The 121,896-nt window shown below is 41.6% G+C and overlaps 2 protein-coding genes across 4 annotated transcripts in view; one reads left to right on the top strand and one right to left on the bottom strand.

Annotated features, from left to right (window-relative positions):
* Window positions 1-17,777: 17,777 nt before the first annotated feature.
* Window positions 17,778-60,367, bottom strand: simc1 (SUMO interacting motifs containing 1). Of its 3 annotated transcripts, none has more exons than XM_060837124.1 (11): window positions 60,063-60,367; window positions 45,491-46,492; window positions 42,842-43,110; window positions 40,100-40,169; window positions 37,877-38,037; window positions 25,924-26,040; window positions 23,831-23,959; window positions 23,556-23,712; window positions 21,097-21,184; window positions 19,860-19,913; window positions 17,778-19,465 (listed from the first exon to the last, which is right to left on the bottom strand). In XM_060837124.1, exons 1-11 carry the CDS (start codon window positions 60,216-60,218, stop codon window positions 19,242-19,244), a joined length of 2,427 nt encoding a protein of 808 aa, XP_060693107.1. In that variant the 5' UTR covers window positions 60,219-60,367; the 3' UTR covers window positions 17,778-19,241. The 3 variants fall into 3 exon arrangements, with proteins under 3 accessions (XP_060693107.1, XP_060693108.1, XP_060693109.1); XM_060837125.1 differs by having other exon boundaries at window positions 42,842-43,107; XM_060837126.1 differs by lacking the exon at window positions 19,860-19,913.
* Window positions 60,368-120,985: 60,618 nt separating this feature from the next.
* The window catches only part of thoc3 (THO complex 3), a 17,442-nt gene continuing 16,531 nt past the window's right edge, over window positions 120,986-121,896 (top strand). The window contains exon 1 of the mRNA XM_060836781.1: window positions 120,986-121,275. Within this exon, the coding sequence (XP_060692764.1) occupies window positions 121,093-121,275 (183 nt within the window). The 5' untranslated portion in view covers window positions 120,986-121,092. The remainder of the gene's footprint in view (window positions 121,276-121,896) is intronic.

Below are 121,896 nucleotides of genomic sequence, written 5' to 3'. Positions count from 1 at the left end.
ATGAAATATCTTCAACTGAATGGCCTGAGTTCTGTTGCAGATGGTGATTCTTCTGGCGTTTTCCCAAATGTCATTCCACGTTTCTATAGAGATTTCCAGTCCCAAATCCTGATCCCATGTTTTAAGCAGATAGTCCATATCTCCCGATACTTCGTCATATAATTAAATGATAAATAGTGCTGACAGAAGATACCCCCATCGGCCATAGCACTCTACATTCTCTATCTGATTTATAAAGACTATCTAATAATGTAACCTTCTTCTGTATGTAGTCTCAAATTTGGAAGTATCGACATAGGTCTCGATTAGTAATCCAAATTTCTGACGCAGCTGTTCAAAAGTCATCAGGACCTCTTCTTTAGAATCCCCTGAACATGAGATACCCCTGGATCTCCAGAGTTTGAAAGTGACGTCTGTAAGCCCTGGTTGAAATCCCCATGCTCCCACTATCGGCGCATAGGGTGATGTTTTATGTGAGTTGCCCTCATTTTGCCTCATTATATTCCAAGCTTTAATTGTGTATAGTATTATAGGGTTTTTACATTGATCCGTAATGATTTTGCTCTTGTCTGAAAATAAGAGGTTAATAAGTGGGCATTTTACTTGAGAAGCTTCGACTTCCAGCCAGATTGATTGCGGGTCAGACAAGACCCAATCAGCTATGTAACTTAATAGGGAACTTAACTGATATTTCCTAAAATCTGGGAAATCCAATCCTCCCCTTGCCTGTGGAAACTGTAGCTTCTTCAGCTTAATGAGGGGCCATCTATGATTCCAGATAAAGGAACCCAACCAGCCATATAATTTACGTCGTGCCAGCCTCAGCAGCATCACCGGAAGCATTCTCACAGGATATAGGAGACGGGGCAGGACATTCATTTTAATTAGTGCTATTCTACCCAGCCAGGAAATTGGAAGGTCTCCCCATCGCTGGAGATCCTGCCTTATCCTTTCCAGTAAATGCACAAAGCCTTGTCAAACTGACCAAATACTGGGGTAATAAAAATGCTTAAATATAAGAAATCCTTCAGGGAACACTGAAAGAGAAAGTGGGATCCGTCCAAAAAGTGGGATATACTAGCAAGGCCACCCATTGGTATAGCCTCCGATTTTGAGAAATTAATTTTATAGCCTGAAAATACACTAAATGTATTAATAACTTGGATTAAGCGAAGCACGGACATCAAAGGATTACTGAGAAATAGAAGAACACCATCTGCATAAAGGGTAATTTTGTGTTTACCTGTACCAATCCTCGGGGCCGTTATATTCGGGTCAGCCCGTATAGCTTCTGCTAGTGGCTCAATTATGAGCGTAAATAGCAATGGTGAAAGAGGACATCCCTGACGGCAGCCCCTATCCATACTGAAGCTATTTGAGCCTAATCCATTGGTAATCACAACTGCTTTGGGATCACTACATAGTGTTGAGACCCATTTGGTAAACACCTTTCCAATGCCAAACCTTTAGAATGTGTAAAACAAATATGACCATTCAACCCTGTCAAATGCCTTTTCCGAGTCTAATGAGACTACTACCCCGGTATCTTTCCCTGATGTCAGGCTTGAATCACATTCAAAACCGTTCTGACATTATTGGATGATCTACGGCCCTTAATAAACCCTGTCTGATCCTCCTTTATGATAGGTGGCAATACCCTTTCTAGCTTCAATGCTAACGTTTTAGAGAGGATTTTAAAATCTACATTTAGCAGGAATATTGATCTGTATGACGCGCAATCTTCGGCGTCCTTTCCTTTTTTGAGGATAAGAGGGATATTCGCCTCTTTCAATGAAGGCGGGAGATAGCTCTGACTGTATGAATAGTTATACTTGTGCATAATTGGACCAGCCAATATTCCTGTAAATTCTTTATAGAATTCAGCTTGAAAGCCATCTGGGCCAGGTGCCTTACCGCTCTGAAGTTGCCTGATTGCGTCAAGTATTTCTTGGATTGTTAGGGGAACATTCAAGACCGATACCTGTTCTGGAGTTAGGTCCGGAAAGGTCAGGTTTTTAAAAAATGACTGCATCCTCCTAGTCCTGTCTTCACAATCCTGTGATTTATACAAATCAGAATAAAATTTTCTAAAGATTGCGTTAATCCTTTTATGATCATGAGTCAGAATACCCCGTACTTTCCTTGATAGACAGGTTTGTTTAAGGGCCTTATTTTTCTTTGCGAGAAATGCTAAGTATCTACCAGGTTTATCGCCAAATTCGTATAACCTTTGTTTTGCAAATAATATTTCCCTCTTAGCCATTTGGGTAAGCGTGGTGTTTAGAGCTGTCCTAAGGTCCGTAATCCTTTGTAATTTGATAATAGAAGGTCTGTCAGCATATGCTGTTTCAGCCACTTTTAAGCGAGCTTCGAGCAGATGCTGTTGTTCTCCCTTTTATTTTTTCTGGGTTGCTGAGTATGAGATGATCAAACCTCACGCGTAAGCTTTGACGGTCTCCCACATCATTGATGGGTTGCTAGCCATGCCTGAATTAATTTCTAAAAAAGTTTTAAATTCTTGAGAGAAGTACTTTACAAATTTACTATCTTTCATCAGGAAGGGGTCCATACGCCAATGCCGAGGGCTTGTCCCATTGTTCCTCGCCTTGATTTCCATATATACAGCAGCATGATCGGAAATTGCTATACTGCCTATTTTACACGATGATATGGAATTTTTAAAAAATCATAGGGGCAAAAAACATATTGATTCTGGTATGACATTTATGTGGATTGGAGTAAAAAGAAAAAAATCTCTGCCCTGTGGATGAAGACATCTCCATACATCTACTAGTCCTAATTCTTTGTTCAAATCCACCAATTGTCTAGATGTGGGAGATACTCCTGCAGTACTCTTGGGAATCCTATCTATTTCCGGATCCATAATACAATTAAAGTCTCCCCCTATAATTGTATCACGGGCACTGAGTGCCATCAATTTTGAGAAGGCTTCCGTTATAAATTTAAAAGGATGTGCCGGGGGGAAATACAAATTTAAGATCCCATATTCCTCTCCATTTATAAGGGCTTTAATCAGAATATTTCGTCCACATTAGTTTTTTTATCTGATTTAGGATTTTGAAAGGGAAATTCTTCCGAATAAGAATAACAACTCCCCTGCTTTTTGAGCTGAAAGAAGATGAAAAGGCCTGATCAAATCCACCCTGTTGTAATTTCAAGTGTTCTTTATCCAATAAGTGTGTCTCCTGTAGGAGAGCTATATCGACCCTTTCTTTCTTGAGGTTTGATAATATTTTCTTCCTTTTGATTGGTGAATTACTCCCCTTGACAGTCCGGGCAAATCTGAGACCCCTCGGGAGGGGAAACCCTATCCAGAACATCCTGAGCATAGAGCATATAAAATTTTACAAACATCGATATAATAAAAAAACTATTTCTAAATTTTAAAAAAGTATTTAAATGGAGATTTTCCCCTTGTTCCCAGGGGGTATCACTTCCTTTCCAACAGTCCATCGTATCGTCTCCCAACCAATGCCCTACCCCAGACCCAGGTGCACCTCGATAGGATGAAGAAAATTCAAATATACTACAGACCTAGAGTTAACACTGAGTACCCTAACTCCCCCAACCCCCAACACCCACACCAACACCTGGATATATTTGGTAATGTTAATAACATATATAAATATATATAACTATAAAATTACAGCCTCAACAAGTAATAATTAAAAATAATAATACAAATAATAGGGGAAAACAACCCCGCTCTTAAAGACAGAAAACAGGATAAGGTAACTACCTCCCCCCACCACATTAACTAGACCCCCCCCCGGCCTATACATATATAAAAAAGGGGGAGAGAAAATCACTAAGTAGAGAACAAATAAATAAATCCCTCTCCCCACCCCTCCCGAAGTCAATATTAAACAGTAAGGTAAAGAAAGGGATTAATATAAAAAAAGGGGAGGAGGGGGTGTAAACCGGAGTGGGGGGAGAGCAAAACAACATCAATGAATTCTTACAATTTATCTAAGAGAGTCCAAAAATTCCTTGGCCTTTTCTGGCAATCTGAAGTTATACACGGACCCTTCATGGTTAAAGTGTAGCGTCGCTGAGTAGCGCAAGGAGTACTGAATATTTAAGTCCCTTAAACTCTTCTTCACTTCATCAAATGCCTTCCTCTTTGGGACCAGAGCTGGGGAAAAGACCTGGAATAACATAATCTTGGATCCTTTATAAATCATGGTTTGGCGATCTTTCCCAAGCTTTCTGGAAGCTTCTAAGAGCATCTGCCTCTTCTTATAGCTCTGCAGCCAGAACAGGACCGGGTGGGGGCACTGGTTCGAGCCGGGCCTGCATATTGCAACCCGGTAGGCCCATTCCACCCTTACCTGGACTGATCCAGCCTCCAGGTTTAAAAACTGTGGAAGCCACTGTTCGAAAAATGGTGTAAGTTGGCCTTCCTCTTCCCGTTTGGGAAGGCCCAGCAAACGTATATTTTTTGACACCTCGATTCTCAAGGTTGTCAATATGATTCTCTAAGGTCTGGACTCACTGTTCGAGAGTCCGGACCCGATCCACGGCTGATTCTGCTATAGTCTCGGAGGTTGTGGCCTTTAGCTCAGCTCCTTCGACTTGGCACTCAATTTCCTTGATGTCTCGGTCGTGCTTTTGTAGTGCGGCCGAGAGTGAGTCCCATCGGCTCCGGGACTCTTCAATGAAGGCATCGATCTTCGCATCAAGTTTAGAGATTATTTCCACAAGGCTCGCCACCATAGGTAAGTCCCCCAGGGTGACTGCGGACACCTCTGCTGCAGCTGGAGAGGGTGGGGGAGGGATTCCTGCCAGCTGAGAACTGCAGGCTCCCTTCCCTTTAGTCATTTTTACTGGAGATTAACTTGTTTAAATTCACTACTAAGCAACTAATTACATTAAGTAAAAACTATTTTGAATGATTTGGTGAGTGTGGTGGAGGTGGGTGACCCACTTTGCCCAAGTCTTGGGAGGAGCACTATAGATTCAGACTTGCTGGGTCGCCGCCATCTTGGATCCCCTCTCCCGACCTTATTCTTACTGAGACCAATCCTCTTCGGGCTGGACTGAGACGATACATAGCGAGGGGTCAGGTCAACCACTACTTGAAAGAGAGGAAAACTAGACGGATATGAAATACTCAGGTCTGGCTGGCCGATTCCTCAAAATCTCCTACACTGCTGTCCATAATCCGTCTGTATTAAATCTGAGCCACACTTTATTATCACGGCTGGGCTCAGGTTGTCCAGCAACACCGAGGTCAAACACTTCTGTGTTCCTTGGAGAAACTGCGCAAGTGGCTTAAAACAAAAACATTTTTAGTATGGTTCTTAAGGAACAGTACAGCCTTAATTACAGAGCAAATCCAATAAAATGCAATAAAATGATGTTATAGACTTAAGGTTAAGCCAATGATATTTCCTGGAAACTAACTTTGTTTTGCACATTTTATCTCTCAACACCTGCGTCTCCAAGGTTAGTAATGTCCTATCTAGTTTAGTTAATTCCATACTGTGAAGGAAGTATTGTCTGCTAACCTTTGGTTCAGTTAGTTCAGGAATGCAGCTTTTAGCAATGTTAAAAGCCATTTTAAACAGAATTGACAATTTGCAGCCTAGAAACCGTTTTGTTGTTAGCAAGGGCATGTATTAAATGGTTGCTCCTGACAACAGCCTAAACTCAGATTTTAGATCCTCACCATTAGAGTCCAGGGATGTATAGGTTAGGTGGATTAGGCATGGGAAATGCAGGGATGGGGAGGGTTGGTGTGGACTTGATGGGGTAAATGGCCTGCTTCTATGCTCCAGAAATTCTATGAATGCCAGTTAAAAATAAGACATAGTTGGGTAACTCTGGTATTACTTACCTGTCCATTTTTGACTGCCTGCATACTCTTAAGCCAACCACATTTGTAAGTGTGTATTCAAAATAGCTAGCAGCCTCACGGATGCACTGCTCAAGTTCTGAAATTCAGGGCTCAAATCACTAGTTGCAATGGCAAGAAAAGCATCCTGGAGTTCTCACGGAGCATAGGAGATGCAGTCTCAAGGTTGATGCAACCCTGGCATTCCTTTTAGTTTTTGGCTGATTAAACCTGCATTTATTGCCCATCCTTAATTGCCCTGCCCAAGATTGTGGTGAGCTGCTTTTTCAATCATGGCAGTGTAGGGACACCCAGAATGCTGATTTTTATCCAGTAATAGTGATGTTCTAGGTCATGGATGAATATAGGAACAGGAGTAGGCCATTCAGCCCCTCAGGCCTATTCCACCATTCAATGAGGTAATGGCTGAACTGTGGCCTAACTCCTCGAGGAATTAAGGGCTATAGGGAGAACGCTGGTATGTGGAGTTGAAATGCCCATCAGCCATGATTGAATGGCGGAGTGGACTCGATGGGCCGAATGGCCTTACTTCCACTCCTATGTCTTATGGTCTTATTTGTCAGATTTTGGCCCATATCCCTTAATACTTTAGCTTTACAAAGAATTATCTGTCTCAAATTTAAATTAACATCTGATCCAACACCAGAATGAATGGTTCATGGGAGACTTGCAAGTGGCAGTGTTCCATTTATCTGCTGTTCTGTGCTTCCAGGTGAAGGGTTGTGGGTTTGAAAGTTGCTGTCTAAAGAACTATGGTGAATTTGTGCAGAGCATCTTGCAGTTGGTAAACACTGCTGCTATTACACATTAGCGATGAAAGGACTGTATTTTGAAGGTGTTGGATGAGATGCCTATCAAATATAGATGCTTTGCCCTGGATGATGTCAGGCTTCCTGGAACACCACTCACCCAGACAAGTGGGGCGTATTCCATCATACTCCTGAATTGTGTCTTGTAGATGGTGGACAGACATTGGGGGCTTATTCAGTTTATATTCTAGGTAAAAACAATGACTGCAGATGCTGGAAACCAGATTCTGGATTAGAGGTGCTGGAAAAGCACAGCAGTTCAGGCAGCATCCGAGGAGTAGTAAATTCAACTTTCGGGCAAAAGCCCTTCATCAGGAATACAGGCCTGAAGGGTGGAGAGATAAATGAGAGGACGGTGGGGGTGAGGAGAAAGTAGCATAGAGTACAATAGGTGAGTGGGAGAGGGGATGAAGGTGATAGGTCAGGGAGGAGGGTGGAGTGGATAGGTGGAAAAGAAGATAGGCAGGTAGGACAAGTCATGGGGACAGTGCTGAGCTGGAAGTTTGGAACTAGGGTGAGATGGGGGAAGGGGAAATGAGGAAATTGTTGAAGTCCACATTGATGCCCTGGGATTGAAGTAGTCCGAGGCAGAAGATGAGGCGTTCTTCCTCCAGGCGTCTGGTGGTGAGGGAGCGGCGGTGAAGGAGGCCCAGGACCTCCATGTCCTCGGCAGAGTGGGAGGGGGAGTTGAAATGTTGGGCCACAGGGCGGTGTGGTTGATTGTTGCGGGTGTCCCAAAGATGTTCCCTAAAGTGCATCGGGAGCAACGGATACAATAAATGATATTGGTGGATGTGCAGGTAAAACTTTGATGGATGTGGAAGGCTCCTTTAGGGCCTTGGATGGAGGTAAGGGAGGAGGTCACCTATTGTACTCTATGCTACTTTCTCCCCACCCCCACCCTCCTCTCATTTATCTCTCCACCCTTCAGGCACTCTGCCTGTATTTCTGATGAAGGACTTTTGCCCGAAACGTCGACTTTACTGCACCTCCGATGCTGCCTGAACTGCTGTGCTTTTCCAGCACCACTAATCCAGTTTACAATCTAGTCAATTGTGACTGTCAGGATGTTTTGATAGTTGGGGGTGGGGGTGGGGAAGGAGTGGACGTAGCCAATGATTGCAATAGCATTGAACATCAAAGAGTAATGCTTAGATTCTCTTGATGGAGTTGGTCTTTGCCTGGCATTGTGAATGTTACTTGCTATTTATTGGAGCTGAAAATGTGTTGCTGGAAAAGCACAGCAGGTCAGGCAGCATCCAAGGAACAGGAGAATCAATGTTTCGGGCATGAGCCCTTCCTCAGGATTGAGGAGAGTGTGCCAAGCAGGCTAAGACAAAAGGTAGGGAGGAGGGACTTGGGGGAGGGGCATTGGAAATGCGATAGGTGGAAGGAGGTTAAGGTGAGGCTGATAGGCCGGAGTGGGGGAAGAGGTCAGGAAGAAGATTGCAGGTTAGGAAGGTGGTGCTGATTTCGAGGGTTGGGACTGAGACAAGGGTGGAGGGGGGGGAGGTGAAATGAGGAAACTGGAGAAATCTGAGTTCATCCCTCGGGTTCCTCAGCCCAAGCCTAATGTTGTCCAGGTCTTATTGCATTTGGACATGGACTGCTTCAGTGTCTAACAAATTGTGAATGGTGCTAAATATTGTACAATCATCAGTGAACATCCCTACTCTGACCTTATGATGGAGGAAAGTTAATTGATGAAGCAGCTGAAGATGATTGAGCCAAGAAGAGACAACCCTGAGGAACCTCTGCAGAGATGTCCTGGAGCTGAGGTGATTGACTTCATTGGTTTTAAAAGAACATTTGTGTTTATTTCTAGAAGTCCAAACTGAGAAGCATTAGTTTTGTAGTGAGAACATCTTTATGCTTTGAATCAGGAGTTGGTTAGTTATGTTGTTTGGACAGCTGCTTTGTGATGCAGAATACTGTCAACAACATGGTTCAATTTCTGCACAAACTGAGGTTTCCATGATGGACTCTCTTTCTCAAACTCTCCCCTTGCCTGAGGTATGTTGCTTTCAGGTTAAATTAGAGTTAGCTGTCGCTGTCTCTCTATTGAGATGGTTCAATTGGACTCTGGTGACTTTACATTTTGACTGGATACACCTTCTAAGGACAATGCACCATTTCACTGGAGCCATTCTACACTATTAAGCCAAAATTACATTGTAGTTACACTTAACAGTATAAAATCTAATTTGTGCATAAGTGTTTTTTTACTTGTTCTGAGAAATGTAAACTCTACCTGTTGGGAGAAATGGCAAAAAAAAATACATATGGTTAAGAAATCTAATTTGCCTTCTGAGAAACAAGGCTGGTGTCAATGTGATATATCCTATGGTTGTAATATAAGTAACTGAGAGTGTTGCTAACAATATGTAGTCTTACGTATAATGCCAGTTAACCCTTTAAGGTCCAAAGTGCCTTATACAACACTTGTTATCACTGCATCTCAGTCTAAGGTGATTATGTCAATGATTAGAATGACTTCTGCTGCAATGATGTGTATTTAGTTTTTTCTAGAAGTTGTTTGGAAGGTTTCAGGTCATGATAGAGTGACCCATTTGTTGTTTTCAGGAGGGTAAAAATCAGCTTTCAAAAGACTGGATACTCTTTCTTGAATCCCCATGCTGTTAACATGTCCCCTACCTCTTACCCAATTCTGTTAGCCTGGTTGTAAGTCAGGTAATTCAGAATCTACCATGTTCTTCCATGGTAAATAATCTTGTAACATTTCAATTGTAAAATGTCAGCTTTACGAGTTTGAATTGTGAAATTATCTACAAATACAATCAGTAACTCATTTCTGCTATGACTTGGCATAAAATGTTTTGGCGTCTGTAACCTATTGACCTAAAGCCTGCTAAGCTGGTTAAAAAGTTACCTATTGACTTACAGATTTGAAGCCTCAGCCCAATTTCTGTACCTGTTTACTGCTGAATTTGCAGTATCCTCAAAACAAATAAGATCAAATTACATTAGTTGAAAGTGTGCTTTTTTTTAGATTAGATTCCCTACAGTGTGGAAACAGGCACTTCAACCCAACACTGACCCTCCGAAGTGTAACCCCCCCAGACCCATTTCCCTCTAACTAATGCACCTAACACTATGGGCAATTTAGCATGATCAATTCACCTAACCTGCACATCTCTGGACTGTGGGAGGAAACCCAAGCAGACACGGGGAGAATGTGCAAACTCCACACATGACAGAAGCTGGAATCAAATCTGGCGGACCCTGGTGCTGTGAGGCTGCAGTGCTAACCACTGAGCCACCGTGCTGTTAGAGTTTTATAATCAGACTGCTTATCTTACATCCAGTACTGAATAAGCAGCAGTTTCTCCCAATTAAATATTAGCAAGACAGAAACCATTGTTTCCACTCCCTGCTTCAAACTCTATTCCCGAATCATCTACTCCATTCCTTTCCCTGGCAACAGTCTGAGATCAATCCACTCTGATTGTAACCTTAATATCACATTTCATCCTGAGTTTCTGATGTTATATTTATAGCACCTCTAACGTTGTATTTTCTACTTCTGTAATATTGCTTGGCTTTGGCCCTGTCTTAATTTATTTGCTGGTGTAACCCTCACTCATGTCTCGAGATTTGACTATTCCATTGCACTCCTGTCTGATAGCTAACAGATTTTCCTCTACAAACATGAATCATCCAAATACTGCTGACTGTGCCTTAACTCACAGCAAGTCCTGTTCTCTTAGAATCCCTATACTTAATGGCCTTCATTTTATCCTGGCGGTCAATAATATCCTGACTTTAAAGTTCTCATCTAGGTTTACAAACCCTTTGATGGTGTTGCCTTTCTCTGTCTCTACCCTCTCCTTCAGTGTCCAGACCCGCTAAGATATTGATAATCATCTAATTCTTGCCATTAATGCATTTCCAATAGTGACAGTGCCTTCAGGCCAGGCTCCATGCTATTAAATTCCCTCCTCCATTTCTTGCATGTCTAGTTGTTTTCCTCCTCGAAGGTATTTCTTAAAGTCTCATCTTTGACCACACTATTGAGTACCTGACCTAACATCTCTTTACGTGGCTTGATGTCATACTTTGTTTATTATGCTTCTGTGAAGTTTCTCAGAAATTTCACTATATTGAAAGTGCTATTTAAATGGATGTTATTGTAATTATTGTCAAGTAAAAGAATTGATCCAGCCTGTAATATATTCAAATTACCTGGAGAGGCGCTGTTTACTTTGTTTTCCCTTTTCTGACCTAATGAAAAGTTTCATGCAACTCACAACAGTATTAAAAAAAATTAGAGATTTAATAATATTATTTGCTAAATTTAAATTATAACGAGGAGTTGAATTTTTACAAGTGCAGGGAGATGAGATTGGATGCCTGTGGGCAGATAAATCCCCCAAAAGTGACTTCAGGTGGGGGCCTGATATCAGTCTGGTCTCTTGCAGGTTTCATCAGGCCAGGTGTGAAGGCAAGCTGGGACCCAATGTACAATGCTTGGGTAAAACTTTTAAATCGTATATCACCTTCTGTTTTATCCAACCACTCTGCCTATAACATCCAACAGACCTATTTCCCATGCTGTCAGCCAACTCACCAGGGTCACCCAAAGTGAGTACACAGTGATAAGTACAAGTTCTTTAACTAGTTCTGCAGTCACAGTCAGGTGAGAGGTTACTGTTCATAACACTGAGTTCTTTCAGTATTTGACACGTGATTCTGAACTTCTAAATCCCTGATTGCAATTCACTCAATTTCAGGCTGAACGACCTTGTTGTCAGCCTATACCATGGCATGGAAGAAGCTTATGCAGTTATATTTTGCATTTATGATGAACAACTAGTACAGCAATACATTAATAACATCACCATCAATAGCACCATACAAGCACAATTCTACCTTCTCATCAGCCACTAATGTTCTAAAAGGCAAAGGGAATGGATCCCAAGGAGACAACATCCCTAACACGGGAGAATCTTCCCAGTTCCTGAATGACATGGGCATCAGCGAGTCAGTTAGGAAAGTGGAGCAAAATCAGCAGGGAGTCTCGAGCTGGAGAGAGAAAGTCTAATTATCCAAGTGAAGATCAACTAAACAAGAAACTCACTAGTGAGCAGTGAGAGGTCTATTTGCATGCATTAGCTTGCCATTATTTCCTTATCTTGCCTCATTGATTTGCAGTTTCCCATTCTCCCACCCATCCAAATTGAAACTACACAGTGAATTTCCTTACATGGAAGACCTGGTGAGCCCAGCTTGATGCTTACTCCTCTGGGTGTCCTTTTTAGACACAGTCACCCACATCTTGGAGTGCATGCCATAGGTAGTGATTACCTGCACCCTTTGTCCATAGATGTTGGCACTGGACATGTATATTGACTTATAATACCATTCTATACTTTGGAGCAGACTAGCAACTTTCATTGTAATTGTGCTGCCAGGACACTTTGTGCCCAAGGACAGGCACATGCTTCATGGATTCAGCCAGGTTGCAGTATAAGGCTCTTGACTTGCTTTCTGAACATCACTACTTTGTGCCTACTTTGCACATTGGTTTGCTATCATGTTTCATAGGCAGAGGTTCTCAGCAGAGTAAGACAAGTGTACCATCTGCTATCAGACCAGGGACTTGGACATAGTCAATTGGCCATTTAGGATCATCAAGGTCAGGGGGTCCCTATCACTACTGTCTCGGACGTCCTGCTGGTTCCATGCAACCAGTCTGGGGAGTCACGGTAAGTTAGGAAATAGTTCACAGATCAGTCAGTGCTACAGTCAATCATCAGTTGGTGCTATGCTTCCAGGTTGGTGAAACTGGACCCATCCACATCCGGCACCTCTGCCTTCAGACCCCACTCCTCCAACTGTAACAAGGACAGAATGCCCCTGGTGCTCACCTTCCACCCTATCAACCTTTGCATAAACCAAATCATCTGCCGACATTTCCGCCACCTCCAAAATGACACCACCAGGGATATATATCCCTCCCCACCCCTTTCTGCCTTCCGCAAAGACCGTTCCCTCTGTGACTACCTGGTCAGGTCCATGCCCCCCTACAACCCACCCTCCCATCCTGGCACCTTCCCCTGCCACCGCAGGAACTGCAAAACCTGCGCCCACACCTCCTCCCTCACCTCCATCCAAGGCCCTAAAGGAGCTGAAAATGTGTTGCTGGAAAAGCGCAGCAGCTCAGGCAGCATCCAAGGAGCAGGAGAATCGACATTTCGGGCATGAGCCGTTCTTCAGGAATGAAGAAAGTGTGCCAAGCAGGCTAAGATAAAAGGTAGGGAGGAGGGACTTGGGGAAGGGGCGTTGGAAATGCGATAGGTGGAAGGAGGTTAAGGTGAGGGTGATAGGTCGGAGTGGGTGGGGGCAGAGAGGTCAGGAAGAAGATTGCAGTTTAGGAAGTGGTGCTGAGTTCGAGGGTTGGGACTGAGAAGCCTTCCATATCCATCAAAGTTTCACCTGCACACCCACTAATATCATTTATTGCATCCATTGCTCCTGATGCGGTCTCCTCTGCATTGGGGAGACTGGACGTCTCCTAGGAGAGCGCTTTAGGGAACATCTCCGGGACACCCGCACCAATCAACCACACCGTCCTGTGGCCCTACATTTCAACTCCCCCTCCCACTCTGCCGCCGCTCTCTCGCCATCAGACGCCTGGAGGAAGAACGCCTCATCTTCTGCCTCGGAATACTTCAACCCCAGGGCATCAATGTGGACTTCAACAGTTTCCTCATTTCCCCTTGCCCCATCTCATCCTAGTTCCAAACTTCCAGCTCAGCACTGTCCCCATGACTTGTCCTACCTGCCTATCTTCTTTTCCACCTATCCACTCCACCCTCCTCCCTGACCTATCACCTTCATCCCCTCCCCCATTCACCTATTGTACTCCATGCTACTTTCTCCCCACCCCCACCCTCCTCTAGCTTATCTCTCCACGCTTCAGGCTCTCTGCCTTTATTCCTGAAGGGCTTTTGCCCGAAACGTCGATTTTGCTGCTCCTCGGATGCTGCCTGAACTGCTGTGCTCTTCCAGCTCCACTAATCCAAAATCTGGTTTCCAGCATCTGCAGTCATTGTTTTTACCCATTATTACAGTGGACCTGTTCATCAAAGGTCAATATGAGAGGATGGTTATCAGTGCCACTACTCTGGTAAAGAAGTTGAGGAACTCTATTGTGGAGATTGGAGACAGATGTGATAACAATTGTGAACGGGGCAACTTGACAAGTAAGAGAGGAAATGATAAGTGTATGGAAGGTAAAGGGATAATGTGGGAGGGAGCATCAGTGACAGTGAGCACCGTCCTGACTTCAGTTGGGGTAGGGGTGGGGGTGTGAAAGTGCATTACAATGTTTAGCATGATGGCACAGTATGCTTGAGTTTCAGGGGTAAAGTGGGGAAATGAACACCTAAATAAACAAGTTGTTGGAATGTGGGGAATATTCAAACTGATGGGGTCGACAGAGAACGCAGTCTGAAAAGTAAGAAGATTTGGGGAGCCACAGCTGTGGTCTAATTTTTCAACCTGCAGAAATTCCTCACAGAAATGTCTTAGGCTTAACCACTTTATCTGAATCTCCCCTTTGCTCTGCAGAAATTCTGTGATTCAGTTCTGACATTCTTTTAAAGGTGCAAACTCTTCCAATAAACAAGCAAGCTGTATTCCCCCCTAACCCCACCTCTTGCAAATCTTTATCGCTGTTACAGCTTGTTTTCCTTTAAGGTATGCTAGACGTTTACAATATATTATTATTTGGGATTTTAAAGTAGTGGTGAATGGATTTTGGTTTTTAGTTTTGTGGTGGTGACTTAGTATTTAATGGTCAGGAACTCATTCTTGCAGCAGCAGACCAAATAACATTTCCAAGAAATGCAATATTTGCTAAATGATGAGACAAGTTACCTAATGACATAGATTATGATGACACTATGGCTTTAAGAGGTGTATTTTGTCCTTTTTTAAAAGAGAGATTTTAAGACAGAGGTGCTGAGATGTCTATTTGAACCCAATCACCTAAAGTGCTAGCCAGGGTAGAAACGAAAGAGTAGACAGATGAACACGTGCCTTGAGGGATAGTGTAGGAGGGAGGAGTTCAGATTTGTGGGACATTTAGACCAGTTCTGGGGAAGGTGGGACTATTACAAATTGGATGGTCTACACCTGAACCAGACTGGAACTAATGCCCTTGAAGAGTTTTTGATACTGCTGTTGAGGAGGGTTTAAACTAATGTGGCAGGGGGCTGGGAACCAGAAGACTACTAGATAGTGAGATAGAAACAAGAGACTGTGAGGAACAGGATTATGAAAGTTAACATGACCAAGGGGAAGAGTAGGCAGAGAGCAGATGAACGCAAAGGAACTGGTGGTCTGAAGTGCATTTGCTCTAATGCAAGGAATATAGTGGGAAAGGCAGACAAACTTAGGGCTTGGATTGGTTCCTGGGAGTTTGACATTAGTGAGATGACTGGGTTGCAGGAAGGGCATGATTGGCAGCTAAGTGTTCTAGGATATAGATACTTCAGACAGGACAGGGTGGGAAGTAAAGGTGGGGGGGGGGGGGAAGGAGGAGTTGCATTGCTGGTCAGGGATAATATCATGGCTGTGCTAAAGGAAAACACTATAGAGGGCTTGAGCAGTGAGACATTATGGGTACAGCTGAGAAATAAGAAGGGTGCTGTTACATTGTTGGGCTGTACTACAAGCTTCCCAACAGTGAGCATGAGGTAGAAGAACAAATAGATAAACAGATCATGGAAAGACGTAGAGGCAATGGGGTGGTGGTGATGGGAGATTTCAATTTTCCCAACATTGACTGGGATACACTTAGAGTCAGAGGTCTAGATGGGCTGTAGATGTCATATTACATGGATTTTAGTAAGGCATTTGATAAGGTTCCCCATGGTAAACTAATGGAAAAAGTGAAGTCACATGGTGTGCAGAGTGTTCTCGCTAGTATCCTTCCACTGATACCGTCATCTGCCTGGCTTAACACCCTAAACAACTTCTCCTTCCAATCGTCCCACTTCCTCCAAACTAAAGGGGTAGCCTTGGGCACTCACATGGACCTGAGCTACGCCTGCCCCTTTGTCGGGTATGTGGAAAAGTCCATCTTCTGCAATTGCACCTGCACCATACCCACATTTCCCCCTGCTACATAGATGACTGTATTGGTGCTATCTCGTGCTCCCATGAGGAGGTTGTACAGTTTATCAACTTCATTAACACCTTTCACTCTGACCTCAAATTCACTTGGACCATCTCAGACAGCTCGCCCCCTCTCCTGGACCTGTCCATCTCCAGCAACTGACTAAGCATGGACGTCCGATTCAAATCCACTGACTTCTACAGCTACTTGGACTACAGCTCCTCCCACCCTGCCTTCTGTAAAACTGCCATCCCTTATTCCCAATTTCTCCACCTCTGCCATATCTGTTACCAGGATGACCAATTCCACCATAAAAAATCCCAGATGGTATCCTTCTTCAGACCAAAATTTCCCCTCCCATGTGGTCGACAATGCCCCCCAGCATATCTCCTCCATTTCTGGTACCTCCACCCCTGAACCCCATCCCTCCTAATGCAACAAGGGCAAAATCCCCATGGTCCTCACCTTCCATCCCACCAACCTCCATATACATCACATCATCCTCCCCACCCTTTGTCATATCCATGCTCCCCACCAGCCCACTCCTGGCACCTTCCCCTTGCCATCGCAGGAAGTGCAAAACTTGTGCACACACCTCCATCCAGGCTCCCAAATGATCCTTCCACATCTGACAGAAATTTACCTGTACTTGCACCAATGTCATCTACTGTATCTGTTCCACCCGATGTGGTCTCCTCTGCTTCGGGGAGACAGGATGCCAACTTGCAGATCATTTCAGAAAAAATCTCTGGGATATCCACACTAACCAACCCCACCGCACCGTGGCTGAACACTTCAACTCCCCCTCCAACTCCAGCAAGGACATGCAGGTCTTTGGCCTCCTCCATCGCCAAACCCTAACTACCTGACACCTGGAGGAAGAACACCTCATCTTCCGCCTCAGGACCCTGAAACCACACGGGATTAATGTGAATTTCACCAGTTTCCTCATCTCCCCTCCCCACACCTTACCCCTGTCCTAAGCCACTGACTCAGCACCACCCTCTTGACTTGTCCACAGTCTTACCCATTTTTCCCCTCCACCCTTCTCTCCGACCTACCACCTTCATCTACCTATTGCATTCTCAGCCAACCTTCCCCCCCCCCCCCCAGCAACACCCACACCCCCTTCATCAACACCCCCACCCATTTATCTCTCAGCCCCCTGGCTGACAAGCCTCATTCCTGTTGAAGGCTTATGCCTGAAATGTCACTTCTCCTGCATCTCGGATGCTGCCTGACCTGCTGTGCTTTTCCAGCACCACACTCCCGACTAACAGAGTTGGAGATTTTCAACTCTTTTAGCAGCCTCAAACTAATCAAGTTAAAAGTCCAGAAAGCTTTAAACCACTCAAGGTCTCAGATAATATAATCCCACTTTTCTCTCACATGTATGCTGTTGGCTACAGAAACCTAGATATTCTCAGTCCTATGGAATTTTAGTCAGGTGTCAACTTTGTACCATCCACATAAACAGTGCCAATATTGGGTATGTGTTTCTAGGAATGACAAACAGTTTATTAATCTCTAGGTGCAAGTGAATTAGTTTTGTCATTTCTGACAAACGGGAAATACATAAACTTTGAATTAATCAATTAACTGCCTTGTTAAAAGGCTAGTGTCACCTAAGTCTTGCAGCACATCTTGGAGTCATTCGTCTAAATCTATCCCAGATAGAAGGGATGAAAATCTTTTTTCTCTATTATGTGCAATATCCCACACAAATTAATCATAGAATCCATACAGTGCTGGAAGCCTTTTAGTCTGTTGCCTCTGTGAAAGAACTATCCAAATAGATTCATTTTCATTCCCTTTCCCCATTATATTGCAAGATGAGATTTGTTAGTCTCAACTCATTAAGCAGTAGGACATTTCAATGGCTCTAATTTGTGACAGGACTCTTACCCCATGTTTCTGTACAATTGTCAAATATTTTCCTTACTGATGTATTTAATTTTTGTGCTTTATTAAACCTAGGGTAAGCATCAGTAGGCAGAAATGAGCAGCAAATACCCACGCAACAGATGTGGCCAAATTTGCATATAAGTGCACTCTCCATCCTCCTCCTCCAATACCATCCAGCTATGTAATTTACTTCGTACAACTGCCATGCAGACATTCCATTATATGAGTTACTATGGTGTCAGGCTTATTTTGTATCAAATCAATGGATTATGAACACCAAAATGTCAATATCTTGTGAAAGTGTCCAACATTACTGCATGTTAATGAAAATATATAGCCTAACTGATACATGCATTAGGAAATATCAGCATGAAATTACACAAACAAGTATGAAAAATATATTATTCAAGATTCACTTAATTTGAAAAATTAACAGTGCATTTTTATCTTGCAGGAGAACCATCATTGTTTGTCACCTTCTGCTTGTTGGACAATGGAAGGTTGGAGCCAATTAGCCATCCCTATACTGCAGGCTTATTGCAGTATCCTAATACAAATATTAGAAGCAACACCATGAAGCTTCATTCAGTATGAAAAGATGAAACAGCAAAATAGGAGATACAGTGAGATGATATTCCATTCAACGTCTTGTCTACAGAAAATGCCATTGGATAATAAGTGGCATAGAAAGTTCCACTATTGTACATGTGAATGCAGTAAACGTGTACAGCTGATACATCATGAAAGTCAATTTCATAAAGTATCATTTCAAAAAAAAACCAATAAAATCATCTTTAAATTCATAAGATAGAAGGAACATTCTGAAAGCATAAAAATCTGGGTCAATCACTCCCATTATTGAGAGATTTGGTTACATCAAATTTTAAATAAAATACTTATAAACAGCCCCAATATACAGAAAGTGATTAATATTACAGTCAGAAACCCTAGATTCCAAAGCGACAGAAGGTGCCGGTGGTGTGGACTGCCACTCTTTGGAACTTAGATAAACTTAATTTATGTGCACCGACTGAATAGACCATGTGAAGACAAGGCACCATCCAAATTCTATTCCAAGGATTAAAACTTTAGCCCATAACGGCTGGGCTCCCAACCCATAGGGCCAGAGTCTTATTTCAAATACTTTGCTGAAGCCCAAAGATGGCTGACAATTCATTTGAAGTCTTAATTTCTGTATTCAGCAGAAAAGCACCAAAGCTAAACAAAATACATTCACTGAAAATGCTCTTCTGTATTGGGTGAGAAATATAATTCAATATCAAATAATAAAGTCACAGTAAAGGTTTTTGCTGCATACCATTAGATTTGCATGGCTGTCTAATAATGGCAGAAATCCTAATGCCACACTTTGCACATTCGTCAGAGAACAGTGCTTGAAATGCTCTTCAAGTTTCAGATCATGTGCTTTGTACAAAGGTCTTCATTGGATGTACGTCTGAAGTCATTATATATAAAATAATCTATTTACAATAAATTAAAACAGCTATGTTCTGGTTGCTGCACAAAGGAGCAGAGCTTTCAGTAAATTGATCTGCTCTTCTAGTTGTGGATTCAGTGGTGTTCCCAAATCATTGAGTGCTCGATTGTAGAATGTCTCCACATCCGACTGAACTTCTTCAACAGTGATCTCATCGTGAGTGGTGAGCACAGGGGGAGTGTCAGCTAGAACATATTTTAGCCGGTCTGTGATTGAGAACCTCAAGTAACCTAAAGAATATATTCAAAAAATAAAGGAAGTCATGAGAAAGGATCTTAGTCCAGGAATCAGGACACAGAATTATTTTGTGTGGAGCTGAGAAATAACAAAAAGCAGAATGTGAACGTAGACCTGCTAATAGTAATCACTGTTTGACCAAAACATAAATCAGAAAATTAGAGAATCTCTAAACATGGGAAATTCAATAATGTTAGAGAATGTCTTTCTTAACATAAATAGAGCACAACAAATTGGCAAAAGTTAATTGGAGAATGAGTTCAGGTCCTGCATGAGAGGCATATCTAGAATAATATTTTGCAGACCCAACTAGGTAACAGGCTATCACATCAATTACTGGGTGATAACTAGTAATAGTAAAAATTATCTGTAAAAAAGTGATCGTACCATGTAGGAAACCAATAATACTGAAATAGATGTGGTTATACCTGAAACGAGAGTCTCAAATTCAAACAAAGTTAATTAACAAAATATGAAAGGTGAGTTGTGGAGTAGAATGGAAAGTTAGATGAAGGAATGGCAAGCAGTTAAAGCAATGTTTCCCAAACTCTTTTGAAAGCTTCCATTACCCTAGAAAATGGAGAGCTGGGAGAGCTGTGGATTCTTTAGACTCCAGTGCTTTAAGTTTTTTAAAAAAAACATCCTTTTTGTTGTTTTTTTCAAAACAGGAATCCGGCCTCAAAGATTAATCAGTTAGGCAATGTGCACTGTTTAAAAATATGTAAAGATTTAAAAGGGGCTTCACTATTGTTCGCATTCAGTCAGAGCTCCATGGGAGCCACTTACTGCCTTGTGTCTACAACCCCAGAATTCTGATTTAAATCAATAATTCCTAATTTGCAACATCTGTATATATTCTCTGCAGGAATAAAAGTTTCATTGAGAAAGTGGTACAAAAATTGCTAATTGGAGAAGATACACATAATATTAATGTAGTCCATTAAAAGTGGAAGCTTGTAATGATATCACAAGATTAGGGCTCAAGGGATTCAGGAAAGGTCAATGAGCAGAAAATTGCATAGAAACAAATGCATTATAACTCTGGATCGCTAGCTCTAACTAGTGCAGTAGCATAAGGGACCAATGTTTGGACCACAGTAATTCATAACCTAGATCAATGGCCTGGATGAGGGGCTTGTGTTTATTATTTTCAGGTTGATTAATCATACAAAGTTGTATAGAAAATTAGGATGTGAATGAGTTTCAGTCTCCTCCACAGTGGAAACATCTTCTCTACATCTATTTCTGGATTAGTGATGCTGGAAGAGCACAGCAGTTCAAGCAGCACCCGAGGAGCAGTAAATGCCTACCCTACCTTTCTTGGTGCTAAAGACTTTTATCAGATCACCTTTTCTCTTACTTTACACTGAGCTGACCAAAGTCTGGAATTAGAATATGAAATGAATGGAAACTTAGTTCTTTTGGTTTATTTCATTTGAAAACGGGCACATCACCTTGATGTGACATACTGGAGAACAGTATCTGTATCTGCCTCAGATATTTTGTTCTCTTGAACTACGTATTATTCAACAATGGATGTGACCTCTAGTGCCTCGAGAGAGTTATTAGTAACAATACTAGAAGACAGAAAAGAGAAGCTCTCGAAGGTATTTTCTAGACTTACATTTAGTCACCTCTTGGTAGCTCAGAAGCAGTAAACAGAGAAGTTTGACAAGTTCCTCCCAATATTGCCATTTGCTTGAACTACGCTCCTGAGAAAATAAATAACATTGATTATATAACATCCACATGGGACAGTTACTTGTCACTTGCACATCTTCAACATCTCTTTCTAAACCACAGGAATATTAGGAATAAGAATAGTCCATTCAGCCCCTTAGGTCATAACTGCCATTCAATCAGATCACGATTGACCTGCGTCTCAACTCCTTTTACCTGACCGTTCCAGAATTCCTTGATACCAACAAAAATCTATCAATTCCAGTCTTGAAAATCCCAGTAGTCCCAGCACCAATGTAATTATAGGCAGGCACATTCCAGATTTTTATTAACCTTTGCTTGAAAAAAGTGATTCCTTGATAATGCTTTTGATCTAAATCAAAATTTCAGATAATGTCAGTTGTGGTAATGAGGTCGTAAAATACTTATTCAACTCTCAAACTTTGATGAGAGGAATTCCATAGAAAGACAGAGAAGACAATGGCTATTAACCCAATGTCAAGTTCCCTGTCTCTGTAACACTTCAGAGCAGAGGACATTGGCTTCAGCAACAAGAAATGTTGCTCTGCAAAGAACACAAGCTGGTCAAATGGATTCACCAAGACTGTAACACTTTCATTAAGGGGCCACATGAGCTAGTGTGTAAGTGTAAAATATATTGGCTTTGAATACTGTCTCCAGAAAAAGTGAATTCTGCTATAAGTGATCCAGGAAGAAAACCCAGTGCTAATAGCTTCTGTGGAAAACAACTTGGGCTGCAATCCAGCATTTTGAAAATCTGTGAATAATTATTTTTTTTCCCTGAATTTAACTGTCACTTTGCCAAAGTTTTTAAAAAGAATACTCTGTGGAGGTTTATAATTATCCCAAGCGTGGAGGGAGTTGTGTGCATATGTCTCACTTTTCAAGAAAGGTAGTGGCACGTACTGTACATGTTAAACCTTGTATTAATATGCATTTTTGCTTGCGTAAGTTTTTTTCAATAAAACTTAAGTTTTATTTGTTCACTTAAAGAGCTTCACTGACTTGTTTCTGATACTGAGCTATGTACAGTTGGCAATTCACCTCTTTTCTGAATTTAAACTTTAAGCCTCTTACATGACATGGCAGATTCCCTGGCTACCACAGGGTGAATATTCATGCTGGAAGGATGAGGCCCTTAAGTGGGCATTAATTGCAAACTTAAGAGTCTCAATTGACAACAGGGTGGGAAGTCCATCCATGAGCCTTCTGTCACAAACCTAATTGAGGAAGAGTTTGGAATGGAGCGAAACACTGCCTCCAATCATCAAACTCTCCCTCTTGGAGAACACATTAACTTCTGCCTATTCTGTCTATATCATTTTGCAATTCTCAGCTTCCAAGTGCATGACTTACTATTCTTTCTCATTTGGTAAAGTTAGGTTTAGGCAACAACTTTTCATTCTTTTCAATCTGTGTTTATACTGTGATCTACTAAAATAGGGAGCAAAACATCACGGGCACAATTTTACAGGAGGCAGGTTCCTCATCCTGTGCTTCGAAGAGTTGGCACAGAATGCATCACTGCCAATGTCAGATGCCCCACGGCCTTTTCATGGCTGAAGGGCAATTTCTGCCTCTGATATGGGAAGAAGTCCTGCTGAAGAGACCTGCTGGCCAATCTAATCAGCCAGCAGCTTTCTAGCTCCAGCCAATGTCACTGCAAGACATTGCCATTGGTTAGGTTATGAGCAGTCCCTAGAATCTTCAGTGCCTGTACTCACAGGAACAGGTAAGTACGAGGTTTTAGTATTGGGAAATTTGGGGATGTTGGGAAGATGTACAGAGATACTCGAGATCCTGAGAGAAAGGCCCAGAGGGGAAGGAGCATTGAGGTGGCTGGAGGCGGCGGTGGTGGTGGGGACAGATTCTCATGAGGGATAAGATGACTGATTTGGAAGGGGACTAGTGATCAATATATCCATCCCCTTCAACCCGAGCCTTTACCCACATTCTTTACAATTGCAGGCAAGTCAGGAGTGGGAGAGAGGGTGGTGGGAATTATATGAGCTTCTCCCCAATAGCAAACATAAAACAATTTTACAGGAGGCAGGTTCCTCATCCTGTGCTTCGAAGAGTTGGCACAGAATGCATCACTGCCAATGTCAGATGCCCCACGGCCTTTCCATGGCTGAAGGGCAATTTCTGCCTCTGATATGGGAAGAAGTTGTGCTGAAGAGCCCTGTCCCTTCCTATTTAACACAATTTTAAAAACATATCTACAGTTTTAAAGACTAAAAGCGTAAACGTTTCCAAATTAAACATTTGCATTAGTTACATCATTTACTGTTTATAATGCATTAAATACAGAGTAAAATTCTAACATGTTGAACCCGAAGTAAATTAAGTCACTTTATAGGTGGAGGAGAAAAGCATACTTACATAATTATCTACAGGAAATTTAGCATGTTTAAGGAAATGTAGCACTTTTCCCAATGACATGGGCATTGTGTTTTGTTTCTCAGTGCAATGGTGGAAGAAAAATTCGAGTAACTTGCAGCGCAGGAGTTGACTCTCCATACTTCTTAATACTTTTAATCTTTAAATATGTGGGGAAAAATTGAAATACATTTCATTAACCGATATGTTCAGGCTACAGCGAACAACATTGTGCATAATTTCAAAGCATGACTTAATCATTGAGTTTCTCATCTCACCTCTGTGATCTTTTTGAAATATATAGAAAGTGTTGAAACATTGCTTCTGCAATTTTATTTGAACTGCACACTGGGGACCGGTCCACTTCTACAGCCAAGGTCAGCATCTTCTGAAGGAGACAAATAACTCTATAGAGCAAAGCAGAACAAGTTAGAAAGTATCCATTAGATTTATACTCTACACAGGGACTGTGACAAAACTGAAATGCTTTCTTCAGCATCTCTTAATGATGACATCACAAATATTCCAAATGCTGAAGGAACACTCCTCAGTGCACCACTACAGAAGACGGTGTGCCTTAAAGAGGTTTTGAACGCATATTTGATGAATGATTAATATTTATTTTAAACTCAAACCATGTTCCCGTAGCAGGTGGATCCACACGCTTAAATGTAAGGTCAACATCAAATGAATGGGGATCAGAAAATGACTCAAACAACATGCCTCTTTTCAGTTAGGACACCATTGAATTTTTAAAAATGCATACTCCATATGCAGGTGATAAAGTCTTGTTCATTTAAATCATGGGAATAACACGTGAAAGTAGTCAGGTATTCCTGTGCTGCTCCTCGGATGCTGCCTGAACTGCTGTGCTCTTCCAGCACCACTGATCCAGAATCTGGTTTCCAGCATCCACAGTCATTGTTTTTACCCAGAATATCATGAATGGTTGGCAAATAAAAATGAATTAACAATTGTTCCAAGTTATAATCACTGCCAAATTGTCAACACAGATCATTAGTTTATTCAGATAGTCAGGTATTACAGACCAATTTGATTTTTCAATGCATGTTATCCATAATATGTATTAAAGCAGGCAAGAATATCATGAATTTGAATTAGTGGTGCTGGAAGAGCAACCTTCACATTAACCAAATCATCCGCCGACATTTCCGCCACTTCCAAAAAGACCCCACCATCAGGGATATATTTCCCTCCCCACCCCTTTCCACCTTCCACAAAGACTGTTCCCTCCGTGACTGCATGGTCAGGTCCACGTCCCCCTACAACCCACCCTCCCATCCTGGCACCTTCCCCTGCCACCGCAGGAACTGCAAAATCTGCGCCCACACCTCCTCCCTCACCTCCCTCCAAGACCCTAAAGGAGACTTCCACATCCATCAAAGTTTTACCTGCACATCCACTAATATCATTTATTGCTTTCGTTGCTCCCGATGCGGTCTCTTCTACATTGGGAAGACTGGGCGCCTCCAAGCAAAGCGCTTTAGGGAACATCTCCGGGACAACCGCACCAATCAACCACACCGCCCTGTGGCCCAACATTTCAACTCCCCCTCCCACTCTGCCGAGGACATGGAGGTCCTGGGCCTCCTTCACCGCCGCTCCCTTACCACCAGAGGCCTGGAGGAAGAACGCCTCATCTTCCGCCTCAGAACACTTCAACCTCAGGGCATCAATGTGGACTTCAACAGTTTCCTCATTTCCCTTCCCCCACCTCACCCCAGTTCCAAACTTCCAGCTCAGCACTGTCTCCATGACGAGTCCTACCTGCCTATCTTCTTTTCCACCTATCCACTCCACCCTCTCCTCCCTGACCTATCACCTTCATCCCCTCCCCCACTCACCTATTGTACTCCATGCTACTTTCTCCCCACCCCCACCCTCCTCTAGCTTATCTCTCCACGCTTCAGACTCTCTGCCTCTATTCCTGATGAAAGGCTTTTGCCTGAAACGTCGATTTTGCTGCTCCTCGGATGCTGCCTGAACTGCTGTGCTCTTCCAGCACCACTGATCCAGAATCTGGTTTCCAGCATCCGCAGTCATTGTTTTTACCCAGAATATCATGAATGGTTGGCAAATAAAAATGAATTAACAATTGTTCCAAGTTATAATCACTGCCAAATTGTCAACACAGATCATTAGTTTATTTCTCAACTTACAGTTTCTTAATACAGATAAACTCAAAAATGAATTGCTATATTTTATACTGACCAGACAGAGCTTGTGAATAAACCAGTACATGACACACACGTACATATGGAGTGACGTGCTCAGCAGCATGAATGTCACAAATATATGCTCTACATCTGTTGCCACAAAAGCAAATGTGTCGTTCTTTTGGAGAGTTTACCTTGAAATCCTAGAGTCCACTACCTGAGGATTATCAAATGATGATGTGGGCCCATTTTTCTGCTGTACGTCTTCAGATTCCTTGGAGATGATGTCAATAAGCCATTTGATGACACTTCTGCAATAGAAATTAATAAGATAAACAGAAAATAGAAATAAAAAATAGAAAACAGGTGAAAGATTAGGCTGTACAGATCCTCTAGCCCGCTGCATCATTCTGTAGGATGATGGTAGAACTTCTACGTCATCTCTACTTTCCCATCTCTATAACCTTTGCTTCCCTTAGTGCCTAAACAATTATCAATAATGACCTTGGAAATAATCAGTGAGCGAGCATTTAATCATTTCGAAGGTAGGAAATTCCAAAGAAACAAAATTCTCAAAGTTCCAATTCTTTCATAATTTCAGTCATATGTGACAGAGGCTGGAGCAATGTTGGTGACTGCAGTGTTGACAGGATGGATCAGGACTCCTGGCGGTGGTGCCTGGAGTCTGGAACCCTGGCAGCAGTAGGCCTAGAGCCTGGACCCCGGATGGCAGTGATGCCCAGGGCAAGGACTCCTGGTTGAGGTGGGCCAGGAGCTTAGACTCTTGCCGATGGTGGCAAGGCAGTGGCCATGGCAACGGCACAGAGCTGGGGTCTCCAGGGGCATGAAACCTACAAACTGCCATGGGAAACATATCCTCTCGAGTTCTATCAACTCAAACTCTAAATGCATCGTACATTTCAATGGTATCTCCTCTCATTGCGCACAGAGTAAGTTGAGGATAGTGTTATGAAGTGTAGGTGTGCTCTGTACCTTTATAAGAAAGAGGAAGCTGGCAAGGACTGACTGAAAGCATTAAGGGCTTTTGCCCGAAACTTCGATTTTCCTGTTCCTAGGATGCTGCCTGACCTGCTGTGTTTTTCCAGCACCACACTCTCAACTGAAAACACAAAGTGTGCTGAACAATTTGAAAATGTAACATTTAGTTGAAACAAATAGCTGGAGTTGTGTTGCCATGGAACAAAAACATATTCAAATTTAGCCAATTAGTTTAAATTATACCCCTGATGCCAAAATCTGATCGAATTAGAATTTTACTGTTTGGAATGACATCAAACCAGTGAAATGATCTAATGTTTAGGAGTATAAAATCGGACAGCAGAAGGTCAGCTGGCTGTTTTATATTTGAAATGTGATTATTTTTTGTAAATCTTAACTGCATTTTAAAAATTGGATCAGTATTGTAGAGTGGGAGGTAAAAGATAGGTTTAAGAGAAAGGAGTTATAAGTAATTGTCGCTTTAATGTTCTCTGTTGGACTTTAAGGATAAAATTGTTAATTTTTATTTTAAATAGTGACATCTGGATAGTTCTTTGCCTGTCAAAATTTAACATGATATCACGAGGTGAGCTTCTCTGTGTGCTGGGTTTAAATTAGCAGAGGGGTTTACCCCCGAGGCAGACTGCTTTGAAATACCAGTGTTAACCTGGGAAATTATTGCAGGTCGGAATTCTTTTCCAGCTCCAGAAAGTTATGGGTTTGAAACACATTAAAGAGTTATGTAGATCAGTGATTAGTTGGTGGGTTTTAAGATTTTCTCTCTCCAAACAGGAGTAGCACCTTAAATCAATAAAGGGAGATATGGATATGGCATTAAGCTTCTAGTCCAACTAGGTAAGCTACTTAATATGACTACAGGTAAGAACTGAGTATGCTTTCTCAACTTGAAACCTACTTAGTTAAATTGAACACAATGAAGACAATAGGGAGGGTTAGTAGTCTCTTTTGGTGTGATTGTAGTGTCTCCACCTCTGAGCCAGGAGGCCCAAGTTCAGGTCTTATCTGCACCAGAGGCATGTAATAACATCCCTGGTAGGGGAAGTTATATGTTTCAGTTGAAGCATGTATCAGACTTTAATGAGGTGGACTCTGAGATTTGGGCACTGTGATGCACTGATAGGAGAAAGTTACCTGGTCACTTTTCTTCAGGGAGTGTTAATTCCCTTAGGCCAGGTAAAGGAGCTGAGGAGATAACAATGAGAATCCTTGGCCCCGACAACAAACCAGAGCTCCGGATTTCAGAGCTTGAGTGGAGTCTGTAGTGACAGTGGCATATCCATAATGTTGCAGATCACCTGGATAGCATGGTCAGAGAGTTGGACACACAGCTGGTTGGGATACATAGGCAGAATAGGAATGGGTGATTGACAGACAGACCAAAAGAAACCAGGTAGGTCGTATCGGAGTAACATGGGGTATGGCGCGCTATTTGACTTTTTATGGTCAGGGCATTCGTTCCTCAAAAGAGTGCAGTCAGAACCAGGTTTATGGCACCATAGGTGGCTTAGTCATACAGGAGGGGAGGAATTAGAAAGAACAAGTAATAGGAGAGGGGATTTGTTAGTGAGGGAAACAGCCAGGTGTTTCTGTGATTGCAGACAAGACTCCAGGATAGTCTGTTCCCTCCCTGTTTTTGGGCCAAGGATGTCATAAGATGGCTGAAGAACATTCTTCTGGGAGAGGGTGAACAGCCAGATGCTGTGGTCCATGGTATCAACACTTAAGCCAGATGGAAGATGTAGTCATGCAGTCAACGTTTACGAAACTACGTTGAAAATTAGCAAGAGCTTCAAAAGTAGTTAACCCTGGATTACTCCCAGTACCATGTGCAAACAAGCACGGAAATAGGAGGATAAGGCAGGTGACGATGTAGTTGGAAAGATGGTGCAGGAGAGAGGATTTTAAATTCCTGGGATTTTTGGGCCTGCTCTGGGGAAGATGGCACCTGTCCAAGCAGATGGCTTTCACATGAACAAAGCCGGGACTGAGCTCCTTGCAGGAAATTTTGCTCATGCAGTAAGGTGGCAATGGCTTTAAATTAACTTGGTAGTGGGGGAGGAACCAGGAGAGGATATTAGGGAGGAAGGCAGGTTGCACAAGATACTGGAGGACAGACTGCACCATTTTGGAGGATACCAAGTTAATAGGTCAAATGGACTAATGGAAGAAGTAAAAATGTCTGAATCAGGGATATTGAAGAAAGTGAGAATGGAAATTAGGGAGACACTGACCATAATCCTTTAGTCTTCCCTCGACGTAGGAGTGGTGACAGAGGACTGAAAAGTTGTCAACATCCTCCCTTGTTTAAAAGGTTGTAGGGATAGGTCCTGAAATTACATACCAGTCAACTTACCTTTGGTGGTGGGTAAGCTTCTAGAAACAATTATTGTTAGAATTAACAGTCACATGGAAAAACATGGGTTGATGAAGAAGGGCTAACATGAATTTCTTATCTGAAAACCATGTGTGAGTAACTTGGAGGTTTTTAAAGACAAGAGAAGTTTGATGAGGGTAATGTCAGTTATATGGACTTCCAAAGGCATTTGATACATGCCACAAAACAGACATGAGGGCAATGTTTTAGTTCATGAAAGACGAGGGACAGTAACAACTTGGTCCAATTAATCAAAACTTGGCTGAGTAGTAGAAAATACAAAATAATCATTAATGATACTTTTCAGGAGGAAGGTTTTAGTTGAGTTTGTCAGGGTCAAAAATAAGATTCTTGCTTTTCTTGATGTATATTCATGATCTAGGTCTTTAGTGTGCAGGGACAATTAAGAAATTTGAGGATGATACGAAACTTGGAAACACTAAGCCGTGAGAAATACAATGTAGAACTTAAAAGAGACATGCATGTGCCAGTAGAGTGGGTACATAAATGGGAGATGAAGTTCAATGAAAAGGAATTAACTTTGGTAAGAAGGATGGAGAGACAACATAATATAAAGGACACAATTCTAAAGATGTGCAGGAGCAGACGGAAAGAGCAGTTCATAAAGTATACAATGTCCTGGGCTTTATTATGAGGGGCATAGAGTACAAAAGTAAGGATGTTATGCTGCAATTGTGTAAGTCATGAGTTAGACCTCAGCTGGAGTATTATGTAGAGTACTAGGTGCCACACTTTGAGAAGGATGTGAATGCATTGGAGAAAGTGAAGATGAGGTTTACAAGAATGCTTACAGAGATGAGAAACTTCAGTTATGAAGGTAGATTGCAGAGGTTGGGACTTTTCTCATTGGAAAAGGGAAGTCTAAGAAGACTTGATTTTCCCAAAACCATGAAGGAGCTGTGCAGAGTAGGCAGGTTGAAGCTGTTCCCACTTATTCAAGTATTAAGAACAAGAAGACTGCTTTAAAGCGATTTACAAAACAAGCGAATGCAATGCTAGCAGAAACTTTAAATAGCAAGTGATTTGAATCTTGAATACATTACCTGGAAGTGTGTAGTAAGCAGTTGAAATTGCGATATTCAAGAGGACATTCAAATAGAAACATTATATAAATAGAAACAATGAGCAAAAGTACAGGAAAAGGCAGGAAACTGACACTAAGTCATAACGCTCATTTGGAGAAGAGCAGACATGATGGGCTGAACGGTCTCCTTCTGTATTGTCATAATTTTATGTTTCTGAGAATCTCTCACTCAACGCATCCAATTATTTGTCCTTTCTAACTCCTTTGTCACTTCTGGAAGGGGAAAATTGTGCCCCTTTCATTTCTGTCCTTCAATCAACCCTCAATCCATGCTATCACATCCAATCCTACGAGCCCTAAGCATGTGTGGCACCACATTGAAAGTCTTCTGAAAATACAAACGTATTGTATCTAATAGTTCCCCTATATCTATTCCATTAGTTACATGCTGAAAATATTCTAATAGATCTGTTAAATACAATCCTTTTGATAACAATTGTATTGACTGTGCCTAATTGTACTGTGATTTTACTGTAACCATACTCTTCATAATAAGTCCTCGTATATTCCTATTATTCATACGGATTGACTGTTCTGTGGCTGACAATTTACTCTCTGCTTTCTTAAAGAACTAGTGAAATTGCTACCTTGTAGTTCATGGGAGTGCTCTAGAATCTAGGGAATTTTGGTTATGAAATCAGGGGATTTGTCAACTTTTAGTCACACTAATTTCTCTAGTACTTATTATTCACTGATATTGAACATTTTAAGTTCTTCACTTGCATTAAACCCTTTGTTCTTTGTACTGTCAAATTCATTCTCTGCTGTTAAGGCAAATATAAAATATTTGTTAAACACCAATGTTTATTCCATTTAATAGTGTCTCCTGTTTGTAAGTGACCCGTGTTCACTTTGCTAACTTCGCCACTTTTATGATTTTGTAGAAGCTCTTACAATCTGTTGCAAATGTTTGGTTGGTTTCCTTTTGTATTTTACTTACTGACTTTTGTCAGTTTCTTGGCCATTCTTTAAAAACTCTTCCAGTTCCTAGAATTACTACAGCTTTTGTACATCAACTCTCTAACATCATTCAACCTGTCTTGGCTCATCTGCTGCTGAAACCTTCACTTGTAAGAACGTAAGAAATTGGAGCAGGCTCGTCAAGCCTTCGCCACCATTCAAGAAGATCATGGCCCATCTTTTCATGGACTCAGATCCATTTACCTGCCTGCTCACCCTAACCCTTAATTCCTTTATGGTTCAAAAATTTATTCATCCTTGCCTTAAAGACATTCAGCAAGACAGTCTCAGCTGCTTCACCGGGCAGGAAGTTCTACAGATTCACAACCCTTTGGGTGGATTCAGTCCTAAATCTGCTCCCCTTCATTTTTAGGCTATGTCCCCTAGTTCACATTTCACCTGCCAGTGGAAACAACCTCCCTGCTTCTGTCTTATCTATTCCCTTCATAATTTTATATGTTGTATAAGATCCCCCTCATTCTTCTAAATTGCAATGAGTATAGCCTCAGTCTATTCAGTCTCTCCTCAAAAACTAACCCTCTCAACTCCAGAATCAACCTAGTGAACCTCCTTTGCACCCCCTTCAGTGCCAATACATCCTTTCTCAAGTAAAGAAACCAAAATTGTACACAGTACTCCAGGTGTGGACTCACCAGCACCCGGTACACCTGCAGCATAACCTCCCTATTTTTAAACTCCATCCCTCTAGCAATGAAGGACAATATTCCATTTGCTTTCTTAATTACCTGCTGCACCTGCATGCCTTTTGTTACCTCTAGACTGGACTATCAAAACACATGCCTTAATGGTCAACCACATTCTACTCTCTGTAAACATGAAGTCATCTAAAGTCCGGTTGCTTTTATCTCAACTCGCATGAAATCTCACTCATCTGTCAGCGTGCCCCTGTCGATCTAAACTAGCTCCCTGTCAAGCAAAGACTTGATTTTAAAATTTGCAATCCCTTGGCCATGGCTTTCCCTATCTCTAATGTCCTCCAGCCCTACAAGCCTCTAAGACAGTTGTGCTCTTCTCAGTCTAGTTTCATGTACACTCCTGATTTTAATCCACCACTGGTGGCTCTGCCTTTAGTTGCCTGGGTCCTAAATTGTGGAATTTATGCCCTACAAATTTCCACCTCTCTACTTTGCTTTTCTCCTTTAAGAGACACCTCAAAATGTACTGCTTTGCTCACCTGATCTATTATCCCTTGATGTAGCTGGCAGTCATAGTTTAATGCCCCTGTAAGTGTTTTTGATGTTTCATCATGTTAAAAGTATGCCATAAGTTTGTTGTTGCTGATTGATTAAAAGTATCGTGCAAGCAGCAGACTGACACCTGTTAACAGCACTGATGTAAGTAAAAGGTTGTGATAGCTGCCACTGTAGGTACAAGGAGCACACTCAGCATGTAGGTCATTACAGTTATAGAATCATAGAGATGTACAGCACGGAAATAGACCCTTTGGTCCAACCCGTCCATACCAACTAGATATCCCAATCCAATCTAGTCCCTTCTGCGAGCACCCGGCCCATATCCCTCCAAACCCTTCCTATTTATATACACATCCAGGTGCCTTTTAAATGTTGCAATTATACCAGCCTCTACCACGTCCTCTGGCAACTCATTCCATACACATTCCACCCTCTGACTGAAAATGTTGCCCCTTAGGTCTCTTTTATATCTTTGCCCTCTCACCTTAAAACCATCCCCTCTAGTTCTGGACTCCCCAACCTCAAGGAAAAGACTCTGTCTATTTATCCTATCCAAGCCCCTCATGATTTTATAAACCTCTATAAACTCACCCCGCAGCCTCTGATGTTCCAGGGAAAACAGCCCCAGCCTATTCAACCTCTCCCTATAGCTCAAATCCTCCAAACCTGGCAACATCCTTGTAAATCTTTGCTGAACCCTTTCAAGTTTCATAACTTCCTTCCAATAGGAAGGAGATCAGATCTGCATGCAATATTCCAACAATAGCCTAACCAATGTCTTGAATAACCGTAACATGACCTCCCAACTCCTGTACTCAATACTCTGACCAATAAAGGAAAGCATACCAAATGCCTTCTTCACTTATCCTATCTACCTGCGACTCCACTTTCGAGGAACTATGAAACTGTAATCCAATCGTTCAGCAACACTCCCTTGGACCTTACCATTAAATGTGCAAGTCTTGATAAGATTTGCTTTCCCAAAATGCAGCACCTCATATTTATCTAAATTAAACTCCATCTGCCACCTCTCAGCCCATTGGCCCACTTGATCAAGATCCTGTTGTAATCTGAGGTAACCTTCTTCGCTATCCACCACACTTCCAATTTTGGTATCATCTACAAACTTACTAACTATACCTCTTATGCTCACATCCAAATCATTTATATAAGTGATGAAAAGTAGTGGACCCAGCACACATCCTTGTGGCACTCCACAGGTCACAGGCCTCCAGTCTGAAAAACAACCCTCCACTATCACTCTCATACTTCTACCTTTGAGCCAGTTCTGTAACCAAATGGCTAGTTTTCCCTGTATTTCATAAGCTCTAACCTTGCGAACTGGTCTCCTATGAAGAACCTTGTTGAATGCCTTACTGAAGTTCATATAGATCACGTCCACTGCTCTTCCCTCATCAATCCTCTTTGTTACTTCTTCAAAAAACTCAATCAAGTTTGTGAGACATGATTTCCCACACACAAAACCATGTTGACTATCCCTAATCAGTCCTTGTCTTTCCAAATACATGTACATCCTATCCTTCAGAATTCCCTCCAATAACTTGCCCACCACCGACATCAGGCTCACTTGTCTATAGTTCCCTGGCTTGTCCTTACAGCTTTCTTAAACAGCGGCACCATGTTAGCCAACCTCCAGTCTTCCTGCACCTCACCTGTGACTATCGATGATATAAATATCTCAGCTAGGGGCCCAGCAATCACTTCCCTAGCTTCCCACAGAGTTCTAGGGTACACCTGATCAGGTCCTGGGGATTTATCCACTTTAATGCATTTCAAGACATCCAGCACTTCCTCCTCTGTAATATGGACATTTTTCAAGATGTCACCATCTATTTCCCTACATTCTATACCATGTCTTTTCCACAAAATCACTGATACAAAATTCTCATCTACTATCTCCCCCGTCTCTTGCGGTTCCACACAAAAGCTGCCTTGCTGATCGTTGAGGGGATCTATTCTCTTCCTAGTTACCCTTTTTGTCCTTAATGTATTTGTAAAAACTCTTTGGGTTCTCTTTAACTCTATTTGCCAAAGCTATCTCATGTCCCCTTTTTGCCCTCCTGATTTCCCTCTTAAGTATACTCCTCTTGTCTTTGTACTCTCCTAAGCATTCATTTGATCTATCCTGTCTATACCTGACATATACTTCCTTCTTTTTCTGAACCAAACCATCAATTTATTTAGTAATCGAGCATTCCCTATACCTACCAGTCTTTCCTTTCATCCTAACAAGAATATACTTTCTCTGGACTCTCGTTATCTCATTCTGAAAGCTTCCCATTTTCCAGCCGTCCCTTTACCTGCGAACGTCTGCCCCCAATCAGCTTGTGAAAGTTCTTGCCTAATACCATCAAAATTAGCCTTCCTCCAATTTAGAACTTCAATTTTTAGATCTGATCTATACTTTTCCATCAGTATTTTAAAACTAATAGAATTATGATCGTTGGCCCCAAAGTGCTCCCCCACTGGACACCTCAATCACCTGCCCTGCCTTATTTCCCAAGAATAGGTCAAGGTTTGCACCTTCCGTAGTAGGTACATCCACATACTAAATCAGAAAACTTTCTTGCACACGCTTAACAAATTCCTCTCCATCTAAACCCTTGACACTATGGCAGTCCCAGTCTAAGTTTGGAAAGTTAAAATCCCCTACCATAACCACCCTATTATTTTTACAGATGACCTAGATCTCCTTACAAATCTGTTTCTCAATTTCCCTCTGACTATTAGGGGGTCTATAATACAATCCCAATAAGGTGATCATCCCTTTCTTATTTCTCCGTTCCACCGAAATAACCTCTCTGGATGTATTTCCAAAAATATCCTACCTCAGTACAGCTGTAATACTATCCCTTATCAAAAACGCCACGCCCCCTCTTCTCTTGCCTCCCTTTCTGTCCTTGCTGTAGCATTTGTATCCTGGAATATTAAGCTGCCAGTCCTGTCCATCCCTGAGCCACGTTCTGTAATTGGTATAATATCCAGTCCCATATTCCGAACCATGCCCTGAGTTCATCTGCCTTCCCTATTCGGCCCATTGCATTGAAATAAATGCAATTTAATTTATCAAACCTACCTTGTTCTCTGCTTTGTCCCTGCATGCCCTGACTGTTTGATTTGCTTCTGTTTTCAGCTATACCAGTTTCAGATTGATCTCTTTCCTCACTATCTCCCTGGGTCCCACACGCCCACCTTACTAGTTTAAATCCTCCTGAGCAGCTCTAGAAAATCTCCCTGCCGGTATATTAGTCCCCTTTCGATTCTGGTGCAATATGTCCTTCTTGGACAGGTCACTTCTACCTCAAAAGAGATTCCAATGATCCAAAAATGTGAATCCTTCTCCCATACACCAGCTCCTCAGCCACGCATTCACCTGCTCTATCCTCCCATTCCTCCCCTCACTAGCTCGTAGCACCGGGAGTAATTCAGATATTACTACTCTCGAGGATATCCTTTTTAAATTCCTGCCTAACCCTCTATATTGTCCCTGCAGAATCGCATCCATTTGCTTTCCTGTATCAATGGTCCAATATGTACAACGACCTCCTATTGGCCCCTCTCCTCCTTGAGAACATTCTACACCCTCTCTGAGACATCCCTGATCCTGGCACCAGGTAGGCAACACACCATTCTGATTTTTCACTGCTGGCCTCAGGCTAGGGAGCCCCCGAACACAACTGATCTCTTGGCAGCCGATGTCTCAATACCAGAAACTTGGCTGTTCGTGCTACTTTCCCCTGAGAATACATCACCCCCTCCATTTTCCAAAACAGCATGCCTGTTGAAATGGGGATAGCCACAGAAGACTCCTACACTCGCTGCCTATCCATCTTACCTTTCCTGCAGTTAACCCATCTATGTGACTGTATCTGCCTTTAACTGCCATCCATCACAGGCTCTTGCCCTTATAAATTCCTCATTGCTTCTAACTGTTTCTCCAACTGATCCATTCAATCTGATAGGATTCACAAGCAATGGCATTTATTGCAAATATAATCCTCAGTAACCTATAAACTCTCCCCAGATGCCCACATCCGACAAGAAGAGCATATCACTCTACTAAAGGCCATTTTTGCTTCTTCCAACCTACAGACCCAGAAAATAGGGTCTTATTCCTCTACAAAACACTGCTCCAGGCTACCTTAATACTTATGGCTTGTATTTTTAAGTTTAAGCAAGAGACATATCTCAATAAAACATATAAATCAAGAAAGAACCAACTCTACTCACTACTGCAAACTTTCTGTAGGCCACACTTAAAAATATTCACTTATCTATTTCTGTGCTGTGATCTTTCCCAAACAGGTGCTTCCAAGATCAGTTGTGAATTTCACTGTTTGTTAATTTTCCCAAACCCACTCTGATATCTAGCAATACATGAATTTAAACAGCAAAGGCAGTAACTGTGCAGGTTCATTGCTGTGTCAGGGAGCAGTGTGGGTTTCTTTCTCTCTCTCTCCTGCACTGACCGCACCATGTGCTGACTTTGTCTGTTCCTCTCCCTTTTAAAAATGCCATTATTTTGACTTGTTTTCTCCAAAGTTCCAAAACAATGCAACAGCATATAAAACAGTAATTGCTGCTCCTGGAATTTAAGGAAATCACCTCCAACACCTAAAATACCTCAAAAAAAGGAGCAGCCTGTTACAGCCAGAAATTTTTCCCGTCCTCCATCTTGGATTATCCCTTCCTGTGACATCACAGCCAGAGATGCCACAGGTAGCCTCCTACATTCAAGATTAAGGCCTTTAATAACATTCAGTTATTCAAAGCTAATCAACAGAACGTTATATTTTTCAGCTGTCTCTATAGTATTTACAAAGGCAATCAGGGTGGTGGATCAACAGGCCGAGTGCCATATTCGTTTAAATCCTCCTGAGCACAGTGAGGCAGTAAGCCAAGTGGGGCAGTGAACTGAGCAGGGCATCAAGTAGCACTGCAGGCACAACCATAGATACCTATCTGTGGATGGTGTGTTTCTTACCATCGCAATGTCCTAGGTACTCTCAAGAATATCAATTAGTTAAGCAATAGTCACCCTTGACATCAAGACAATGCAGCAACAAATGTTCAACAAGTGCTAACAAAAACCCATGACTGACCTGTGTCTTCTTGAAAGGACATATATTAATCAAGAGGTCAGGAGAACTCTCTCATCCAATCTAAAGACAGCACCTCCAAACAATTTATCACAAGATACACCAATGATTACATTTGATTTTGAAACATTTGCTTAAAGATAAGGTGACTATCACTGAGCCAAGTGGCATATCAGTACCGAAATTCTAAATGAGCTCATTTTTTAATGAGCCACTTCAATTTTATTAGTGTCTATAAATACTGTCAATCATTTAAAGTACTTAAAATCACTCAATTCATCAACAAATTAGAAAACACTCTCCTATTTTCTGAAACAGAACACTGCAGATTTGATTAGGTTTACATCTCCATACCTTACATTGGAAAACTTGTCGTCACAAGATAGAAATGCTTTGGCTATGGTTTTATGTGGCATATCACGTTTCAACTGAAAGTCATCTTCAAGTGTTTGAACAACATATTGCAGGAACAACAGTCGATCGTTCTTGGTCACAGAATGCTTCCTGTGAGGATCCTTGAGGTGCACAAACATAGAGGTCACATAAGATTAGACTAGCACAGGAAAATAGTACAGTTCATTGACTGTAAATTGGCTCAGTTCAAAACTGCCCACTGCTGTTTATTAATTATTAGGATATTATCATGTCTAATAATCCAGGTTTGGTCAGCTCCTTTCCAGTAATCAGATATATTAGGAGAGAGATGGTGGCATACAGCAATATCACTGAAATAGTAATCTAATGCTCTGGGGACATAAGTTCAAATGGGAACTTCAGCTCAATGAATATAAGGGAATATAAAGCTAATCTCACAAATGGTAACCATGAGAACTATCAAGTTGTTAAAAACTTTTGGTTCACATTAGAGAAGAAAGTCCACATCCTTACCAGGTCTGGCTTACATATGACTCCAGACCCCCATCAACATGACTGATTTTTGACTGCCTTCTGAAATGGCCAAGCAATCCAGTGAGTTCAAGGCTCATTAAGGATGGGCAATGAATGCTGGCCTTGTCAGTTACACCCATATTCCATAAAACAAAAAAAAACAGAAACCAATCAATAACTCTTCATACTGGCAGCAATCTCTTTAATTCTCAGGGTGCCAGCTTAACAATCAGCATAACAAATATATTACCAATATATTTTCAGAAACGTTCTAATGAACAACTCAAGATTCCAATGAATAAATTTGTACAAAATGTTTTCGGCCCACTGCTCAAATTGCAAATGCTGTTTTAGGGTTTATGGTAGATATTTAGTACAGATATATTCAGTAGTATTAATGCTCTGGGAGTGAAGATGACTAATGACCAAATTGAGTGCCATTTTGTTCATACATATATTAGCTACTGGACTATCTAAGGAACTGGATTTAGAGAAAAACACAGAATAATTCTCCAGAAACACAATGTTATAAGGCCACAAGTTCCAGATTTCAAGGTCAAATATGCTGAAAATATTCTGTGCAGAATTTCCATTTCTTACATCAGTTTTAAAGGTGCTTGAATTAAATTAGTTCTTATAATAGCCTAGAGTCAGATTTGTAGAGCTTTTACCAGGATGGCCAAAAGGAGAAACAGTGGCTAATTGGTGAGGAACTCCTCATGATTAACTAATCCAATGTGAATTTTATCTTTCTACTTCAAAATTACACTTTCCATATGTTTACTTGTGATCACTCACACCCATCAGGGAGAGTGAAAAAGGACTCCTCTGTTGGATCAGTGTGTATATTATGAATTATAATATACTTAACAATATCTACTAGATACTTCCAAGGTTTGTTTCCATAAGATTAATAACTGTCCCTCTTAAAACATCACCAAACCAAGTTAACAGGTTGTTTATGATTAATAATGGAAATTTCCATACTGAGTCATCTCAGTTGCGGCTTCAGTGTTTCTACTACACATGCCAATATTTGGGCAGTTTGTGAATGTTAGGTTTGAACTTGTACGTGATGGCTCTACATCACCTCAGGGTGTTATTAAGTACACTGTAACTCCTGCTACCACAAAGGAATTGTTGCATAGGCCCATCAGTGCTATTTCCTGGAGTGGAGCACATGATCATAATAAACAGGACCAGGGAAAGGTTATTTGGCCGCTCAAGCCCTGCTCCACCATTTAATAGGATCATGGCTGATCCAACATTATTCACATCCACTTTCCTGCCCCTTCCCTGCAAACCTCAATTCCTCTACCGATCAAGAACTCCTCCAGTTATAACCACAACATGGTACTGTTGTATACCCACTGCAGCTTTGCTCAACTCTTGAGGTTTATCATTTCCCGTTCACTGCTCATGCCCCCAAGTTCTCTATTCCTGTGTAGCAGCAGCAAACAGAGTAATTTAATAGGAATACTGTACAAATGATACTTTAATGCATTAGGACAGAAGTAATAAGTGCAAAATAACTGAAAGATGTGTAAAGAAACACAAATGACAGAATATTTTCAACCATGGAAGTATGTAACAAAAAGTAAATGATTATCGATGACAATTCTAAAGGAATTGCTGAGCTTTCCATTTTTATATCAATGATTGCCTTTACAAAAGACAGATCTCTGTTACCTTGTCCTCCACATGATAAGCTAAGAGGTTCCAGTCCCACTGCACGGTGGAAACATTTGCAGGATGCAGCCTATTTAAGTATAGTTAAATACGTATTAGTTTATTTTACAAGTCAGTCCATATGCCAACAGATAAAAACAATGATTCACAAATAACATAGCACAGCAGTTAGCTTAGCAATAGCTCACAGAATTCAAAAATGGAATTTAACACATGGAATATAGGGAGAACTAGCCATTTGGATACAGAACTGGCTCAAAGGTAGAAGACAGAGAGTGGTGGTGGACAGTTGTTTTTCAGACTGGAAGCCTGTGACCAGTGCAGTGCCACAAGGATTGGTGCTGGGTCCTCTAATTTTTGTCATTTACATAAATGATTTGGATGCGAGCATAAGATGTACAGTTAGTAAGTTTGCAAATGACACCAAAATTGGAGGTGTACTGGACAGCGAAGAGGGTTTCCTCAGATTACAACAGGATCTGGACCAGATGGGCCAATGGGCTGAGAAGGGCAGATGGAGTTTAATTCAGATAAATGCGAGGTGCTGCATTTTGGGAAAGCAAATTTTAGCAGGACTTATACACTTAATGGTAAGGTCCTGGGGAGTGTTGCTGAACAAAGAGATCTTGAAGTGCAGATTCTTAGCTCCTTGAAAGTGGAGTCGCAGGTAGATAGGATAGTGAAGAAGGCGTTTGGCATGCTTTCCTTTATTGGTCAGAGTATTGAGTACAGGAGTTGGGAGGTCATGTTGAGGCTGTACAGGACATTGGTTAGGCCACTGTTGGAATATTGCGTGCAATTCTGGTCTCCTTCCTATTGAAAAGACGTTGTGAAACTTGAAAGGGTTCAGAAAAGATTTACAAGAATTTGCCAGGGTTGGAGGATTTGAGCTGTAGGGAGAGGTTGAACAGGCTGGGGCTGTTTTCCCTGGAGCGTCGGAGGCTGAGGGGTGACCTTATAGAGGTTTACAAAGTTATGAGGGGCATAAATAGACAAAGTCTTTTCCCTGGATTCGGGGAGTCCAGAACTAGAGGGCATAGGTTTAGGGTGGGAGGGGAAAGATATAAAAGAGACCTAAGGGGCAACGTTTTCACACAGAAGGTAGTACGTGTCTGGAATGAGCTGCCAGAGGATGTGGTGGAGGCTCTTATAATTGCAACATTTAAGAGCCAACTGGATGGGTATATGAATAGGAAGGGTTTGGAGGGATATGGGCCGGGTGCTGGCAGGTGGGACTAGATTGGGTTGGGATATCTGGTTGATATTTGGTCGGCATGGACAGGTTGGACATAAGGGTCTGTTTCCATGCTGTACATCTCTATGACTCTATGTGCATGGAACTGGAAAATGGAGTTCAGTCTAGAGTATTGTTTTTGGAGAAGGCCATCAATATAAGGAAATGTGCAACCTATATAGAGAAGGCTTGTACAACAGACCTCTATGGCTCATAAAGTGACCTGCAGAAGGTCCTATTTGACTTGCCAAGCTGTTATTCTAAACACAGCAAAGTGCAAATTTTTGCAAGGGGCTACACCTTCAATTACAGTCCACTTTATGACTGAGCCTATCAGCAGCAAACACAGGACAGAAACTGCCCCTGACTAGAAAAGCAGAGCAACGTGAGTGATTTCATATAGCCCAAGGCCTAGAGCCGTGGGTGTGAGTCTGCGGGATAGGGATTGGGAAGCTTTCAGGGAAGAACTAGCTGAGGAGTAGGAGGGAAATAAGTGTCTGGTTGCTGGTGAGAGTGGGAGGCCGAATGAAATGTTCAGACTATAGGGTGTGTGAGAGTAATTTATAAAAAATTTACATGTTTTAATTGAAAAGTAGTACAAAATCCCAACTATGATAATGCTTCCTGCTTCCCACACTAATTTGTCATAGACAAAAACAGAAATTGCTGGGAAGAGAAAGCAGAATCAAAGGAGCAAAAATGTTAACTCTGATTTCTCTTCACAGATGTGGCCAGACCTGCTAAGCCTTTCCAGCAATTTCTGTTTTTGTTTCTGATTTAACAGCATCTGCAGTTCCTTTGGTTTTAATCTGACATAGAGCAGCCTTAAAACTCAGAAGTACAATTAACTTTTGAAAAACTTTTTGACCACTGGACTCAGAACCCTGTAATAAAAGGGACTGTGTTAATTCGTTTAGCATATTTCAGTTCTGTGAGCAAAGATGAATTGAGCAGCAAGGTGATTTGTGTTTTAAAGTTCAAGGCGTGTGGGGGTCTGGCTGTCAGATATCCACGTTACTATGCAGTTGTTCCTTCATAATGACAGTCTCTTGTAAAGTGCAATAACAGCCTTAACTACAAAAGTTTTCTGAATATGAAATCACTTTAAATAATATGTTGGGTAAAATATGCAAACTCTGATTCATTTCTCAATTGCGTGGACCAACATTCTCAATTTGTAACTGTTGTTCAACCTGAGCAATTAAAAGGAACTCAGCCAACAACAGGCTGCCAGAAAACACTTGTCAAAATATTTTATCGTACAAATAACTACTGTAGGTACACAACTTGGTGATCTTTTCAATGGATTAGTCTGGCTGTTCTTATATGTAGCAAAGTTACTATAAAAGTGGTACCCATTCTGAAAACTGAATCAGAATGAAAAATACAACTTTAACTAGGCTACTGACTTCCCTAAAGAATGGAAATTTCTGAAAACAACAGTCAATATTAAACAGATCTGTTACACGATGTTATGTTTTGTGACTGCCGTATTAATGTGTACATACTGTTGGATCTTCATCAGGGTCATGTAAGCAGACATAATGGTGCTGGAGGACTCATTGCCCAACAGTATCTTCTTGATTATATACTCCACAATTTTATGAGGTGGGTAGTGTTGAGGAGATACAAAATCCATCAGAAACTGAAGAGTCCCTTGGGGAAAGTTTTCATCAATGGTACTGTTTATCATACTGCACTGTCTTTGGGAGATCAGCTCTGGTTCCTTGGACTTGTTTTGGTGCGTTGTTGATGAATGAGAGTTTTGGTTCACCTGCTGAAAAGGAAAAGATGAATAATAATACAAAATGAAAAAGACAAAAAGTGTTGGACAAATCAGCATCTGTGGAGAGAAACAGAGGCACCATTTCAGGTCCGTGAGCTTTAATCAGAACTGAAGAAAGATTGAAATGTAAGCATATTCAAGGATGTAGAAAAGGGGACGACAAAAGGGAAAGCCTGTGGTAGGGTAGAGAAACTGACTGATCCAAAATTTCAAAATGCAAAAACCAATGTGAGTGGCCACTGGAATGGTAAAGGGGCAAAGGTGGTGTCCAGATGAGATGTGAACAACTATATAGCAGTCAACTGAATACAACACAAAAGGCCAGAGGGAAACAAAACCAATGAGAAAAAAAACAACAAGATTGACAGATATTATGATCTAAATTTATTGAATATAACGTTGAGGTGGGAGTTTGGGGAGTACTGAGTCAAAAGGCATTCAGCTTGTGCCGGGCTTCACTACAGTAGTCAATGGATAGAACGATCAGCTTGAAATAAGGTAGAAAATCAAAATTACAAGTGACAGGAATATAGGGTCTTACTTGGGAACTGCTGTTTCAATTAGGAGGAATATTTTGGACCTTGGTCGATGAGAACGAAGGAGGTGAACGTGTAGGTGTTGCATTTCCTTCTCTTGCAGAGACATATATCTGAATGGAAATATACCACAAGGAAGGAGGAAGTCTTTGGGGTGGTTGAATGGAGTAGTGCTGGGAGCAGTCCTTTTGGAATACTGAAAGAGGAAGCAAGCGGGGAGGGAGATATGTCTGATGGTGGCATCATTGTGGAGAGGTTCTGGATGGGAGGGGAAATGGACCAGCTTATTCTTATCCTAGTCTCAGGGAAGACTGGGAGCTGGAAGTGGTATGGGACAAGATGCGGTTGAGAGCTCAATGCATATTTCGAGCAAAAGCACTTTATTAGATCCTTATTTGTTCAGGAAATGGGGGGGCAGGGTGACCATGGTCTCACTTATTGGCTGGACAGCCAGCAAGAGCTGTTGTCACATGTGTTGGGGAAGCCCTAACATATCAGGCACTTACGTGGCCTCTGTTGGGTCTTCCTTGGTGGTGGTGGGGGGGGGGGGGGGGGGGGGGGGGGGATCATCTCAACCTACCCCATGGTACTCCACAATCAAACCAGACAGAGGCTCTGTTCTCAAACTTCCCATATGATAACAGCCTTATCCTCCCTGGTTGAATGAGGATGAGGGTCCTACATGAGCAGTAGCTGCCTGCTAGGACACCTCATTTAGAGTCCAGGTGGATGGCCACTCACAAGTCTTTCTGCACGATTTGAATCAGTCAGAATCAAAGGGGTGGCAGTATCCCCACCTGACAACCTACCATCCGATTAAATACCATCAAACTCACTGCTGGGGGTGTTATTAAATTTCACTCCAGCTGATTTGAAGTGATGTATAAACAGGCTGCCGACTCCTGTTTGTGCTGTCGGTCAAGCTAAATCGTTATGTATAAGTTTTATCTGTTTGACTGTATGATTCCATCCATGTCATCTGAGGGAGTTCAATACTCCTAATTATGCATTCAGAAAACTGAGCACTTTACATGAATGACCAGAGTCAATCAGATAGATCCAAGATATTGAAATGTCATCTGTTACAACTTCCTACTGCATTCTATTTGCTCAGCTATTCAGTTCAACTGCTTAAGATTTTAATTTGTGCTTCTTCAGTAAGCTGTGATGTTCCTTCTATTCCGTTGCACATTAATGGGAGTGCAAAAGCTGGAAAGGTTTTTCTTTCTGTCTGAGTAACTTGGTTAATGAATTAAAGTTTCCAAAATATTTCAATAGACAAAGCAAACTTACATATCAGAGAATACAGCTCAGACCTCTTTTGTATATTAGTGTTAAACTACCTATCCTCAACCAGCAGAACGACACAAAAGAACCAGTCTGTATTTGAAACAGCAAGTTGCGATTGGGAACCTACTGCCTGAAGAGCTCGAGCAAGCAGATTCAACAGCAACTTTAAAAAGGACATTGGAGAAAACGTGAAGGCAAAATGCTTTCAGTTCAATGCAGAAAAATACATGAGGGTTGGCCAACACAAGTTGAATGAGGTGAAGAACCTGTTACTGTACTTTGTGGTATCATTAGCTGCAGAGCTATTGTTGTCACAAGATTTAATCTGAAGTTATGGGACAAGTGCATTTACTCCAAAGTGTCAGTAAGGGGTAGAATCAATCAGTAGTATTTACATCTGAGACGGTTGTGTGATGGAACTGCAGATTCAGTACAAAAGGAGCAGAAGAGGCTAAGTTAAATCGCTGTTTGAAGCATCAGTTTTGTATTCTCTTGCATTTTTGAATTCCCATCTCTTCAGAATTTTATATTTCAACAGATCTTACCTTGTGCAATTTTTCATTTCTAGGTTGTTTAACAAACAGATGTTGAACTGGTGCTCCAATGAGGCATTGAAAACTTTTTAATGTCTCTTTATCCACTGAACAATTACAACTTTCTTCCTTTGCTTTATTTGATATAAACACATGGTCCTCAGTTTCCTCTAAAGGCAGATCCTGAACTTCAGATTGATCTAACGCTGGTTTAGGATTCTGCACATTGTTTTTAATTGGAGAACAATTTAATTCACTTTCACCTCTTTTATTGTGACTCTGCAGCTGCCCCCAAGGATCTAGCAATGGCGTGTTTATGCTGGGGGGAGATTGATCACAACCATGTTCCAGTTCCTTAGTCTTCTGAGGTATCAATGATGGTATATCTTCAATATCTGGACTTAAATCAGGTTTAATTATATCATTAATTGTTTCCTCAAAGGTGCTTTGATGATGATCTCCCAAAGGATCCACAACACTATCTGGTGAGGAAAATGGAATGAGTGCTTCTGGTGAAAATGTTTCCAGAGATTCCAAGTCACTATTTATACTGGTGTTACTAGAAGACTCTCCATTGCTGACAGAATCGTGAGCTTTTTGACTTGATGTACTGAGCAAGTCCACTTTTTCTGCCGTGACAGGAGAATCTTGACTTTCATCAAAACCGATGAAGTCCAGTTCAGGCAATGGGTCTTCATTGATACATTTGGTGGAAACATTTACAAGCGAACCGGCCTCAGTTGAGACTTCAACTGTCAAAACAGGTGGAGCTTCAAGGTCAGGTTCATCTTTGCTAGCTGTCCAACCAGGAAACCGGCATCCCCCATTAAACTTGGGCAGATCTTCATCTGAATCAAGTTCGTCATGACTCAGGTTGTTGGAAACATGAGAAGATGGGCTTGTTTTTGTCTGGTAACAGTCAGTTAGACAGACCTGCATACTTCCTGTGCCTTCTCCAGCAGTATTCACTTGATTGTGCATTTCATTGTCGTCATTTGTCAAATCAATATTGTCCTGAAAAATAAAGTGAAACGTTGAAGAATTCTACTTCAGATTTAAGAAGCCTTTTTGTAGGAATAAAATAAAAAGCTGGAATACTCAGGAGACCAGTCTGCTTCTGTGGAAAGAGAAATGGAGTTAACTTTCATCACTTCCAGGTCATCAATAACCTGAAAGGTTAACTCTGTTTTTTTTACCTCTTTCTGATGAGTATTTTCTGATTTTATTTCCAATTTCCAGCAGAGATTGGTTACAACACAAAGTAGGCCCAATTGAATCTGCGCAAACTCTGTGCCTCCCTCCTTCCCAAACTTTTCCCACAGCCCAAAACTATTTTCTCTTCGAACAGCTGCAGTATCTAGCTTTTGAGTTACATCTTTTTCAGAGTTACATTCAATCTATACCTGCATGCAGACTGGATGATCTTTACGTCATAAGAAAACGTACAAGAATTCCTTGCATCAGTCAGGTGATTAGATTAAATTAGATTAGACTTACAGTGTGGAAACAGGCCCTTCGGCCCAACAAGTCCACACCGACCTGCCGAAGCGCAATCCACCCATACCCCTACATTTACCCCTTACCTAACACTACGGGCAATTTAGCATGGCCAATTCACCTGACCCGCACATCTTTGGACTGTGGGAGGAAACCGGAGCACCCGGAGGAAACCCACGCAGACACGGGGAGAACGTGCAAACTCCACACAGTCTGTCGCCTGAGTCGGGAATTGAACCCGGGTCTCAGGCGCTGTGAGGCAGCAGTGCTAACCACTGTGCCACCGTGCCGCCCACGGTGGTGTTATGATTCAATACCAATCAGATGAAAACCCAACTGTTTACTCCACTGTCAGGTTTCCTGGAATGTAAGGACAGAAACCCTTTTTCCCTGCAGCTGTTCCAAATGCAGGTTACAGAATCTGGGAATTAATTCCATGATTTAAAAGCATGGATTACAATTTAACAGAGAGATATTATACATAAAGAAGATGAGAAAGAAGCGAAGGGAGGAGATGACAAGATTTCCTACTGATAGGTGATACACTATATCACCACGCCGACTGGGGAAATAGTAAATTCAATTTCAACTTAGTCCATCAGGCTGGAAGGGGCAAGTGGGCTCTTAATTAAAAGGCCAAAGATCCATCTCACAAATCCGCAATGATAAACCTGAAGATGGCGATTGATAACAAAGCACAAAGTCAACATCACCCAGCTCAGATTATACCAGAAAATAGTTTTTGAAAATCTGGAAGAAAACATTTATCTAGGGTTTGGAAACCAAACCATGTCATGAGGGAAAATGAGATTCGACAGCAAGGAACCACCCAAATCAGAGGGGCACAGCAAAGATAATGACTGTATGTTCTATATCACTTTAACATCCTGCTAAACTGAGATTCAGCGTACATGAGGGGCTGCAGATTATTTCAGCAAACCACACATTAAAAACAAAGCTGCCCTGAGGCTTGAAGATAATATACCTAATGAGAAGTGCTCTCCTATCAGATGTCAAGGTCTGGTGCAACAGTTCATCGTGTTTCAAGGAAATGTTTGGGTGCTTTGAAGATTTTGAGTATCACATCGTCATTGATCCAGCAATGAAAGCAGTGATTCATCCTCCACTTAAAAACACTAAAAGAACTGAAAAAAAAAATTTGCAATAGAACTCCGAGAGACAGAAGAAAAAGTTATTGCCAGATCATAGACCTTACAGATTGAGTAAACTTCATCATGGTGAAAGAGAAACTCTTCAGAACGGTATACCCTGGATGGAAACAAACCAAATCTGAGCAGAATCATGGGATGGAAGCCACAAATACAGTAAGAGATAACAGAAGATTGAGATATTTCCTGGCCTTGATCTGATAAATGAGCTTCTTCATACCGCACATGGCAGGACACAGAGCAAACCTATAGGTGCTGACGCAAGAAGCCATCGGTAACCAGCGGGGGTTAGAACTACCTGGCAGGAGTTCCAACAAACTCAAAATAATAATATGCAAGGACAGAAATCTGTCATACTACAACAGAAAGAAACCTGTCACACTGCAAGTAGCTGCTTCTACAAAAGGCTGCAACAAAGAAACTCATAAGTTCATAAAATAAATTCATAAGATACAGGAGCAGAATTAGGCCATTCAGCCCATTGAGTCTGCTCTGCCATTCGATCACGGCTGATATGCTCCTCGCCCCCATTTTCCTGCCTTCTCCTCATAACCCTTCAACCCCTTACCAATTAAAAATCTGTCTGACTCCTCCTTAAACTTACTCACTGTCCCAGCATCCACCACACTTTGGAGAAGTGAATTCCACAGACTCACAATTCTTTGCGAGAAGTTGTTTCTCCTCAACTCTGTTTTAAATTTGGCTGAAGTGGGTTTTGCAGATGCTGGAGATTAGAGTCAAGACTAGAGTGGTGCTGGAAAAGCACAGCAGGTCAGGCAGCATCTAAGGAGCAGGAAAATTGATGTTTTGGGAAAAAGCCCTTCATCAAGCCTCTCCCCATAGCTCAGATCCTCCAACCCTGGCAACACCCTTGTAAATCTTTTCTGAACCCTTTCATGTTTCACAACATATTTCCGATAGGAAGGAGACCAGAATTGCATGCAATATTCCAACAGTGGTCTAACCAAAGTCCTGTACAGCCACAACATGACCTCCCAACTCCTGTACTCAATACTCTGACCAATAAAGGAAAGCATACCAAACACCTTCTTCACTAGCCTATCTACTGCGATTCCACTTTCAAGGAGCTATGAACCTGCACTCCAAGGTCTCTTTGTTCAGTAACACTCCCTAGGACCTTACCATTAAGTGTATAAGTCCTGCTAAGATTTGCTTTCCCAAAATGCAGCACCTCGCATTTATCTGAATTAAATCATTGATATAAATGATGAAAAGTAGTGGACCCAGCACCGATCCTTGTGGCACTCCACTGGTCACAGGCCTCCAGTCTGGAAAAACAACCCTCCACTACCACCTTCTGTCTTCTACCTTTGAGCCAGTTCTGTATCCAAATGGCTAGTTCTCCCTGTATTCCGTGAGATCTAACCTTGCTAATCAGTGTCTCGGGGGAACCTTGTCGAACGTCTTACTGAAGTTCATATAGATCACGACCACTGCTCTGCCCTCGTCAATCCTCTTTGTTATTTCTTCAAAAGACTCAATCAAGTTTGAGAGACATGATTTCCCATGCACAAAGCCATGTTGACTATCCCTAATTAGTACTTGTCTTTCCAAATACATGTACATCCTGTCCTTCAGAATTCCCTCCAACAAATTGCCCACCTCCGAGGTCAGGCTCACTGGTCTATAGTTGCGCTTACCAACTTTCTTACACAGTGGCACCATGTTTGCCAACCTCCAGTCTTCTGGCACCTCACCTGTGACTATCGATGATACAAATATTTCAGCAAGAGGCCCAGCAAGCACTTCCCTCGCTTCCCACAGAGTTCTAGGATACACCTGGTCAAGTCCTGGAGATTTATCCACTTTTACTCATTTCAAGACATGCAGCACTTCCTCCTCTGTAACATGGACATTTTTCAAGATGTCACCATCTATTTCCTCACATTCTATATCTTCCATCTCCTTTTCGACAGTAAACACTGATGCAAAATACTCATTTAGTATCTCCCCCATCTCCTGCGGCTCCACACAAAGGCCGCTTTGCTGATCATTGATGGGCCCTATTCTCTTCCTAGTTTGCCCTTGTGTCTTTAACATATTTGTAAAAATGCCAAAGCTATCTCATGCTCCCTTTTTGCCCTCCTTATTTCCTTTTTAAGTATACTCCTACCACCTTTATATTTTTCTAAGGATTCACTCGATCTATCCTGTCTATGCCTGACATATGCTTCCTTCATTTTCTTCACCAAAACTTCAATTTCTCTAGTCATCCAGCATTCCCTATACCTATCAGCCTTTCCTTTCACCCTAGCAGGAATATACTTTCTCTGGATTCTCGTTATCTCATTTCTGAAGACTTCCCATTTTCCAACCATTCTTTTACCTGCGAACATTTGCCCCCAATCAGCTTTTGAAAGTTCTTGCCTAATACCGTCAAATTAGTCTTCCTCCAATTTAGAACTTCAGCTTTTAGATCTGGTCTATACTTCTCCATCAGTATGTTAAAACTAATAGAATTATGGTCGCTGGCCCCAAATTGCTCCCCCAGTGACACCTCAGTCACCTGCCCTGCCTTATTTCCCAAGAGTAGGTTAAATTTTGCACCTTCTCTAGTAGGTACATCCACATACTGAATCAGAAAATTTCCTTGTACAAACTTAACATATCCCTCTCCATCTAAACACTTAACACTATAGCAGTCCCAGTCTATGTTTGGAAAGTTAAAATCCCCTACCATAACCACCCTATTATTCATCCAGATGACCGAGATCTCCTTACAAATCTGTTTCTCTATTTCCCTCTGACTATTAGGGGGTCTATAATACAATCCCAATAAGGCGATCATCCCTTTCTTATTTCTTAGTTCCATCCAAATAACTTCCCTGGATGTATTTCCAGGAATATCCTACCTCAGTACAGCTGTAATGCTACCCCTGATGACAAACGCCACTCCCTCTCCTCTCTTGCTTCCCTTTCTGTCTTTCCTGTAGCATTTTTATCCTGGAACATTAAGTTGCTGGTCCTGTCCATCCCTGAGCCATGTTTCTGTAATTGCTATGATATCCCAGTCCCATGTTCCTAACCATGCCCTGAGTTCATCTGCCTTCCTTATTAGGCTCCTTGCATTGAAATAAACGCAGTTTAATTTATCAATCCTACCTTGTTCTCTGCTTTGTCCTTGCTTGCCCTGTTTGATTCGCTTCTGTTTTCAACTGTTTCAGTCTCAGATTGATCTCTTTCCTCACTATCTCCCCTGGTTTCCCCCCCCACCTTACTAGTTTAAATCCTCCCGAGCAGTTCTAGCAAATTTCCCTGCCAGTATATTAGTCTCAACCTTTTCCCTTCCTATCTCATTGTTTCCAATGTGTACGATGACCTCTTGCTGGCCCCTCTCCCCCGTGAGAGTATTCTGCACCCTCTCTGAGATATTCTTGATCTTGGCACCAGGGAAGCAACACAGCATTCTCATGTTTCGTTGTTGGCTACAGAAACGTCTGTCTGTATCTCAGACTAGAGAGTCCCCTAACACAATCATCTTGAATGCCTCAATTTTATTTCCCCTCATTCTTCTGAATTCCAGACAGTATCGGCCTAAACTGTTCAATTTGTCTACATACGACATCTCTGGGAACAATCTAGTGAACCTCCTCTGACCTGCCCCCAATGGCACTCCATCTTTCCTCAAATAAGGGGACCACAACTGTGCACAATACTCCCGGTGCAGTCTCACCAATGCTTTGTATAATTGCAACAATATTTCGTTTAGCTATAAAAGCCAACATTCCACTTGATTTTTTTTTATTATCTGCTGTACCTGCATGCTAGCTTCCTGTGACTCATGAACGAGGATTCCCAGATGTCTCTGCACTGGAGCACCCCGAGGTCTCTCCCCATTTAGATAATAGGTCGCCTTTCCTGTTGTTCGACCAAAATGCATGACCTCACACTTATCTGTGTTAAACTCCATTCACCACATTTTGGCCCACTCTCCTAACCTATTTATATCCATTTGTAAGGTTCTTATTTCCTCATTGCAATTCACCGTCCCGCCCATTTTTTCAGTCATCTGCAAATTTGGCTATGGAGCCTCTATAAATCAACAGCATTTGCATCAGACTGTGACTATCTGCTGAGAACAGATATGCCAATATGGATAGAGAGGTTTTGGCAGTCAAGTATGGTGGTAACAAGTTCCATACATATACCGACGTGACAAAGTTCACTGTGGGCAGTGATCATTGCCCACTCGAGCAGATGTATAGGAAAAACCTGTGTAAAGAACCAGCAAGATTACTGAATTATTCTTGAATCCTCAGAATTACAATTTCACCTCAAAGTGCAAGTCAGGAAGAGAAATTTTGCAAAATAAAACAAAGAACTGCAGATACTAGAGATCTGAAACATACAAAAATGGAAATTGCTGGAGAAACCCAGCAGGTCTGGCAGCTTCGGTAGAGAAAAAAACAAAATTACATTTCGAATCCAGTGACCCTTCTTCAGAACTCAATTAGACTCAACTCAGTTAAATTATGCTGTTAGATGGTCCATCTCCTTTGTCAGTATGAGTCCCTAAAGAGGTCAGCATTTGAATAAGAACTCTCTCCTTAAGGGCTTTGTGTGTCTACCTCACCGGGGACTTCACTGCTTCAGGAAAATAGATCACCATCACCTTCTCAACAGCAACTCGCGATGGGCAATAAAAGTTGGCCCAACCTGTGATACCCACATCCCCAAATGAATAAAACAAAATGCTACCTAAATTATTGAAAGATAAACTGTAAATATACAGGTTCCAATCATGAATAACCCAGCAAATGTTGTTGCTGAAGCTGAGATCTAGCTAGTTAGCAAGTGACAAGTTTTAGAGTCCATATTCAACATACAGATGAGCTGGAAAAGTAGAACAGATTATGAATAACATCAGAAACATCATTATGTGACAAAACAATATTAGCAATCAAAAGCATGACTCCTCCAATACCAGAAGTAGCGTGCCAACTCACCACTAACAACAACCACCCAACCTACAAGATGGAAGAACAACATGTTGCTACTTAAAATTATACACTGAATAATACTTTCAGATAGGATGTGCTGACTCTAATTAGGAAGAATATGAATTCCCTGACTGGGCCTGTTATTATAATACAATGAGGATACCCTGGCTAACAGATAAAAATAGAAGGTTCTGTTGACTCTGCGAGATGGCTCGGAGAGAGCTGGATCAATGTCAAAGACTCTCCATGTGTGAATAAATGTTAAGTTGGTGACAGGATACAGGCCTCTGTGGAGTTGAGAGAAAAGTGCCCTCCTGAAGAAATTCACTTGCAATAGTCATCTTTGAACTGGGCTAAACATTTCTGGCATCATGTCATTATTTGGGGAGCTTGACTCCTTTGATCCTGTCATTGTAAACTGGGCAGAGTATGTGGAAAGAATATGTGATTTTTTTCCCCTGGCAAACAATGTTGGGGCAGATGAAAATCAACAAGTAATTCTCCTGACAGCTTGTGGACCCGATTTTTCAGTTATAAAAATCCTTACTTTCTCTGAGGCACCAGGTACTAAAATCTTTCAAGAGTTGACTGATTTCCTTAAGGAATATTATGTCTCCAAGCTTCCTCTGAGACACTATTGGTTTTACTTGGAACTCATATCTGGATGTTTGACTAGGTTACAATGACTGTCTTGCTCATGTGACTTAGATTTAACCCTTAATGAGATGCTGAGAGACTGCTTGGTCTGTGGGATTAATGATGTAACCAGGCAAAAGCATTTCCTAGCTGAAGCCCAACTGGACTTCAAATAGACACTACAACTGGCTTTATCACTGGAAAATGTGGTCAGTGGAGCATATGAGTTACAGGGTATTCCGATGGAAGTGGACACCCTCACCAGACTGACTGAGATTGGGAAACACCCCTTTACTGAAGGCAATTGCAAAGCGTCATTCAGGACATATCCTGATCAGATAAACTCTACATTAGCCCACAGCAAAAACCTAAAAGAAAGCCAAGCCTTGGCCAAACAGTTAAAATTCTCTTCAGGATTGGGCCAGCAAGCCATTGTAATTGCTGCTGGTATGAAGACTCGAGACGGCAACAGAGCCTACTTGACCTAAATTGACTGGAACCCATTGGCCAATATCCAGGAAAGTGTATATCCTGGAAAGTCCACCTACATCTGGTTTGGAATAGTTAAATTGCTTAGCAACATCAAATCAGAACCAATTCAAATAAACATCTGGTTAAATGGTCACCCTGTTCCAATGGAGGTTGATTCTGGCAAGACCGTTTCAGTAAGCCAAGAACGCAAAATTTAAAAAATTTTGCTCTGGACTCCAGCCCTTAAGTTTGCACAAAATCTCAGCCACACTGAGAACCCATACCAGGGGCCCTGGGCTCTTATGACAAGGAGCTGGTTCAGTTTCCATCGATCTTAATAAACGGCTCGGGCCCAAGCTTGAGGGGGCAAAACTTGATTACCTGAGTGAAGACCTAAATAAGTGCCTGGAGGTTTTCAGAAAAGTCTCGGGACTATCAAAGAAGCCAAGGCCATTATACATGTTGACCATGAATCCACACCTTGATTCTGCAAAGCCTGCCAGGGATCATTAGCTTTCCGGGCAAAAGTAGAGGCAGAAATCAGGAGGCTGGAAAGCAAAGGAATCAGGAAACTAGTCCAGTTTGTGGAATGGGCAGCACGGATCATATCGATTGTGAAGCCCATTGGGTTAGTTTGTCTTTGTGGGAATTTTAAAAAAACAATAAACTTGTTTTTGCAGCTGAATATATACCCGATCCCTCACATAGAGGATTTACAGAGGAACCTCAAATATCTGGAATTTAAATAACCGAATTTCGGATGATCCGAACAAAATTGCAAGGTCATGGTGCGAGGCTAACTATGTTATCCGGCATTCGATTAACTGAAAGACATACTCCCCACCCGTGTCCTTTGGATAATCAGGGTTCCTCTGTACACACAAAGTGGCTGGGGTGGGGGGGGGGGGTTCGTCCTTCACGAAGCTCAACATGAGCCAAATGTTCTTGCAACTGCGGTTGGATGAGGATTTCCAGAAGTGTTCTACAATTAATATCCATAAGGGTTTGTACCAATATACGAGATTGCCATCTGAGGTATGGTCTGCCTATGCAATTTTTCAGTGAATGATGGAGAAGATTTTACAATTGCCATTTACCTAAATGATGTGCTAATAACAGGGAAGACCAATAAGGAGCACTTAGAGAACTTGGACACAGTCCTTAGAATTTCTCCCAGGTGGGCATACACCTTAGAAGGAAAGAATGTGTGTTGCAGGCACCTCAAGCGACCTACTTGAGCTAGAGTCGACAAGACCAGGTTACACTCATTACATCTGTACCGGAGTTTAGGTCTTTCCTTGGGCTGATGAATTATTATGGAGAGTTTGTACATAACCTGGCCTCCAGCCTGGCACCTTTGCATCAACTCTTAAAAAGTGTCAGCCTTTGAAATGGTCACACAGCCAAGTACTGGGTCCACTTTTGTTTGTCATTTCTATTCATGAGTTGATGAGAATATAGGTGTCATAGTTCGCAAGTTTGCAGATGACACCAAAAGTGGTTTCTGGATTAGTGGTGCTGGAAGAGCACAGCAGTTCAGGCAGCATCCAACGGTTGCGTCGTGGACAGTGAAGCAGTTCATCTAAGATTACAACGTGATCTTGATCAATTTGATCAATGGGCTAAGGAGTAGCAGATGAAGTTAAATTTGGATAAATGTGAGGTTTTGCATTCTGGTAAAATAAACAAGAGCAGAACTTATGCAATTGATAGTCGGGCCCTGGGCAGTATTGTAGAACAGAGACATAGAGGCTCAGAAACATAATTCTTTGAAGTTTGAGTCACAGCTAGTCAGGATGTTGTTTAAAAAGGACATGAAGGGCAACCTTTTTTTTCACACACAGTGATTAATGTGTGGAAAGAACTGTCAGAGGAAGTGGTGGATGCAAGTACAGTTACAACGTTTAAAAGATAAGTACATAAATAGGAAAGGTTTGGAGGGATATGACACAAATGCATGTTTTTAATTTGGGAATATGGTCAGTGTGAACATGCTGGTGCGATGGGTCTGTTTCCATGCAGTATGACTTTAAAGTGTTGGCACACTATGACTCCAAGTGAGATGTGCCACTGACATGCGATGCCTCTCTGTATGGCAGCAGGGTCGTACTAACACATAGGTGGCCCAATGGAGAGGACCATCCAAAAGGGTATGCATCAAGCACTTTGGCTAATGCTAAGGATAAGTACACCCAGATAGAGAAGGAAGGTTTGGGAGGTCATATTTGGAGTCAGGACATTCCAGTAAAACCTTTACAGATGTAAATTTGTAATAATAATGGAGTACAAATCCCTGGTAGGTTGACTTAAAGAGGACAAGGCAGTGCCACCCATAGCTTCGGGCTGAAACCAGTGGTGGGTTGTAATACTAAATGTGGACCATTACAAGTTGGAACATCAGTCGAGAGGCCAGGTAGCAAACTAAGCTGCCTTCTGCTGACAGATACATCACTGATGGTACCGTCACCAAAACAGTCCCTGATGGATTTAAATTTTCTGACCACACTTCAAGACACAGCTGATAATATCAGTCTTTGGACACAGAAAGATCCAAACCTGGCAAAACTGGAACAATTGGTGGTGATGATGGAAACCAAAGGGCCATCACAACCAGAACTGAAACCCTTACAGGGAGCAAGGGTGATTATTCCAAGTAAAGGTTGTTGCCAGATACTGGCGTACTCCACCAGAGACATCCAGGTGTTTCCAAAGGGAAAAACAATGACTGCAGATGCTGGAAACCAGATTCTGGGTTAGTGGTGCTGGAAGAGCACAGCAGTTCAGGCAGCATCCGAGGAGTGGTAAAATCGACATTTCGGGCAAAAGCCCTTCATCAGGAATAAAAGCAACTCAGTGGCGAGAGTCATAGAGATGTATAGCATGGAAACAGACCCTTCGGTCCAACCCGTCCATGCCGACCAGATATCCCAACCCAATCTAGCCCCACCTGCCAGCACCCAGGCCATATCCCTCCAAACCCTTTCTATTCATATACCCATCCAAATGTCTTAAATGTTGCAATTGTACCAGCCTCCACCACTTCCTCTGGCAGCTCATTCCATACCCGTACCATCCTCTGTGTGAAAATGTTGCCCCTTACGTCTCTTCTATATCTTTCCCCTCTCACCCTAAACCTATGCCCTCTAGTTCTGGACTCCCCGATCCTAAGGAAAAGACTTTGCCTATTTACCCTGTCCATGCCCCTCATAATTTTGTAAATCTCTATAAGGTCACCCCTCAGCCTCCTACGCTCCAGGGAAAACAGCCCCAGCCTGATCAGCCTCTCCCTACAGCTCAAATCCTCCAACCTTGGCAACATCCTTGTAATTTTTTTCTGAATCCTTTCACGTTTCACAACTTCTTTCCGACAGGAAGGAGATCAGTGGCCTAACCAATGTCCTGTACAGCCGCAACATGACCTCCCAACTCCTGTACTCAATACTCTGACCAATAAAAGAAGGATACCAAATACCTTCTTCACTATCCTATCTACCTGCGACTCCACTTTCAAGGAGCTTTGAACCTGCACTCCAAGGTCTCTTTGTTCAGCAACACTCCCCATTAAATGTGCAAGTCCTGCTAAGATTTGCTTTCCAAAATGCAGCACCTCGCATTTATCTGAATTAAACTCCATCTGCCACTTCTCAGCCCATTGGCCCATCTGGTCAAGATCCTGTTGTAATCTGAGGTAACCTTCTTCGCTGTCCACTTTACCTCCAATTTTGGTGTCATCTGCAAACTTACTAATTGTACCTCTTATGCTCACATCCAAATCATTTATGTAAATGACAAAAGGTAGAGGACCCAGCACCAATCCTTGTGGCACTCCATTGGCCACAGGCCTCCAGTCTGAAAAACAACCTCCACTACCACCCTCTATCTTCTACCTTTGAGCAGTTCTGTATCCAAATGGCTAGTTCTCCCTGTATTCCATGAGATCTAACCTTGCTAACCAGTCTCCCAGGCCAGATTGGATGCTGATATAGCTATGCTGATGTCAGTGCCCAGATTGCAATCAAGGACAAACATTACCATCAGCAACTCCCCTAAATTCATGAGAATGGCTGGGTAGATCCGTATAGTCAATGGTTAGACATTGACTATGCAGGTTCTTTCACAGACTCAACATTCTTAGTCATTGTGGATGCCTGTTCAAAGTGGCTGGACATTCATAGAGTTAATTTGTCAAGCACAGGAACGACAATAGAAAAGCCACATACATACACATGGATTCCTGGAAGTGCTGGTCACAGATAAGGGGCCAGTATTTACCAGTCGGGAATTTGAGTCTTTGCCGAAGTGAAATGGTATTTGATATATAATGACAGCTCCATACCATCCATCATCCAATGGTCTGGCAGAAAAAGTGTCCAAACTTTGAAAGCAGGCTTAAAGAAACAGCCCTTCCTGATGAAGGGCTGATGCCTGAAACATCTCCTGCTTCCCTGATGTTGTCTGATCTGCTGTTCTTTTCCAGCAACACACTCTCGACTCTGATCTCCAGCATCCGCAGTCCTTACTTTCCCCTTAAAGAAACAGCCTACAGTTTCACTAGATACCAAACTGTCCCAGTTCCTATCTGATTATCAGACTACCCCTCATGCAACAACATGGATAGTTCCAGTAGAGTTGTTAATGGGGAGAAGATTCTGCACCAGGTTGAATCCACTCCTCCTTGACCTGGGGTGTGTGAGTGCACATACACGTGAATGGCTGTGTGTATCACAGTATCAGGAAGGCCAATGCCAGACACAAGACTCGGCTAAGCGAGAGGGACAGTTTACTTCAGAGAACAAAGTCTGATGTAGGAACAATGGGAATGGCCCTGCATGGGTAAGAGGCATGGTCTATGAGAGATCAGGTCTAGTGCTGCATAAACTTCGGGTAGGTATGACAAGGCCAAATGAAAACCGCAAACTTGCAAATGGTGCAGGAGTAAAACATGCTCCTTGACAGCTTTTCTGTCACTAGAACCTGTGGCCTCTTCCTCTCCATCAAGCAGGGAAGCTACCTCAGAATCTGAAATGGACTTGCTGGATGTCGCTCTTTTGATGCTTTTGCTGCTAGAAGAAGAGAATGAATTTCTTTTGAGAGGATCAGGGCACAAGGTGCGAGCTACTGTGTTTACATGCTACCCATGCTAGGAGCAGAGTTGCAGGAACCTGATCGGGTACTAAAAAGCTCCAGGAGAGGCTACAAATAAAAAATACCTGGTTTATGTCCTCAGACACAAAGGGGGAGAGATGTGGCGATTTTAATGAGGTCATCCAGGTAGACTTTATAGAATGAGTTCTCAGACTCGGGCTGTCAATCAGGTACAATCAGGAAGCCCTGTCTGACAGATTAAAAACAAGTGTGGCAGAGGCTCTGCTTACTCTGAGAACTGGATCAGTTTCAGGGATTCTCTATGCGTAAGTAAAGAGTGATCCAATACCGGCCTCTGTGGAGTCATTTCAATTAAATGCTTATAAAATACTCAGAAAAATAGTTCTGTTCATTTCAATAGAAGAAATGTTTAATTATTTTCTAAGCTAATGACTGGAACAATTGTGACAATTTAGGCATTGATTTAAAGAAAGAAGGGAGTATTATATATGTCTGCAAAGTGATAAGCCAGTAATACATGAGCCTAAGCTGTCTTCTGAGCAGGAACCCTGGTGGTTGTATGAAAGGGATTTCCCAATGTTATCATTTAAAACCAGGGGGCGCATCTTTATGGCGTCATACAGGGACAACTGCCAGGATCAAAGATGGTGGCGACACCCCGCCTTGTCATCATGGCTGTGTGCGCTTAGCGACTTCCTGTTTATAGTCAAAACAGTGTGTGTTATAAATGCTGCCCGCACTCACCCGGTGAGAGAACAGGATCCGTTTGATCCGCTGATAGCGAGCCCAGGCCGAGTAGGAGTTCTGACAGCGGGTGCCCAGCGGCGCTGCCGTCTCTCCGATAATCTCAATGTCCGAGTCTGACTCATCTTCCGAGGTGATCTCAATCACGTCAGCCATGGTTCCGCTTCCCCGACGTTTAGAGGGGTCGCTGGCGGGGCTCGGTTAGGGCTCCGGTTGTCCCGTTCATCCGATACGGTCCGAAGGGAAGGAAATCGGTAGCGCGATCGCCGACCACCCAGAGACCGGCCGCCATCTTTCACACGGGCACAAGCGCGGGGTGACGGCTGCCCTCTGCTGCCCCCTGCTGCAATAGGCTTTACAGTGCAGCTTGGTGAAGAGGGCTCCCAGTCTGTCCTGCTCACTTTTAAAAATTTCAATATACTTTATTCATAAAATAATTTGATGGTCTGTACAGTTGGTCGTGCCATACATATGTAAATATTTGCATACAGAGATCAGAATTTATCATTTGTATATACAGGTCTGTACATTTATCAGAGCTGAAAATGTGTTGCTGGAAAAGCTCAGCAGGTCAGGCAGTATCCAAGGAGAAGGAGATTTGACATTTCGGGCATAAGCCCTTCTTCAGGAATTTTCAGGAATTCCTGAAGAAGGGCTTATACCCGAAACGTCGAATCTCCTGTTCCTTGGATGCTGCCTGACCTGCTGAGCTTTTCCAGCAACACATTTTCAGCTCTGATCTCCAGCATCTGCAGACCTCACCTTCTCCTGTCCATTTATCAATCATATATCCATATGTTTAGCTGAGGCGTCAGTGGAGCCCAAATGACTGCGTGGGCACCCTGTTCTTCTTAGGCAGGCAGATGTTACACGGTGGTCTTTCCCCACTGCGCCTTGGTGACAGCTGCCCCAAGCTTCAGCACGTCCCTCAACACGTAGTCCTGGACCTTGGAATGTGCCAGTCTGCAACACTCAGTCGGGGTCAACTCCTTCAGCTGGAAGATCAACAGGTTTCGGACCGCCCAGAGAGAGTCCTGCTCACTGCCAATACCAGAGCACACTCGGTGAAAGAGTTAGCTATGTTTGACTTTATTGTCCATCTTGACCCAATGGTAGAACTCTCTTCAGAGTTCATGTGTTTCAGCACCACCCTAGAGAATTCAATACACAATGTAGGCTAAACCAGAAACTGTGTTAAACTCCACAAGACTGGCAGCATCTGTGGAGAGAAAGCAGAGTTAATGCTACAGGTCCAGTGGCACTTCTTCAAAATGAATGAAACATTAACTCTGTTTTCTCTTCACAAATGTTGCCAAACCTGTGGAGTTTTTCCAGCAATTTCTGTTTTTTTCTGATTTTCAGCATCCACAATTCATCATAGCGATAAAATGTACAGAAACAAACTCTTTGGTCCAACTCATCCATGCTGACCAGGTATCCTAAATTAATCTAGTCACATTTGCCAGCATTAAGCTCATTTCTCTCTCGAACCCTTCCTATTCATATACCCAGGGTCTAGATTAGAGTGGTGCTGGAATAGCACAGCAGTTCAGGCAGCATCCAAGGAGCAGTAAAATCGACGTTTCAGGCAAAAACCCTTCATCCTGATGAAGGGCTTTTGCCCGAAAAGTCAATTTTACTGCTCCTCGGATGCTGCCTGAACTGCTGTGCTTTTCCAGCACTACTCTAATCTAGACTCTGGTTTCCAGCATCTGCAGTCATTGTTTTTACCTATTCATATACCCATTCAGATGCATTTTAAATTATACCAGTCTCCACCACTTCCTGTGGCAATTCATTCATGCACCACCCTCTGTGGAAAAAAAATGTCCCTTTTAAATTTTTTTTCCCCTCACATTAAAGCTATGATCTCTAGTTTTGAGTACCCTATCCATGTCTCTTATGATTTTATAAACTTCTGTAAGGCCACCCCTTGGCTCTGACACTCTAGGGAAAATAGCCCCAACCTATTCAGCCTCTCCCTATAATTCAAACCGTCCAACCTTGGCAACATCATTGTCAATACAATCTGAACCCTTTCAAGTTTCACAATGTCTTTCCTATACCAGGAAGACTAGAATTGAATACAGTATTCCAAAAGTGACCTAACTAATGTCCTGTACAGCTACAACATGACCTCCCAACTCCTATACACAGTGCACTGACTAATAAAGGCAAGCAGACCAAGTGCCTTCTTGACAACCTTCTTCACGGCCCTGTGTTCTTTGGGTTTTTGTCTTGGCTAACACAGACCTGGTAGTACTTAGAAATATTGGCCCAGTTTTGCATCAAAGTTGGATACTTGGTGTTGACTTCCATGAAAGCTACATCGAGCATCTGTGATTGGAGTTTCCCCTTTCCTGATTGAAATCTAGCACCAAGTCAAGGGGATCCAGTTTATAACCTTTTTGATAGTGAAATCAATTGTGAATGGATTAAGTTCGATCTTAACTAAATGTAAACAGTGTTTCATTGTGGAGAAAGTTGGCTTATAGGAAGTTTTAAGTTAAGCTTCTCTAGACTGGTGAGGGTGCTTAGTTGCAATTATGGATCTGGTACACTATTAAAAATTTATCTACATCTCATTCAACCATGTATTTATAGATTAACAAATGGCATTTGAGTGGAAGTTCTTGTTAATTCAGTTCACCTTCCATTGATTTTAGTCTGAGAGATATTCAGTTTCCCTCTGGAGGAGTGAGGAGTCACTAACAACCTCTGGATTTTAGTGACTCCCACTGCTCTGACACATTTTTATCTGAAAGTAGCGTATGCCAATCGAAATCATACCTTTATCATAATAAAGTTAGTCTTTCGCAAGTTTAGAACTTTTATTCACAGCCTATTCCAGAACTATCCTAAATCTAACTGAATTATTGTCATAACTCCAAATTATGCCTCTACTGATATCACCCCCCCATCCCCCACCCCCCACACACATACAACACAACTCCCTACCTTTCACATTGAACTATCCCACTTAACATTTAAGTAGTTAAATGACCCTGATAGGATCATTTTATTAAGCCTCTCTGAAAATTTAATACATATTTGATCCATTATCTGTTTATGGGCCTTTAGTACCCAAGCGTGTTTGCTTGTCCCTTTTGTATTTTTAATTTGTATTCACATAGCCTCATGATCATTCTAAGATATCACACCTCCTCACTGCTATAATTGATTCCTTGAACAATATTACAACTCCTCCTCCAGTTATTTCTCTCTATCTTGTCTGAATAACCTATAACAGGAATGTTGAGCTGCCAATCCTGATCATCATTCAGATGAGTCTTACTAAGATGAACGACATCACTTCCACCAGGTGCCTTTCTGTGGTCTCATCTCATCTGCCTTATTCCATAGGCTCCTTGCAATTAAATATTTAATGTGGCCTTGCTGACCTCATTCCTTTCTGATCTAGCATATGTTTCCTCTGCCTTCTAGACTTACTTACTAGCATTTTAGCTTCTAATTTCATCTCAATTTCTCTCTTCTCTGAATGAGGATTCCATTCCCCTCCCAATCTAGTTAGACCCAACATGGACCCCAACCTCTGGCTGTTCAATTTCCCCCTGCAGAATTCCTGAAGGCATTCAGTAAGATCTGGTACTTGGAAGGCTACACTCATCTTGGAGTTTTATCGACAACAACAAAGGCACCTTTCTACTCCTCCACAAATGAATCCCCGACAATAATTACCCTACCAAATCTTCTCCAAAATCTCTAACCCTACCACCTTCTCACCCTACCTCCGTCCCTCCAAGCTAAGCAGCTGGACCAACCATGTGTTCTGCTGTGGCTTTGGCTGGACTCTGCAAAGCAAACTCCACTCTGGCTGGTTTCTAAGGTCATAAAACAACTTGCAAATAAGATGCACTCCAGGGATCCCCTCACTTCTTGAGTGGTCCTCTTCTCTCTAGTAGTCACTCAATCCCTCTCTGCATTTGGGTACGCTTCATGAAAGCACAGGAGTGTTCCCAGCTATCCATTCTGCTTCAAAACCTGGGGCTTGAGTTGCTCCTGTCAACGGCATACCCCATGGTCATCTACACTGCCCGGAGCATCCAGGGTTTCCCTCATAGTGCAAATTATATGCCCAGAGATGCCCAGACATAGCTAAACTGAACTGAATACCCTTACTTCTATTGTGCCATTCCTCCCACTGTATAGATTACAACACTGATTCATGTTTGAGTGAAGGAGGTTGAGGGGTGACCTTAGAGGTTTACAAAATCTTAGATAAGGTGAATAGCAAAGGTCTTTTTCATAGGGTGGGGAGTTCATAACTAGAGGGCTTAGATTTAAGGTGAGAGGAAAATGATTTAAAAGGAACCTGAGGGGTACGTTTTCACACAGGGTGGCTCATGTTGAATGAACTGCCAGAGGAAGTGGTAGATGCAGGTACACTCACAACATTTTAAAAGACATTTAGACAGGTACTTGCATAGGAAAGGGCTAGAGGGATATGGACTAAATGCAGGCAAGTGGGACTACTGTAGTTTGGGAAATTTGGTTGGCGTGAATGTATTGGACCGAAGGATCTGTTTCCATGCTGTATGACCCTATAACCAGAACCTCCTTAACTCTAGGAAGTGGAGAAATTTAGTTATGAAGTTCTAAAATATCACAATGTATACAGCTTTGAAGATACACATATGGCCTTAAAGTAATGCTCAATCAATTCTGTTCCCTGTGAGGTTACCCTCTGATTTTGCTGAAGCAGCTCACAGCCAGTCTGCCTGCATCTGGGACTTCACTGCTCTCATTACTACTCCTTTAAACCCCACTGTGACTGCTCCAGAGCCCCACCCAGGTCTGCCACTGGTATCTTGAATGCCATTTGTCACTCAGATTATTTGTTCATCTATTGCTGCTGTCTGTGGAACTCTGTAAAGTTTTAATTGGTTGCTGCATTACAATAGTGACCATAACTCAAATTCTTCCAAAGATTAAGCATTTGCCCTACATTGGGGCCAGAAACAGGACCAGACCCTGTGCAGACAGGTGGTGGGATCCTTGAGTTGTGATGATGCTCTGCCTTTAAGAGGTGTGTTTTGTCCTGGTTTCTTTCAGAGATTGGAGCAAAGGTGCATCATTCAAAATAATGAACTTATGATGGCAAATAATGAATTTATCATGGAGTTGAAAAAGATGGACAATGATTAATGCATCCTGGGAAATGGAACTCAGACTTAACCTAAGTGACTGTGCTAATCAACATACTGCAGAATCCATACAGGCTGCAGCTACCACCAGACAACTGGAGACATTATTTGAGATGAAAACAAGCAGGCCTTAGGATAGGATGTAGTGGAGGCTGGTACAATTATAATAATCCAAAGGCATCTGGATGGGTATATGAATAGGAAGAGTTTGGAGGGATATAGGCCAAGTACTGGCAAATGCGACTAGATTAATATGGGATATCTGGTCAGCATGGACAAGTTGGACTGAAGAATCTGGTTCTATGCTGTACATCTCTATTGCTCTGACTCACTGCTGACTAATAACACAGATATTTCATGTCTGTTGGGAATGTGTGACATGACAGAACTTCCTGATAACCCCCTGACAGACAGGCAGATCGAACATCCCCTAGTTTAGACTATGCAAGAACAGACTAACTCAGACTGTCAAATGGTAGTTCCCAGTCTCACCGCTACAGGGCATGACTAGCTACAAACATTGGAACCAGGAGGATTCACTATCGCGCCACTCCTCCAGAGACAAAGGATTCAGAACACACTGAATCTCTGAGTGCCTATTTACTCGTTCACTAATCCAAGTAATGAAACAACTCCTGACAACCACCCAAGGCGAGATGCAACTGTTTCTGATGGTTCAAACTCTCATATATCACACACATCTTCCAACTCCTATTCCTGTGCACACTGATAGAATTGTAATCTGCTTAATTCTTCAGCTTTCCTTCACTTTCATCTTTTATGTTTAAATAGTCATTGGTCTCTTGAGATTGTCTTTCATCTTTTACTTATGTTTAAATTGTTGGTTGTACTGACTGTCTCCGAGCAGGGCATCTTCATCTTCACTTGTCTTTAAATCATTGATTGGCATGACCACCTTGTTTCAGTCTTTCCTCATCACATCATGGTCAGGCTTCCTACCCCGAGAAGTCTCTAAACCTGACTCAACATTCCACATAGGGTTTCCATTCCTTTTTTTTGGAATAAGTGGAGGAAGGTTAGGGCAAAATTATTGAGATAATGGACAAGGACAACAACAGAAATAACCTTGATCTCTCCCCAGGATAACCGTGACCGTGTGGAACACAATCAAGACAAACCTCATGGCGATCGTCACCAGGTTCAACACACATGAACTGTCAAACAAACTGGATCTGGAGACCTCACTCAACTGACGATCTCCCCTAACTTGGTAAAACTTCGTAAATATTTGACTAGAACTGGTGACTCTTTGCTGCCATTGTGTGTAAAATGTTCTGTAATGTTTGTTTTTATGGATGTTTTCCTCTTTGTGATTTTATAACATTGGCCTTTCCATTTTATTTTTGTTTTTTTTTTGTTATTTGGCCATTTCTCCAACATATAAAATATTCTCTATTTTTATAAGGTTTGTTCAATTTTCAAGTTTTTGTTTTGAAATTTTTTTCTTGTGGTTTAATAACATTTGTTTCAGTATGACCTTTTTGGGACTTATTGGTATTTTTGTTCTTTATAGTTGTATAACAGTTCATTTTTACAGTTTTCATTATGAATTTGTTTTTGTATTTGCTCATTTCTCCTTATTTAGTTTACTCTGCTTGATTCTCATGTTATATGTAACAGGGTAGTGGTTTAAGTATATATACTTCGCTTGAGCTTGGAAGATTGTGTACTTACTGCACATAGATATTGGTTGTTTATTCTGTGATCCATCACGCTTCGTGTGCAGGATGAAGAGGAGGGACTGTGGCCAGACTGGCCACTCAAAATAATGAACTTATCATGGAGTTACATAAGATGGACAATGATTAATGCATGCTGGGAAATGGAACCCAGTCTTGACCAAAGTGACTGTACTAATCAACATACCGCAGAATACAGAAAGTTTGCAAACAAACCTTGTATTGTAGACCCTACAATACACACCTGAATGTGGGTTTGAATGAGTCAATGGAATATCACCCTCAGGACAATCAGAAACAGTGGTGTGTACCAGACACAGAGGCACCTTGCACCCTTGTTTGGAGGAAGCTACATACACACAGGATCTTCAGTAATGGACACCTAAGGACAACCCTGCTCTTAGCATGCCAGTACCTGGTTGGGTCAGATTGATAAGGGTGATTGAGCCTGATCAATCCATTGGAAGATACTCAAGACTCTCCTAAAAGGACACACAGTCTTTGGAGTATAAAAATCACTACAAACCCACACAGAGTGGTAAATTGAGAGTAACCACCAAAAGAGAAGACTCCACTGAAACCACTGAAGGAAGACCAGATGATAACATGGAGCCCGGTCAAGTTCTAGCGTGGTGGTATTTTGATCATCTAAAGTTAAGTTAAATCATAAGATAAATTTGTAGTATTAATCGTTAGCTCATAGTGTATTTGTTGTTCTAATATTAATTGTGTCAAATAAATGAATATTATTCTTTTACGACAAAGAATTGACTCAGTACCTTTGCTAGAAGAGTTCAAACACCGTGTGGCAGGTGCAACAGGTGCCGAGCAGTCTGAGAAGATAAACATGTGAGGCTTTGGATTTTTAAATCTTGGAGAAATAGATGCAACCTGAATGGGTGTGGTCAAGCTCTCTCAGTTCTCGGATTTTTAGTTAGCTTTCAGCAGTCTTTGCTGGGGTCTCAGCAGGGTTAGAAGGTAATGCATCTCTCCCGCTGTTATACTGAATTTTCTTTCAGAATTGTCTTTGATGTTCTTTCTTCTCAGATTGGAGAACTGCATGTGAGACGATCTGTTTTTTAAATTTGCCTTTTTTCCAAGGGTGTGTTTTTGGGATGTTACTTTAGTAGAACAGTTAATTGGTAAGTTACTATATCTATTATTAAGTTTTCCAACACTGTTAAGTTATTGCGGGTTTGAATAAATTGTTTTGCTTAACATCAAGTAATCTGACCAATCGAATTGCACCTGGAATACAGCATCTGATATTTACCTGTTAAAATAAGGAAAAGCTAGGGTCTAGGCTACTTTAATATATTTGAAGGAATCTGATCTGGTCCATAAGCAGTAATATATTATTCATAGTGACAAATGAATAGACTGTGGGCCCACCTACGAGCTACTTGTTCACTTGGCAGAGGCTGCAGTAATGTGGTGTTTGGACAATTGGTCTACTTGATATATATTGACCTAGACTTTAGTGTTCAGGACACCATTTGAAAATCTGTGGATGACCAGAAATTTGGAAGCATTATGAATTGTGAGGATGATAGTGTTAAAGTTTTGAAGAGTCAATGAAAAGGCCAGGCAGTCAGATACAATTACATTTAATGTAGAGAAGTGAAGTGATTCTTTTTGACAGAAAGAAAAAATGGGAATGGCAATATTAAGTGAAGGGCACAATTTTAAAGGAGAGATGGGAGCAGAGTGACTTAGAAGTCCTCCCCACCCCAAAACCATTGAAGGTGACAGGACAGGTTGAAGGAGTGGTTTAAGAAAAACTTACTGTATCCTGGATTCTATAACAGGGCCTTAGAGTACAGAAACTTATGTTAAACCTGAATAAAACAATAGTTCGACCTCAATTGCAGTATTCCATCTTTAGGAAGGATACAGGTGTATTGGAAGAAGTGCACAAAAGATTCTTGCTACAGCTGTGCAGGGGTGTTGATTAAAAAAATAGCTAGAGGAGAAAGTGAGGACTGCAGATGTTGGAGATCAGAGCTGAAAATGTGTTGCTGGAAAAGCGCAGCAGGTCAGGCAGTATCCAAGGAACAGGAGAATCGACGAGTTGGGCATGAGCCCTTCCTCAGGAATGAGGAAAGTGTGTCCAGGAGGCTAAGATAAAAGGTAGGGAGGAGGGACTTGGGGGAGGAGCGTTGGAAATGCGATAGGTGGAAGGAGGTCAAGGTGAGGGTGATAGGCCGGGATGAGGGCGGGGGCGGAGAGGTCAGGAAGAAGATTGCAGGTTAGGAAGGTGGTGCTGAGTTTGAGGGATTTGACTGAGACAAGGTGGGGGTGAGGGGAAATGAGGAAACTGGAGAAATCTGAGTTCATCCCTTGTGGTTGGAGGGTTCCTAGGCGGAAGATGAGGCGCTCTTCCTCCAACCGTCGTGTTGCCATGGTCTGGCGATGGAGGAGTCCAAGGACCTGCATGTCCTTGGTAGAGTGGGAGGAGGAGTTGAAGTGTTGAGCCACAGGGTGGTTGGGTTGGTTGGTCCGAGTGTCCCAGAGGTGTTCTCTGAAATGTTCCGCAAGTAGGCAGCCTGTCTCCCCAATATAGAGGAGGCCACATCGGGTGCAGCGGATGCAGTAAATGATGTGTGGAGGTGCTTGTGAATTTGTGGTGGATATGGAAGGATCCCTTGGGGCCTTGGAGGGAAGTAATGGGGGAGGTGTGGGCGCAAGTTTTGCATTTCTTGCGGTTGCAGGGGAAGGTGCTGGGAGTGGAGGTTGGGTTGGTGGGGGGTGTGGACCTGGTGAGGAAGTCACGGAGGGAGTGGTCTTTTCAGAACGCTGGAGGAAGAATGCCTCATCTTCCGCCTAGGAACCCTCCAACCACAAGGAATGAACTCAGATTTCTCCAGTTTCCTCATTTCCCCTCCCCCCACCTTGTCTCAGTCAAATCCCTCAAACTCAGCACCACCTTCCTAACCTGCAATCTTCTTCCTGACCTCTCCGCTCCCACCTCCACTCCGGCCTGTCATCTTCACCTTGACCTCCTTCCACCTATCGCATTTCCAATGCCCCTCCCCCAAGTCCCTCCTCCCTACCTTTTATCTTAGCCTGCTGGACACACTTTCCTCATTCCTGAAGAAGGGCTCATGCCCGAAACGTCGATTTTCCTGCTCCTTGGATGCTGCCTGACCTGCTGTGCTTTTCCAGCAACACATTTTCAAAACAATAGCTAGAGTACAGTTTTGGTTTCTTTGAAGGATGTATTTCCATTGGAGCCAATTGACAGAAGCTTCACTAGATTGCTGCTTCTTTAGATGAAGGACTTGTCTTTTGAGGAAAGGTTAAGCAGCTTGAGCCTATATTCTTTGAAGTATTCTTTCATGGGAGGATATGGACATCAGTAGATAAATCTACATTTGTTGCCCATCCTTAATTACCCTTAACAAGGTACTGTTGAGCCTCCAACATGCTGAGACACCCCAGGGCAGAGTATTTTTATTTATTTATCATGTCTGGATCAGGCAGACGATCCAGTGAGATGCATCTTTCAGTGGTGCGACTGAAGCCCCAGTGACCACATTTGCTGCCAGTGCCCCCTCCATCAGTGATAGAACCAACTGTAACAGAACCAGGAAATCTGCCTGGGTTTACCTAACAGTCTCCTCCTGGCACTAATAAAACGTTCAGAAGGGGTGAAAAGTGGGGCCTTTGCTATGCGCTTCTCTAACCTGGTCATTTTTTTTGTGGCAATGGGTTTCCCTCCTGACATCTAGAAACGTCACCACATCCTCCTCTCAAAGGGCTGGTAAAATATTGCTGCATGTCAATTTGCAATGAGACATCCTGAGGATGTGAACAACCTCAATAGATGTGCAAGGCAAAGTGCTTCACATGATCTATGTTTGGGGGTTGAGAAAAGGAAGTTGAGGTCACCAAAGAACTTACTGTTCTTTCAGTATAAGAGTTTTGCATCCAACCAAACCAGGGGAAAGGGTTGGAATCTTTTAATACCTCACCCAGAAATGCAGAACTAGACTGTAGTGTAGATTATGAACAATCATTATCAAAGAAACTAAAGTTGCTCTCTAAATTTAGCTAGCTGCAATATTACTCACTAGTCCTATTAAAATGATTTATTTTTTGCAGTAATTCAATATTCAGCTGTATTACTAAAATTTGTCTCGGTTATCATTTAAACGTATCAAGGAAAATTGCCAATGCAAAAAAAAAACCTATCATGTTGAATGATTATTCAAGGTTGTGGAATATTTTACATTGTGCCAAATTCAGCAGCAACTTGAAATGTAATCTAATCAGTGGAATTTCAAGCACAATTTGTATTCAGTTGCAAGATTGTCCATTAGTGGAAACTCTATCCCAGTATTAGAGATGCAATATAATAAGCACTATATGTGTTCAGGGAGAATTTGAAAGATTTGTATGTTGCATCTCTCGTGCAGTCCCATTCCCAATAGCGAATGCGGATAGGGATTAGAAGATATAGGAATAGCTGGAGACTGGCAACCAAGCCCAATGATTGGGAATACACAGGAAGCTTACTTTTACAGGACTCCAATATGACTTGCTGTCTAGACTGAATCCTTTAGACTCTGTTCTGAGAGACCATCAAGCATGCTGCTTAAGTCCAACTCCTTTTCAGGGATCTTTGAGAAAAGTAGCCATCCATCATATTAAAAATGACACCTCCAACTTATTTTCAGGGTTATACTGCCAATGTACTTATTACAGTTATGCACCCTCTCTAAGGACTCCTCTGAATTCCTGAAGCAATGTATTGGAGCCAGTGAATCTGTCCCTTCTCTCCATAGGTCCAGTAACTGAATATACACCAAGTTAGGGCAATATTTCTTCAGCAATTTTCCAATTCCCCTTCTTTTCAAAGATAAATGAAGCAAAAAGCCAGTATGCTGATTTAACATCACATCTTACATGATATGTTCTAGATTACACAAAATGTTCTAGTGATTGCACAGCACCACTCACTTTTCAGACAGTATTGCAATGATTTCTGTATATATTCTGGAAGTTATATCAGCAGAATAAGTTACAAAGCACATTTCCTTCCCTAAAGACAGCAGCTTTTACCTGGTGATTGGACACAAATAGTGTGATATTATCGACTTCAGAACTTTAATAACTGTTCATGGACTAAATGAATCCACAAAAGATAAATTATTACACACTGTCTACAATAAACTGTTAAAGAAGGAAGACAAGCTGTTCCACAGACTCTTGCCACGTCTTGACAAGATTGCGTTAACAAAACTGCTTTGACACCTGTTTGATAAACTAGATACTTTATTGCCACAAAGAACAAGGATTGCCCGACAGAAGAAATTAAGGAGTTAACCACAGGAAAGCTGTGTCTCCAACAGACAGTCAATGTCAAACGTAACAACAAAGGAATAAATTACTTCTGATAAGAAAGCCAGCTGCAGTCCTAACATTACCTCTGATGAAAGACTTTAAAGAAATCATCAATGTATCACCTCAGAGATCAAAGGATGAAAACCTGTATAAAAATCCAACACCAGAATAACTCAACAGAACTTCAAACCTATTCCTTCTCACACGTAAGGCAGTTCCTGGGATTCTGTCTGTGCTGGGGACAAATTCAGATGTCTGCATCTTCTGAAGCAGGTTTACTATAGTATGCATTTGAGCAGTAGGAAATATGTTGCTCATTTGTTCAAAATAGTTTAATTTAGATAAATGTGAGGTGCTGCATTTTGGGAAAGCAAATCTTAGCAGGACATATATGCTTAATGGTAAGGTCCTCCCAAGTGTTGCTGAACAAAGAGACCTTGGAGTGCAGGTTCATAGCTCCTTGAAAGTGGAGTCACAGGTAGATAGGATAGTGAAGAAGGTGTTTGGTATGCTTTCCTTTATTGGTCACAGTATTGAGTACAGGAATTGGGCGGTCATGTTGCAGCTGTACAGGACATTGGTTAGACCACTGTTGGAGTATTGGATGCAATTCTGGTCTCCCTCCTATTGGAAAGATGTTGTGAAACTTGAAAGAGTTCAGAAAAGATTTACAAAGATGTTCCCTGGAATGTCAGAAGCTGAGAGGTGACCTTATAGAGGTTTATAAAATCATGAGGGGCCTGGATAGGATAAATAGACAAATTTTCCCTGGGTGGGGGAGTCCAGGTTTAGGGTGAGAGGGGAAAGATATAAAAGAGATCTGTGGGGCAATTTTTTTACACAGAGGGTGGTACGTGCATGGAATGAGCTGCCAGAGAAAGTGGTGGAGGCTAGTACAATTGTAACTTTTAAAAGACACCTGGATGGGTATATGAATAGGAAGGGTTTGGAAGGATATGAGCCAGCTGCTGGCAGGTGGGACTAGATTGGGTTGGGATATCTGGTTGGTATGGATGAGTTGGGCTGAAGGGTCTGTTTCCATGCTGTACATCTCTTTGACTCTATGACTCTATAACAGTACTGCAGAGGGAGTGAACCCTGGAAACTTTCAGAGAGAGATCACAGTCAGTTGAGTCCTGGTCAGATTTGCTTGCTTAAGGCAAACCTGATATTTGGTTGCTACATGTAATGAAGTTTGAATTATTGTTTCAGTATGTGATTGTCTGCGAGATTTTGTAGTAAGTAACCAAATTAAAGATAACTTGTGGTGATTAACCCACAACAATAGCTTGTCATAATCAGCAAATGCCCATCTAATCATTTAAATTGACAATGAAACTTAGCACTTCACTTAAGAAAAAAGACTAAAACAAAATTTTCAATAGTATTGTTTAAGCATCACTGTCTCCCCAGCCCACCACCAAACAAAGGCAAATATGGTGTTTTACAGTGGGTTTTTAGTTAGAGTGATGGGGATTATGGGAGTTGGGGGTTAAGAATTACAGGATTACTTAAGACACTTGTACTGAGTTCTCAATCTATCTCAAACTTTTTTCTTAATCTTAACCTTTATGTCCTTGGTATACAAGGTTGAGCAGTCTTGGGTCCACTCTTTGTCTTTATGAGAACATATTTGCCCTATACTCTCTCTATTTCTTCCCTGAATGCCTCCTGCTGCTCTGACAATTTCATCTCGAAGTAGTTTCTCCCAGTCTTCTTGGACTAAATGATATCTTTTCAGAGTTAAATGTAACCTTTCCCTGGTATACAACTATTATTACCGGCACATCCTTATCCTTGTCCACAACTATCCTAGAATCTCACTATTTCAATCTTAAAGATATTTAATATTGGAACATTCCTATCCAATGAATCTCAAAAGTACACAGCCCTTTGAATGAAGAAATTGATCTTACCTGAGATCAATCAATCAATGATCTCTAGCCTGAGACTAGGTCCTTACTTCCTAGGTCCTCCCAAGGTCTCATTGAAGCTATGTAAAATTACAGCAAAACCTTGTATTTTAGTACTCCAATCCAATTGCAATAAGGGCTGTCATGACACTGGGTAAACCCCTGCTAATTTAAAACACAAAAATATTTATCCCATGCAGTAATCTATGAAAGTTCAAGAGGTCAAGAACTATTTAAAGTAAAAATTGAAAGCTTTATATAACAGAGAATAAGTAACTAACAACTATTTACAACTCCTTCCTCTAGCCTATCTTTTACCTTTCCTTCTATAATACTAGTCCATTAAAATCGCAATTAAGATTTACAAAACAAAACTTCTTATCTTAAAGTCAGGCAACTTTTGGCTCTTCTCTGCACTCCTGTTTTCTTTTCTTCTTCTTGGGGATTCTGCTTCATTGGTTACTGGTTGATAAAGGTACCTTTAAGAGAGCTATTTTTCGGGCAGTCTTTACACGCTGGTAGCTTGGCAGTCCTCCTCCCAACTGTTCAATTTTCAAGTCTTATAACCCCAAAGCATCAGATTGTGTCTTTGGCTTTTAAGATTGTCAACATACTAAATTCAAACTTGATTGGGATTTGGTATTTTTGGAGTATAATTTGAACTTATTGGCCGAATTTGATATTGTCTCATCGCAGTTCAGCTAGTGCTATCTGTTCTGAACCCAATGCAGGTACATATCGCTTTATCTGAGCATCTAAAAACTGAAAAGCTCCGAAAACCAAAGGTTGTCATGGAGCGTGTAGCGTCAGTCATGTCTGCGTAACATCATGGGGTTTTCTTGGCGGGCAAGGGCCGCACTCATTCGACCACGTGGCAGCATGGCCCAGCACTTGGAGGCATCAGTTGTGTATTGTATTTACTGTGCTAAATTGTTTAATTTTAGAGTGAAAATGTCAAAAAGAGGTGAGCGTACATCTATGGCTAACAATAACATAAAGAAAAGGGAGCATCTGTGATTATCAATAACGCAGAAAGTAGAGTTATTGCAGAAGCTTAATCATGGCATGGCTGTGCTGCATCTTACTGAAAAATATGGTGTCGGAACTACGACTGTCTATGATTTGAAGAAACAAAGACAAGTTACTGAAGTTTTGTGGTGACAGTGATGATCATCAACTAATGAAAAATAGGAAGACATTGCTTAGGGCAAAAAAATGAAGATCTTAACCTTGTGTTGATGGAGTGGATTAGACAACGAAGAAGTGAAGGTACGCCACTGACTGGTTTGATGGTCATGAAACAAGCTAGAAAATATTATAATGAACTGAACATTAAGGTGAATGTCAATATTCAGAAGGTTGGCTGCAGAAATTCAAGAAGCATAACGGTGTGAAGTATCTGAAAATCTGTGGTGAAAAGGCTTCTGCTGACCATGAAACAGCTGAAAATTATGTTGGCGAATTTGCCGAGCTGATATCTGACGAAAGCCATAGTCCTGAACAAATTTACAATGCTGATGAAACAGCTCTCTCTGGACGCATTGTCCTGAGAAAAACATTAGCAATGGCTAATGAGAGAGCACCAACAGGTTTTAAGGAAACTCAGGACAAATTAACTATTCTTGGGTGTCTCAATGCTGCAGGCACACACACAAGGTGAAATTGGGAAAAAGCAAACATTGAGATGTCTTAAAGGTGTATGCAATTTGCCTGTGCATTATTATGCAAACAAGAAAGCGTGGGTAACCAGAGAATTTTTTTCCAACTTGTTCAGTAAACACTTTGTACCCGCGGCACGAGCTCATTACAGACAAACTGGCCTGGAACAAAAGTGTAAAATGTTATTGTTCCTGGACAACTGCTCCACACATCCCCCTGCCGAACAGCTCGTGAAAAGTAATGTTTTTGGTATTTACTTGCCCCTGAATGTGACATCAGTATTATAGCCTTGTGACCAAGTAATTTTACACTTCATGAAGAGCAAGTATAAAGACTATTTTTTAAACAATATGCTTGCTGCAGTCAACAGAGAGGTAGGAATTCAAGACTTCCTGAAAGAGTTTAGTCTTAAGGAAGCCATTTGCGCAGTTGCTAATGCTTGGAATGATGTTGATAAAGCAACATTAACAAATGCTTGGCACAGACTCTGGCCTACAACACTGTTTCTTGTAAATGAACCTCCAGATGAAGAGTTTGAAGGATTTCATGTCACTGAAGAGAAAAAGATGATAGCAAGCCTTGTTACTTACACACAAAATTTATTGGACGAAAGTGTAAATAAATTACATGAAGCTGACATCAAAGAAATGCTGAACATTGACAATGATGTGCCTGTCGTGCATTCCTTGAGCAATGGGAACATTGCTGAAATGGTTTTAAATACGGGTTCCTCTATGGATAAGTGTGAGGATAGTAGTGATGATGATGATGATGATGAGTTCATGAACATAGTTAAAAAACTCCCTATTGACGATATGGTGAAAATGTGTGATCAGTTAATTGCTGGCCTTGAACAATGTTCATTTATCAGTGAGCAAGAGATGATGGCAATTTACTCAATTAAAGACTCATTGCTTGGACAGAAACATATGTTAATTAGATAGACGATACTTGAAGAAGCCTTTAACAATGCTGCCTACCATAGTGCTGACACTGTATGTTTAAGTTTTACTGAATGTTTTTATTGTAATTTTTATGGAAATAAAATGTTGTTGAATATTTATAATCAACGTATTTCATAAATTTGTATATATTCCTCTATAAATAAGCTTTGTACATTTAAGTTTTCCAGAATGTTTTTCTTGTAATGTTTTTTGGGGTCATGTGGGTCGAGTGGGTGCCGCCTTCGCCCGCCAAGAAAACCCCATGATGTTACACAGACATGACTGACGCTACACGCTCCATGACAACCTTTGGTTTTTGGAGCTTTTCGGTTTTTGGATGCTCGGATAAAGGGATACGTACCTGCATTTGGTTCAGAACAGAACAAATAAAATGTTGTTGAATACTTTTGGTCGATGTATTTCATTTATCAGTACACTACTCTAAAAATAAAGTGTGATAGTACTTCTAGTCTTCATTTATCCCACTTAGTGTCAATATTCATGCATTTTTGCTACAATACAGTATTTATGTTTGATTATGGGTTGCTGCCCTGCACCCTACAGGGGACACTACATGGGTTCTGAAAACTGCAAAATTCCGATTTCCGCAAAACAGCTGGTCCTGAGCATTTCGGATAAAGGGATACACGTACCTGCATTACTTTGTAAATTCTCCAGCACTCGGTGAGCTTGCAAAGTTCTTCACTCTCTTAAAGGTACAGTACACTTGTACACCCTCATAATGGAGCTAATATGTTATATGTTTCTAATTAGGAGTTGGTGAGGACTGCAGATGCTGGAGAATCAGAGTCAATAAAGCATGGTGTTGGAAAAGCACAGCAGGTCAGGCAGCATCCGAGGAGCAGGAGTCAACGTTTCAGGCAGGACTGTTTCTAATTGCTCACTGTATCTACGTGCTCATTTCATTCCTAGTATCAGTGGACCCAAGTCCCTTTAAGCATCAACATGTATACATTACATATGTTTTTAATAAATATTCTGCTTTTCTATTCTTACTATCAGAGTGAGTAATCTCTCAGTTGCCCACATCATGCTCCAACTGACAACTTGTTGCCCACTCACTTAATCTGTCTGTTTCTTTGCAATGCCTCTGTGTCCTCCTTACAGCTATCATTCCCATCTAACATTGCAGTGTCAGAAAACTTAGAAACATTATGCTCAGCCTCTTCACTTTACCAATCAATATAAATTGTAAACAGCTGAGGCCTAGCATCAATCCTTGTGGCACTCTAAATTGAACAGACTGTATCTAATAAAGTGTCCATTTTTCCATGCTGTTTATTCCCTCTCTGTTTAACAGTTCTCTATTCATGCTTAGAGATATTTTCTAATCAATCTTTACAAAGATGTTGTTTCACACCTCTGGAACCCAGGCCTCCTAGCTCAGGTAGAACCAAAACAGCCCAATTCTATTCATGATTATATATTACTGCAGTTTTTTGGGTTGAATTTTATTAGGTACCTGTGGAAAGAAAGTAGGTGGATGGATCTGTATATTAGAATGCTGTGCCATCTGCAGTAAACTCACCCTCACCTCATGGTCATCCTGAGCGGTGCTGGAGGTATTAGATGGTTCATTCACTTGTGACCAAATCGAGGCACTTAAGTGGGTAATTAATGCCCCATCATCCAACCACTATTCTGATTTAATGGGCAGTGGGAGATGTTGATGCTCAATATGCAACCCAGCAAGTTAGCATGTGTAGGTTGTTGACCAGCTATAAGGGAGGTGGTCGGGGGGGGGGGTGGGGGGGTGGGAAGAGTCAGCTGGAGGCTCCTCTCCGCAGTTTCATCTCCCCATATCTACCCTTTCTTCAGGCCTTATCTAACGTGCAATCCTCCCCACCTCACACCTGCAACATCACCAAGGCCCATAAGTCTGACCCTAGCAAGATCTCACATGAAGCTGGATCTCCTAGTCCATCACTAAATGCCAAATTCTTGGCCAAGCTACGCCATTAACAGTAACTATTGCTTCTATTGGCATTGCCTGTGCAGAGCTGCTGGCCTCAAAATGACCAGCAGCTGCATGAGGTGGGTCTTGCTCCTGGAGATGGATGGAATCATGATCATACTAATTAAAAGTTCATTGCCAGATATAAATATGGTGGGTAATGGAGGGGGAGGCGGGGTTTGGAGGGGGGGTCGGGGGTAGGGAATGTTGATTATGGAAAGAAAATTATGTGGAGATGAACTTACCCCTGACATCCATGTTGGTATGCAGGGAGTCCATCTTTAATTATAAGTTAGCCTCATAACCCCTTAATATGTATGTCTTTTTGCAGGATCAAATCAAATGATTTTTAGAAATGGAATATATTACATTTACTGGCTCTGCTTTATATACTCTAACAGGTTCTCAAAACATTATGAATCAAACATAATTTTCTTTTCATAGAACCATGACTTTATTATCTGATCAAAATCTGGTTAATAAGAGCATTGTTAAGATTTCCTTAATATTCACTTCCTAAAGACTTGGCAGAATAACAGGTTTCTACATTCCTCTTTTTACTGCCTCTCCTTTCTTTACTGTTAATGTTACCTTATCCAGTTTGTTCGGACTGTTCCAGAAACCAGGGAATTTAAAAAATATTATTTAGTACATCTATTATCTCTGCAGCTATCACTATTAAAACCTTAGGATGCAGACTGTCTAATCCCTTAACTTTACTTCAGTATTTTTTTCTGATATTAATTCAATCATTTCCCTCATTCTTATTTTCTCCTAGGGTACTGCCCTTGTCCTGTTTGTAATTTGAGACTTCAACTCAGAATCAGATTATATTGTAGAATATTTGTTTAACATCGTAGCCATTTCCTCAATCCCCATTTTATTTTACTCTAGAGGACCAATGGTTACTTCTCCTTTTCATGTACGTGTGAAAACTCCTGCAATCTGTTTTTACATTTTTGGTTAGTTTATTCTTGTATCCTATGTTTGCCTTTTTAATCAACTTTTGTTGGCACTTTGCTGATTTCTAAAACATCTCCAGTCCTCAGACTTACTACCATTCTTTACTGTGTTATAAACCTTGTCTTTAATCTGATCGTTAGTAGCCAGTAAACCGCATAAGGATCTTCCTTGCAGAATACTTAATTTTCACGGTTTGAGTATTTTGAATTAGATTAGACTTACAGTGTGGAAACAGGCCCTTCGGCCCAACAAGTCCACACCGACCCGCCGAAGCGAAACCCACCCATACCCCTACATTACCCCTTACCTAACACTACGGGCAATTTAGCATGGCCAATTCACCTGACCCGCACATCTTTGGACTGTGGGAGGAAACCGGAGCACCCGGAGGAAACCCACGCAGACACGGGGAGAACGTGCAAACTCCACACAGTCAGTCGCCTGAGTCGGGAATTGAACCCGGGTCTTCAGGCGCTATGAGGCAGCAGTGCTAACCACTGTGCCACGAATTGTTCCTTTAATGTTTACCTCCATAATATTTAATCTACTAACTCGATCAATCATTACTATTTCTCCCCTTATTCCTGTATAAATTTTGAAAGTACATCCTCAACCTAGAGAAAGTATTGTAGAAGATGATTATACAGCCATGTCAACAACACGTGCGTAAGTGAATTATTTATATCTATTAGCTCTCTTGGAGTCAAGGGAGTGAAATTTAGTTAAAAATCACACAACACCAGGTTATAGTCCAACAGGTTTAATTGGAAGCTTTCGGAGCGAAGCTCCTTCATCAGGTGATAGTGGAGGGCTCGATCGTAACACAGAATTTATAGCAAAAATTTGCAGTGTGATGTAACTGAAATTATACATTGAAAAATTGATTGTCTATTATGCCTTTCAACTGTTCGAATATAGTGATAGTTTCACTTCTAACAGATGAAAGGTTTAACAGACAATCAATGTTTCAATGTTTCAGTATATAATTTCAGTTACATCACACTGCAAATTTTTGCTATAAATTCTGTGTTACGATCGAGCCCTCTACTATCACCTGATGAAGGAGCGTCGCTCCGAAAGCTAGTGTGCTTCCAATTAAACCTGTTGGACTATAACCTGGTGTTGTGTGATTTTTAACTTTGTACACCCCAGTCCAACATCGACATCTCCAAATCATGAGTGAAATTTAAGTTGACTAGTCTAGTTATAGCTACCAATGTGGAAAGTGATTATATTAAAGATTATGGGGTAATGGATAGCATGTCTATAGACAGGTTTATCATTCATTGAAATCCACACATTAACTTTTGAGAAGTATTATAAGCTGGATATTCTAAGGAGTAGGAGTCACAATCAGATTGACATTTCTATTTTCCTGATATGATTGAACTCTACACTTCCAGGTAATAATTTTGATCTCTGCTCCTTCAGAAATTTGGAGTATTCCCACACACAATTAGTTCCCTTATATTCAGGACTGTCAGGGGTTGGGTAATCAAATAACACCGCCACTTAGGGAAGGGGGGAAGGGTGTGTGGTCCAGGGAGAAACCATTAATGTAAGACTGAGAATTAGGCAAGAGTGCAGAGGGAGTGGGAGGATGAAGATGCAGTACTGTTGAAACTTTAACAGCACTTTCAACATGCTTAAGAAGACAGCTACTGTTAGGTACAATCTATGATCCCTTCTTTATAAAATACATTTAATGACATCACCTCACTTGGATAAAATCTATCTAGTTGAGGAAATAATTAGGTATAAACTTATTTTATAACCACAGGTACCAATGGCCTTTCTAATTTTCATTTGTTCTAAGTTGCATGTTATCATTACTTTGAGACATAAACTCTATTATTTTGATTTGCTATAATTAAATCATTGCTGAAATCAAATGGAGTGAGAGAAAAAGAAATGGTTTGCATGAATTCTCCTGATATCAAGTCCTAAATTGTCAGTTCCCCAGAAAATATAATTCTGAATGATATTAATGTAATTTATCTTTTGATAAGTATTTTGTAAATGTTAATGAAAAATATTAGTGAGATTTGTGCAAACTCTATTTTGTAGTTATACTTATTCCCCCTCCCAATCTGAGCAGCATTGAATGATTCCAATTCTACCACTAGTTATGATTTATAATTTATCTATCATTCAGGTAACAGTACTTTCAAAACCTCAAACTTGCAAACTTTAAACAGGCAAGTAAGTAACAACTATAAATACAAGCAGAACCCCAGTACAGATTCATAGTTAAATTGCAGGGATTTATAAGCCAAAAACAGCTTCCAAATTTGAATGTCATCACCACTGGGCTTGGGAATTACAGTTCGGGTGACAGTATTTTCTTTGCTATTATCAACGTAAGTGAAATTAAAGGTTTGTTTTAATAAATATCAAATAATCCTACTAATACAAATTAATTGGTTTAATAAATGTTCATTCCGGGCAATTAGTGAAAAGAAAGTCTTTATAGAAAATAATGCACCAAGCTTCATAACTGTAGGCAACAGAGCTTTGATTCTAAATTACTATCACTGCGATTACAGAAGAAGCCTTCACTATAGGGTAGTAATGCTGAAACTTGCTGATCGTATTTCAGTATCATTATCTTTAAAGTATACAGTCGTTCTGTTATAACACACATTTTGTCAATGCTAACTTGCTGTAAAATAATTGGCCAGTTGGGGATACTGTTTGTAAAGTGTGATTTTCCTATACCATAGGATTGCACAAGAATGCATACAATACAAATCAGGCCAGAAGCAGTTTTATGAGACACTGAATAAGCTTTTGAGTTACCCTTTCCTTAAACAATGTTACTACACCACACATTGTAATTCTGAATCATTTGACCAGAGAAGCAATTGATCCATCTTTGATCTATGTGGAATTCTTTAATCTCACTCTCACCTATGATACATTAGGCTTCACTATACTCGAGGTAGAAAGCAGAAAAATTAGCAAGGATTCTTATCCAATGTAATACATGCGTGCATGCAACAATGATGGGATTGGGTCCTAAATTAAATGCTTTCAACCGCACTTGCAAAATAGCAATCCGAAATGGGTAGGGAAAGTTGGCTGTACCTATGGACTTCAACAATACCCCACAACTGCCTTCAGAAAAAATTAAGCAAAGTGAGGAAAAAAGATAACTTGCATTTTTATTACACTTCCAGGATAAAGATTTCAAATTATTTAAAGCAAGCAAAAAGGATTGAGGCAGAATGCAAGCAAACCTATTAAAATATAAGGATAGTACTTTTTGAACAATGCTGATAGTTGAAATAATTAACATTAAGATCAAAACAAAACAATTGTATATGATTGGCAACAGGTCTGAGAAGGTGATTCATCTAATTACTAGAGCTGTGATGTAGTTTAGCCAAGAGGCTTAGATGTGAACCACATGATCACATCTAAATTTGAAAAACAATAAAGAATATTTTGGCAAACAGATCATAATTTTCAAACAAATAAAAGAAAACCAGGTTTTAAAAAATAACATACTGAATCAGAAATTTCAAGGCACGATGACAGCAGAAAGAAGGTTGGACGGGTTAGAATTTGGACACGAGTTCTAGTTTGCTGGGTCACTGCCAGTTTTTGCATGTATGGAATGAGCTGCCAGAGGCATGGTGGCTGGGACAATTACAGCATTTAAAAAGCATCTGGATGAGTATATGAATAGGAAAGATTTAGATAGATACGGGCCAATTGCTGGCAAATGGAACTAGATTAAGTTAGGATATCTAGTCAGCATGGACGAGTTGGACCAAAGGGTCTGTTTTCATGCTGTACATCTCTATGACTCGAATTGAAATGCATGAAAATCCAGGGATCTATAATCTCCTGCCCATTGTTACTTACAAACATTGGCTGTCTTGTATTTAAAACCTCAACTTGCTCCTCAATAAATCTGGTCCATTTGGTATTCGTTTCCCATTTTGGAATGAGTCTTTTTTTTTCTCATGTTGTCCCAGTCCTTCCTTTGCTTCATGTCATATCCTCTGGTTTCCTGATTTTAGTTCATCATAAGACTCACTCATCCTTAGCTCATTATTGTGCTTATATTCCTATTACTATTTTGGAATTCTCTTCCTAAATCTCTTCACTTTGTGACCATTCTCAACCCTTTTCAAAATCCTCCTCAAAATCTAACTTGGTCAACTACAGCAAATTCGCATGCGCTTTGCATTCTGCTCTCGAGTGGTAAAAGATATTGCAAAAGTACAGCTGTAGATTAAGTTAGGATATCGAGTCAGCATCCACTCTCTGTTGAAATGGAGCTGCTGTTAAGGCTGCCTGCTGGCACATGCATCCCACTTTTTTGCCATCGTGGACATAGCTTTGCTTTTTCTGACAGAGATACTAGAAAAAGGTTGCTTGAGCCATTCTTTGGGACAGAAAAAAAATTGTAATGTGGTACTGAATTCTATCTCCTCTGTGGTGCTAAATGCTGAAACATTAGCCTTCCCCAAGATAACTAACCCGAGGTTTGATTTGGAAGATCAAAATTTTCTTTTCACTGTTTGTTGCTCTATATCATTTTACATAAGGGCAAAATCTTACAGAGATGTAAATAACATGGTTTATGGCAAGATTTGTCCAGACAGTGAAAAGAAGTTGAGAAGTCATTTATCTATGCCGAGCACACAGCAAACGGAATCAAAGCAGGTACCTATGGATATCAATTCAGTCAGTGTGGTACCAAAGTCTTGGCTGCACTGCTGCAATTTGTTCTTGGTGGAAACAAATTGCCTATGTATGGGCAGGTAACAGAGATATCTCTTGTGTGTTATGGATAGCCCTTGATACCAAACCTCCCCATTTCCAGTTTGTTAGTGCGGTTCATATCTGGCAGGATTGGCTGACAGAATAAATACTTCTTCCAGGAGAAATGTCATTCTCCTGGAAGAGAATGATAGTCTGTTGCACATTAACTACATGCAAACAGGATGGCACCATTTGTGGTAAGGCACAATGCCCACTGAGATGAAATGTCTGCAGAATGACATGAATGCAGTAAATAGATCCCTGAGCTGGTAGGAATCCTACTTTCTTGCCAGAGAGTCATGCTCAATCATCCTGCTTTACTATTAGAGAGGAGGTCATGAAGTTTCCCACTTTTATAAACACAGGCTCTGTTACCTCACTGATACAGAGCAACTTGTGAAAATGTTCATGGCCCTTAGATTAGAAGGATCTTGTGGCATAGTAATAAAGATAAAGAACAGTGCAGCTTGCAGCCATAGTGATCATCATGGCCAGTGGCACCATTGTTCTTGCTCTATTTTGTATCTTCAGGTCCACCTGAAGACATTGGTCTGGAATTTTACTTTCAAGATGCGTGTGCAGAGTCAGGAATTTTTCCAGCCCAATACAGCAGCCTCAGAAGAAAGATTTTCAGTCTGTAAGAGTGGTGGCAGGCTGGCTCAGTGGTTAGCACTGCTGCCTCACAGCGTCAGGGACCTGGGTTTGGTTCCACCCTCCAGATGCTCTGATTTCCTCTCACAGTCCAAAAATGTTCAGGTTAGGTGGATTGGCCATATTAAATTGCCCATAGTGTCCAGGGATGTTTAGGCTAGGTATATTAACTATGGTAGATGCAAGGGGGTATGGGTTATATGTTCTTCAGAAGTTTGGTGTAGTCTTGATGAGCTGAGTTGTCTGCTACCACACTAAAGGGTATCTATGATTTTAAGAGCAAGTGTGTGCTGGAGTAACTGCTGGTAACAGTTTGGAGTCAGCAACTTGGATGTTGAATGCTGATGTGGGCAGTTGAAAAGGCTCATTTTAGCTTCTAAGGGTTTGTCCAAGTTGAGGGGGTAAAGAAAGTAAGTTAGAACCTCACTGTTCCTCATTCTCCTCTACATACTTTCCATGTCCAGCCATGCCAACTCACAGCTCGACCCATTGCCTCCACCTGCATGATCTCTCATACCAACCCTGCCCGTCCACCCCCCCATGCCAACTTAATGGCAACTCAAGGCAACACATGACACCTCTCATTCATCCCCATGGCCATTTACTGCCACTGTATGAAACGAATGAAAACATATGCCAACTATAACTTCTCCTGCCAAATTTCCATCTTTACCAATTAAAGTTTCACCTGGTATCTATCAAGAGTAGAGCTCAGGAGCCATCCTGAAATGAAATAAAATAAAGTTCTATATATCTACCACAAATATTACAAAAGCACTAAGTGACAAAAGTCCATTTAATATTCTTGAATTTCTTCAAATGTTTAATCTCTTATAAAAACAAACAATCATAACTCCATACAGCCAGAGAGTCATAAAGCACGGAAACAGACTCTTTGGTCCAACTGGTCTGCGCCGAACATAACTCCAAACTAAATGATCTCATTTGCCTGATCCTGGCCCAGATCCCTCAAAACTTTTCTTATTCACGTACTTATCCAAATGTCTTTTAAATATAATTATGCTCACATCCTTCACCTCCTGAGGAAGTTCATTCCATACATGAATCACCCTCTGTAAAACATTTGTTCCTCATGTCTTTTTTAAAAATCTTTCTCCTCACCTTTAAAATATGTCCCCTGGTCGTGAATTCTTCCTTTCTAGGGAAAAGACACCTGCCATTAACTCTATCTATACCTCTCATTACTTTATAAATTTCTATAACGTTGCCTCTCAACCTCCTATGCTCCAGTGAAAAAGTTCCAGCCTATCCAGCCTTTCTTTTTAATTCATTCCCAGCAACATCCCATAAATCTCTTCTGAGCCCTCTCCAGCTTAATAATATCCTTCCTATAATTGGGCGTCTAGAACTGGACACAATATACCAGAAGAGGACCCACTAATTGGGCGGCACGGTGGCACAGTGGTTAGCATTGCCTGTAGACCCGGGTTCAATTCCCGACTCAGGCGACTGACTGTGTGGAGTTTGCACGTTCTCCCCGTGTCTGCGTGGGTTTCCTCCGGGTGCTCCGGTTTCCTCCCACAGTCCAAAGATGTGCGGGTTAGGTGAATTGGCCATGCTAAATTGCCCGTAGTGTTAGGTAAGGGGTAAATGTAGGGGTATGGGTGGGTTGCGCTTCGGCGGGTCGGTGTGGACTTGTTGGGCCGAAGGGCCTGTTTCCACACTGTAAGTCTAATCTAATGATCTCAACATAACTTCACTTCAAAGGCAACTGTTTCCTAGCAGTCAAGCAGTTATAATATAATAATGATGATCGTCAGGCATATCTTAAGACACACACTGGAAAACAGACCTTTATCTAACAAAGTGGGGTCTGTATAAAGCCAAAACTTGTTGGGTTTGGATTTCCCACTTGATTGGATCCTATCACATCCCTTTCCCACCATGTTCAAAACAGGATGTGTTGAAAAGCAAGGTATTTAGCCAGGGTGATCTGGCTAAGGCACAGATCCATATACACCTGGGTTCTGTAATGACAAAGGGTTATTTTGAGGGCCCTCCTCCCTTTCTTTCCCAGCTTGGTTGCCTGGGCAGTAACTTCCTGGTATGGTGCAGCCCAAGAGATAGTCCCATGGGTGACATATGATTTCTACTGACAGTGCTTTATATTCAAGAGAACTCCTTGGAAAAGTACAGCAACATTCCATTCTGACTCAAACAACCTTTGACAGTCTTTCTAAGCACAGTACTTTCAATTTGCTGAGGCAGCGAAATTAAAGTCATAAGAATTTAGCTGAAAATCCCACATTGATGCCTTTAAGTACCGCTAAATGGGAAGTTGGGGTTCTTTTGGACAGCTGAGCACATTTACTAATTAGAATATTTAAAAGGGCATTTGAGAATCTGGCAGCTTGAGCAACAAATCAACATTAAATGTTGTGACATAATCTGCTCTCTTTGCCTGTTTTTCTTACCCGTGCAGCATCTTTGTATTAGTGCCTGTTCAAGCATGGTGGTTGGTCAGGCTGTACCACAAATAGCTGAAAGTACATTGGAAGTGTATTTTCAGGAGTCGAGGCACTTGTGTAGAGACAGCAGAAGTGCTGCAGAGTCTGACTTTATTACTGATTAATTTAGAATGTGAAGAAGAAGATGGAGGTGCTGAAATACCCTGCTGTGGCTATCTTTCCATCTTAACAAAACTATCTTTTGTAACTTGTTTGACATTATTACATTTTTATTCAGTCAAATATGTTAGGTGTTCAAATTTCATGATGTAGCACTTGGCACACTGTCAATTTGTATGGTAAAGTAAAGAAAAGTCAATGTACTAAAATAATGGACCCCTTTCCACAGCCATTGGGTTTTTTTGTTACTCCTAACTGCAGGCCTATGTGGGTAATTTTACATTGCGTAAACTTGAAAGTTAACAATTGATACTGTGTTGTAAACTGTTATTTCAATAAACAACTAGAACATAGCCATTGTCTTTGAAGAATTTAACAGAAAGTCGCTTCATTTAAAAAAGATTCAGACATTATAAAATACACTCACCATTGGAATGTTTTAAGGCTGCAATTTTGAAGTTCACATTTCTTCAGAGTTCTGAATTGAAAAGGAAGTGGTATATATCAGCTAATGGGTCATTTAAATATCAATGCACAAGATTTGCTTATATTTAGCATACTTCCTAAAGACAATTATCTGTCCATTGTAAATTGTAAGCACTTCTGTTTTCTAAATACAGTAATAAATACATTACCAACCTCCACAGTGCTTGCAGTGAGAATAGTGACGAACTCTGAAGACAAATTTCTCTCCGTCCTTAGGTGTCTCGTTGCAGGTATATATAACTCACACACTGGCAAACTTGGGCTCAAAACTAGACGCTGCCTAAAATCCATTCCAAGAGATCTAATAATTTCTAGTCATTGATGTTCTCTTTCATTTATTCTTTAATGTGTTTCATTAGTGTAAAGCAAGTCCTGACAGTTTAGAATGACAGCCAGCACGTCCTGACATTACCTCCACACAGTCAGGTCAGAACAGCTTACTGAAACTTCCTGCACAGTAACTTGTATCCAAGAAACATGTTGAACTGTTGATTTTTATTAATCATTTGCCAAAATTAGTTTAAATTTTCAGTTTTTTTTCAACCGAAGAAGTGAACATAAGAAGTTTGACTCACCAGAAAACTAAATATCACTAAACTGATAATTTTGCCAATGTTGGTTGTAAACAGACTATTTTTCCCTTCTTCGGTGTCAATGCATTTTGTTTCATGTCTCCGCCCGCCTCAGTGTATCTTTCACTGCACAAAGAGTCTTTACACCTGAACTGACCACAAATTCCAACAGCTATAGCACAGTTTGTTTGTTCCAAAATTTTTGCAACATAATTAATGATTGTTTTGACCAATTTAAAAACAGTTCTCAACCTAATTGCAGAAGTAACTATATCACAAATACCAATGTTTCTGGATAGAAAAGGAAATAATATTTTGAGTATTCATCCATGATTTTTAGTTACTATTAATTTCAAAGCTATATCTTACATGCTAAATTGAATATTTATCAAAGATTACACTACGATAACAAAGCTTTCAAACACTTACCACAAACATTTTTTTTGTGATGCCCTGAAAGACAAGTGGCATGTAAAAAAGGACAACAATTTCCTATCTTTAATAGACCTGTGAGTCCATTAAAATTGCTGTGTCCTTTTGGTCAAGCATCACTAAATGAGTTGTAGAAAGAGGGTGGAGAAATATTCAACCAGGTTGGTCACAGTGGGACAGGAACTGATCTTTCTAAGAATCATCAAACCCAAGTCATTATTTGCATTTAGTTCATACTCAGACATTTATTTGACATTTTAAAAAAAATATTTCATGAGATGTAGATGTTGTCAAATAAGCCAGAATGTATTGAACATCTCTACTTGCCTCAGAGAAGGTAATGGCGAGCTCCTCCTTTAACTGGGGAAATAGGGACACCCACAATGCTGTTAGGAAGGAGGTTCTAGGACTTTGACCCAGAGCCAGTGGAGAAACAGTGAAATCGTTTCAAGTCAAGATGATATATGGTTTGGAGGAGAACTTGCAAATCGTGGTATTTCCATTGACCAAGTTGCCCTTATCCTTCTAGATGGTATACATTGTGCTGTTGGAAGAGTATTTTACTGCAGTGCATTGTAGAATCATTGAATTTTACGGTACAGAAAGAGGCCATTCGACATATTGTGTCTGCACCAACTCCCAAAATAGCTACCCAGCTAGGCCCATTCTCCAGTCTGATCTCTGTAACCTTGTAAATTCATCACTTTGAAATGTATATCCAACTCTCTTTAGAAACCTCCTACAGAACTTGCCTTCACCACTCTCCCAAGCCATGCATTCCAAATCTAAAAATCTCTAAGTAAACAAGTTTCTCCTCATCTTACCCCTAGTACTCTTGCTGACAATCTTGGAGTTGTGACCCCTAATTACTGACATACCAACTGATGGAAACAGAGTATCCTTCTTTACCCTGCCAAAATTGTTCATAATTTTGAATACCTCAATAAGCTCACCTCTTAATCTCTGCTCCAAGAATAAACCCAATTTTCTCTAATCTTTAATTGTGTCTAAAATCCCTCATTCCTGGTCTCATTCCAGTAAATCTCCATTGCACTCTCTCCAGGGCTTTAAAACCTTTCCTTAAAGAAGGCTTAATCTTACATTTTTTTGACTAAGTGACAGTTGTACTGAGTTATTTTGGAGGGTATCTTTCCACTAAGTCTAGCGAGATTTCTCAAGGTTTGGAGATGCCGGTGTTGGACTGGGGTGTACAAATTTAAAAATCACACAACACCAGGTTATAGTCTAACAGGTTTAATTGGAAGCTGTAGCTTTCTCAATGTATTTTAACAAACTCTTTTCATTAACTATGCACTCTGTCCCTGTGGTGACCACCCACTCCCACCTCCCCCTCTGCCATCTTTTCCTAGCCCCACATCCTGTTCTCAGAACAACTCCCTACTGAGTGATTATTAGCAGAAAGATTGGTATTTCTGGCACCCGCTCCAAGTGAAAAACTGATACCCTCAGCCAAGTGTTGGTAATCTATCTGTGCTACTTACTGGCAACATAATGGCACAATAGCCACAGAGCCACGCTGGTCCTGGCACACAGCCAGCGTGCTGACACTCCCTTGCACGTATAATCACATTCTCTCACTGTTTAACTACCATGCCACACAGTCCGTAGCTATGTTTCATCTAAACACCCTCTCTAAGTCATGACTACCCTGTCCCCAGTGTCTACTGTACACCTGTATCTTGTCACTGTCCAGTGCGGAATATCACACACAAACAATCAGACAACTGCAAAGACAAGCTTTTATTTACAACCAACAAAAGTGCATGCAAGCAAAATGAGTAAAGGCTGCAGCTTGCCCCACAATGCAAATCAAATGCTGTTATCAAGACCAATGACAATTCCATACTCTGCGATGGTCTGGTGCATTCAGCTGTCATCTACTGGAAGTGGGTGTCAATGAGATCCTGTCTGCCTTGTGACGTTCAGCTAAGCTCTGTCAAGTACAAGGCCAACTTCCTCTCCTCCAATGTTCTCCTTTTCCTCCTCAACAGACTGCTCACATTCTCCAGTTCCTTACCATCATCCCATTGCCTCCTCTAATTGTGCAGAGCATAGCATGATAGCATGCCATGACGATGTGGGACACCTTGTTTGGATTATATTGAAGGCAGTATACACCCCCCACCCCCACCCCCAGCCCAAAAAAAAAGTCCAAGAAGCAGAACCACACCTTCAGCAGCCACTGTCGGCTTGGTTGAAGCATAGACAGCATTGTATCTGCATTCTGTACCAGCTGTCATGAGCCATGGGCTTAGTTGTGGGAAAAGATCTGTTAATCCACGATAGGCTCACAAAAGCAAAATTGGCCAAATTGTACCAAAAACACGCAGAATTCCTAAGCAGACTCACAAGCCAAATCAGTCAGCCCACAAAGACAAGAGAATACACTTTAACCTCATTAAAAAAAACAGCACCGCAGGTATCTCAAAGCCCCAAGGGCAGTTTCACAACCCAGCAATACCAAAGCCATACAAAGAGCAGGTCAGACAGAGAGGCACCTGCTCCAGGAACAGGACAATGGAAGCACCTAACCACTTCAGAGGAGACATTAACACCTATCTGTGAAGAGGAATGGAACCATCGATACTGTCAGGATGTTGCATTTTGTGAAGGAACAGGCCATTCATCCGATAACTGTTTTCCGTTTAGCACCCTTGTAACTAGATTACTCGATTTCTAGATACATCGCAGTTTCCCATTTGTTATTCAGTCTTATTGTGCAGCATTACTACAAAATTGGTCTCATCCTCACCTCTGGGAAGAGAAATCTGATCTACCTGTACACTCTGTCAGTTCTATGTCAGTCTAGTCAATTTCTCTTCCAGTGATATTGCTTGCAATAAACTGTTTGTCATTTTCACTGTGAGCTGTGTTTTGTGATCTCTAACCTTTAGGGCAAATTTCTCTGACATGAGAGGTTAGCCCTTGTTCACCTGTAGCCAGCTTTCTAAGGTGCCTGGACTCTCAAATGCAGTGGGAATTCAAGAGTGCTCCAGGATGTAGGAATCACAGCAGGCTGACATGGTAGTGGACATATGCCTCCAGGAAGTGGTAACAGTGATCCCAGGTCATCTGCACTTTAATCGAATGGAACTCCTTCCTGTTGATAAATTCAGCTGCAGTGTGATACAGCCCTGTCAGTGTCATGTGTGTGTGTGTGCAGTCCATGGCATCCTGCATCAGGGAGAAGTTAGATGTATTTCCAAATCTAACTCTCCAGACTGCAGCACTGACCTCGTCACTGGAAAATTAAATGGACCAGTGTGGTCTTGTACAGGTGGCATCAGTCACTGACCTGATGTATTCGTGAGTGCATGACTGAGAGATCCCACACATCATTCCCTGGAAGGAGCCAGTCGTCCAGAGGTTCAGAATAAACCATCACCTTCAGAAGATTGTCTCCCACTGCTACAGCCCTCCGGTCACACTCTTGCTTCTGGAATAGTTTTGGTGCAATGTCCCAAGACATACAGAGCCACTGTTATCACTTTGTCTTGCTCATCCCTAGGAAATGGAGAAAAGGCTGAAAGGTACTGGTCCTCCAATGGACCTCAGATATACTGAGGAGCCCTGCAGCTATGTCCTCTTCCTGACCTGAGTTGTCCTTAGCCTCCATGGTGGCCTGCCCCTTGGCTTGCCATCAGCTCTCATTCTCCAGCACTCATTTTCCCTTCTTTGGAAGGCAGCCACATTAACCAATATCCCACCAGCAACTGGGCACAAGACTATTGCTAGAAATGACCTATATTGAGATCATAGGGAGCAAAACTACTTCTTAAGTCTCAGAACAGTCAGAGCTGGCATAGCCTTCAGTTGAGGGTTGAGCACTTCCATATTGTGAGACATGGAGCACCCCATAGCAGTGGCCATATCTCTGTCATTCATTCAGCGTCAGTGTCAGCATATGCACTAACTTGGTGAAGGCTGCATTACCAGACCTTTGCATCAAAAAGGGAATGCCTACACTACTCTGACTCTCTTCCCATCTCAGACCCATATGAATCATTCAACTTCCCATTGCAGTCAGTATGGATCATGTTAAATCTGTATGACAGATGATGATGAAGTGACAGTCTCTGCCTCCCACAGCACCTTTGGAAGTTGCACAAATGACAGGTTGTCCTTGGGGAGTTTTCCCCTCCTGTTAAGTCATTGCCATCTCAATGATGCAGAAGTTAGCACGAATTGTACAAGATTTCAAGGACCAATGATACAATTCAAATCACCTCTGACCAGCATTTGAATTCTAAGCACATTCACTCTGCACGTATTTTAAATGAATGCAAGTGATATGTGGTTGGAGTTTGTAATGTCTGCTTCATGCATTTTCCCCATCTGTCCCACCCTGACCTTCAAGTCCCCTTGAACATCACACTACCCTAACAGACCATTTCTACTCATTCCTTGCATGTGGGGGTCCTTCACGTGGAATTTTGTTTTCAACTGTCCTTCCTAATGGTTGACTGCTGACATTTTACCTTCTTGATGCCCACACTTGTCCTTGTCTATTACCCTGTGGAGTCCACGCTAGTGGTCTTTGTCTATACAGCCTCTACCCACAGCCAACCATGCCCTTTTATTGCTGTACCGCTATCCTACAGGAACCTTGAGATACACCCATCACAGTACTTGTCTCCACTGCTACACATAACTCCACCCAGCCTTGATTCCCCATCACTTATACATTGATCCCACTGCCTTTCCTATAGGCCCCCATGTATTCTCCTCTACAACCAACACATAGGATGATATAGGCTCGAGATCTCAGACTGGCTTTGACAGGCATTTCCTAGTTATGATTGATCAGACCCTAACCAGTGTTGTTGTTGTTTGTTATTTGATGCTACACCATTTCGATGACTGCTTGTGCTGGCCCCAGAGGACTGAATATTGATCACTCCCTGAGCTGTATTTCAAAATGTCCCTCGATTGTGCCCGACATCTGACTTTGTGTGTACTGAGCCTGTGACTAATGATACAGGGACCCCCAATCTACAATGACATCACCTGACTGAACAGAGGTGTAATCCGCACCCAATTTCTGATGTGGACATTTGATTTCATAAATGTGCTGTGAATTTGCTGTGCAGGCAGATGACAAATGCTGTACGTGTTAAATTGACATGTCAGTGTGTCATTCAGACATACATGCCCCCATCAACAGATGGATCCCTACTGACAACCATGACAGGCAAGTTTTATTGTGTGTCTGTGCAATAGAGCAGAACTGATTACCTTTGGCTCTGGCTGAAATACCAATGCATTAACAAGCATGGCAAGGCAAGACAACACATAGATATGGGGAGCATGCAAATCGGTGCTAAGTGGATGAGTGCCAAGAGAACAAATGAGAAGCCCTGAGATACAGGCTGCTCCAGTCTTTGAGCTGAGTGCCTGTCCCCATGCACAAAGTACCCATGCAGCAACCTTTCAATGCTACTTACTGATGCTCCCTGCAATCCTCATTTGTGCTTCCTAAGCATCCCACAAATGGATCAGAGGGTTGCCATGATAATCCTAAGGGTTTGGCAAATTTCTGATGCAGTGTGTTGCTCCCAGTGTTGAGATAGGCCTTGACTAGATTCTCATGAAATTCTGTCAAATGTCTCAATGTAGCCCATGTCGTCTGGTCCACTATAAGATTCTGCCTATTATTTCTAACTTTTGAAATAAGAAATAGTGATACAACCACTCTTATAGACACACCCTTTGTTGCAATCTGAGTTAGTTGAAGGCAGAGGAAGAGAACAACCACAAATCTTCTCAATAGCTGTTACAGTAAATCCTCTGTGGCTGTAATGATCCACTGACAGCTGTTTATTACGGAATGAAAATCTCCTCCTCCCTCCCTCAGACAAGTATTGCATTCCATCTGAACTGAAAAAAAACCCCACAAAGCAAAACAAACACTTCCTCCTAACTCGGCATTGTCATTCTTTATGCCTCCATTTACTTCCTCTGTTCCTTCATTTCCTGCTCAGGACTATAGTGCGACTCTCTTACTAGTTCTCTCCAAAAGGGGAGTTGCCAAGTGTGTGATTGTGATCTTATCATCATGGAGGAGAAAGTGAGGACTGAAGATGCTGGAGATCAGAGCTGAAAGTGTGTTGCTGGAAAATGTGTTGCTGGAAAATGTGTTGCGCTCCTCTGTCCTTGAGCCCTGCCCCTCCAATCGCCACCAGGACAGAACCCCACTGGTCCTCACCTAACATCCCACCAACCTCCATGTAAATCGTATCATCCGTCATCATTTCTGCCACCTCCAAAAGGACCCCACCACCAGGGATATATTTCCCTCCCCTCCTCTATCAGTGTTCTGAAAAGACTGCTCCCTCCATGACTCCCTTGTCGGGTCCACACCCCCCACCAACCCAACCTCCAGCCCCAACACCTTCCCCTGCAACCGCAAGCAAAACTTGCGCCCACACCTCCCCCCTTACTTCCCTCCAAGGCCCCAAGGGATCCTTCCATATCCACTACAAATTCACCTGCACCTCCACACACATCATTTACTGCATCCGCTGCACCCGATGTGGCCTCCTCTATATTGGGGAGACAGGCTGCCTACTTGCGGAACGTTTCAGAGAACACCTCTGGGACACCCGGACCAACCAACCCAACCACCCCGTGGCTCAACACTTCAACTCCCCCTCCCACTCCACCAAGGACATGCAGGTCCTTTGACTCCTCCATCGCTAGACCATAGCAACATGACGGTAGGAGGAAGAGTGCCTCATCTTCTGCCTAGGAACCCTCCAACCACAAGGGATGAACTCAGATTTCTCCAGTTTCCTCATTTCCCCTCCCCCCACCTTGTCTCAGTCAAATCCCTCGAACTCAGCACCGCCCTCCTAACCTGCAATCTTCTTCCTGACCTCTCCGCCCCCACCCCCACTCCGGCCTATCACCCTCACCTTGACCTCCTTCCACCTATCGCATTTCCAACGTCCCTCTCCCAAGTCCCTCCTCCCCATCTTTTACCTTAGCCTGCTGGACACACTTTCCTCATTCCTGATGAAGGGCTTATGCCTGAAACGTCGAATTTCCTGTTCCTTGGATGCTGCCTGACCTGCTGCGCTTTTCCAGCAACACTTTTTCAGATCTTATCATCATCCCAACATAGTAGCACAGCATGAGGATATTTACACCAGTGGCCAGGCACATTCAGGTAATCTAGAACAGCAGAGATCTTCAGAAGTTTTCTTCTGGTTGGGAGAATGTTGTATAGCATTCTCAATTATTCAGAGTACATACAAAAAGACTGCAGAAATTGATTATGTCTCTCTAATTCTGGAATGGGGCTTTTACCAAAACTGTCTCTTCAATCTGCAGTTTTTAACTCTCCATGACTAACAAAAGCTCCTGTATGGCAGCTAATTATTCTCCTTCACATTTGTACAATGTTCATCAATGACATTCCAATAAAGGCCTTCAGGAAGTATGCATGTACATAATGGTACCACCTGCCAGAGGGTACTTATGCCAGGTATGTTCAGTACATCGTGCCTCTCAATAGTCTCCAGCCAAGAGAAATTATGACATTGTTCCTCAACACGTTATTTACCCGTGTCTTAAACAGCTGCAGAATATAATCAGCTCATTCTATGTTCATTAAAGTTATCAGCAGTATAAAGCTATAATCCAGTCAATAGTTTAGGGCCTCCTATGATATAATTGTAGTGTCCCTACCTCTAAGACAGGAGAGCTGTGTTCAAGTCCCATTTGAGGTGTGCAATAATGTCTCTGAATAGAAAGTATCTATAGATGTATTCCAGGCATGCTACATTCTAGAATTTTTATAAAGAAGTTTGTGATTCAGATCATAAGAAAGCATAAAGTTTTCTTTGAATCTGGTTCTGGTCACTGAGAATGAAATTTATCTGGGTAACTTAAACCATAATACAATAGTCCAAATTATGATATTGAGCTGATTAGATTCCAGAATTGAGAGTGTAGTGCTGAAAAAGCACAGCAGGTCAGGCAACATCCGAGGAGCAGGAGAATCCACATTTCAGGCATAAGCTCTTCAGGAATGAGGTTTTCATTGATGAAGGGCTTATGCCTGAAACATTGATTCTCCTGCTCCTCAGATGCAGCCTGACCTGCTGTGCTTTTCCAGCACCACACTCTGATCTCCAGCATACGCAGGCCTAACTTTCTCCTCGTTAAATTACAGTTTCACTTTTAAGGCTTTGATGTCATCAAGCTGCACCTAAATTCCTTTGTAAGTAGCATGTGTTTCCATGCAGCCTACATCATCAAAGAGGAAAGGATTCAATAGAATTTCTCAGGGATTTGGAGACTTTAACATGATTATGGGTTTCTTGTCTCACATATTGATTTTTATACTTCATCCGCTGCTCTGGCTTCCATATATTCAAACCCAAATTAAACTAGCTTTATATTGGCGTTTATTTAGTTGCTACATCCCAAACAACTTAATCAGCAGGACCATTTTCATTTAGAGTTTCAAAGTAATGACAAAATTGTTTTAGTTTGTCTCCTTTTCCAACTTTCACCCAGGATATTGCATGGAAATGTTATCATATGTAACTGCCAATTAAAGAGATTGAGTTTTAATCTGGATTCAATACCAACAACTTGCAACTATTTATCTGACATTTTTTTACATCTTGTTTTATCATCGGTTGTTGGTGAATTATAACAAAGGTATAGAGCCATGAGCAGAGAGCAAGGTTGTGGGGTGGCTTCAGAATTCTGCAAGTGTAGACACTGACATTTCAAGTTGAGTGGCCTTATCCAGAAACGTGCATGGTTCTATGATTACTGTGCACATATCCATGAGTTATCACAATCATCATGGTGAAATCTAGCACTTAAGTATCTTTTATAAATGGGTTTCTGAATCCACAACCAGATTCATCAGCTGAAGAAGTAAAGTTACCACTTTGTACAGTGCTGTCTGAAACCCTGAGATGAATATATCTGAATTGATGCTAGGGAGAATAAAATAAGTGAGTGCATATGCTGTAAAATGTGGAGAAAGTGAGGACTGCAGATGCTGGAGATCAGAATCAAAGAGTGTGGTGCTGGAAAAGCACAGCCAGTCAGGCAGCATCCGAGGAGCAGGAGAACTAACGTTTTAATCATGAATCCTGATGAAAAACTTAAGCTTGAAACGTTGACTCTCCTGCTCCTTGGATGCTGCCTGACCTGCTGTGCTTTTCCAGCACCACATTCTTTGACAATGCTGTAAAATGTTCAAATGTATAGGCCTTTTGTTTTGCTTGATCTAACCACTAAGGGTGGAAGCTGCATGTCTCATTGCAGAAGTCTTCACTCCTGGCAAGGAATGGTGCTTTCACTTTGTCAGGATTTGTCAGGTTTCCCAATTACGTGCGTTAGACTAATATCGTAGAATTCACTTGCTGTGCATATTCACTTTCTTTCTTGTTTCACCTATCTTCTCCAAAATCGAAAGTGAGAAGTTTCAGTGTTTAAGATGAGTTGGAGTAACCTAGCATCAGTATGTGCTGACATGTACACGAGTCATTGATAGGGTTCAAGGCGTTTTCTTTTAGGTACTGCTTAAGACTTTCTTGAGGACTATTTCTGTTTCACAAGGGCTAGTTTTTCATTCTCACTAACTCCTGTATTAGGTGATGCAGTTAAGTGTTAACATTTTCAGTATTTGTTTGACATATTTGGGGGTATTTGGATTCACACAAAAGCAAAGTTTGAAGAATTAAACAATATCCTCGATAATCATCATTGCTCCCTTAAACACAAAGACACAGCACAAATAAATATAGATTAATGTCACTTTATTGAAATTGGCATAACATATGAAGGTTAATTTAGTAATAAATTTTTCAAAATTAAACTGACACATGTCAAAACTCAAAAAGCCATTATGAATAAACATGCTTTCCACAGATTTGGGATTCATTTGCATAGTTGTTTTTGACACAGTCATAGTGACGGTATTTCAAGCAATTTACGATGTGAAATGCACTGAGATGTGATAATGCATTTACATATATATTTTATTAAATAAAACTGTTTGTATTAAATGACACAATTGCCAGTATTCATTATAGTATGTTCAGACAATACACTACTTTGTTGAAAGGTTTAAAATTGGTCTCTCCACTTTTCAGCTGAACTGGCTGTTCTTCCTCCTTTACTCTCCTCCCATTTCTGCCCCTGTCTCCCTATCTTTGCTGTCCCTCTTCTCTCTTTTGTTCTGTTTTTTTTCTTCACCCCCAGATATGCCAGCCTCAACTCCTCTGCACACTGTGACCTGTTACCTCAGGCCTCAGAGTTCCCACTTTATTTGGCTGCTTGTTCTAGCGTTACTTACTCCAGACTCTTTTACTCTGTTCTTACTTGCTCTAGTCCTACTTCCTTTACCTTCACTGGCTTTGGCCTCCTTAGTCAAATTCACCTCCTGTTTTTCATACATTCCGAAATATTTATCCCCATTCCATTTAAAGGTTTTTATGTTTTTGGCTTCGATCATGTTCTACTTGTACTCAGTAACTTTGCATACTTTACTAGTTTAAAAGCACCATATAAACATAAATTGTGGTTACTTTGGCAGAAAGAAAAATCTACTAAAGTTTCTTTTTGTTGATAATCTTAGATGTACTTAGATTTCACCAAGTGCTCTGAGAAATATGATTGATGCTTCCGAAGAGGAAACAGATGTAAAATAATTTCAAGTAAGCAGCTGCAAAATTTTAATGTTGACTCAAATTAACATACAGTCTAGTTTACATGGCAGTTACAGATATATGATAACGTTTCCAAGCAACGTTCTGGTATCTCTTACAGATTTCTGCAAGGAATTAGCATCCAATAAAGATATATGCACATTCTTGGTCTTCCTAGACTCATCCAATTTATTCTCATCTGAGGAGGGATGGTACTCCTCCCTGTCATCCAGCTTCAGTAGTTCTCTGCATTGCTTGGTGATGTTGTGTGGTGCACAGAAGACCGTGACTATTTATAATACTCTTGGTGATGCACAATGCAGATCATCTTCAGAATGATTGAGGCAGCAGAGGCACATTAATCAGAAAGCCAGTGGTCTGGATGCAAATATGGCTCATTTGGATGTTTGAGCTACATTATGCCATTATTCCACTGTGCTGGGGGAATCACTCTGAATGTCATTTGCAAGGTCAGTGCAGAATAGCTCTTGTCACCCAAGATCCACCTGTCAACCTGCACCTTATGATTTGTGCAAAGCTGGTGTGTCATGAGAGCTTCCTGGGGAATGAGCACAGAAATGTATGATTCTTTGCCTGTGAGTACAGACTTGCCATGTATTAAAAGGGGGCAAGTTGGTTCCTAGCAGCTCTATGAGTGTAGCTGATGACCCATTGCACTCCATAGAAATGAATGATGGTGCTGAAACCTAATCCTCTTGCTATCTGGCTGTCCTTATCAGTGGATTAATTGATGAATTCATAACACGACAGAAGAGGATGTTGGTCACCTATTTTAAACACCTATGTCTGGCAGACTGAAAAATTACGTACATTGCCTGTGGAGCCTTGAGACAATGATTAATGAAAAATCTGAGCATTGCAGTCACCTTGAGGACCATTGGCTTCATTCCTGGCATGATTCCCTTTTCTGATAAACTCTTATGTATATGTAATACTGCCCTTGCTGTCTCCTTCTTGACTTGGATTCAATTCATCTATACCAGGAATTTTATCATCCTGACATTTTAAAGTATCTCTTCCTTTTCCATTACTTCATCTTATTATTTCTTAAATGTCTTTCTACCATTTTTGATCTCTTCTTTTAAAGTCATGTCAACCACATTACTGTCATTAATAAATATTGAGGCGATGTAAATGCTTAGTATACTTGTTATTTTGCTGCCATTACCTTTGTGATTATGAAGACCCTCTTAGGTATGCTCAGCTTCAAGGGCATAACTTTAAAGTGAGAGGGGAAAGATTTTTAAATTCCATTTGTGGGATGTGGGCACCACTGGCTGGCCAGCATTTATTGCCCATCCCTGAGAAGGTGGTGGTGAGCTGCCTTTGTGAACTGCTGCAGTTCATCTGCTGTGGGTTGACCCACAATATCCTGAGGGAGGGAATTCCAGGATTTTGACCAAGTGACTGTGAAGGAACAGTGATATATTTCCAAGTCAGGATGGTGACTGACTTGCTGGTGCAAGTTGGAGGAGAACTTGCAGCTGGTGGTGTTCCCGTATATCTGCTGCCCTTGTCCTTCCAGATGGAAGTGGTTCTGGATTTGGAAGGTGAATTTGGTGAATTTCTGCAGTGCTTCTTGTAGATAGTACACACTGCTGTTACTGAGAGTATGTGTGGGAGAAAGCAGATGCTCGTGGGTGTACTGCCAATCAACCAGGTTGCTTTGTCCTGAATAGTGTCAAGCTTCTTGAGTGTTGATGGGGCTGCACCCATCAAGCAAGTAGAGAGCATTCCATCACACTCCTGACTTGTGCCTTGAAGATGATGGACAGGAAATGAGTTACTTGCTGCAGTATTCTTAGATTCTGACCTGCTCTTGTAGCCACTGTGTTTATGTATTGGATGCATTTGAGTTTCTGGTCAATGATAACCCCCAGCTGGGTAGTCGGTGATAGTAATATTATTGAATGCAAAGGGATAGTGGTTACATTGTCTTTTATTGGTGGTGGTCATAGCCTGGCATTTGCATGGGGCAAATGTTACTTGCCACTTGTCAGCCTATGCCTGGATATTGTCTAGACCATGTTGCCTTCGGACACAAACTGCTTCAGTATCTGAGGAATTGAACATTGTGCAATCATTGGCAAACATCCCCATTTCTAACCTTATGACAGAAGGAAGGTCATTGATGAAGCAGCTGAAGGTGGTTGGGCCGAGGACACGACCTTGAAGAACTCAGAAACCTGAGGGGTGACTTTTTCACACAGACGGTAATGCATGTATGGAATGAGCTGCCACTGGAAGTGGCAGATACAGATACAGTTACAACATTTAAAAGACATTTGGAAAGCTACATGCATAGGAAAGGTTTAGAGGAATATGGGCCAAAAACAGGCAAATGGGACTATTTTAGCTTGGGAAAACTGGTCGGTGTGGTTGAGTTAGACTGAAAGGTATATGACTCTAATACGCTATAAGAGGATACTGGATCTGAGACCAGATCTAATACTGTAGCTAATGTCCCTGATGTTTTCAACATTTTAGAGATTTGTTATCTACCAGTTAAAATCAAAAAGCTTTGTCCTTTGTACAAATCAAGGAAACTAGCTGATGCTCAACCTAACATTTAATGCTGTAACTAAAATCTTGTTTCCCTTTCCTGCATTGTTTGGTTCCAAAGTGACAAAGTAAAATTTATAAAGGAAGATAACTTGCTCTTGTGTAGCCCTTTCAGTAAACATTGCCCCAATCTGTGGAGAAGGCTTGAGTGTTGCTTAATGGCAATAAAGATAATAGTGAAGTGTTAAATAAAAGACAGTTTGCAAATCAGCAAACTCTGAAATCTATAAGACAATAATCTGTTCAAAGAAGGAGACAATAATTTGTCTAGTTTGTAAAGTTGGAAAGTTGTAACTAAATTACATATTTCTGTTATGTGCATGTTTACAAACCTGTCCATAGAGGAAGACAGTTTAACTCAACAATTTAAAGTATCTGATAGCAGAATTTTTGAAAACTAAAGCTAAAACAAAACTTGTCACCTGATAGATTAGGCAAAGCAAAACAATATTGGAAAGGGCAGGTGTATATCATGTTCTCTGAATCTGTATATTTGCATTAATGCTTGCGGCATTTTAGCTTTCAGTTTAGTCAGTATTTCCAATGATGACATTGTTTTGAATCTGCACATGCATTTCTTGAAACATACATTTCAATAAACAGTGATTCCGCCTCAACAAGTATCTCATTGTGACATAAGTTAATAAACAGTATTTTGCTAATAAAATGAACATAGTTAAGTCTCTTAAAGCTTATGAATATAATTTTGAAATGTTACCTTAGTACTGGAGCTTGATGACAAGTGCCACAATGCTCGGAGTCCAACCTCGCAGTTCAGACGTGATGCAGATCTGCAGCAATGAAAGATAGCACAGTCTAAATTCATCATTGCTACCGTTACCACTTCCTGTAACAAGCACATTAACTTCGTCTTTCAGCTAGCATCATAAATGAAAGAAAATGTGTACTTAGTCACATGATTAACTAAATTTGGATGTTTATTTGCTCAGGATGTAGTGAACCATGATGAGAGAGGTTTTACTTTTCAAGGCATTAGATCACAGTTCCCCTCTGAACACAAAACAAGCTATAAAACACGCTTGTGCTTCAGATAAAGGATAAATTAATTACAAATTTAGCACAACTTAAATGTATTTCAATAAGTAGACTACATGGTTGACTCAGCTTCAGTTCACCTCACAATCATTTGGATCAAGTTTCAATGATTTTGATAATTAGGCTGGAGTGCACATCTATAGAATACCAAATTGAATAGGATTTTAAAATTTTCTTTACATGAAGTTCAAGAGCCTCATCACAGTTATATAAATTAAATTCTTTGCAAATAAAAGTTCCAAATATTCCTTTCCATCTGCTCACTAACTGCAATTCCCACGGGTGCTCACAAAGTACAAGCACTGCTGGGATTTGCTGATCTGGCTATTGGGAATTCCCTTCTCCAAGATGTTTTGATTATTCGGTGTTGTAACTATTTCTTTGTCTTTTTCTTTTGCTTTATGCTTTAAATTTGTCATAAATAATTTACTGCTGGTGGTATAGTTTTCTAATTTTACTGCAAGACCAATAAACTTCAAATGTTCTCTGTGATAATCTTTCTGACAGCTCCTATATCACACAGAGAGAGCAGATGTTTGGCTTGGCAATTCCTTTGGCTATTTCCTTAGTAGTTCTTACACTGGGAGAGGAAGAGAAATAGATACAATTCAGGATACATTTGTATCCATTTATCTCAGCAACATTGTGTTTTTGAGTTAGACACACTTACCTGTTGTTATGTAACACTGGATTTATAGGTTGATAGCAGGTTTTTGAACCATTTATCATTGGAGTAGATATTTTAGAATTGTAATTCTGCAGAAAACCAAGCAATATCAACCTTATCGTTCTCAGGAAACTATGTGAAACTCTACTGTTTATTGCTGAGCTCCTCTCATTGGAAAAACTTCAAGAAGTTGTGACAGTACAATGGAGAATGCCTCAGCTCAAACTTATTGTAGTCAAGGGACCATGGGCCCAAACCTGGCAATTCTAATTTGACCCATAGACCTGACAGAAAACTGGCCAAACTAAATTGAATAGCAGCTATCAGTTACAGAGAACAGTTGAAACCAGGTTCAAAGAGGTCACAAAGGTTCGGGGGATCCAGTCACAACCAGCTTGACAGTTGTATATTGGAGAAGTAGCGATCAGACTTTCAGGCACCTTGATTTCCAGCCAGTGCTTGAGGACATGCATTTCATACGTACTGTCTGGCAACAGTGAAGGATTTTGGCACATCCCCATTGTATGATTTGAAGCCTGCTCATGACCTCATTACTCAAAGGCCTCAGAACGTTATGAAAAGTCTGGTTCTGAAAGAGCGATGATAAAACACCTGGAAGCAACCCCTCAGTGAAGACCATTGGTGAAGACTTGTGGAAGAAGACTTTGTGTCAACCAAAGAAGATTCAAGAGGATATCTGCCCTGACCTGTGTTGTGAAGTTGAAGGTGTGTGCTGCATCATTAAGAGAGAGAGAGAGAGAGAGACTGTTCTCAACTGAGAGATCACAAGCACCTGTATATATGACTAGATGGCAGTCCCAGAATGTACTGGAAAATTGAAAATATGTAACATTTGGTTGTGAAATGGATACATGAGTTTTGATTGCTGCTTTGACAACAATTTGAATTTAACTAATTGGTTTAAATTATGCCCCAGGATACTAAAACCCAATCGTATTTGAATTTACTGTCTTGCCAACATTGAACCAATGAGACAATCTGATGTTGGAGAATATAAAATATGCACATTTTGAAAATTGGTCAGAGAGCAACTACTGTAGAGAAGAAACTGCTGAATAGTTAATTGCCCATCTTAACATATTGCTTTCAAAGAAATTAGAAAAGACTCTCCATCAAAGATATTTTTTCAAGTGAAACATACTTGCAGTAAAAAAAAAAGAAGATGCCCCAGGGAGATCAGTAGCTGGAGGAGTGAAGACACAGAAGAAGACAGAGACTGTGTGGTTTTGAAATTAAGTTGATGGAATTTTAATATGTGTCTTATTGGAACAACATTTTGTTATAGAGTTGGAGACAGATAATAAGGAGTTAAGAGAACTGGGGCTTAGAGTTGTGAATAGTTTTTGTTTAATTTTCACTTTTAGAGTTAAAAAATAAATGAATATTATTTTCTTTAAATAGTGGCATTTAGGAGTTCTCTGTCATTCATATTTTAATAGATTATGAGGCGAGGTAAGTTTTTTTTGGTTATTTGGTTTAATTAGCAGAGGGGTTCACCGCCATGTCATAACATCTGCAAGACTCAACTTCGGGGAAGACAGTCAGCCTGATGTAAGAGAAGAAGGAGATTCCAACGGCCCAGCTCAAACCCATGACTGTTGCAGATAATATCCTTTTTCTGACGCAAAGAGCTAGGCAGACAGTGTATATTGTGGGAATATGGGAACTGGTGGCATGGTGTTTTTAATAAGGAATATTTTGTTAATAAAATTGAAGTGAACCACAAAACAAATTCTGTGCCCCTTTTTCTGCCTCATTGATATGACTGCTTGGATAAACATTTTTTAATACATAAACTGGTTGGAGTGTTCAAAGTGCAGACAATATTTTGTTCAGTTTGTTCCTGTTCCTCTGATATTTTATTTATACCTTTCTGTTTATGCTGTTCACTTCACAAGGTATTGATTCTAATTATGCAAATTCCCCATGATGTAGGCAGGTGGTGCTTTCTTCACCAGTAATGTGCACTCTCGGGAAATGATTGGTTGGTGCTAGGTATGTTACTGGTGCGAGGCAAAAGTGAGGACTGCAGATGCTGGAAACCAGAGTTTAGATCAGAGTGGTGCTGGAAAAGCACAGCAGGTCAGGCAGCATCCGAAGAGCAGGAAAATTGATGTTTCGGGCAAAAGCCCTTCATCAGGAATACGGGCAGGAAGCCTCCAGGGTGGAGAGATAAATGGGGGAGGGGAGTGGGGCTGGGGAGAAGATAGCAAAGAGTGCAATAGGTGAATGGGGTGGGGATGCAGGTAATAGATAAAGTTGGATAAAGGGGCAGTACGAAGAGATCTGGGTTTTCTTGTACAATTTTCTTGTACATCAGTCAATGAAGGCAAGCATGCAGGTACAGCAGGTAGTGAAGCAAGCTAATAGCATGCTGGCCTTCATAACAAGAGGGATTGAGCATAAAAGCAAAGAGGTTCTTCTGCAGCTGTACAGGGCCCTGGTGAGACTGCACCTGGAATATTGTGCGCAGTTCTGGTCTCCAAATCTGAGGAAAGACATTCTGGCTATTGAGGGAGTGCAACGTAGGTTCACGAGGTAAATTCCTGGAATGGCGGGACCATCTTATGTTGAAAGATTGGAGCGACTGGGCTTGTATACCCTTGAGTTTAGAAGACTGAGAGAGGATCTGATTGAGACGTATAAGATTATTAAAGGATTGGACACTCTGGAGGCAGGAAACATGTTTCCGCTGATGGGTGAGTCCCGAACCAGAGGACACAGCTTGAAAATAAGGGCTAGGCCATTTAGGTCAGAGATGAGGAGAAACTTTTTCACCCACAGCGTGTGGTGGCTGTGTGGAATGCTCTGCCCCAGAGGCAGTGGAGGCCCAGTCTCTGGATTCGTTTAAGAAAGAGTTGGATAGAGCTCTCAAGGATAGTGGAATCAAGGGTTATGGAGATAAGGCAGGAACAGGATACTGATTGAGGATGATCAGCCATGATCATAATGAATGGTGGAGCTGGCTCGAAGGGCAGAATGGCCTACTCCTGCACCTATTGTCTATTGATAGGTCAGAGGGGAGGGTAGAGCAGATAGGTGGGAAGGGAGATTGGCAGGTAGGACAGATCATGTGGACGGTGCTGAGCTGGAAGGTTAGAACTGAGGTAAGGTGGGGGGAGGGGAAATGAGGAAACTGGTGAAGTCCACATTGATGCCCTGGGATTGAAGTGTTCCGTGACGGAAGATGAGGTATTCTTCCTCCAGGCATTGGGTGGTGAGGGAGCCGCAGTGGAGGATGCCCAGGACCTGCATGTCTTCGGCAGAGTGGGAAGGGGAGTTGAAATCGTGGGCCACAGGGCAGTGGGGTTGATTGGTGTAGGTGTCCTGGAGATGTTCCCTGAAGCGCTCTGCGAGGAGGTGTCCAGTCTCCCTAATGTAGAGGAGACCGCATCGGGAGCAACGGATACAATAAATGACATTGGTGGATGCACAGGTGAAACTTTGATGGATGTGAAAGGCTCCTTTGGGGCCTTGGATGGAGGTGTGGGGGGAGGTGTGGGCGCAGGTTTTGCAATTCCTGCCGTGGTAGGGGAGGGTGTCAGGATGGGAGGGTGGGTTGTTGGGGGGCATGGACCTGACCAGGTAGTCACGAGGGAATGGTCTTTGCGGAAAGTGGAAAGGGGTGGGGAAGGAAATATATCTCTGGTGGTGGGGTCCATTTGGAGGTGGCGGAAATGTTGGCGGATGAAATGGTTAATGCAAAGGTTGGTAGGGTGGAAAGTGCGGACAAGGGCGTTCTGTCCTTGTTACGGTTGGAGGGGTGGGGTTTGAGGGCGGAGATGTGGGATGTGGATGAGATATGTTGGAGGGTATCTTCAACCATGCGAGAAGGGTAATTGCGATCTCTAAAGAAGGAGGCCATCTGGTGTGTTCTGTGGTGGAACTGGTCCTCTTGGGAGCAGATACGGCAGAGGCGGGGGAATTGTTACTTGCGCGAGATAGGTTGCTTCGAAAAATCATTATTAGGTAACTCAAACAAAAATATATTGCAATGTTGCATACAAGAAAATTGCTTTACACCATTAAGTAAGGGCAATGTTCTGAAATAAACATCAAAGGTCATCAGATAATGCAGATGTAAAGAGATAGACTATTTGGTTCTGAAGAACTTAAAGGTGCATTAATTATTTTTAAAGAGGAGTGGCTCCAAATCTTAAAATGCTTAGAAACAAAGCACAATGACAGAATAAGAAGCTAGTTTCAAGATGCTTCTGTGGGTTGTGATATAGAGAACAAAGGGTCTTTAATACGTAGAAGAGTATCTCTCTGGGAGATGCAGAGTGCGTTCATTTGAACAGTAGAGATCTACAGCAAAGAGAAAGGTCTTTCAGCTCATTGCATCTGCACTGGTCAAAATCAACTCACATAACTATTCCAATTCCAATCCCAGTTTCTAGCACTTGGCCCATAGCCTTGTGTACCTTGGCATTACAAGAGCACTTTTTTATTCACTCATGGGATACGAGCATCGCTGGCTGGTCAGCATTTTATTACCCTTCTCTAGTTGCCCCCTTGAAAAGGTGGTGGTGACTGTCATCTTGAACTACTGCAGTCCATGTGCTGTAGATAGACCCACAATGCTGTTAGGGAGGGTATTCCAGGATTTTGACCCAGCAACAGTTAAAGAACATTGATATGTTTCCAAGTCAGAATGGTGAGTGGCTTGGAGGGGAACTTGCAGGTGGTGTTGTTCCCATGCATGTGCTAGCTGAAAATGTGTTGCTGGTTAAAGCACAGCAGGTTAGGCAACATCCAAGGAATAGGAAATTCGACGTTTCGGGCATAAGCCCTTCATCAGGAATGAGGAGAGTGTGCCAAGCAGCTAAGATAAAAGGTAGGGAGGAGGGACTTGGGGGAGGGGCGATGGAGATGTGATAGGTGGAAGAAGGTCAAGGTGAGGGTGATAGGCCGGAGTGGGGTGGGGGCGGAGAGGTCAGGAAGAAGATTGCAGGTTAGGAGGGCGGTGCTGAGTTGAGAGAACCGACTGAGACAAGGTGGGGGGAGGACATGCAGGTCCTTGGACTCCTCCACCGGCAAAACATAACAACACGACGGCTGGAGGAGGAGCGCCTCATCTTCCGCCTGGGAACCCTCCAACCACAAGGAATGAACTCAGATTTCTCCAGTTTCCTCATTTCCCCTCCCCCCACCTTGTCTCAGTCGGTTCCCTCAACTCAGCACCGCCCTCCTAACCTGCAATCTTCTTCCTGACCTCTCCGCCCCCACCCCACTCCGGCCTATCACCCTTACCTTGACCTTCTTCCACCTATCACATCTCCATCGCCCCTCCCCCAAGTCCCTCCTCCCTACCTTTTATCTTAGCCTGCTTGGCACACTCTCCTCATTCCTGATGAAGGGCTTATGCCCAAAACGTCGAATTTCCTGTTCCTTGGATGCTGCCTGACCTGCTGTGCTTTAACCAGCAACACATTTTCAGCTGTGATCTCCAGCATCTGCAGACCTCATTTTTTACCCATGAATGTGCTACCCTTGTCCTTCTAGATGGAGGTGGTCATGGGTTTGGAAGGTGCTGTTTAAGGATTTTTGATGAATTTATGCATAGCATTGTGTTGAAAGTACACATTGCTGCTACTGAGTGTCGGTGTTGGAAGGCATGAAGGCTTGTGGATGTGGTGCCAATCAAGTCGGCTTGCTTTGTCCTGGATGGTGTCAAGCTTCTTGAGTGTTTTTGGAGCTGCAACTGTCTAGGCAAGTGGGGAGTATTCCATCACACTCTTAACTTGTGCCTTGTAAATGATGGACAGGCTCTGGGAAGTCAGGAGGTGAGTTACTTGCCGCAATATTTCTAGCCTCTGACCTGCTCTTGTGGCCACTCTGTTCATGTGGCAAATCTAGTTAAGTTTCTGGTCAACAGTAATCTCAAAGATGTTGATAGTGGGGGCTTCAGTGATGGCAATGCCTTTGAAATGTCAAAGGTCAGTGGTTAATCTGTCTCTTATTGGAAATGATCATTGACTGACATCTGAGTGGAACGAATGTTACTTGCCACTTTGTTAGCCAACATTATCCAGATATTGTTGCATTTCAATATGGACATCTTCAGTATCCGCGGAGTCATGGACGATGCTGAACTTTGTGCAGTCATCGATGAACAGTTGATGCAGTTTCATCAATGCCCCAAGCCTGGTAAAAGCTGAAGAACGTAAAACTATTTTTTTAAATCAGGATTTAGCATGTTTACATACTGGTTTAGAAATCATTGAAAAAACCCTAACATAATTCTTTTTCAACATGCAAAATGACACCAGTGGAAAATTTTTTCACTTTTGTTTTACTGTTTTTCTCATTATAAAATACACGTGGCACTAGAAACAAGTAAATAAATAAATAATTCATTCATTCATTCAAAAAGCACCTTCAAAAAAACCAAACAAAAATGCTAATTGTGCTAATTTGTACAACACGGGGCCAATTGATGAATTTGCAAGTTACTCACCAAGCACCAACTTCTCAGCTGCAAAAAGGCCTTGAAAGGCCAGGCACCTGGCTCACAAGTGAGTGTGAAGAAGCTCTGTTATTGCAAGGTGTCTAGGAAATCTCTGTAGTGCCGTGAAGTTGTTTTCTGAGAGCTGGTGCCAACAATTAGGAAGAACAGAAGAATTTTTGACCTAGATATGTGATGGCAGGGCCTTTTGGTTATGACCAAGAAATGGAACAAGGAAGAATGGGAAAAGGGGAAGCTTTGCAATAAGGGAGGAAGAGGAAGAACAGGATGAGGATGGGAGGAAGTGACCAGAATGCTTTGTAACCAGATGAAGAGTCATAGCCGATCATCAGGCTCAGTTTTCAGTTATTCAACTTCCCTTTTTGAACAAGAAATGGATGCTCCCTAACTCAGCATTCCCTTAGTGTCATGCAACAATGAAAGCCACCAATAAAAACCTCTACATTAGAGCTTTACCCAAAATTTCGTTCAGATATACATACATAAAAATCAACTACTCATTTTTATGTAAGGTCTTAGTGCCTGCCCATTCTTACATGTCCTAGGTCTATTCCAGTGTTTTAAAATGGTTCATGGAATGCTGCTATGATTCACTAAGGGAGACTACACTTGCTATTACAGCACCCTCTCGATCTGCGTAGAGCCTGCTGAGTTAGCCTTGGAGTGATGCATATCAGCATGGATGAAAGAAGTTGGGGTTGACTAGTTGACTTGCAGGCATTGACAGAGTGGTCGTGATGGGAATGTAAAGCAGCCAACTCATGTTTACAGCCCCTAATGTATGTACAGTGAAAGAATCTCAGCTGATAGCTGTGATGCTCAAGTAAAGGTGTTTCCTCTTCAATAGTGTGGGACTTCTTTTAAAACCTTCTCACAGGTGTGCTATGGCTGACTAGGCAGCCATTCTTAAAAGGATAAGGCAGAAATGGAGATTTGGAATGAGGAAATTTGGGCCTAGGTGAGGCGTCATACCAACTTTTCATTCCCTCACTTTACAATTGTACTAATATTTGTGATCAATTCCTGATTTCTTAGAATGATGCCATTCAAGAGGACATTTTATCAATCACAACGCCTTTCTTGATGAAGGGCTTTTGCCCGAAACATTGGTTTTCCTGCTCCTCAGATGCTGTCTGACCTGCTGTGCTTTTCCAGCACCACTCTAATCTTGATTCTATCAATTGTGCCTATTTTAATGAGATATTAAACTAGTCCATTCACTTGACTGTCACCCCAATTCTGTAAATTTTTCCTCTTCATTTCCTTTTATGAAACATCTTCTGTGACGCAACATTTTCTATATTTAATATGTAATAGAAATGCAACTGTGTTTGATACCATACAGAACATATGCATCTCAAAACTACAACAGCAGTCTTTAGAGAGTCAACAATAACTTTCCGCTAAAAACATTTTGTGAAGTGTGACATTTCAGAGAAATTGTACTGAAAATTTTGAAAACATGTGCATGCCACTGTTAAGGTTATCTGACAAACCAGAAAACATCTTGCATTTATATGGCTAACACCTCTGCCCACAAGACCAAAACATTTCCCCAAACACAAAATAACTGCATTGTATCTGTGGTTGCACTTAGTAAATGTGAAATGTACTGATGCAAGGATGAATAATTGGCTAAGTTTACCATGAATGTTGCAAAAAAAACCTGATGTCATTCACAATCAATGGGAAGCAGATGTCTATCTAATGATCATACTGTCTGAATGCAAAATAAAGTCGCCTGCACAAGAGAATAAAAGGAGTTTATTTTATCTGCACAGCAACAGCATCTCTCTTGCTCTCATTTCCCTAAGGCCTCCTGATTTTCCTACAGACTTTTCATCATTCCCAAGCGAAACAGAAGCTGGCTCCCAGTGCCAGCCGCCCCCAACCCCACTCCCAGTGCAGGCCTTTCCCTCTGCTCCCAGGATATCTGCTTGGTGGCCATATTGCATCATTAAAAAAAACACACTATAAGTAAGTTTAGCAATTTGTTGAACATTACATTTAAACACAATTGCATACTAACTTTAACAGACTGCAGTAAGCGGTAGCAAAATATGCAATGTGCCCATACTGTTTTGGATCAGGTTTATATGGAAAGCTGCACAATGAAACAAATTCTTGAGCAAAATTGATGTTCAGTACAAAAGTAAAATTTTGCAAATGTTGAAAATGTGATGGAACAAATTGATCAGGTAATGTAGTGTAAAGGTTTCAAAAAACTGTAGTTATACATCAGATCATAGAATAATTCAGTACAGAAGAGGTCCTTTTGCCCATTGAGTCTGCACTGACAAAAATTACAAAATCTATACTACTCCCATTTTCCAGCACTTGACCCATAGCTTTGAATGTTTTAGCAGATCAAATCCTCAACCGAGTACTTTTTCAAGATTGTAAGGTTTCCCGTCTCAACTACCCTTCCAGGTAGTGCATTCCAGACTCCCATCACTCTCTGGGTGAAAAAATATTTTCATAAAATCCCCTCTAAACCTCCTGCTTTGCCCCTTAAAATTTTGTCCCCTTATTGTTGACTCTTTAGCTACAGGGAACAGCTGCTTTCTGACTATCCTGTCCAAGCTCGCCATAATCTTATACAGGTCTATTAGGTTCCTTCTCAACCTTCTCTGCTCTAAAGAAAGCAATCTGGGCTTGTCCAGTCTCTCTTCATGGCTAAATTGCTCTATCCCAGACAACATCCTGATTGGCTGAATTCGATTTTATTTGTCTCCAGGCAACGAACTAATCGAGTTGTTTGACCCAGTGTTACATTGTTGCCTTATTGAGAATACTTTGTGCTGTGTCGGATAGTTCTGCTGCTTTTAACTCTCTTAAAGGTACACTCACACCTTCATAATACATGACCTTCCTCTGACAAAGTCATATTGAGTAGCCCTGATCAATCCTTGCCTTTTGAAGTGGAGATTATTTCTCTCTTTCAGAACTTTTTCAGATAATTTCCGTACCATTAATGAGAGAATCACTGGTCTGTGATTTCCTAGTTTATCGCTACAAATCTTCATAAAATGTGGAATCACTCTAGTCCTCTGGCACATCCACTGTGGCCAAAGAGGAATGAATATTTGGGTCAGAGCTGTTGTAATTTCCTCCCTTGTCTTCCACAGTAGCCTGGGATACAGTTCATCTGGGTGTGAGGATCTCTTCATTTTATAGATTTCCAAAACCTCCAATGCCTCATCATTCCTTATGCCAAACTGCTCAAGAACATCACGGACCATTTTCCCAAAATCAGTACCTCCATCTTCTTTGTCATAGAGTCATACAGAATGGAAACAGACCCATTTGTCCAACTCATCCATGCCGACCAGATATCCTAAATTAATTTAGTTCAATTTGCCAGCATTTGGTCTATATCGCTATAAACCCTTCCTATTCATATACCCATTGAGATGCCTTTTAAATGTTGCAATTGTACCAGCTTCCACCACTTCCTCTAACTCATTCCATACATGCACCATCCTCTTCTTGAAAAATGTTGCCCCTCAGGGGCCCCTTTTAAGTGTTTTCCCCCTCATCTTAAACCTATGCCCTCCAGTTTTTGACTCTGCTACTCTGGGGAAAATCCCTTGGCTCGGGCTTATGCCTGAAACATCGATTCTCCTGCTCCTCAGATGCTGCCTGACCTGCTGTGCTTTTCCAGCACCATACTCTTTACCTTTGACTATTCACCCTAACCATACCCCTCATGATTTTATAAATTTCTACATGGTCATTCCTGAGCATTTGACGCTGCAGGAAAAACAGTCCCAGCCTATTCAGCCTCTGCCTACAGCTCAAACCCTCCAACCCTGGCAACATCCTTGTAAATAATTTCTGAACCATTTCAAGTTTGACAATATCTTTCCTATAGCATGGAGACCAGAATTATATGCAGTATTCCAAAAGTTGCTAAACCTATGTCCTGCACAGACCTCCCAACTCCTAAATTTCCACCAATTTCTGCAGGTTAACTGCTGTTGGTGAAGGAAATCTCTAGATTGCTACATTCCAAATCCAGAGAAAGGGAAGAAAAAAAATAGGTAAGTGACTAAACTTTTCCTTCCCCATCTTTCTCTTCTCCTATTCCAAAGCGAAGAAAGATTTGTAGTACTCGTTTAACTTGTTTAACATTTTTAACTCATTCAAGTTCTGCTTCCACATATAAATTGCCACCTTGGTCCAAAATGAACCTTGACCTTTCCCTGGTTATGCACAGCAGGTTAGGTAGCATCCAAGGAACAGGAAATTCGACGTTTCGGGCATAAGCCCTTCTTCAGCTCATTCCTGAAGAAGGGCTTATGCCTGAAATGTTGAATTTCTTGTTCCTTGGAGGCTGCCTGACCTGCTGCGCTTTTCCAACAACACATTTTCAGCTCTGATCTCCAGCATCTGCAGACCTCACTTTCTCCTTTCCCTGGTTATCCTCTTCCCCATAATATACTTGTAGAGCATCTTGGGATTCTTCCTACTCTTACTCCCAGTGTGTTCTCATTCCTCTTCTTTGGTTTCCTGATTGCTTTCTTAAGATTCCCCCCCACACTTCTGATCTGATGGCCATGATGTCTTTGGTCATTTGCTCCCTTTGCACCTGTTAAAAGTCTCTCTTTTCCTTCTTACCCAGTACTAAATATTTTTCAACATCCAGGGTCCTGTGGACTTGTTGCTCCTATATTTCACCCGAAAGAGAATAAATTGGGCCTGTACTCTTAACAATTCCAATTTGATCAGCCCCCACCCCTGGCTCCCACTACCCTCTTCCAACTGCTCTACTGTAAATTTACCCAGGAGTTGCTATTCCCAGTCTGCTTTAGCCATGTTTGGAGATGTTGCATAGTTCAGTAATGCTCTAACAATCTTGGTTGTCAACTTGATGGATAAATCAGCAAACAATTGGAGAGAAAATTCCAAGGGAGTACCACAGGAAATAACAGTTGCTTGTAAAGTTTTGTTGCTGTCTTTCTGATTGACTCAATTGCATTGATCTAAGCTCTGGAATTCAGAACTGTCAAAAACTCCATAAAACTCTTTACCTTGCTCTCCTACTTTGAGACATTTCTTAAAACCTACCACTTTAACCAAGTTTTTGTCTTTCTCTCCATGGATAGCTCAAAATCAAAACTTGTGTTTTTGGATTACTGAGATGCTCCTTGAGATAATCTGAAAAGTGTGAGATGCTGCCATTTGGTAGGGTTGAATGATAGGACACTAGGAAGTATAGAGGATCACAGAGACCTTGGTGTGTATATCCATGGATCCTTGAAGGCTGCAGGACAAGTAGGAAAGGTGATTAAGAAAGTACATGTGATGCTTGCTTTTATTAGTTAAGGCGTTGAATACAAGTGCAAAAAAGGTTATGATAGAGCTGTATATAATGTTAGTTAGGCCACAGTTGGAGGTCTGTGTGCAGTTCTGGTTGCTGCATTATAAGAAGGATGTGAATGTTGTAGAAAGTATGCAGAAGAAATTCACAAGGATGTTGCCTGGGTTACAGCAATTCATGTATGAAGAGACTCTAGATTGGCTGGACTTGTTTTCCTTAGAACATGAAAGGCTGAGGGGTCCTAACTGACTTTTTAAAATAATTTAGACTCCCTAGTGTGGAAACAGGCCCTTCGGCCCAACCAGTCCACACCGATCCTCCGAAGAGTAACCCACCCAGACCCATTTCCCTCTGACTAATGCAACTAAAACTATGGGCAATTTGGCATGGCCAGTTCACCGAACCTGCACATCTTTGGATTGTGGAAGGAAACTGGAGCACCCAGAGGAAACCCAGGGAGAATGTGCAAACTCCACACAGACAGTCGCCCAAGGACTTACATAAAGTTCTGAAGGACATAGAGTAGATAGGGAGACACTTTTCTGCATATTAGAGGGATCAATAACCAATGGGTAGGTTTAGAGCAGGAGGTTGAGAGGGATTTGAAGGGAAAACAATCACCTAGAGGGTTGTGGAGATCTAAACTCACTGCCTAAAAGTTAAAGGCAGAAACTCTCAAGACATTTAAGAACTATTTTGATGAGAACTTGAAACACCATTATATACAGGGCCAAGGGCCAAGTGCTGGAAAATTCTACAGAATGCATGGACATTTGGTGACCAGCATGGATATGAGGGCTGAAGGTCATCTTTAAAAATGCTATGGCTCCATTTACTATATTAAAAGAGCTACATATACGCACATGTTTTGTTGTTATTAACTTTGTTGTTCTAATTAAACAAAATAAATTTTGTTCATTCCATCAATTTTGCTATGGACAAAAAATCCATTTTGTAACAGGAGTATTTATTTATTAAATGGAGCAGATCTGTCAAAACAGTGGTTGAGGCTATGCCTCTCTTTCTAACTGTTTTGGTTTCCATTGGAGAAACCTGTAAATAGTTAATTAACAATCAGCAGCATTTGTCTGCAAGTAAAGGCTATTTGTTCCTAAATTTCTCATACCTTTGTGACCTAGATTGGTTCTATTTTATTATTTTGATCTTAGCATTACTTTTTCCTGCTTTCTTTCTCTTCCTTTGATCCTTCCTTCATAAGAATAGAGTTCCATGAATTATAGACATTCTCCAGTACTCAATCTAAATTTGCACTATTTGAGACATATTATAACCCTCATAAATAGTATACACTTGAGTACTTTCAGCAGGAGATCCTAGTAAATGATCAAAAATTGAAAACCATGGTTTATTTCCCTCACCTAGATCTTTCCTGGAGCATTGGAGGCTGACGGGTGTTCTTATAGAGGTTTATAAAATCATGAGAGGCATGGATAGGTTTTTCACAGGGTAGTGTAGTTCAAAGCTAGAGGGTATAGGTTGAAGGTGAGAGGGGAAAGATTTAAAAGGGGTTTGAGGAGCAACTTTTTCATGTAGAGGGTAGGGCATGAGCTACCAGAGGAGGTAAGTACAATTACAACATTTAAAAAGCATCCGTATGGGTATATGTATAGGAAGGGTTTAGAGGGATATGGGCCAAATGCTGGCAAATGGGACTAGATTAATTTAGTTAAAAATCACACAATACCAGATTATAGTCCAACAGGTTTATTTGGAAGTTCCAGCTTTCAGAGTGCTGCTGCTTCATCAGGCAACTAGTGGGACAGGATCATAAGACACAGAATTTATCGCAAAAGAAGACAGTGTCATGCAATTAAAGCAATATATTGAACAAAGCTAGATTGCTGTGAAGTCTTTCATCTTTTAGAATGGTTTGCAGGTTTTATTTCATTAATATGTAAATCCTAGAACTACTTTTAAATCACATTCTCGAGATAACTTGAGATTTCATAAAAAAAAGGTGACATTTCAGCTCAGACAATGTATTAAAGGTTTGAGGTAGAGTCTGTCTGTATCCCAATCTTGAGTCAGACTGGTTCTATTTCCAAAGAAGAAATTTATAAAATGTTATATGGATTGACTGCCTGCAGGTTGTGTGCTTTTTGAGCAAAAACAGAATGTATCTGCAAATACAATTCTGCAAATGCAAATTCACCCCATCGACTTATGTGTGTGTGTGTTGCTATGAAGATGTTAGTGTACTGTACCTTTAAGAAAGTAAGGAGTTAGCAGAACTACCTGACAGCACCAAGTGTTCTGAACAAGATGTAATATAACCTTTTGGTCCAGCAGTTAGTATTGCTGGTTGCCTGGAGCCAAAAGCAAATTCAAATTTGGCTGATTAGTTTAAATTATGCCTCAAAATACCAACCTCCAATCAAGTCTGAATTTAGTATATTGACAATATTAAAAACCAATGAAACAATCCGAAACTTCGGAGTGTAAGATTGAGGAGAATTGTGGAAGAGAACTTCCACAAGACCAACAGATGTAGCCTGCTAGTCAGAACTGTCTGAGAGGTACCTGTCTGGAGAAGAAGTTTGCACAGAGAAAAACATCGACTCCGGCCTGGACAGCAAATCTGCAAAAATAAAGTTCGACAGCTGACTGGTTTTAAAGTTTGAATTTTTCATTAAATCTTAATCAGGGGTTTTATCAGACTAGTATTATAGAAGGGAAAGTAAAAGATAGGTTAGAGGAAGGAGTTGTAAACAGTTGTTAGTTAATTATTCTTTGTTATACTTTATGAAATAAAGCTGTTAATTTTTACTTTAAATAGTTCTTGGCCCCTCAGATTTTCACAGATTACTGGACAGGATAAATCTTCTCTATGTTGCTGTTTTAAATTAAGCAGGAGGGTTTACCCATGTTGTAACAGTATGCATGTGAGGGAGAGTGGAGAGAGGGAGAGAGAGAGAGAAAAAGAGAGAGAGTGTGAGTGTGTGCATGTGAGTGTGTGCATGAGAGTCTGAGTGCGCATGAGAGAGTGTATGTTTGCGTGTGTGCATGAGTGTAATGGAGTATAAGCCTGTACATTGGCGAGACCAGCAGGCGCTATGACAACAGATGAATGGATACCGAGCAACAATCGCCAGACAGGGATGTTCCCTCCCAGTTGCGGAACACTTCAATAGTCAGGGATGTTCGGTCTCAGATGTTCGGGTGACCGTCCTCCAAGGCAGACTTCGGGATATGCAACAATGCAGAGTGGCCGAGCAGAGGCTGATAGCTAAGTTCGGTACCCATGAGGATGGCCTCAACCAGGATCTTTGGGTTCATGTCACACTACAGGTAACCCCACTACACTATACATTCTCTCACAAGCACACATACACACTTACATATTTACATACTCACGCAGACCCTCTCTCATACACATGCTTTCTCTCAGAGACACACACATACACCCCCTCAACACTTACACCCATGCACACATGCTCTCACAGGCTTATACTGTGTCACACTCACACATACACTCTACCAAGCATGCACACACACACACGCATGCACACAAATGTGGGGTGAATTTGCATTTGCAGAATTGTATTTGCAGATACATTCTATTTTTGCTCAAAAAGCACACAATCTACAGGCAGTCAATCCATATAACATTTTATAAATTCCTACTTTGGAAATAGAACCAGTCTGACTCAAGATTGGGATACAGACTCTAACATCACACCCTTAATGCATTGTCTGAACTGAGATGTCACTTTTTTTTTATAAAACCTTAAGTTATCTTGAGACTGTGACTTAAAAAAGTTCTGGGATTTACATATTAATGAACCAAAACCAGCAACCCATTCTAGGTTTATTCAATACAGAGGAACCTCAAATATCCGGTATTCAATTGACCAAATTTTGGATTATCCAAACAAGATTGCAAGGTCCTGATGTTTGGCTATCTGGCATTCGATTATCTGGCATTTGATTGATCGAATGAAATTCTCCCTGCTCATGTCCTTTGGATAATTGAGGTTTCACTGTATGTCATTAAAAATCACACAACACCAGGTTTTTATCCAACAGGTTTAATTGGAAGCACACTAGCTTTCAGAGCGTCGCTCCTTCATCAGGTGATAGTGGAGGGCTCAATCCTAACACACAGAATTTTAGCAAAAATTTACAGTGTGATGTAACTGAAAAATTATACATTGAAAAATCGATTGTCTGTTAAGTCGTACATTGAAAAATTGATTGTCTGTTAAGTCAATTTTTCAATATATAATTTCAGTTACATCACACTGTAAATTTTTGCTATAAATTCTGATTGAGCCCTCCACTATCACCTGATGAAGGAGCGACGCTCCGAAAGCTAGTGTGCTTCCAATTAAACCTGTTGGACTATAACCTGGTGTTGTGTGATTTTTAACTTTGTACACCCCAGTCCAACACCAGCATCTCCAAATCATGACCTCTGTATATCGTTTTAATTGCATGACACTGTGATCTTTTGCTATAAATTCTGTGTCTTATGATCCTGCCCCACTAATTACCTGATGAAGGAGATGCACTCTGAAAACTGGTACTTCCAAATTGGTTGGACTGTAACCTGGTGTGTATGATTTTCAACATTATCCACTCCAGTCCAACACTGGTAACTCCATATCATAGGTTAATTTAGGATATCTGGTCAGCATGGGCGAGTTGGACTGAAGGGTCTGTTTCCAGATTGTACATCTCTATAAGTGAAAATGTCAGAAGTATACAACTGTCTCTAGTGAAAGAGCTGTACATATAGTGAGTTAGTGGGTGCAGTGTGAGGGACATTACCCCTTTAAGACAGCAGCAAATGATATGACTGTACCATTTCTATCCAGTGATCGACTTAGAACGTGAGGTTCAAAAATGGTAACTTATTGTATTTTTCAAAAACCTTTGGTCAGACATCTTGATTTTATATCAGTGCAGGTATCGTTGTGTCTGAGGTCTTCCAGTTACCTAGTGATTTCTGTGACCGTCCTCTCAATTTCACCTCCATTCCCCCCCTCGGCCCGGATTGTGAGGTAGGATCCGAACCGGCAAGATGGCGGCCGCCAGTTACCTTCTGGAATCTCAGGAGCATTTCAAAAATAACGGCCGCACGAAGGAGTTCTCGGCCCATACAGCCAAGGTGCACTCGGTGGCTTGGAGCTGCGACGGTCGCAGGCTCGCGTCCGGCTCTTTCGACAAGACAGCCAGCGTGTTTGTGCTGGACAAAGACCGGCTGGTGAGTGGCGAGATGGAACAGAGAGTCCCCCCCCCCCCCCCCCCCCCAACACACACACACACACACACACACACACACACACACACACCCTCCCTCTAAATATATGCTGCACTCCCTGCCCCCAACCACACACACCCTTCCTTCCTCCCTCCCCACAACTTCTCTTCCCCCATACTACTCCTCTCCCCCAACATACACACCCTCCCCCCTCAACACACTCACCCCTCTCCCGACATGCACCCCCCTCTTTCCTCGTCCCCACATGCACCCTCCTCTCCCCACCCCCACACTCACCCCTACTCTCCCTGCGTCCCCACATGCACCCCCTCTCTCCCTGCCCCTACACGCACACACCCTCTCTCCCCGTCCTCACTCCCCCTCCGGCCTGGTCAGAATTCTGTATCTCTCCCCATTATGACTAGTTAGGAAACATAATTCTTCGCATCCCTGCACTGCAGAAAAAGGCCATTCGACCCATTGCATTTCTTCCAAACTTATGAAGAACATCCCACTCAGACCTCGACCCCAACCCTATCTCCATAACCTTGTGTTTACTAAGACAGATCTATCTCGCCTGCATATCTATGGATACTACGGGCCAATTTAGCATGGCTAATCCAT

This window comes from Hemiscyllium ocellatum, chromosome 16 (genome assembly GCF_020745735.1).
Source record: "Hemiscyllium ocellatum isolate sHemOce1 chromosome 16, sHemOce1.pat.X.cur, whole genome shotgun sequence".
Taxonomy (NCBI): Eukaryota; Metazoa; Chordata; class Chondrichthyes; order Orectolobiformes; family Hemiscylliidae; genus Hemiscyllium; species Hemiscyllium ocellatum.
This window is presented reverse-complemented; position numbering and strand designations above follow the sequence as displayed.

Excerpts from the sequence above, each read along its gene's own strand:
- simc1 (XM_060837124.1), bottom strand. The coding sequence starts at position 60,218 with ATGGCTGACGTGATTGAGATCACCTCGGAAGATGAGTCAGACTCGGAC. Across the intron at positions 23,713-23,830 it reads ATTTCAAAAAGATCACAGAG|ATTAAAAGTATTAAGAAGTA; the intron begins GTGAGATGAGAA and ends ACATATTTAAAG. Across the intron at positions 19,466-19,859 it reads TATTATTGGTTTCCTACATG|GTTACTTGAGGTTCTCAATC; the intron begins GTACGATCACTT and ends TATATTCTTTAG.